This window comes from Amphiprion ocellaris, chromosome 6 (assembly GCF_022539595.1).
Source record: "Amphiprion ocellaris isolate individual 3 ecotype Okinawa chromosome 6, ASM2253959v1, whole genome shotgun sequence".
NCBI classification, from domain to species: domain Eukaryota; kingdom Metazoa; phylum Chordata; class Actinopteri; family Pomacentridae; genus Amphiprion; species Amphiprion ocellaris.
In genome coordinates, this window is record NC_072771.1 from 22,401,921 (window position 1) to 22,510,891 (window position 108,971).

General features: G+C 41.3%; 1 protein-coding gene and 1 long non-coding RNA gene across 21 annotated transcripts; one reads left to right on the forward strand and one right to left on the reverse strand.

Moving 5' to 3' along the window:
* Positions 1-8,964: 8,964 nt before the first annotated feature.
* LOC129349153 (uncharacterized) lies at positions 8,965-37,294 on the reverse strand. Its single transcript, XR_008602046.1, has 4 exons — positions 37,126-37,294; positions 36,079-36,221; positions 29,570-29,643; positions 8,965-9,102 (listed from the first exon to the last, which is right to left on the reverse strand). It is a non-coding gene; the product is annotated as an uncharacterized LOC129349153 (long non-coding RNA).
* Positions 31,518-103,065, forward strand: mef2cb (myocyte enhancer factor 2cb). 20 transcript variants are annotated; one of them, XM_055011536.1, is made up of 13 exons: positions 31,518-31,771; positions 39,095-39,215; positions 63,220-63,443; positions 73,618-73,821; positions 88,077-88,220; positions 88,410-88,547; positions 91,083-91,263; positions 92,075-92,122; positions 96,683-96,855; positions 97,406-97,429; positions 98,346-98,475; positions 98,886-99,021; positions 99,265-103,065. In XM_055011536.1, the coding sequence occupies exons 3-13, from the start codon at positions 63,390-63,392 to the stop codon at positions 99,611-99,613; spliced, it is 1,581 nt and encodes a 526-aa protein (XP_054867511.1). In that variant the 5' UTR covers positions 31,518-31,771; positions 39,095-39,215; positions 63,220-63,389; the 3' UTR covers positions 99,614-103,065. The 20 variants fall into 20 exon arrangements, with proteins under 20 accessions (XP_054867511.1, XP_054867510.1, XP_054867517.1 ...); XM_055011535.1 differs by having other exon boundaries at positions 91,086-91,272; XM_055011532.1 differs by having other exon boundaries at positions 31,519-31,771; positions 91,083-91,272.
* The last annotated feature ends 5,906 nt before the right edge of the window (positions 103,066-108,971 follow it).

Genomic DNA, 108,971 nt, shown 5'->3' on the forward strand with positions numbered 1-108,971 from the left:
CCTGACAAATATTTCTAGTTTTCTTTCACTCGTACTGCTGGGCAGTTATATTATATTTATATTACACCCATTTTCTTCCTTTGGTTGTGCTTGTAAAACAAAATAGAGAAAATGCTTGTCTGGCACCGAGTGAAATAACAGAAACTGCTTTTTGAGAGAGCTGGGTAGAAGGTGGTATGTTCTTCACTGGGGTTTCTGTAATTAAGGAGGCTGAACATTCCTTGGTTAACATTACGCCCCAAGCTGCTTGATCAGCATTCTTTAGGGCGGGAGGGCAGGCTTGCAGATGGAATCAAACAGTCATAAAAACAGATTAAACTACTACAAAGAATACGGACCCTTATAATTGGATTAGGAAAACATAAAACATAAAAAGAAAGCAGGGTTGTGTTTGCCAAACTTAGACAGCATACGATGCCCTAGAGTTGGGCTATTGGATAGTTAGGGGAACAGTTGTAGTGATCCCAGTGTGATTCTTCGATAGCTTGTTGATGTTTTGAAGCACACTTAACATCTACTGGATGGTAATTATATATAACCCAGTTGTCTGTTTACATAGCGTCCCCTGATGCTGATTTTTACTAAATATATAGTGTGTCTTTTATTTCAGTGTGAAAGTAGATTTACTCGGTAAAAAGGAACTGTATGGTCTAACTTTAACAGGACATTATTATGAGTTTTCTATATAAGTGTTTAGATTTTGACAATGTTGTAAGCAAAATAAGCCTGAAAAACACATTTTTGATGGCTTTAAAATCAATATTACAACAAAAATGGTACAAGCTTACATCCCATCATAGTCATTTGCTGTCAACCAACACCATGTTGCCTGGTTTACGTCGCTGTGTTCTCCATACAACCTTTAACTATGATCGGCTTCATGCCACTTAACTCCACCTGTCTAGTCTTAAAGTTCGCAGCTGGCAGGCTAAAGGCGAATGGCCTTCTCACTGAGGCTTTACACAGAGCCGTGTCGTTCAAATGCCAGGGTGCCCAGTGGCGGGATCTGTAGCTCTGTTCTGGATATCAGCTTTCATAGGATCAAAGCACTGGCAGCGATATCCTCCCCCTCATCAGCCAAGCAGCAGTGCATTATACCCAAGGGATATGATCGGCGGATGGGAGTGAAAAGAGGGAGTGAGGGAAAGAGAGAGAGAGAGCGAGAGAGATAGACAGAGAAGGGGGATGGGGGAGATGAAGGAGGAGGCTGCTGAAGAGGGGGAGGGTTTAAGGAATCGAGGAGATGCGAGCTAGGTTAAGGGCCTGCAGGCCTGGGGAGGATGGGAGTGGGTGAGAGAGGGTAGGAGGATGGAGAAGACGGCTGTTATGGATGTTTGAAGAACAACGGGGGGAAGTGCTGATGGGAGAGCGATGCGAGGAGTCGGGGGGTTGGAGGGGGTGGGCGGGGAGGTACGAGGTGATGTGTGTGTAAACGAGACAGATACGGCAGTCTCATCAACATATAGGGCCTGAGTCTCTAGATGGAGCCCTAACAGCTGAGTTTCCCTCAGCACAGCAGCATCTGTGTACCCCCCATCCACCCCCTTACCCCACCCTGTGCCTCACCTACCTTCACCACTCTTTACGCCCATGAGTCTATTTACTCACCCGTTTGTTTGCCGAGAGCGACAGCATACCACCCCTCCTCCACCAACGCCGCCAACCCAGACACCCTCTGCTCCAGCTCCTTTCCTCCCCCTCTCTTCTTCCTATCCCCTCTACCATCTTCCTTAGAGATATGAGGAGCGAGGTGCAACACTTTCCTCTTCCTGCTCTCCTCCCTCTCTCCAGGCGCTTTTTGATTTCTCCTCTCACCTCCTCCTTCTTCTCTCCATCTCTCATATCCCAGAGTGCTTCTTTTCTTCTGTTCGTCTCTTCCGATCTCAAGTTCTCCTCAAGGTATCAGTGTGTGGTATAGAGTTGTGGCGGAGTCTTTTCTTAAAAGTGCTAGCTCATTAAGGAGTGAGAGTGTTTGGATATGCGTAGTTTGTATTTTTAGTGTGTTTGTTTGTGCCGCTGTACCGGGGCTGTGTTCTCAGTTCACCGTGTGTGAGTTTCTCTGTGTGTGTGAGTGTGTGTGTGTGTGTGTGTGTGTGTGTGTGGTATGTGTGCGTGTCGAGTGTAAAGCAGAGGTAGGAACAGTGCTGAGTCTGATTCTTTCTGTTCCACCGTGGCATTTGGGAAGCAGAAACTTTACTCCTGTATAACAATAACATCTGTTTACAGTGTTGAACATACTGAGCACTGGGCGAGGTGAAACAACAACAATGTTTAAAAATCTTACTGCATAATGTACGGATGTGATGGTACAGTAGATGGTGTTGATTCAGGCTTTGTTTTAAACCCACTTTCTTAATATAGGTGCAGGCAAAAGTGATAGCACTGACAAAAATGCACTAATGATATGTTGTTTTTGACATTGAATACTGAGTGGCAGCCTAATTATGATTAAAAATAAAAAACCCAATAATATTATCAATGTTGTTAGAAAAGTTGTGTTTATGGAAATTTGAAAATCTAGAATTTGATGACACCTGGGCACATGTGTTGGGATCAAAATCGGTAAATAAAAAATAAATGAAAACATTAAGTTGTGACCTTTAATAGACCTATGTCTGCCTTTGTTGAGGCTTATCACATGCATAAAATTAATCTGCGAAAAAATACATAGACTTTTATCTTTCTGAATATTATTTTGGAAACTTTGGATTCAGAATGGAACATAACAGCTACGGTCATAAATTATGGATACATTTTCTGTTTGTTATAAGAAAAATAGTTTAGACAGTAAGTATCCTCCACATAAACACATTTTAATTACTACTGATTGGCATATTCAGAAAGAGGCAATAGAATGTGAGAGAGAAAAAAATTGTTGTGTCAATAAAATGTTTTGCAGTTACAGTGCATATATATTTTTGCATATTAGCATTTCTAGTGAACAATAACACTCACTGAAGATACTACATTTTTTTTTATCATTATAATTTTTTTAACACTCCGTAATATTTTTCTGCACTTATTTTCTCACATCCAATAATTTTGTCATGTCCCTCCATCCTGGAAATTACTTTTAAATTGCACAGCATACTGACTGTCTTTCAGAAAATACCACACAGTGACGTTGGGATGTATTTTTGTGACATAGTGTCATTCTTGCAGGCGGGGACACTGGAACAGTGTTAGCCTGCATGCATGCTACTGTACAGAGAGTTCACCTTTTCAAGAGCCATGTTTGTTCTTGGTTAAGACAGAGGCTGTCTCTCAAAAGACTGAAAAAGTGTTGCAGAAAGAAAGTGAATTTGTACATTTAAATGGTATGGAATTTATTATTGGCGGAAGTCTGTAGTGTAGGTAATATTTCACGTTTAAAAAAGAAAAAAGCCAGGCCCTCCACAATGTTATTAATATTCCGATATGTATTGGCTTCCACTTTATTATTTCAAAATAGTAAAACCGCAGTAGTGACTTTAATAGTAACATTTGATGTTTAGTGAAAATATTTATGTTTAAGGCATAGAACTGACCCAGACTCTGACTAGGCACGTGAAAATGGACCTGGACTGGTACAGACATGCAAACAACCCTGGGGTCTGTGGGTTTGGGCCGAGTTTTTAACCATACATTAACAAGCAGACTCCAAATGGGCAGGTCTGTGGACCCAGTTGCTGTTACCTTATGTCCTGACAAGGGATTATATTACACACACACATACACGCATACAAAATAGGAAGCTTAGCTACTGCACAGCTCAACCCAAGCAACAGGCTGGCAGCTCCCAGTTCTGTCCCAGTGTGATTATGTGTGATTGTGAGTGTGTGTGTGTGTGTGTGTGTGTGTGTGTGTGTGTGCGTGTGTGTTAGAATCCACACTATGAATATTTCAGCCTTGACCCAGTTCCCCCATGCTAGGGATGTCCTGTCTTCACCAGAGGAGACGTGGTGTCATATATTCCAGGTGGTTAACTGAGTCACTGTGTGCACTGTGACATTTCAACCCACTTCCACTTAATTCATATGCAATCAGAATTATGCTGCGTGTCAACCAATGCATGTGCAGGCCTGCCCAATGATGGATATTCATTGAGGACAAAAAATATGCTTGCGAATGACTTCCATTACATTCATATAATAGACTGTATAGATTGGCTCTCAGAGGTATGTAGCACATTTATAAAACTAAGATACACCCACTATCTCAGAGTTCACAGACTAAGGGGAATAAGTTGAAGGTAATATATACACACAATGATGTTTATGGATATACACACATTCTTTAACTTGTCTACACACACATACACATACACATGCACACATACACGCATTAAAGCACACATACACATGCACACAAACAAGGTACAATGAGATGCCTGAAGGTCTATCCTGTATGTGGAGAGTCTTCCTGGAAAGAGGAAGGTAGCAGTAGCTGGCAGGCTCACTGCTCCAGATCGATACAGGACTGCTTTTACCGCTGTTTGTGGACGCCTCCTCTCCACTGTGTTATTTTATCCTTCACTGAGCTCTGTTCATTTGTTGTTCATTTGCTCTGCTGTGTTGGTTCAATAAATCTTATATCATCTTTGTTTTCCCCCATTACAAATAGCCAGCTCTTCCTTTGCCAGGTCCTCCACACAGTATGTCTGCTCAATCCTGAGCAGTCATTGTCTTTCCAGCATTATCCGGCAGGCCCATCTGTGAGCTGGGAGAACAGATTTCATGGAGGCATGTGATCTACAAAGAACATCAAATTTACATGCACGTATCACACATGCAAACATACAATAATGCTTTGAAACATTCGAGAGTGCACACAAACAGCTCAGATGCACTCATCACGCCCACCCCCCCACCCTCAAACCTGCACACACATTCACACACTTGCACACAGTTGGGTTTCCATCATCTCAGAGGGCATTATACTGAATTAGAACTATAATTACGAAAGACTTACACTACTAAGGATTTACATTATGGGGTTTGCTCTTTGACCCCAAAATGGAGATGAGGACCAACAGTTTGACTATGAGATTACTATGAGACTACTACAGATTCATGTCCTCACAACATGAATAATACTAGTACACACACACACCATCACACACATACAATAGCTGACCTGCCAAAAGCTCCATTTAGGTCACAGTCTGCTCGGCCACAGGTGGTCTTCCTGTCACAACCAGTGGACCATGACTATGGAGGATTAGTTCGAGAAGGTACAGTACCACAGGACTCAGTTCATATTAGACAGGAGACTGAGAGGCTGAAGTTTCAATGAAAACAGGAGAGAAAGGTGTTGTGATGTGGGGCTACACTGTAGGAGGAGCACAGAGAAGAGAAGAGAAGAGAAGAGAAGAGAAGAGAAGAGAAGAGAAGAGAAGAGAAGAGAAGAGAAGAGAAGAAGTTTCTACGTCCAGTAGACTTTTGCAGCAGAGTGTGCCAGCCATGCCCGAGAAGCTGTCATTGCTTTCACTGCTGACAACCATGGTGCCACCCGCCTCTGTTTGTGTTTTATTCCCCTGCTTCCTCGTCATGGCAACCTGTTATGTTTCCTCTCTTCCTCACCATCCTTCTTCTGCTTGGGCTCCTTTTCTCCACCTCATCACCTCCTTTCACCATGTAAAGTGATTCTCCAGGTGGAGCTTGGCCATTTAGAGGCTTGTGGACTGGCGGTTGACTGGTGCGCGGTTTCTCCCTGAACCCAGGCTCACCCCAGGGGCTCTTGAAGCTCAACGTGGCTGAAGTCCAGCATCTCCTCATCGAGAAGGCCCGCCGCCTGGCCACACTGAGTGCTCCTAGCTCCAGACAAAGACTGCCATGCTCCGTAAATACTGTCAGAAACAGTTAGGAATCACACTGATGGCTGATTAATTTGTGCAGGTTATTTCCCTCAAAATTTGGGTGCAAACCAGAAAATTTACCCATGGAATGAAATTATATGACCTTATTGGCCACCGTTCAGTAATTTGGTACTGTCTGTGTCTGGATGTGGGCACTATGCGTGAGTGCGTGACAATTTGATGTAGGTCCTGTACATCAACCAACAGTGAAATTTCAATCCTCCTGGATGATGTCATAATATTATACACACATACATTGTCTGTGCCTATGTATGTACCTGTGGAGGTGTGTATTGTAGAACAGAAGATCACCTTGACTGTGGCCAGTCAGAGAGAGCCGTGGGCGCTGATATTGAGAAGGCGGGGTTGAACCGGCTCCCAGAAGGCCGTTCTGTTCAGCACAGCCGTCTGCAGCCCCCCTTTAGACTCTCTCACCGTCTCTCCCTCGGTCTCTCCCTTCCTTCTTTTCCCCTCTCTCTGTCTCTCCCTCTCTCACACACTATCACAGCCCTCCAGCTGGGAGGTCCCAGGAGGCAGTGAGGCTCACTGACTGATTAGGTCCCAGGTAAAGCACTGCCCGGGAGCCTGCTATAAAGCCAAAGTCAATGACGATGCTCACAAGCACACGCTCAACTACTGTACGCCTCTCCACATTCGCTTTTACAGCACATGCACACACAGACACACAGACGTGCGCACGCCTACTGTCTCTATCAGACAGCTGCTCATGCAGTCTGCTCACCACTGGGATTTCCCTGTATTGTATATGATATAATGATATTATTCCCTCTATTTGCTGGGTAGTTAGGCACCATGCCAGGCGGCTCACTCATGAAATTGGGGTACCATTAGGATATTATTTCAGGCTACGAAAGGGCTATGGAGCGGGACTGAGAGTCTTATTTAGACACTCGACATTTTGTTTCTGTTCCTCTTTTAATTGTCTCCTTTTCCAGGGCTCTTTTATCTTGTTTACTTTTCGCTCTTTCTTTTCTTGCCTCGCAACGCTTTTTACAATAGTCTTGCCCTTAACAATAGCTTTCATAGCACTGTACCCACATTTATAAACCATGCACCACAGTGGAAATCAGGAAGTTACTGGACAATAGCAGTGGCCCCCTCCAATCCACAGGCAGTAAAACGATAGCAGTCTCTGATTCTATTCTCTGCCCTCTGCCATTTTACAGTCTGTCAGCCTGTTAGTAGCTCTGTAGTTTAAAGCTGAGACCGGAACCCTCCAATGCTATTTCCAGCCCTTTTCTGAAAACCCGCTATTGTGGAGGTATAATTACAGGCCTATACGCTGTGCTTAATTCTCAAACAATAGGGTATACTTTTACACAAGGACATGAAATTACTCTCCATTCAGAAAGTACTTGACTAGACAACTGTGCTCTTCATGTTCAGGGAACATTTATGCTGCTGTAAAGATGCCATGCAAAAGCCAGACTGCGAGTCTCTGTCTTTTGTTCCCTGCCATTACATCTATCTATCTATCTATCTATCTATCTATCTATCTATCTATCTATCTATGTATCTATCTATCTATCTGGTTTTTTATATATTTAATTTCTTCCGTTTTCTCACTTTGGAAAAAGTTGATGAAATTCCCTAAGTAATTAGTGACCACGAGTAACTGTCGCTGAAATTAATTTTCCCTTTTTCTTTTCTCTGTATTTTCTCCTACTGCAGCTCTGTTGTTCCTCCGTGGTCGTAGCCCTGTGTCTGACAGTGATGGTGTTGTTCCGTCGTTCTCCGATGGCCTCCTCCCCCGACAGGCACACAGCTCCTGACTCCTAATTGGTGGAAATGCTAGCAGCGTCTGGTTCTGGTGAGCGTCTTTGTCCACGATGGCGCTTATCCAGCCGTTTGACAGCTGGTTGCCATAACGTCATCACCTTGGCGACAGACTGGACCCTGGCGCTGTTCTGGAGTACCTGCCACTCAGCATTACCAGCCACCCTCACAGAAGAGACAGGGCATTTCATGCGTCCAAGAAATCAAGCAGCTTCAGAGTCATATTTGATAATAAGCTTATTTCTGCCCCCACCAGAACACAGTACGGCCAACAGTCGTCCCAGCTCACCATGACTAACCCCAGCCTGTGGGAAATGGGACTAATATTTTAGTGGAAAATTATATGGCCTGTTAACTTTAAAAGATTCTGTCAACAGTGCATGGTGTCAGTATGCCATTGCTTATCATGCCATTTCAATTCTCAACATTTCACTGTGAGGTTCCAGCTCGACTGATGATAGGGAAAGCAGAGACCTTGTTGGCCTTGAAAAGCGAAAAGAAAAGGATAAAGACTTTTCTCTCTTTTTCCTGTGTTATTCTTTCAAATCTAACACTCTGGTCATCTCATCTCCTCTGTGGCCACATAATCCTGGAATGGTCAGGCTTAATGATTGTTTCTACGAGCCTCTAATGTGAGGTAATGATGAATCTCTGCAGATGATAAACTCGTTGTTAGTCTGTGAACAGTTGCTGTATTTGAAGTATTTGCTTGACGAAATATGAATCAAACTTCTGGATTTAGAGAAATGTGTGTCTTTGAGGAAAATATGTTAACCGTCTTGGCTCGTTACACATTTTGGAGAAAATGCATGACATTTATGTCTTTTTTTGCATTTGTTATTATTTTTGCCCTTTAATTTGTTGTTAGAAACTTTTTAAAAAATGAATCTGAAAACTGAGATAAACAGTGTGAAGGTATAATGTGACATCACTTGGCTCACAGTGAACATCCATACAGTTAAGCTACTTACACTGATGAATATGACTTATAAGTCAAAAATAAAATTCCACTCCATTGTCTTACTACTCCTCAACCCTTAATAATTAATCATATGCTCATAAGAAAGTTCATAAAACAAAGTAAACATGCATCTTGGTTCCAAGGTGGCACTCAGTCCACACATCACATCATATTTGCTGCTATTTCATATCCACACATGAGAAAACACAGCGGTGGCCATACAGGAGAGGAGCAAACAGCATGAGGGCACCGTTTTCAAGCTGTGGTGACCAATGGCTCCTGCCTGTCCGTGGCCTAACAGTCTTGCCTCTGCCCCGGTGGTTCAATGTAGGTATTCACCAACTGGATTCCAGTGGCCATCAAAACATCTAACCACAACTGGACACAGTGACTCTTCTACTGTCCATCATGCCAAAATATAACCCATAAAGTCACTTTTTCTCTCTAAGTGTCTCTGTCTCAGTTTTAGTGTTTTCTGGCTTTGTTTCCCTCTGCAGCCTTCACCAGCCTAAAAATGAAAAAAAGAAAAAAAGAAAAGATTTTTAACAGACTTCACAACTCAAGTAGTCCTGGAATCAAACACTCCCAGTCAGTAATAAATGTAAATGCTGTGTTGGCACTATTTTCTTTCCAGAAAAGGAACTAATGATGATTTGGGGGGAGGTTTATTTTGAATGTACATTTATAAAACGATTAATCTAGCAACATTAAGTTGTAAAAATCAGCAAACATGTTAAGCATGAGAGAACAATTTCTGAACCTTTATTGTTAAATTGCAGAATTATTGTTCTACATTTACTGTTTCATCTGAGCAGCTTTGGAAGCTGAAGGAGACTTGATGATTTGGCATACTCTAGGTAGAAACAAAAGGCAAAGATGGGTCTACAGAAGAGGCAGAGGGCTCAGGGGAGAACAAACCACACCACAGAGAGAAATCAAACCGAAGCACAGATATCTGAACTCAGACAACCCCATCTCCCTGCACACCTTAGCTCAGATTGCTTCTATTTGTTGTTTACTTGCTGTTTGATTGGTTAGCTGGCAACCTATCAGTCCAGTTTTTGTGTCCAATGATCTGACATTATGTTACTGTTTCAAGGAATCCTTGTCAGCATGTAAAAAAAAAAAAATCCAGCTGTGGCATATATATATTTTTTAATGAAGTTTTGCAGGATAAATTAACATCAAGTACACTTTATTTTCATTGCAATCTCACTGGATTTATCAACTGTCAGGTGAATGACACCACTAGTTTGCTTATAAGCATCTAAGGGACAGACTTGACTTCTCTGCCAGTGATAAGTAAAAAAAACATATTACCCTCACTAGTGTCATAAGTTTCTTACACACCAATTTAATTTATTTTATTGCATTTTGCTGAGGTAATTTGCAAGGCCAGTTAGTATACAGTGTACATTTTTTTTCTACTTTGGGTTTGCACATTAGATGAAGATGAGACATTATAGAAATTACAATAACACATTTTTATTACACCAAATGTGGGGGGAAAAATCATGTTTTATATGTGTGTTTATATTGGACATGCTTGTATGTGGGAAAATGTTATGTTATCTAAATAGTCATGCTATTATTGTTCATCCAAACTCCCAGTTAGATATCTTTTGAATATATTGCTATAGAACAGATAACAAGAATGTAAGTTAACTTATGTGGGATGGCAAATGCATATAGCTGTTTAAAAAGTATAGTTTCCGCAAATCACAGTTAATTAACCATGTTCTATATACAGTACGTAGAGCCTTTGACACCTCGAACACCAGCATTGTGTTTTCTGTAGTAAACTTTTCAAGCATGTCATCAGTTCAAAGTCACATAATAAAAATATTTCAGCATCAAGCTGGTAAAACAATGTTAGGTGTATTTTTTAAACTGTTAAAAATGATTTCAACAGGACTTTAAAGGGTCGAATAAATGTAATTAATTCAATTGGTGTTTTATTACCAGGGCAAACAACATCTATCAAGAATACATAAATACATTTCTAGACTTTGTACATAAACCCAAAGACCTGTAGTAGATTATAGGACTGTACTTGATATTAAATCAAATTTTTCTCATTAACCTTTCTGCATGATTTATTGGCTATGACATAAGTAGCGACTGGTGTATTTTTGCAGGAACCTCAGCATCGTCTGGCTAAGGCAAGCAGTGGTCTACAGGCTTTCCACATTTATCAAGCATAATTGCTGCTTAAAGTCTTAAATTATTTATTATTGTGAGATCTGACAGTGCTGCTCAGAAGCAAATTGGGATCATCTTCCATGACCACCAAGGATTTGCAGATTGGAGGCAGAACTAAGTTTATTTCCTCAGCTCTGCTTTTATCCCTGCAAACGAAGCGTTTAAAAGGATCACCCCCGACAGATAACCACGTTACTGTACAGACGAATAACGCCGCTGCTCTTAAGATCCTGATTTTGTCTGTGAATTTTTTTCTCTCTTTCCTTCACCCTCGTCTAATTGTGCTGATGCTCTCCCTGTGGGTTTTAATGTTTGACACGGCGAAACGCTCTTAAATCCTCCACACTGCTCCCTCCCTTATGAGGCCCAGTATCTTAAAAGCAAAAAGGATGTATGTCTAATTCACAAATTTATCACTTTGCAAAATGATGCATTAAATGTGAGGGGACACGCTCTGATTTGAAATGCTGACTTTAGAAAAGAAGTTCTGATTTTCAAAATTAGTTTAGATGGGCTCCCTTTCACCCCTCACCCACCCGCTTGCCTCCCACGTCCTCTTGCTTTCGCAGTTATATCACTCTTCCTCCTTACGATGGGAGGCCATGCAGCTCTCTCTTTGTCTGCCTCTTTATTTCACTCACACTTTCTGTCACACTCACACACACTCACACACACACAAGCAGCAAAATACATCACACACATTTCATTGCTTCGTATGTGTGTTTGTACATGTATTTGTTACTTAGCGCACATTTATGCTTGTGTCTGCGTGATATACAATGCTACGGACAGATTTCTGTCTTTTTAAAAGATTGCACTCACACGGTTTCTTCTATGCAATTATCTTTGCTTTTGAAGACAAGGCAATAGGGATGCTCCCTCTTTTGCAAACCATGACTGATTTTCATTTGTATAGCCTTGAGAAACTGTGAATTTACATCAGGTTCTGCTTAAGGCTAGTTTTAACATATTAGACTTGTTGTGAGAGACTTCTCAGTCTGTCGTTCCCTTGTATTGTTCATCAAGGACTTCTTTAGATGTGCTTTACATTGGTAGTCTTTCATTCATTTTTCATAGAAAGCATATGCTTCAGTTCTATGTAGGAAAAGCATGCACTCGCATAAAAACCAGAATTAAAGCAATGTGATTAACTGATTAACTCATTTGTGAGATCTTATTAATTCTAATAATTCTCTACTGCTCTAACAATTCTATACTGACAAGGAGCCCCAATTTTACTGACAACTTCTTTACCCATGTATCACATTCAATATCCTCAGGGACATTATATGCATTTTCCAAACTTTTTAAAGATTGCATTTATATGATTATATTTTGCGTCCTCATGTTTGGCATCGATAGCAAAGCTGCTCTCTAAAGTATTCTGAGCTCCCCAGAGGTTGAAACCAGAGAAGCCATTTTTGAACACAGTTCTAACAGCTTTTCAATGCAGCTCGACTGGCTGTGAGGCACCTTGGGCTTCCTCTCGACAGGTCAACCTGCCAAGAAACAAGTTTAAAGAGGGGGGAAAAAAATCAGCATAAGAGTAAATGTAAATGTCTGTTCAAGAAGCAGAGATCCCTGGAGATGTGTTAAAACAAGGGTGAGGACTAAACTGATGACAACTCCATCCGCACTGCCTACACCGTGGTGGGAAAAAGCAAGACACGCTTCATTTTAAGAGCTGCTCTCTTGACAGTTATGTTCTCAGTTATGTTATGTTCTCAGAGGGATGTTGTGATTGGGCAAAAAAAAAAAAAAGATGAAAGCAACCATTTGCTGCTGTTAAATAATTATTAATAATCAATATTTTAAATAAATAGTTGCATTGCTGCTGTCATATGTGATCAACCTAAAATCCATAAATACACAGGATTTTGCAAATGAAGAAACATAATTAAAACAAGAAATCTATATTTTTGAATTTCTTTTAAATTTAACTTTAAATATTAAGCAGTAAAAACAGTTTTGTTGTTCTAGATTACAATCAGGCAATTCTGATAATCTAGTATTTCCCTCCAACCTGGCTTCTTTGTATTTGTTGTGCATATAAAAAAATATCTGGCCAGGAAAAGTTTGCCTATTCCAAAGCTTTTCAGACTCTAAGGGAGGTAAAGGTGCAAAGACGCTGTGTGAGGTAAAAGGGATGCATATGTTCTGGCAGTAAAAACAATGGGTTAGCTGCTGCAAGTAACTAACACAGTAAAGTCTGATGCACATATTTTTAGATTCAGATTGTGACTGACATTTTCCAAACCTGCATAAACATGCTTAGATATCATAGAAAAAAAAGACACTCCTTATAACTCCAGAACTTGCCTGACAATCATGTTTTAAATTTTTCTTCACTAACAAAGTATTCCAGAGATAGTTGTCAGTACATCCAATGATACATATCAAATAGTAGCTGTTAGTGGAGAATTATACTTAATCATACTTAACTTCCAAAAAGTAAAGGTTAAAAAACAGGGCTCCTTTAAATCAGCATTAAATGCATTCACTTTGCTTTACTAATCCTTAAGATGTTTCTAATTGGAGTCCACCTGTAGCAAACTAAAGGGACATACTTTAGAAACTGAGATACCTGTATTCCTACAATTCCTAGTGTATGTAAGAGCAAAAACCAATTCATGAAGTCCAAGTGACTCCCTGTGGAACTCTCCAATAAAATTGTGGCAAGGGTATAAAATAATTTCTAAAGCTCTGAATGGTCCCACAAGCAAGCAAGTCGTCTTTATAATAGTAATACGTTTGAAGCCACTAAGACTCATGGCGATGGGCGTTCAGCAAACTGAGTAAACAATCAGGTAGGTCCTTGTTTAGAAAGGTAATCAGAGACCGAATAGTATATATAGATAGAGATGGGAGAACCTGCCATAAGGACAACCACTCTACAGTATTCCAGCAATCGGAATTTAATGGTGAACAGCTTGATGAAATCAACTCAACTTAAAAATACCTGATAACCTTCTTGAAGTATGTCAAACAGCATTTAAAGAACTGTGGGAATATGAGGAAAAAGATTCTTGGGCAGAGCTCCTCACCTCACACTATAGTGAGACACTGCTTACTACCTGGTTAAAAACATCGCTACAGTGAAGCATGGTGGTGGCAGCATCATTCTGACAATTTGAAGATCTGAATATATATATATATATATATATATATATATATATATATATATATATATATATATATATATATATATATATATACATATATACATATATATATATATATATATATATATATATATATATATATACATATATACATATATATATATATATATATATATATATATATATACATAGAGAGAGAGAGAGAGAGATGCACAAAGCTTATGTTCAAGGACCACTCTATTTGGCTGCATTGATACTCATCTCACACATTTACAAATTCAGTCATAAAACCCAGTCATTACTCGAGCTGTTTGCTGCCATCCTTTTGGTAAGGTATACAGTGTGGGTGAGTGGGTCTAATAAATAGTGTTCAGTGTAAAGTTACCAGGCAGTCAGAGTTCTTTGGCTACTCACCAGGCACAAAGCTGTAAATCAGAGGGAGTCAGCAGATTACTGAAGCATGGTGCGTGGTTGAAGTCTGACTGCAGGTGTGTGTTCTCAGTGAAAGAGAGAGAAAAAGAAGGAAAACCAGAGCAGAACTGAGAACGTATTTGGTAGATATGGCCACTTCCCTTAAAGTCTCCAGGTGCAAAATCAAACCGTTCAGTGACAACAAGGTCGTTTGGCCTATTTCACTATTGTTTTCCCCATATAAACACACCCGTGTATATGAGCAATGAATAGGACTGCAGAAATATAGACAAATATATACTGTGTACATATACACTGTTCAAAATGATCAGATCAAGGCCCTCTGCAAAACACGGCTTCTCTTACTTTTGTTCCTTTTCCCAACTGCTAGTGCAAGGATGTTCAGTTTATATGTGTGGAATTGCGTGTGTGTGTGAGTGTGTGTACAGTATGTGTATGAAAAAGTCCCAGAGGATACATCATGCTCTATGTTACGCACTGTTTTATCCCTCATTGTTTGTGACTCAAAGACTACTGTTCCCTCCCTCTTGACTGAAACAAACACAGCCTCATTAGATACAAACACAGTCACACACATGCATACATGCATAGCAACATGCAAGCAGCATACATAATGAATGCACAGTCTTACAGTATGATGACATCCTCTCCATCCTGGGTTCAGAAGATGAGGTTGGACAAAGGTAGTTACAGACCTCACTGTCAGGTTAGTATCATAGACTATCAGTAAATAAATACTGGAAAAAACAGCTTAGACAGTTGAAGAAGAGCTCATTTGTATTGCAATGGAGCGTACTTTCAGCTATGCTGAATTGCTATTTAATGTGCCAACACACACAACGGCAAAGAGACACATTCCTGCATCCATGGGAATTTCACCTGTACAAGACACTAGCACATCTGCTTGTATCTTATAGACTTACAAGTATACAGACAGCTGGTGTTTTCTCAACTTTATCTGAGACAAGGAGTGGAGAGCAGAAAAAAAAATCTACACCAGCAGTCTCCATGAACCCACTGGGTATAAAGAACGGGTGGGGGAGAGTTTGAAGAGACTGTAAAGGTGAACAGGTGAAAGAGAAAAGCAGAGGAGTGTAGCTTTGCCTGGCACCTCTCCGCCCTTCGTTGCTCCCCCCATCCCTGCATCACCTTGCCTCGGGGGGTTGAACAACTGCTCTTGATGGGGGGGCAAGTGTTCTCTCTGTTCTTTCTCAGTGCCTCTGGGTGTACTACCGACTCTCACTACCCTGGCGATCTCCTGCCGCCTCACACTCTCAGACTTTCACAAACACGGAAACACAAACGCACGTACGAACACACAAGCCCTGTGCAACATCTGAACCCTCTTCACTCTCTGCTCCCTCTCATCTTCCTATGTGGGGCTCTTTGTAGCTGCTGTGCCTGAGCTTGGTGAGGAGAACAGGGAGAACAAAGCGAAGGAAAAAAGAAGGATGGAGAAAAGAGAACCGAGGTGATGCTGGAGAAGAGAAGAAGGGAGGGGATGGATAAAAAAGAGAGAGGAAGGAGCTAATGTTCACATCGCACAGAGAGTGTTGCCTGTTGTTGCTCGCATCGGTCGGTGAGCGTTTGTGCGCCACAGCTTGATTTGGGGGTTGTCCCCAGCTGTGCATGGAGACAGCAGTAAGGAGAAGTGGCAGAGACTCTAATTAGACGGGCCTAAGTGTGCTGAACTGAGGAGAACCCTGGAGTGCGAGCAAACGCTGCTCAGCCCCCCCGCAAACAGAGCGGGAGGAGACCCCCAGCAGTAATTACAACGTTTCACAAACCAAGCAAGACATCTCCAGGAAGTTTTCAATCAGAAAAATCCTCTTCCACTCACTGGGGAGCTGGAAAAGGAGTTGTATTTCATTAGCCCTCACCATAGGGTCCTTTAAAAGTGGGGGTGGGGGGTTAAGCTTTGACTGGGGAGGTCATCCTGTTGCATCTGCTGTAATGTGATTGTGATGCAGCATAGCTGGTGCAAATATATGAGGCACAGTAACTCCAAGAAAAAACTGCAACATCTCAGAAATATTAATAATAAAGATGGGTATAAAACAGGCATTTTATTTCACACACTTAAGATGTAAAAGTTATGTCTGAGTGAATATGTTTATCCTGAAATTATTGACTGCCCTGTTCATATGAATGTGTATTTGATGGCATGGAAGATTTTGTGTCACTGTGTGGAATGTATTCTAGGACTAAAATCACCATTAGAGTCAAAATTACTTTCTAAATTAAAATATTAACAAATCTACGCAACGATGGGAATGTTCTTTTGCTGCGTATTGCAAACAGTGAAATGTCCACTACATTACGCTTTTTCAAAATCATGTTTTATTCTATTGTCCACAAATTAACCTTGTAGAATTGCATACATGTCATGCATTCATACTTATTTTATGAGCTGTGACATGCGACACTAAACCATCTATAAAATGGCAGGAGAGTTTCTTAATTAGAGTGATTTCAGTGGGGAATTAAGTAATTACAAATTATCGCAATTTGCAGACTGTATTCAGATTTCATTGCAGTTGAAATGTTTGGATGCTTTAAAGAGCAGCATAGTATAAGTTCCACCACAGATGGAAAATGACACCGTATTTCTCAGTGTAATGGCAGTGAGATGATGTTTTCTTTTTTTTTCTTACCAAAGTGTGTGTGTCTGTGTGTGTTTGTGTGTGAAGAAAACAACCTCAGCAAAGGTGTGAAGGCACTCTCTCCTGTCTCAAGCCGGAAGCGTGCCAAACCTGCGCACACTCCCATACACTCGCACACACACAGATGCTTATACACACAGTGGCATGTGTCACGGAAAACAGATGTGTGAGGAACAACGCTGCATCAATTATCCCACCAACTTCACTCAGTAAATTAGAAGGGGATAATTATGCTTTACTTATTTTTCTACCATCTATCGTTTTCACTTTTTTGGTTTTGGCATGGGTAGAGGCAGTTGTCATGGAGTGCATGTAAAATCATCTGTGCAGGTACAAAATGTCTAATCTATGCTTTTCCTGTTGGGATTAGCTAAGGATGCTGTGGTATGGCTGTCACAAAGTATTAGGGAGGAAAAAAGATGAACACGAGCAATATGGGACACCTACAACTTTCGTGCCAGGCCAAATTGAGTATATATATATAAAAAAGTTAAAAAATACACAGCGTCACCTCAAATAATGGTTAGCAGTCTCAGTGCGCAGCAGTGGAATTATTTAGCAAAGTACATGTAGGAATGTTATTCTGATAATTCCTATTATATAAATGGAGTGCTTCGAAGATAAATGCACATGTAACCCTCTTTTCACATATATTTTTCTGTATATTATTTGCTAACAATCTGAAACATAAATATGTATAAGCTTTATCTTCTCTTCCTCACTAAAATCCACATGCTTTTACTTCACTGCAGAGATGGTAATTACAATCACACTAAATAGGCTTGAACCGTATCAAAAATTAATTAATATCAAATTTATTTGGGTTATCCATTGCTAAAACACATGGTTTTTGCATGCTAATGCCACATATTTTGAAACATTCCTGCAATTCAATTACTTGGGAATATCATTAAAGGCAACAAATTTACTGTTTAATTTGTGTGGACTATTTAAGTCGCTCCAGAGCTACAGAATCCCCTTCCTCTGTAAGTGGATTAATTAATTTGAATCAATAAAGTCTCTTAGTCGGGTTGTACCACTCCCCCAAAAAATAACTAACTCCACACAAAGCCTTATCAGCTGCAGCGGAGGTCCAAACCCTCGCTTTTCAGCTCAAGAAGGAAGTTTCGCTGAGACAATTACTGGCAGATGATTTCCACCCTGTTTTCTGCTCCTTTAGTTTTTGTTATGATTCTTTAAAAATTTTGTGCAGTATGTCAGTTTGTTTGTGTGTTGCTTTTGCAGCATGCTTTGTCTTTTACGCAAAACTCTTGTATCTCGCACACTTCATATGAATATCTATTCAAATATCTTGAAGCAGCATTTTAAACTTAGACAACATACATCTGTCGATGTATTTTGACTAACATGTAAATCGACGTCCAAAACATACCAAAATATCAAGATAATAAATTAATTTCAAATTAATTTAAAATGGAACTTAAATCTTATATGTATGTATATATATATATATATATATATATATATATATATATATATATATATATATATATATATTTCACCACATGAAATTAAAATAATCATGCAATATGTGTATTTCTTTGAAATTGTATTTTGCAACAATTTTGCATTAAGGACTCACTTTTCAGTCAGTACTTTGTACATTCATTGCTGATACGTGACTCAAGCATCCATCTTACAGAGAAATTTGTACATTTGCATCTTCTCTTTCATCGTTTTTCCAATAAAATAGTGGAGGACAAGCTGATCAACAGCAGTGGAAGCAGAATGTTTGCATCACCTCCTTTCTTCCTAGCTTGTATTTTAATGATATTGTATGTTATGATGTAATTATGCAATAATTGCATGGGAAATATCTTGTAAGAAAGGCTATTTCATTTCATTTGAGTTTTCTTTGTGATCAATTTGTTTCTAAAAATAAATAGATAAGTTTAATAGGAAATGGAAATACAAGAAAATGGAAATCCAAATATAACTTAAGGTGTATGTTGCACAAATATTGTATTTGGTTGTACAACCATGATTTTGTGTCAGTTATCTCAAACTGTTTGCTATACTATATTACAGAAGATTACATTTTGATAACACTGTTTTGTTTTTTGTTTTTTTTTAGATTTTGTATTGTTTAAATTCAGCAACAATAAAGCCTGTGAATCTTAGCCACAGAGGGCCTGTAAAAACATCATAGAACTGTTGCATTTGTGGCTGATGATTTTCACTCATATTACTACCCCTTGTAGTAGACCTACAGCTATATATGATCTTAGAATAGGGACAGACACCTTGTTATATATAAAGCACGATTTAGCTCAAAGAAAGGTGAGAACTGTAGCTGGAAAAAGTAGTTAACCCAGCAGGTGTCACATCTGACCCTGAAAATCTGAAAAGCAAAGTTAAAATCCACAATCCAAATACAGTAACATTTAATCAAGGCTGTGCAAAAATGTAAAAGTTCTGTTTTGAATAAAAGGGTTAGGGTTACAGGACATAATTTCGCTACAAGTGTAAATGCCGGTTAGTCTTAAGAATGTATGGATTAACAAAAACTCTCCATCTGACAGGTTTTGTGCTGAACAACAGGAGGGCGAGTTGCTTGATGAGTCACTATGACTACCCTGCAATGTAAAATTCATGTAAAGAACAATATTCAGCCTCCACATGTCAGTGTTAAACATCGGCTTTGCTGTTTTAGTGTCATTTTACATTATTGGAAAAGCATAAAAGTGCCTGGCTGTGTCTTAATACATAAAACAGCTCCAGTGGATTACTTCACATTTCTGCATGCTCCCTCAAACTTGTAAAAGAGATCATTCATGGTACATTTGATTCCTACTTTCAATTAAGGATTTAGTACAGCTGTCTTTAAACATAAAGATTATATTGTGTGATTTGTGTCGACTTTCTCTCCCGGTTTCTAAGAGGAAAGCCCAGTTTAGTTTTGATACTTAAAGGAGAGCGAGTCTGAAATTAGTTCTGACAGATGACTCTTATTCGCAGCCAGTTGAAGGTGTCTCGTTTTGAACAGGTTGAGAACAAAATGTTCAGGTAACTACATTAGTCATATATGTATGTCTATATGTATACAGACAAACATACTTATATATCCTTATATATATACATACATATCTGTGTGTGGTGTGTAAGTGTGTGTCTGTTTTCACCCTCTCGTTCACTTTCTCTCGGACTTCTTCCTTCAGCCGTGGTGAGGAATCTGATGCAGAGGTGTTGCATTTCTGTTTGTGTAAGTGTCTGTCAGAAGTCGAGTTGGGAAAGTCTGAACAGCTACACTTGTCCTCACACAGAAAGCTGTTCAACACCGTGAGCTTATGAGAGGAAGCATATTTTATCAGATAACCCAAACTAGCATGTATGGAGGATTTAAGGACAGGAGTAATGTGAGAAAAATGCAGTGTTGCAGGATTTTGCGCTAAATGACCATAATAGCAATGTTTGTCTTTCTCTGAGTGTCTCTCTTTCATAGACTAAACAGATGGTTACAAAAGAAGGGCTGTTCTCTGTTTTTTTGCCTTATTAAATTGTCACATCTGTGTTGTAAAGCTGCACCCAGCCCTGCTCCTTGGAATTTAATCAAACTCACAAGGAAATGGAGTTCAGTGGGAGAAAAAGTGAAAGATGTAAGAATATCAGTGGATGTCCTCCACTTTCAGAAGGATACACAGACCCCACTGAATAAAAGGGAAAAAAAAAAACATGTTTACAAGAAGCAGATATTCCCTTTAAGTTCTCAGTTTGCTGTAGCCAGTGTGGTTCTGATATTCAGCACTAAGGGCAGCTCAGCCAAATGGTGGGTATCCTGAAAAATGACATCCCCCCTGTGAAATGTTAATACATCGCTGTTGACTACAAATGTATTTATTCATTATTATTATTATTATTATTATTATTTCTGCTTGATTAGACAGATGGATTTTAATCACAGCTGTAAATGTTTAAACATAAGGTGTTCACTCAGGTTTTGCTCGAGCCTTATCATCAAGCTGTATGATTAATTTGTGGACTTTTATATTTGGTATATTTTTTAGCACATGTAATAACAGCATCATATGTCTGTTTGTGTCTTTTTTTTCCCACTTGCCTCTTCATATAATGTAAGTAGTGTCGTGGACTTTATCATTAATCCTGATAGAGGAGCCTGTGATGGAAGTATGACTGCTTTGAGAAAACAGAAACATATTTGTGCTGCATTTTCTTTCTACTCCACTGGAAATATGTACGATATTTGCAATACTGCAGTAAGACTTACAGACACCTGAATGATGGACATCTTATAAAAGCCCTTCCGCACGTAGTGCATCTACAATTTTACAGCAAAGTGTATATATAGTGTATATATTCTTGAGAGCATGATGGTATCTTCGCTCTATCACAATAATCTTGAAAAATCTAAAAAGAAAAACTCATAATCACACATACAATGCCAAAGCTTTCTACATCTCTTATTATTGTAGCATCTATGTATTAGACTACAATGTGGAGGTATGTATATCGGAACTGTATCAAATAAAATGACATTTTACCCCTATTTAAATGAACTTTCAGCATATTTCTTCATTCATGCTTTAAGCAGGTGAATGTGTCTCGTTGTGCAGGCCTCGACTCCAACGCTGAGAGCTGAACGATTGGTTCAGGTATTTGAGTCAAAACCAAGGACGCATGTTTCACTTTAACAGATCTCAGATCTTTTCCTAATGAGTCTAAAAGCTGTTTGATTTGCCAGCAGAGCTGAAGCATCACATTTGTTACCAACAAGCGGTGTTAAGTAATCAGTGTGTGTTTATGTGTCTGTGTGCATGAGCATGTGTCTGATCAATCTTTGAAAATTACCGTGACGATGATTGCCACTGATCTCTTATTTCTGTCCTCGGAGGAGCATTTGAAAATGATATTTACATTGTCGTTGGTAGATAGACACACTGATTACATTTCTATTCTTCCTAATGAAGCTTGTGACTGTGTTATATCTTGTGGGTAAGTAAGTAAAGCCCTTAGAAATATATGTGTTCTTAACTTGCTGTGGGTATGTAACCATTACATTTAGTACACCAAATGTGTAAATGTAGATATTATTATGAGTGAAAGAAAGAAAAATCATGGACATAAAGTATCTAGTCATGCAGTATTATTTTCACTAAAATAATTCTATAATTTCAGTTCTAGAAATAAAAGAAGAAAAAGACAGAAAGCAGCGAGTGCCCTGCACCATTCACTGTCCTTTCAGGTGCTTTTTTTCTGTTAGGAGAGTGGTGGGCAGTTGGGCGTTTTAACCTAAAACACCGTAATGGGTGACGACTCAGGGTTATACTCGCACTCCACATCCATCTACTCAGAACGGCACTACCAGAAACTAAGCTCAACCAAGAGCTGCCCTTTCAAAATGCTTTTACCCCTTAGTAGCTCCACACAAAGGTGGTAAGTTCTAGACTTGTGAAATGACAGAAAATCAATACTGAGCAGAATTAGGGCTACTGAAAGCACAAACAATAAGTTAGACCAGAATAACTAGTCAGTCTGTGTCATGCTGAAACCCAGTAATAAAGAAGTAGCAGTAATCAAGTGTTGTGCAAACTGATAGTCTGCAGTTTTTCATCCTCAGCATTGTTCCTGTAGGAACCTTGTATTTTTGCATTGTTTTAATTATAAAATGAAAGATATGGTTATAAACAGCCACTAGTACTTCTCATAATGGCAGCAAAAATCCAGCCGGATGTGACCATAATCCACCAGCAGTGCCAGGGCATATGGACGATCCAGAGACATTCCTCTCTATCTTGGTGGATCCATCTGTCAGTCTTCGCTGGTGCTTTGCTGCTTTCTCTGGCACATTTGACAGCCCCACGCCTCAGCTAGATTAGAAAATTATACAAATGTAAGTTTGAAAAGGTGTAATTGAAGATGGCAAAAGGGCTGATTGGGAGACATTTAAATGATTATTCTCCAGTATTCAACATGGAGGGCGTGTGGCAGAGGCCACGGAGAGAAACGCTTTGAAATTATTGCTGCTCCTGACAGGTGGATGACAAGTCTAGCGCTCTCTCCCCTTCTCTCAACCTATGCGAAGAATGTGAGCATATGCATGCATATATATGTGCTCGTGTTACTTGTGTATGAGTTTGTGTGCCTTTTAAGTGTGTTGCACGAACGTCTATGCGTGTCTTTGCCTGTGTGCGCTCATCAGGATGTGTGAACTTCCATGCGATATGGCTGGCAGGCATGCGTATAAGCCCTGCGGAGTATCTTACTCAGAGCCACCACAAAGCAGAGAGGATTTACATCAGACGGGTTACAGCATTGCCACAATGACAGCATCTAATGGAAGAAGTAAGACACCTTTTAATGAAGATTCTAATTTAGGAAATATCACACTGCTCTCTGGAATATAAATCAGACAAGAATGCAACAGTGGGTGGAAGACATGGCCGGACCGGAAATGTCCTGCCTTATTTAGTTGTATTCAGTACAACATTATGTCTAATAATGTTCCACAAATATTCTTTTTTCTTTCAAATTATTACTTAAGGAACAAGTCTTGTAGATATATTGCCAGACAATGAATAATCATTATGAATTTAAGTATAGCTCCTGTAGCACAGGGAGGAGATGAAATCTTGAACAATTATTTATTCCATTCTTGATATTATTCATGCAGTGAAAGTATCTATAGGTCTGTGATTGAAAAGGTCTTGTCGGTTCTTTTCCCTGTCATTTTCGGTAATTACCTGTCAAACTCAACAACTGTACATAAGAAAACTTCTGTTGTCGATCAATAAAGATACGTCACCATAACGCTAAGGAGTAATGGGCGTTTTTTTTTCTACTTTAATTACTTTTTCCGGTGGATGCTATACATAAACTAAGTACATAGAATACATCCCATCATCCATTTGTAAATGTGAGTGTTTTGGACTGGAAATTTCAAATCTGGCTTTTGTTTTTGTAAACCAGGCTACAACTTCCACTCCACTGCATACGTGGCAGTCACACAATATATGCATGAAACAACTGACATATCACTTTTTCCCCTGACATAGTCAGATGCTTTCTATCTATGTGGTCTGAGTCAGAGTTGTGCTTTGTCATGTTAAACGCAGTTGACAGAGGAGCCAGGCAACACCCTAAACCTCTGGCCTGAGACTTTGTTTTCCCTGGGCACCAAAGCACTGCACTCCCTCAGGCTTTGGTCTGCGAGCTGCAGACTGTGGCTGTTTAACTGTACTCTCTCATGTCATACATTTGACATAACCTCACAGGGTGTAGCAAAGAATGAATCTACCTCAGCCAGATCACTGCATAGACACAAATACTGGCAATAGCTCCCTGAAAATTCACACAAGAGTACTATAAAGAGTTTTTTGTTTTGTTTTTTTAACAGAAATTTTATTAAATATAATTTTGATTTATTAGTATTCACGTCATTGTCAGCAAATTGACAATTCATATAAATACATTTTCACAACTCATTTTACTTGAGTACTATGACTGAATATTGCAAAAATATTTATGCTTTGAGTGACCCACTAGATTTCATTGAGGCATGCTTACAAATGATATCAAAACTGCAGGACCTAAATAATAATCAATTTTAACTTAAAGGTCATACAATAAAAATGTATACATTCTTCTCAGTTTAAGGTCCAAATGAATTTAGCAGTTTATCCCAAATGTGTATTAGCTCCAAAGAATCTAGGGTCAGCTGAAGCTTTCTTACTCATACATTACAATTCTACAATTCTACAGTTTCATTTAGCAGATGCTTTTATCCAAAGTGACGTACATCTGAGAGTAGATGCAACACAAGCAAGGATCTAGTCAGGAGAAAATGTAATAGGATTTTTTTTTTTTTTTTTGCAGTCTGTCAAGTGCTTGAAACTTAGGTTGACAAAAACTACTGAAAATTCTGAGCTTTGCTAATAAAGGCAGCAGTGTATCTATATCTATATATCTATATCTATATCTATATCTGTATCTGTATCTGTATCTGTATCTCTCTCTCTCTCTCTCTCTCTCTCTCTCTCTCTCTCTCTCTCTCTCTCTCTCTCTCTCTCTCTCTCTCTCTCTCTCTCTCTCTCTCTCTCTCTCTCTCTCTCTCTCTCTCTCTCTCTCTCTCTCTCTCTCTCTCTCTCTCTCTCTATATATATATATATATATATATATATATATATATATAGGGCGATAAATAAGTCTTAAGCTGGTGGTAGTTGGCAGTTAGTGGTTCACTAACTGAACCCATACTTAAGATAAACTGAAAATGAGCTGTCAACGTGATAAAAAAAAAAAACAGGAAATGGCAAGTTTGCAAAGAAGCTTGAAAGTGTGTGAATTTCTTTAAAAAGGTGTGTAAATCACCACAATTAGCTGCACCATTACAACCAGTGACAGCTGTATAACACTGAACATCTTATTACAATGAAATGTTTTGCTGGCATTCATGTGGCTGTTACTTTAACACGTACCATCCTCCTAAACATCCTTCCAAATCACGCACAACTGCCTATGGCAAGGCCACAGCCTGATAGCACTGGCCTCCTGCAGGACAGTGTGTCCCACCACATCACAAAAGCTGCGAGGAACATGACAAAAAGCCCAAAGCAGAAAAATCCAGCCTCCAAACTTTTCATATCCCAAGCTGGTTGAACATCCACAGGATTCATGTGAACAAACTGGATCTACCAAGGCCTCATCCCGCAGCCCAAAGAACCCAAAGAATCAGCTGCCAACATCCTGCTAGCCAGACACCACAGGACACCTCCAGACTGTGTTTGTGACCCGATGAGTTATTTTGGTGGCATGAGGGGGACCTACTTATTATTAGGCAGGGGGTTTTAATATTGTGGCTGTTCAGTGTATAGATAAACTGCTAAATCAGAAAGTGTGGCCTTATCTAGCTTAGATTTCAATAATTTATACTAGATGTTTACATAAAACATTAATGTTTTATTATGCAAAGATGTCTCATGTAGTTAAATATATTATTGCAGCAAACACATCTGATAATAGCAGAGTATGTACTGCTCTTATTCAACAAGCTAAGGCTCTACTCCTTATGCATTGATGCTAAATATAGCTTTACTTTGAAAAACACACTAATACCCAATTTCTTTCTTGGAATGCTTTCAAAGCAGGTCTGGCTCATATACTGAGTTAATACTGTATAACTGAAAGTACTATAGTATGTAGTTAAGATGGGTTCAAATGGCATCATAAGTTCATCACGGCCTCAGTTGTTATTGGTTTTCAAGTCAAAACATCTGCCACAGAGATTTACTCAGGGGTGAGAACGCTCAAAGAGTGACAGGACGAGAAAATGAGAGTTAACGTATTGAGATTTAATTGAATGATGTGGCTGCACAGTAGCAATGTCAGTGATTAAAACTTCGAGCACGAATATTAATCAAGTGCTCATTTCTGATACTTGGAGTTTGGTCCGATCTACTTCGAAAGCTTATGAGATGCGGCTAATCAAAAAGTCATCCTATTTTTGCCCTTTCTTACTCTTTTGCTAATGTCTTTGACGTTTCCCCTAAATTGCAGATATGGGGCTGACGTTTCAATTGGACTGCCCGTCACTTTAAAGATGGTGCCTTAGGCTGATTTGAGTCGCAGCATGAGAAGAAAGAAAGAGAGAAGGGGAGATCTTCTGGCAATTACCATCATCTAATAAGTTCAGAAAGCACCACAATATATATGTTCACTATTAAACAACATCTCTATGCAGTAAATATGCTGTATATTGGATACAGTTACAAGAAAGGAAGAAAAACACACATCACAATTTGCACTCCCCCCCAGAAACTGCGTGAGAGAAACATAGAAGAGATTTATGTGGAAGTTAAGGCAAACACAGAGCAGTAAGTGCAAGGAAAATTGCTTCGCTTTGTTACCATGGTCACCTGAAAATGCTTTCTGTTTTTCTCCAGCACAAGAGAGGATGAACAGACAAGGAAGCCGCTAGGAAAAAAATAAAGTCTTTCTGATAGATGTGAATGTTTTTTCACTCAAGATTACATAGATGATGCATATGTTTTTCTTTCTTTTGAGATTTTGCATGTATTTTGAATTTGAAGATTTTATATATGCTTTTATTTCAGTCATTAAATTAACTATCACGCATAGTATATGTGATATATATATTTTGAATTCCCTGCCGTAGTAACAGGACTCACATTTATTTCCTGTACAACTACCCTTTTGGAAAAATGTCAGACTAGACTTACAGAAGGAACAGTGTGGGCTAAAGACTTAGCCATGGCACTAGTCATAATCCACCCTTCAAAAGGCCCAGATGGAAAGGGTAAGGTTTCAGTCAAAATATTGTTTTTGGATTGAGGTGTGTACTCGCTCTCTCACTCTCGCGCTCTCTCAATCTCTCTGTGTCCTTGTCTCTCTCAATCTTTCTCTCTTGTCCTCTGCAGCTCTCTTTCAAACCCTCCTCCTGCTGTGCTTTATCAGATCCTGTCGCATAGGGGGCCTCTTATAAAACCAACAAAGCTCATCAGGAGAGAGCTGCCAGAGAACCAGTTTGGTCAACTCTTGTTAATCTACCGAGGTCCTGGTTGGGTTAGGGCCTCAGCTGTTATTTATCAAAAAAATATCAGATCTGGAGCGCTGATTTAGAGTCAGCACCTCAATCTTTTTCATTGAGAGTGATTTGCGATGAAAACTACGGTTACAGGCACCTGAGCAGGGGTCCTAAATCAGCGGTCTCACCCTGAGACGCTTGATAAACATACAGCTCGTAGGTTTGTGTCTGGGCCGGTGGGGCTGCGGGGCAGAAAGTATGTGCTTAGAGGTGATTGTGTGCCATGGCCTCCCCTCATTCTCCGAAGCTGAACACACACAGAGCCACCTTGTGTGGAGCTGAGGGGTGGGCAGACACACTGAAGTCAGCTCACGCCATGCAGTGGACTGCTGGCAAAAGAAGATATGATCCTTTGTGTTACACACACACGCACACAGTTGTGTTGCTGTAACTTCAGAGGACATTACATTGACTTATATTCATTTCCTGGAGACTTATCCTATCACTAAATATAGCTGCTATGTAACTTCTCCTCACCCTCAACCTCTCCTTAAAACTAGATATTAATTCAAGCCTGCGGCCTAAAAGTGCATGATTTACATTATGGGGTCTTCATCTTTGTCCCAATAAAGGCATCAGGTCTCAACAATATGATCGTGTAAACAGATTTAAGTGGTCATGATATGGGTAGTACAAGTAGGCACACATAAATCACACACATGCACATACATACACGACAACATTCAGCAAAAAGCATTAGTTTTACCACGGTACTCTGCATTTTTATCATTTAAAAAGGAATTTTAGAAAGTAACACCCACATACATGTACTCTTACGTGATTCTTATAACCATCAGCTCTGAGCGAGACTGTAGGGCTGCCCCAGACTACTGTAGAGTTGTTATAAAAGCGCTCATAAATCCACCCAGAGTTACATAAACCTGTCAGTGGGTTCATTACAATAATTATTTTAATTTTCTGTTGATGATTTAATGATAAAGCAACAGAAAAAAAGAGAGAAAATAAAACGGAGTGAAAGCAGTTTTTTAGATGGGACGCCGTGCCACGTTTCCTGTTGAGTGCTTGTCACCTTTCAGCTGACAGAACGCGTTGTGTTTCACCACTGGCATAGCCTACAGTGTTGTGAGCCATAGCACAGAAACACAACCTCACCCTCAGTGACACACACTCAAAAACACATAAGCACACACATATACATTGATGAATGAATTCCATAATTACAAGGCACATGCATGAACACACACATCAGTAAATACACAGGCGACACAAAATCCATATGCTCAAACCAGCAGAGATAGAAACTAGTGCTGTTACCTTCGAGAAATTTTACAGAAGTAGAAGTAAAATGCGCAAAAATGACCTCAGATAGAAGTAAGTTGGTTAAATAATATTTTAAAAACAAAACTGTATTGTATTACCTAAAGTTCCCCCGTGAAAGCCCTTATGTCCCAACCAATAATCAACTCAGACAACTATATCAAAATGACCGACAATCAATCATAGTTTCTGCCCACAGACAAAAGAGCCGCCCACTTCTTCAAGAATTAACAACAGAAAAAAGCCTCACTAAGACAGACAACATGAACTCCACAGCCACTACACACATATTAAAACAAAAAAGAAAGTCTGTGGAGCTTTTCACACAGCTTAGTGTGCACGTATAACATTACGTTGTTATTGAACACTGTGTCTGTGTATAGTGCCCCCTAAACAGTGACTTACTAACTAGCTGAGTTTGTCGGCGCTTGTTGCAGTCAAAACAGGGATTGTCAAAATCTGAATAAAATTGGCGCACATCTCACTGAAAGTAGAAGTGACACCTAAAAAGTTCACTGTGAGCATTTTAGCATTTATCCAGACTCACCATGCACTTGTTGAACAGGCAACATCGTTGGTAGGTTTGATTTTGATCACTTAGAGTAAATCACTAGTGCCAAGTTGTTACCAATCCTAACCAATGATCCAAAAATAAGCCTCCATTTTACTTAATTTTTGTGATTTTTTTAAACTGCTTACCTGAGGTGCACCCCTACACACCGACGTGGAGTTCTGCCCTCTTGAAGTCGCAGACAGCTTCTTCTTGGCTGGAGCTGCTGACATAACACACAGTTTAGGTGACCTTTACTCTGCAATGGATGTGACTTTAAATGTAGCAAAGTACAAAACTAGAAATGGAAAACTAGCTAAGAAAAAATTAAAAATTACTTTATAGAAATACTCAAGGACATAAAGGGACAAAAACAGGACAAAACATACTCATGCAGTATGTTTTTTTCCTCCACTTTGATCCTGACACACTCATCAATAGACAGTCAAGCTTAATCCCAAACCTGTCCCTTAAAGGAGACACAACGCTAAAATGCCATCCAATCGAGCTTCTGCTGTCAAAAGTGTTTGCAGGAAGTCTTTAGCCAACATGCACTAGTCAGTAAATGGCCAGTCATGTCAACATGCTTGATCAAGATACTGAATCCCTCCCTATGTCATAATTAAATGAACTCCTAATAAAAATTATGCGTCCACTCTCCACCCTTTTACCACACAAACAAATTACTGAATTCCTGTCCATGAGGTCATTGCAAATACCAGCAGAGCAGACACTGATCCATAATGTATAGGGGTACAGGTAGCCATGGTGACAGAAATTCCCCCAAATAAGCAGATTAGTCGATTATCTGTGCCCAGAAACATGTAAATAATACAACCAGATCAATACAAAGTATATTTCGCTCTCAGGAGTGTGAACACCTATCATCCAGGGAACACCGCTGTTTTTGCTCCTCTCACTGTGGATCCTCTCTTTTGGATGTATTCTGGGAAAATACCAATCTATATTGTGCTCATCTTTCCGTTATATCGTCAATCTTCACATTAGCGAATCGGCTGATTTGAGACGGATGCATAAAACACTAATTTGGGTGTATCCTTCTGTGTCATTATCTACATTAGATTTTGGCATCAGGTATAAGAGCGTGACTGGAAAATATTAAAACTGTGCCACCCCCACAAAAACTCTGCTAATGTGCAAACAATCACCGAGGATATTATGATTTAAGCTTGTTGATTCTTACACTCCACTGAATATATCATTTAGAAGTAAAAATGGCTTACAGTCAGGATGCCAGCAAGTTTTCTTTTGGATGGAGAGGTATGATTTTTATCAGGTTGTAATGAAAAAATGACATTTCCTGAGCATTATGGCTCTTTGGGAAAAAAAACAAGACTGTAGGTGGATTTTAGTCATAGCTATACTCAGCTAAATGAGCTTTTAATTTCAAAATTATAGGTGTATACCACTGCACCTGGTTTTTTGGCATTTGACAAGATGGTATCAATGCTGGCTAATTTCTTCCAGTGGCTAATTTATTTATGATTCACAGATTACACTGATTGTGGTTATGAAAGAGGTAAGAGTATTTGTTACAGTAAAACTCAAGTTTTTATATATATGTATATATATATGTTTAGTAGCTCTGATATCCCACATCATGAAATTAGAGAAATAATAACTTTTGAATGAACTCTCTATCAGGGATCATAGAGATCTGTGCTATTTAATCTCGTACAGCATTACTTTTATAAAATATTTGCAGAGGGATTTCAGAAAGATTGTGAAAGTTTGTGCAAAGTATGGATATTCAGTTCCAGATATAATAGCTCTGTTTCCGAAGAGCACAACTAATAAGAATGTTGTCTATACAGTTTCGGGCTGTGAATGTGTAAAGGGGCGAAAAGGGGAGGGAAGTCTTTTTTTGCCCCTGTGAAGATGGCAGCATTCTTAGGGGGGCATATATGCCAGTGCTGACAAAGGTCTGGGGTATGTGTGTGTGTGTGCATCAGCGATGGGGGGGTGATACTGATCCCTCAGAAGGCTAAATTTACCCAAGAGTGATGGGGGCAGGTGGATTGAACTGGGACAGAGGGGTAGGGGTGGTGGGGGTGGCTGGAAAGAACCAGACCTGGTTTCAGTTCAGGCAGAGATCGGGGGCAAACACACAACCCAAATCGGGGGTTTCTATTCAAAGCCAGCTGGTCTGGCTTTATTACATGCAGGACATTTATTTTAGGCAGTTTGTTGGTCTTTTTTTCTTTGTTTTCTTTTTTGTCAACTATCTCTTTTGTTTTCCCTGTCTTTTGAAACCTTTTTAACAGTTTGAGCTGGGCCTCAGCTGGTGCTGCAGGGTGTAACTTCCTGGGGAAGCAGAGAAAAAGGCACGGGTGAGTTTTCACAGTACACCTATTCCCTTCCATTTTTCCCTCTTGTCTGAATCTCGTTCTGTCAGTGGAAAACCTGTCTCCGTCAGGATTTCAAACCGCACTCTGCACAGCGGGTCATGACATGTTTAACAGATTAAGCCATAATTTTGATATTTGAACTGCTCAATTTAAACTGCTCTGAAATGTATTTGGAAGCACTGTTGCCTAATTGTTTCATTACAGCTTTGCAGAATTTAGTGAATGATGTCTTTGTCATGTAGTCCAACACAGAAATGACTATACCAGTGTGAGCAAGGGCCAAAAGATATACTTAACTGGTGTTTACTTTGAGTTTTTCCTGCTCTTGACAAAGTAGAAAGACACCAGAGAATCTCTAAGAGCGCTGAAGGAGGAGTCAGGTCCCAGCTGTTGCCAATCACCTCTCTCAAGCACTTGGGGAATCGCTGATTGAGGCTCCTGGAACTGTGTGTTTAGTTTTAGGACTCTACATTTTTATTTCTCTACGGCCAGACAAATGGTTTAAGTCACTAAAGTGAAACTTTATACCATGTTGTTTTTCTGTTTCTAATTCTTCACAGTCAGTTTAGGTTACCCATACTTTCAAGGGTAATTGCTTAGAACATCACACTGTACAGTGTGGAGTTATCAGTGAGAGAAAGGAGCATGGCCTTAACATGCTGTTTGCTTTAGAGATGACCCATTCCTTTAAGGTAGCTACCTAAGGGGCAAATATACACTTCAGTCACAATATATGTTATGCAGATTGGTGTTTCAGTAAGACATACAGGGTAAACTTTTGAAACAAATGAGAAACTTCTGCCATATTAGATGAACAGAAGGAGGAATATTCTTAATCAAACAGGTTCACATGGGACATGAAAAGGTCTCGGCTGCAGTGCACTTGTCCCAAACCAACCAAATTGTATGTCATACCTAAGAAAAGATTTGGTTTTATTTTAATAAGTGGTGAATGAATCTGTTGGATTTTTTTTTCCTCCTTTAATGTTTGATTTAAGTTATTTCTGCATTTGAGATTTAGTTAACTTTATTTTTGATTTGATTTTAAATTCTGCTTCCACAACAACTCTGACAATGGAATACAAATGTTGTTTATACCTCTGTCTCTGAGAAATCTGTAACAAAGTGAAATAGAGGACATGGACAGACTTTGAAAATGCTCAGATAAACCATAGCTAGAGAAGTATACATGCGTCCATGTCCCTTATTTTATTCCAGGAGAGAGTTGCTGTCCTTATACTATTAACCTAAAAAACAGAACTTCAGAAACTTTGACCCAGTTTACAGGAACAGTTCGGCTCAACTCAGTTCTCACTTATTAAGTTTTCTACCCCTAAATTCCATGGCTTTGATGGTCAGTGGAGTTAAGGAAACGCGCTGTTTTCTTTCTCCGTAGGGTGGCGAGCGCTCTTACGCAGTTGCCGTTCTGCCTTTGAAACCCACCTCATCCTGTGATTCCACCTTCCAACTCTGCTATTAGTTTCATTGTCGCTTTCTGTATTTTCATGTATTATGAATAGCAAGGGAATATTTGTTTATCCTCAGCAGTAATGTCTGGAATGTGAATATCAAATTTTATTCAAAGTTTTGAATAGCCACACATTAAATGTCATTCATAAAACAAAAGCTGAAGTTTGCTCAGATGGAGATTTCTACAGAGATTTGTGGTTACCGCTTGTTTCAGCTTGTTTAGTGGAATGTAATTCAAAGCAGATATGTTTTTTTTGAGTGTTCTACTGGTGTTTTTGTGTAAATTAACTGGAAGGTTAAGATACAGTGTAGAAGTAATTTGCTGATTTGTTGTTATTCTGTTGCGGCTGCTGACAGAAAGCATGGTAGTAGTTAGTTTCCATGGATATTTGGTGGGCCCCACTGCTCCAGATGCTCTTGAGTTACTGAAACTCTGGTACTGTAGAAAGTGCATTTCATTTTTTAAACAAATTATAACTGAACCAAGACCAATTATACATATGGGAACAGTTTCAACTGCGATGGCATGGAAAGCACAAGTATCTCGGTTCTGTAATAGCTTACAGTAACAGCATAGTAATTTTGCTCTTATTTTTCTTTTTCATTCCCTTTTACCCTTTTTATTATTTAATTTTGGAAGATTTCCAGCAGTGGTCTGTCCTCCTGTATAAAAACTCTCTTTCCTTCTACCCCCCTGAGCACTGTCGAGGCCAGAAAACAGTATGACGCTCCACCGCCACGATACAACGCTTATGCACCGGGGCCGCCAAAATCTACAAAACACGAGCGCTGGCGCTAGGCAGCTCTTTTGATCTGCAGCTAATCTTAGTTGCCTGCCTCCCCTCTGATCATGTCTGAATAAGAATGAGTCGGGGGTGATCCTGGAGGCACAAAGAGCTTTAGACGCTGCCGCTTGTCTGCCAAGCTCTACCATGTAACACGGGCCTGCGCTGATGGTCGCTAGGCCTCGCTATCACACATCTGAGCTGGGGAATCCTCATTTAGACACACATTACATTCCACTCCACTTGCTTTTCTTCACAGTGAGACGCTATCAGCTGCTTGTTGAGAGTGTGGGAGAAGTTGCACAGCTATGCTGAGTGATCTTTAATTGTCAAGAGAATTGGCTGAGGTCAACAGCTGCAGGAGCGACTTCTGCTGTGTAATGGTTACTATGCAAATTTAAAACTGTGGGGACTGTAATCTGTGACGCTACAATTGGATATATTACAGTTTATGAGTTGGGTCCCTGTCAAATAAAAACTTCATCAGCAAAAGTGTGGCCAAAAGAGTAACAAAAATAATAAAACTGTGAACTTGTGTTCTGTGAACTCTGATCTGAAATCTCTTCTTAAATCACAATAGTGGCATTGTACCCGGTTAGAGCACCTCCGAACAACCAAATCTATTGCCAGTACCTTCCAACACAATTTATATTAGTGATTTGGTTCATCTGTCAGCAGGACATTTTTTACCGGTTATTTTCTAAATGTGCTCAAGTTTAAGAAATGATCATGGTCATGGTTCAAAGAAACCAATGTTTACAGTGAAATGGGGAAAACAGCTCCCATGTCTGCTATGCGACATAACAGCACAATAATTCCATCTTTGCTCCTTTATCTACAAGAACTCATTTGCACATGTTTGTCATTTTTCCTCATGAAGATTATATATAAATATGTAACTGTGAACCAAACTTAAACTGTAAATTTGGGTAATTTAACCCTGCATTTACTCTCTGACATGTTGATCATGGAACTTGGTCAGATTTGGGATCTATTCCATTGCCGCATATTTAACACTAATCATGTTTTTCAAGCGCTGCATTTTGCACCACTTCAAGAAATACCGGTGGGCACCCCTTGAACTGGCACTGGCATCTCCCCTTTATGGGCACAATTAGAGAAAAGGGCAGCGAGAACAATGAAATAACTGTGCCTGTGTTGGAGCACTTCATAGGGAATTACTTTCCAACCATTCAAAAGGAGGAAAAATCATTAGCAGAATGTGAGTTTCTCTTTTCCCCTCTCTTGAAGCAATCTATGGAAACAAAGAGAACTTTGAGCCCTTGATATACAGCTAGAAAGCGTTGCGATTATACTTGCTACAGCACAGAGAAGACACAGGAGGAGGAGCAGGGGAGGGAGAAAAACAGCGCCAGGGATTAGAATTTTAAAAAAATAATAATAAAAATTAAATAATTTGTATGTAGAATAGTGGTTACAAATATTTCATTTCTATTGAAAAAATGATTTTGCTTAAAAGTTTAGATGATTGCTCTGCATGTAAATGTCATCATGCTATTGACCAAATTAAATTAATGCAGGTTTTTCAAAATTGCTGGTTAAACATTGTATTGGGAATACCTCCAGTTAACCCATGTGCTAAACCACTTTATTCTGTGCTGAGAAGGGTGCAGACCTCCCCTGCAGGCAGCACACTTAATTGCAGTGTCTGTGTACAGAGGGTTTTTCATACAGCAGATGGCACATTGATGGCACCTGCCATGTATGCATTTATGAAACATGTGAAATTACAGAATTCTGATTATAAATATAATCAGTAAGCAGTCAACCAGCAGGTATCAAGCCTTAATAATCAAGTGTGGCAACAACCTGAGCTCTTTCTTCCAAAAACACAACTTTGTGTTACTGAAATCGCTTAATATGATTCATTACATTCAGAAGGTGCCATAATCCAATGTTTGAATGAAAATATATCGAAGATGTTTGTAAATTGTAAGTGTTTGTATCTACAAGTGCGCATACATGTGATAGTGCAGCAAAGTGAAAAAGCAACAGGTCTGATCAACAACTCACCCAGCAGCGCTGTGTGACGGCGCAGTCACAGGACCATGGGGCTTTTCCTATGATGTAACAGGAGCATCAGGCAGAACAAAGGGAGAGCTTGTTGTTCGGCTTGTGCCTCATCCATAATGCAGAAAAGGTGTAGTGACAGAATACTGTTGGTTAAACACAACACATGCAAATCACCTGTGGTGTCCCTTGTTTGGCACTGCTTGGTAAGGGGCTGTTATGTGGCCCAAACAGTTTTAGAGTCCTTGTGACTTTGCTATTAGCGCATTCAAGCCTGTTTCTGTGCTGTAAAAGTGGTGAATGAGGCTGACTAGATAGTGTTAATGGCCCAAACACAAAAGAAAATTGTGTTACTGAAATCAAGGCTCTGTGTGGTTTCACTGAAACAACTGAAATGTGGCACCAAATGTTAAGTAGAATGAACTATTTTCATTTCTTTTCATTTAATTTCTTACTTGCGAAAGAAATAATTAGCTGCCCCAAAATACAGCTTCTAAAACTACGTTGGTGCATTTAGCATAAAAATTAAAAGAATTGACAGCACCGTGGTTAGTGCTGCTCAAGTTAGTCATCAGCAGCAACATATTTATACATACAGTATGTATGATTAGCAAAATATTTTATATTTACATATAATAAATTTTGCAGAAGCAATTATCTCGAGGCACTAGTGTATATGATCCCAAGTTAAACACATTACTGCTTCACTACTATGTTTCAGAGGTACAATTATCAAAATAATTTTGCCTGAAAGCTGAATTTAGAAGGGAGAATTGCACCTTCATATTACAAAAGCTCATCTGAGTGTACAAATAATTACCTCTCTATAATTATGAATTTATTTTCTTCCCTCTTTTTTTATAAAAATGAAGACATATGATTTTAATTAATTAGAATTGATTTTCCCACCTTTGCTCCCCTAATTATATTGTACCAGGCTACAATTCCTCCGACTGTAATTACTGATGATATTGCCCTCTGAGTTTCATTATAGACCTTATTAGTAGGGAGCTCCAAATCACATATAGTATAACACTTTGGATGACTTACACAAAGACCAAACACGGATCGGCAGGGAAATGTCTCTCATCTCTCCGACAAAGCGTCAGGTGACATCTAAAGCAGGTATGTTTTGCCTGAGAACAGAACCCAGATGTTCGGGACTGAACAAGTCCTGTATAGAGAGAATATCATTTGTTGTGAACAAAGAAAGCATATAATAAGGTGAGGTTTAAGTGAAATAAAAATAGATAGATAGATAGACAGATAGACAGATAGATAGATAGATAGATAGATAGATAGATAGATAGATAGATAGATAGATAGATAGATAGATAGATAGATAGATAGATAGATAGATCTTCTCAACAGTAAAATTTTAAGAGGAAAAATGAAACCTTTACTCAGGCTAGGACTGCCCTTCAATCACTCTAACTGTAAGACAAACAAACATGCAAACATCTTCATACACATGTGCAAAAATGAAATCTATAGATTCCCAGCTGAGCCTCTCAGTTAAATTGGCCTGCAGGTCTTTCTGTGCCTCCGTGAAGGCTTTGGTCGTCACATCATGTAGCATCAATCTCATGTCAAAACACCAATTGTCTCTCAAATTCATTAGGGAACAAATGCATGAAGAATGACTGAAAGCGGTAAATACCAAATCAAGCTGGAAGCATCCTCAGACATATCTGACATACAACAAATACTCCATGTGTCTCGTAGCGCTTCTGTAATAGCTGGCTAATTCTCAGGAGCAGTGAGGCAGAGTGCTTGACAACATCATCTACTGTGACAGGCAGATTGTGTTTTCACGTGAGCATGATCGACAACAGATTGCACTGAGCCCGAGCTGTTCCTGTTTGCCCTGGAAATGTGTTTGTGTTTATCTTTTTCTTGAGAGAGGCATTCCTTTCTTTCTCCCTCTGTTACCAAAAACACGCGCGCACACACATTTTCAGACGAGCTGCTCTGCATGTGTGTGTGTGTGCGTGACACATGCTGTGAAGTGACTGCCAGAAGAGGCTTAAGAAACAATCCAAGCAAGATCAATATCAGCAAACCGCACTTATGTGTTTGACTTAACATCCAGTCGCAGTTTCCCCTCTCCGACTGATGCCAACGTCACAAAATTGCATTTACCCAAAAGCCTTAAAGTGTGTCTATACACACTGTGACATATTTGAAATTACATAATTGTTTTGGCAAACAGCAAAACTGATTTTTCTCAGGCTTTGATGAGATTGTCACCCCGCATTTGAACACACTCGTAGACGCACTCCTCCGAGCACAAGTTCAGCGTTGCATGTTCTGAGAGGGGCAGGGAGGGACAGTGACAAATGGGTTGGGCTGGGAAAAGTTGCAGACAGCAAGAAACTAATAATGTGGTTCGTTCTGATTATTGAGAAAACTGTTTGTCTTAACACAACACAAATTCCACGACCTCCAATATTTAACCGGCAACACGCTGAGCTCGTTTGCACGCTTATTGTGTAACGAACTCTAAATTTATCAGGTTGAAATAGCATAATGTGACACACCTTGAACTGCACAATACAGAGAAATAATAATCTGGCTATAATGCTTTGAGCTGCTTCTACCCTATTTAGATTTAGCTGTGGAGCCTCGCTCTGCAGTATCAAGAGCAAAATATACAGTAGGACCTCCCTACTTTGCATTAAATGTATGAGCATTGAATAAGGCTGTTAGTATGCTTTCACCATAGGTTTATCCCGTAGACGAGTCAGACAGTCGTTTATGAATATGCATGAGCCAGTGTTTGCCTCGTTTAATGATTTTTCACAATTCAAATGTATTCAATCCACTTCTCCCAATTTATTTCTCTTTATTTCATACGGCTATTAAACACACACACACACACACACACACACACACACACACACACACACACACACGCTACATTGATTTTAACATAGCTCTTTCTCACTATGCGCAAGTCTGTGCATACATACATGCAAATCATGTCACTAATGTCTTCCTACTTTACTTCTCCTCCAAGGTGCCAACCAAAGACAACCTGAAGCATTGAGAAAGGACCTCTCCAATGACCTGTTAACAGCCAATGAAGACAACTGTGAGAGCGAATACGTGAGACAGAAGACGAAGGAACACTGAACGTGGTAGGTACAGTCACATAGGCACCTATACATATCCATATATCAGGGACAGACTTAATGCAAGTTAGGAGTTCTGAAAATATGAAATTGTGTCTATTAAAGGTGTGAAATACGTGTACTCAGTGTTACATACATGCTCATTTGGAATGATATTGATATCTGTCATGTAGCATTTATGGGCCCACTGTGTCTAACAGACTACATATTATTGATTATTATGGAGGTCTAGGAACCAGAGGAAATGCTATTAAAGATTAAAGGGTCAGGTGATGTGAAGGTGGTATCCAGAGTCATCAGACACCAGCGGCTTCGGTTACAGGCTGTAATGTCCGCCTGCCTAGCAGATTAGCCAGCTTGATTTATTTATTAACCGATGTCCCGCCATTTCCTACTTTGACTGACTGACTGACTGACTAGATACATAGTTTATGCTTCACAGGTAAACTTCAAAGGAGGGGAAAGATTAGGAAGCCGCTTGGTGTCCACTTACACCACACTCAGGCAGTATTGCTACATGTGTAGAGCAGGGCTCAGCTCACCAGGGAGTGCCTCACTGTTTATCTGCATTTAGACCAAAAGGAAATATTAGTCTAGAAGATTATTGGCTAGAAATAAAACTTTTACCATTAACAAATATGAACTTTTAACCACCCACATTGAGCACAACCTACGATTTTCTTTGTGTGTGGGTTGACTGATGAAAACTCACGAGTGAGACCTGATTAGAGTATAACAGGCGTCATTCAGGACAGCTATTAAAAAATCTTCAAACTGATACAGCAGCCATATAATGTGAGCATAATAGAACTCTGGTATTACAAGGCGCTATCTGGGATACATCTCTGCACAGAAAAGCCACTGCACTGCCTGTCTGTGTCTTATCTGAAGTGGCAAACTTGCTGTTCTAATTGTTATCTTCACACTAATAGAGTGGATGTTTTGAAATCATTTGGTTGGATGGATAAAGGCTTGGTAATTCCCCAGTGCTTACTGTCTGTGTCAGGGCTTATCTGCTGGAAGATAGCTGGGTCCTGCAGAATGATTGGCAGTGCAGGAGGTGGAAAGTGTAGCAGTGTCTCAAGAAAGGCGTTTAGAGACATTTAGGGAACTGCTGAGAATTGAAGAATGGTATTATTTGGGAGTCCCAACAAGATGGGCCAACTTTTTTAAAAAAATTTATTTGCCATCACATTGCAGGAAGTGTCATAATGAATCTTTTAAAAGAAGAGTGAGATCATTTGTGCAAATTTACCAGGAGGTTTTTGCACAAACAAGTGGATAAGTTTAAGGAAATAAACAGATTCTGGTGACACTTTTATGTCCAAGACTGACTAAACTTTTTGCCTACTTGCCATTTGATGTGGCAGAAATGTGAAAAGAAAAGTGAATGTGCCACAACAACAAAAAAGAACTTCCAAGTTTTTCGGGCGCAGATTTCTACAGTCTACAGTCGGCTGCACGCCTAAACGTTGGTTCATTAGTTAAAGTACACATCTCCTCCACCTCCTCCTCCCTCCACCACCACCATCCTCCTCCTCTAGTGGTCCTCTCTGAGCAGTTAATTGTGCGTCCACTCTATCGGGGCTGGCGCGATAATAAAGCATTAAGGAGCCATGCCTCGTTCATTAAAGTAGAGTTGGGAAATGTGAGACCGCCCCCTTTCAGGAGTCAAAAAAAAGGAGAGAGGAAAAGAAATCGATTATTTCTCCGCGCACCGGGAGAGCAGTAGTAGTAGAGGGTGTTTGGTTTTTTTTAAAAGGGGGGAAAGACTCGGATTGTGGCAAGACACGGGGAAAAAAAGATATACAAAACATCAGTATCAAGCTTCCAGACGTCCACCACCTCCAACCTCCGACCACAGCAGCTCCACCGAGTCCCTCGCCGCTCACCGGCACCTCGCAGACGCACGGAGCGAGAGACCAGGCGCTGCGTCCTCACCGCCTCCAGAGCAGATACTGTCCGATCAGAGAGAGAGAGAGAGAAGAGGGGGGGAGGGAGAGAAACAGGGGGAGAGAGAGAGAGCAAGAGAGAGAGAGAGTAGTTTTCTCTGACATTATAGAGACTCCTTCCACGTACTGTAGGTTACTTTTTTTTCTTCCTCCCGGCGCCGTCCTCTGCGAAGTTGCGCTCCTGGATTTTAAGTGCGTCTCGGCGAACTCCGTCCACCATCAAGCAAGCAGCCTTTTTCTTCCCCCCTCACCCCCCTCAAGCTCCCCTGTCAAAACGGCCGGGGCCAAAACAACCGGCGGAAGGCTCGTTTTGTTATCTGTCGCTTCAACCCCACGGACAAAGATTTCACGCGAAAATAAAGTAAGTACTTGCCACTTCCACTCGCAAACACCCACAGACGCACACCGCATCTCCGTTTTATTTTCTCAACCTTCCACAGGGAAACTTGAGGGCTCTATTTTGATGCGCGCTGAACGTCTCCCCCTCGCCAACAAAGTACACTTAACTGCGTGTATTGATTTGTTGTGACCCCCTCTCTCTCCCCACTCGTGCCGGTGACAACTGTGTCATATAATTACGGCGCGACACCAAATAGCTGTTTATGGTCTATTAGGAGAGGGGAGATGTGGTTCGTGTTTTTAGGTGCTGGCTCGACCTTGTGCAGCTTTCTCGTGTCCACATGCAGGCGCACAGTCCTAAAGCTACAGGAAAAACTGAACAGGCTGCCCTCCTTAACATAATACATTATGTCCTCTAATGCGCTACGGGATGGCACGTGAAAAGTTACACTACTGTTGTAAAATATATGTGCTGAACCGACTAGATGTGCAGTTGTATGATGCAAACTGATCGGAAACTTTAAAACTCAGTTAAAGACAAGAGGAAAAATAATTAAAAATACGTGGTTTGAAAGTTTTAAAAATTTTGAGGTTTTGTTTTTTTTAAAAAAGCAACATACAAGAGAAACCAGCTACACATTATATATTGTTTCTTTGTGTGTATATAGTTCTTTACATGTAATTTAAACTGAGGTGCACTAATGATCACAATAACCCCATCATGATATACACTGAACCAGCTTAACCTGCTCTCATAATTATGTTGCAAAAGATTATCTGATGTATTAATCATTTCGGAAAAAAAAATACAATAGAGCAGGACACCGTTTAGGAGAATTATCTGACTGTTAATTCATGCTGAACTGGAAATGAGCGTTTCAGAGAAGCTTTGGTGTGTTCAGGCTCAACTACAATTTCTTCTCTGTGACTTTGTGACTGAGATTGACTTATCACACTGCAGTGAGGTTGATATATTTACAAGATGAGTTTAGTTTAGTCTCATGTTGCTCAGCTGAACCTGTTGCAGTAGAGAGGATTAATAATGAAACCATAATTAACTTGTGGCAACTTTCACAGGTTGCAGCTTCAGAATTAAAATTGGATTATTTGTCTTGTGCTCAAGATGTGCGGACAGGAGGCCCACCGATGAAATGGGCAGATAAACGGATGGTGATGAAATTTAAAATTACTACGGCACACTTCTTGTTAATTTAGACTGATTGTGGCTGACTGAGCAGTGGGCATTTAGCTCATGCTCATAAAACTGTATTTCTGTATTCACTGTCTCATGAATTTGTCATGAAGTTAAAGAAGCATTTTAACCAATCAAATAAACTTAATTTTTACATTTTTTAAAACAAAAAACAGGCCGATAATGTAGAGATAGCTGCCGTTTTTCAAAATGAATATAATAAATACAGTATTCACTGAACATTTTGAGATTTACAAGATTTACAATTAAATTTGAAGTGCAGATATGTGAATGAGATATGTTCAAGGCACTTTGGAAAAGTATTATTTTTTAAGTAGTAAAGTGTTGCTGTCTATTCCAGCATATCAGCCCAGTCAGTGTCCCTGTGTGAAGCGCACTGCACACATTCAGTTATTTACTGCTTTACAGCAAGCTTTTTATAATTATTTTAATATAAAGAAAAAAGATACATCTCCATCTAATGTATATATATATATATATATATATATATATATATATATATATATATATATATATATATATATATATATATATATATATATAGTGTGAGATACATTTATCACCCTCAGGAGAATGCACTGTCCTGTATATTATCCCATCGTTTTTTGTAATCTTTTTATATAAATTGTTTATCCATGACAAAGTATGTGTATTAGTCTATGAAAAATTTTTACACATGGCCTTCCCTCTCCTGACCATCGTCAATGAAGTTGTTCTGTGTGGCCTGTCTGGCCTGTTGCTCTCTTGGGATTTAGCGATAGGTTAATCCGCTCAGAGGAAGGTGAGCACTCGCATGTGGACCCACGATTACACACAGAGGACTCTGTCAGCCAAGCTCTGTAATCTTAGAGACCCTTTACAAACAGACACACACACACACGCACACACACACACACACACACACAAACGCACAGACAAAAGCATGTTCTGTCTCCTTTCTCTTTCTGTTACACACACACTTTTACACACATGCACGCATCGACACCCACACTATCTGGCCTGCGCTGCTTTTGTTTCTCTTATTCTCTTAAGACCTCACCCTCTTGACAAATCATTTGGGATTTTGGGCGCTGATTCACAAAACCAACAGTGACAACACACTCTTACCCTTCTCACAGAGAGGGATTAGAAGGTCACGTGTCCCTGTGATTGGCCGGGGCATTGAGCCGATTGTCAGGGCACTTTGCTGTACACCAGGGGCTCAGTAAAGCTTTAGTTAAGTGAAGGGACACATTGTATGCCATGGTCAGGGTTTTGCCATGTGTTTTAAAATGCACTCCCACAAAACCAGCATTTGACAGACTGTTGAGAATATCTTTAATCATAAATGTCTAATGTAATGCTCATAAATGTGTAACATAATGCTCGTGAATTACTTTTACTGGAAGCCAGAGATAGGCATGCCCACAAAGAGACAGTTAACCTGTGAGTGATGTGAAATGCGTGCAATCAAACTTGCTCCTTTAAAAAAAGAAAAAAAAAAAAGGTAAACTATACCACTGTGCTGCCTCAGAGCATAAACATTTAGTGCTGTACAAAAGGCACATTTCAAGATTCCCTCCTTATGGAAAACCACATCTATGAAAACATTATTCTTGATGGAAACTTCCAATGTATTTATGTTTAGGCAAATAGTTTAATAGGCCCTTTTGCTATGCTTTAAAGTTTTTTTTTTTTCTCACTAATGGTTTCAAATATTTTGGAAGGAGTTTGCAGAGTTTGCTCAGTTAAACATCAGTAAAACATTCATTTGCACATTGCAGGTTGGCAAGATCTGGAGGTAGATATTGAAGAGCTGTAATTGGACTTCATGCCCTTTGGCTCAAATGAGAAGGTAATATAAGAGGCAGTTGTAGACAATTATATTTACCTCACATATAAGGCCTCTTCTATTAGTAGAATTTAATATCTTTAACCGTTGAGAGACAACTCGGTATATCCTGTTTAGAATGCAGTATTTTTCGGTGTAGCAGTTTATGCCACAGAATAAACATAAAAGCCTAATTTTTATAAATTTGTCTGACCCGATAATGTGGAAATATTAAGCCATTTGCTTCGAACAACTTTTTTTCTTGCCTGTTTATGAACAGATGAAAATACTTATGTTTTATAATAACTCAAGGGCTTGTTGTATTCTTGTTTACTGCACAAGGCAGGTGTTCTCTCTACTGCCACATGGGAGGATTTTTTTTTTGTTGTTTTTATACATATTGTCGTGCCAATGATAAGTGTAGGGCTCAACCTCACCATGTGTTTATTTACTTCTTTTGAACAGATCTCACTTTCATTGTCCCAACTGTTGTGCGTGTTAGAAATGTTTATCCAAATGTGCCTTTGTGTTTGGAGCACAGTCGCTATATCATTATAAGAGCTGCAATTACTCGTAAAAAACTTTTAAAAAAATAATCTAACATAAATAACACAGTCCTTGAATGGTTTATGGTGGATTGTATGCATATATTTGAATATGTCCTGGTTTTTGCATAATGATGCAAAGTATTCTTCTGTCTCTATCTAGTAATTAGCAATGACGTTCAGCAACTTTCTCTGTACGCTGTAAGTGGATGGGGGTGTATGGGGTTTGTTCACTGGGGTGTTAAAGATCACAGAGGAATATATCAGCCTTTGATGTTTAATTGTATTGTAAAACACACTTTAGAATATTTCTGCATAAAGTAGACTTCTGGCTGTGCTGTGCTTTGTGTTTGCTGTTTCTTTGTGTGTTTGTCTGTCAGTATGTGCTGTGTGTCTGGGAGGTGTGTTTGAGCGCGTGTGTGTGCGCATGTTCAAGTTTGTGTCTTGTCTTTGTGTATTTGTGCGTTGGAATGTTTGTGCTTTTGTGTTTTTTTTTGTCTGAGTTTTGTGAGGTTGTTGCTGGTGTATATTCAAATGAAAATGCGTGTTTTTCTTTTCCTCCTTTATTCTCCCACTGAAGAGGGTAGGATTTGATGTCTGGGATGATGGAGCAGTCTGGAAAACAGTGTCAGTGTGAGGGCTGAAAAGGCAAACTGAGAAGACAGATGCACATGAAAACAGAGAAAGACACACACTGAGATATCGTAGGTAGAAATTCATTCGAGCTGAGGTTAGTTGCGACAAAATACGCGGCCGCTGATCAGGTATTCTTCATTAAAAAGTGATGCTTTCGGGATGTCATGCTTAACACACTGATCTAGATGAACAGGATGTCCTGCCTTCTTCATCCTGTTTCCTGTTTCCTGCCTGGCCTGTTGGCCATTATTACAGCAGCTGCCTGCTGGGTGGTCTGTGCTCAGCACTGCTGACCACACAATCATATCGTCAGCTGCAGCCCACCTAAAGAGACACCCAAAACACCTCACCATACTTGAGGCCCACTCTGTGAAATATTTGGACAGCGAGGGAGAAGGCTAGAGGATTGCAGAGAGCAGAGGACTTTGAATGATAAGACAAAGAGAAACATTTAGAGTACAACAGAGATTGGATTTCTTTGTCTAAACACTGGATGGTTCAGATCAGGCGGAATGCTTCAGCATCGAGACTTAAATGATAAAATGAAAGTCAAATGAGAGTTAACTTGTTTAAAAAAATAGTTCATTAACTTCCCCACCAGACTTAGTTTAACTGCCTTCCTGAGAGATTTTTTTCCCCAGCATCAGTGTAATAGACAATCTAGACAGCCAATCTATCTGTAATACCTGCTCGATATGTTGTGCCGCAAATCCAGAACTTACTGCAAATCCATTTTAAACAGTTTTCTGAGTTTGTTTCAGGGAGAAGCGTTTGCTATGGATGTACTTAAACGTACTCACAGAAGCCAAGTTCACTGTACCTGACCTGTAAATGGTTAGGGGCAACTTCTAACACCCTAATATATTTTTGGAGATACCCCCTCTCCTAGTCGCTTCACCGTCTCCCTTTGGTGTGGGGACGCATTTGGAATACACCCAATGCTAACAAAAAAGAAAAAGAGGTGTTGGGAAGGGGCGAGAGTGAGAAAAATGTAGAAATGTTTTCCAGTGGCTGTAATTTATCTTTGTCACAACTGCAACATAGCCGAGTCATTCTGCAAGAGAGTCTAGTGAGACGCACAGAGGTAGCTCTGTGCCTTGGCCTCACACAAGCTCACATCCATCTGAAAGCCCTGCTCACTCGGCTGCCACAATCTGCGCTGCTGCCGCCACTGCTCCCCATCCACGCTGCTGCTGAGCTTCACACCGCTATCGGGTATTTTTAGAAGATCTTGTGTTCACACTGAATTCAGAGGAATAAGGACTCAAATTTGTACCCAGTCAGGCTTTTGTCTGATGTTGCTTTTGTAATGAAACAATGCAACACTGAATGTCCAATAATAGGCAGCGCTATTGATATGTCTGTCTCTTTTCTTTTGCTCTAAAGAAGAATATTACCGTCTTAAATATGATGATTATTTTTCACCATAGTCTCAGATATCTGGGCAATGTCTGTAACATCAGGAGATTCACTGTACAACCCCGGGGGGACCATGCTGTTGAAAATGCTGTTAAGTTGAGAAAAAAATACTAAGAATCCATGCTCAGTGCTCTCCCTCTTCTGTAGCGCACAACTTAACCAGGCGGTGTCCTGCCAAAGTCCACACCACTGTTCCTTTCCACTGTCATCTGTGCCATTCCCACACCAAAGGCCAGCCTGTAAAATAATGTGGCACACAGGACCGTTCTGAGCGCTTAAATTACTCAGATGACCATAAGGAGAAAGCAGAAGGAAGAGACTGAGACAGAGAAAAGTGAGCTGCAGCTACGAAGAAATTAGAAAAAATAATGAAAAAGTGAATTATATTTCAACTTTTCAGCGAAAGTTGATCTGATATCAAACTTAATAACACTCAGTAACATCAGCATTATGAAGTGACCTGAGGGTGGAGAAGAGGAAAGCAACGCCCACCACCACCACCACCACCACCACCACCACCACCACCACCACACACGCCTTTTCTGTCTCTTGCTGTCGATTTTTTTCTTTTTTTAAATTTCAACATTCTTTTTCAGCCCCAGCTCCTTCTGCCCTGTGATGTATGGCTTTTTCCTACAGTGGCTCTTCCAAAGTGCAGCTCGTGATGTCATTAATTTTATTCATACTTTATGGATGCTCTGTCTGGAAAAAAAACGAGAGAAAACGAAGAGGGACGATGTGAGAAGAGAGGGAGGAAGATAGAAGGAGAGAGGCCTAGAGAGGCAGAGAGAGAGAGAGAGGAGAAGAGATGGTGTTGCGGAAGGAGATTTCAGAGCAGATGCATGTATAATGAATGAGGGGGCACTTTGTTTGAAACTCCAGCCCGGCGCTTCACTTCAAGGTTTGCTGGGCAGAGTGGGGCCTTGTGATCTCACACCAGCCACTCTCTTTATCCTGCCAATAGATGCTTTCACCTGGCACTGTGGTTCGACCCAGTGGAAAAACAAATAACCTTGTGTGTGTATAAGAGAAACCGAGAGAGAAAGAGAGGGGGAGAGAGAGAGAGTAGTGACAATGGAACAAGGGATTGGGTGGAAAGGGTGAGGAGTGGGTGAGAGAAGAGAGGAAAGAGGTGAGTTTGTATAACAGCACCATTGCAATGACGGCCAGACGATACTGAGGAGAATGCTGGCACCTAGCCCACACTTCCTAAATAGTGCTCTCTACAGAAATAGCTCAGCCTTGATATTGACTTTTGTCTGTTGTGTGTGTGTGTGTGTGTGTGTGTGTGTGTGTGTGTGTGTGTGTGTGTGTGTGTGTGTGTGTACGTTTGAGCATGCTCAATAGGAGGACGGTTTCATCGTCTGGTGAAGACTTTTTCGCTTTCTTTGTATCGGTGTGCATGGATGTTTTTCTGTTCCTCATGTGTATTTGTGTGTAAAGTGCATGAGTAAGGGAGCCTTTATTTGCCTTTATTATTATGGATAAAAATGGCCTCTGTCTTATTTTTGGCCCGGTGCTGGACTCGGGGTTTTATAAATAGCTGAGGAAGTGCGGGGGATACCTGTCGTGGCTCCAGCCTCCCTCCAGCAGAGTCCCAGTTCCTCCACGTCACATCCATCTACCGCCGGCCCATTCCGGGCTACGACAGAGCAGCTCCCCCGGGGGCCGAGCAAACAGGATGGGACTCAGATTGAGGGTGTGAGAAAATCAGTCTCTGGAGTAAAACACAAAAGAGCTCGCAGTTTAGCATGAGAAGCCTCGGCCGACACTGTCAAGTTTTGTAAAGTACAGATTAGCAACTAAATACAAATCTGAAAAATCTAATTCTCTTTACAAATGCTGAGCAGAGTATGAGGCTTTTTAAAAGAGTCTTAAGATGGCAGCACAATAGAGTGTCTTCAAAGTGAGAACAGTGTTTTTCAACACTTAGTCTATGAGTGTAAGGTCACAGGGTGGTTTTCGCTCCTCTCTGCCATCTGTATGCCGAGGTGTCTTGTTAATTTCATTTCGGCGTCTCAAGCATATGCCATGTGAACAAGCCTGTGAGCGTTAACTTTCTGTCTTTGCCCCACTTGTGTACACTGTTTCCCTCACATTCTGCTCTCACTTTCTTAAGGGATGATTTGGCTCCGGATTTGCAAGGGTAGTAAAAAGTGTTGCCATTCACAGCATAACTGACTTAATACAGCCTGTTTATACTTCATCATGTAACAGTTACTTAATTCTGAAAGGTTCAGATAGTCTGGGGTCACTATCATTTTTACTGTCTCAGTTATGTGGGTGGATAACAGTCTTATTGGTTAATCCTCTTCTGTCACACCATCTAATTGTTTGCTTGTAAAGCCACATTATCACCCGGAGATGCCCTTTCATCTGTAATTCTGTTAAACGTGAGCGTCATCCGCTGCTGCATCCTAACCGAAGATATTGTTCACACTTTAAATGAGTGACACGCTGCAACTTTGGCCCCTTATAATAGGGGCCCCATAATTATGTTTTGAGTGGGACAGAAAGAAAGAGAGAAATCTTTAAAAAGCTCTGCTGCCCTTGGTGGACTGTCTCTTTACATAGCGAATGAAAAATCATTTCCTTTTTTTTTTCCCAATGTGTTCTCCCCCCTTTTTCTCTGTGAGGGGAATTGTGCTGCCTGTTATTAATGTGCTTTTGACAGCTTAATTTGATAAGCACGCTACTTGTTAAAGAAACCTTGGATTGTTCTCATAGCAAGAACATGCTTTTTTTTCCCTCCCATGTTCTTCAAAATGCTGCCGCACAATCTGTCGATGACCCAGTTCTGAGAGATGGTCGAAAACAAGAGCAATGCAAAATCCATAGGGAGAAGAAAGGAGAGAAGGCAAGGGGGTAGCAAGAGAGAGAGAGAGAGAGATAGAGTGGGGAAGGATACTATAAGTAAGAAAGGCATTTGTGGGAAGTTAACTGAAATGATTTTCTTTCTTCTCTCTCCCCCCTGCCTCCTTCTCACTCTACCTCCTCCTGCAACTGAGCAGCCTACCTTCTTGGGCTCCTCTTCCCCCTGTAGCGTAATCGGAAGAGAAACGCTGGGAACGATAACGGGGATTAGCTTCCACTGCTCGCCAGTTCCCCTTGGTTAAGTACACGTGTAATGAGTTGTTTATTTGGGATAATGCACAGTAGGCGCAGCAGAAGCCCAGAGCTGCCCTCACCTCCCTCCTCCACTGCTTATATAGACACTACACACACACACACACACACAACAGATATATGTACCTGAAGTAAATGTGTAATGCAGCCGTTTATGCAGAAATGTCCATGTAACATACGCGGTGCGAACATGATGTAAGCAGGTATATGCACATATGTACATTCACACGCTCAACCCTCCTACAAACACACTCTCCCATAGAAATTCCCACACACAGCTGTGATGCAGGTCACTAGCTGTTCGAGTTGTGCAGCGAGAGAAAAACGGGCAGTTTGCAGTTGAAGGGTTCAGTTAAATATGTGTGTGTGTGTGTGTGTGTGTGTGTCTGGTGTGTTTGTGTGCATGTTCTCAGGCCTTCGTTGGGTCACAAGGCCGGGGGATTTTTCTCAGGGTGAAGAGAAGGGGAAGAAATTGAATGATATGAGAAAAAATGTAGGGGAAGGAACCAAACGAAGGGATATGTTGTGCCCACTGGTCCGTGCGCGTGTCCGGTGATCTTGTGTGCGAGTTTATGTGTATGTACATGAAATGGAAAAAGCTGTTGCCTTGTGGAGGGGGGACGTGCTCTGCTATCATTAGCAGGGGGGGAGTTAGGTTAGGAGGGGGGCAGGCGAGGTTATGTGAACGGTGCAGCTGTGCTCGCAGCAGAGGGATTTGAGTGGAGGGGAGGAGGAGGAGGGTGGGGTGGGGGGGGGACTCCAGGCAGCCAGGTCCTTCACTGAACCACCAGCTTGCAGAGCAGATGAGAAGTGACGAGAAAAATCCAACCGAGCGGCGAGCCTTGTGAACCGAATACGACTTCGCCGCGCCGCCCCCTCTGTCCACCGTCCCTCCATCCCCCCATCTCCGTCACTCCTCCGCTCCTCCACTTTATGGCAAAAATAAATAAATAACGACTGATGCTCGATGGCAAGGATAAGAGTGCGAGAGAGGAAGAGGAGGAAAAAAGAAACAGTCATGATTTATATACAGCGCAGGGCCTGCTCTTCTGCCAGCCATTTGCGGTTTTGCTTTCCATTTTTGTCTGGCATTTCAGTCAAAACAACTTTAATAATAATAACCACAATGATATTATTATTAAAATAATTTCTAAGTTAATATTATTAATAATAATAATGCAACTTATAACCGTTTATTTTCCAGTGACTGTATCAGGAATACAGAACTCTTCAAATTTCTTGCATTTTTGTTTTTGTTCAGGGGATTTCCCCACGACTTGACTTGCATTTCTAAAATCACTCAAATTTGTTTAAAGCTTCCTTCCCCGCCTTTCTCTTATTTTCCTCGCTGAAAAAGTTGGAGCCCACGTAGCGAAGGATGGCGAGGCAGACGACGAAGACCCGAACTTGCTTGTCAACCCGTGTGATCAGTCGCTGTAGAGAGACAAGGCAGAGGTGGCTGAGAGACGACAGAACACAGAATGGCATCAGCGTGCACTGCTAATGCATTCAGCCTGCCACCGTATCCAACAACAAGGCAAAAATATCACACAACTCACTTCACAAGATGTTCCTACAACAACATCAACAATAACAGACACATAAACGCGCACACTCGCGCAAAGACACACAGTCATACAGTCGCACACATGCATAAATAACCACACGCAGCGTGTTAAAAACCAACCATGAAGAACAAGAATTTGAAAGCAAACAAACAAGTCAGAATGTAAGCAACTTGTCTCAGACTTTGTGACAGAAAAAATAAATGAAAAATGAAAAAAAAAACACATTTTATTTCATGAGAAAGGGAGTTAAAATGCTGTGGTGCACCGGATGATTTCATTTTAGGATTTAAAACAAAAAAAAGCTGAAAAAAAGAAAAACCATAGAGGTTCCTGGCAGGTTTTAGCAAAAGTGTGAGCTACGTCAAGTACAATGGTGAGTGCTGAGCTAAAAATAGAGTGTGGTCAAACAGCAGTAGTGCTTTGGCAGGAGGGGTCATCTCTGTGTGATACAGCAGCCTTCACTGTAGCCACACATTGAGAGCAGAGGCACGCTGCCAAAGCTTGTAGATTCACAGCAGTAATTTAATATTTGTTTGTCTCTATTATTTCATTCTCCCCCCCTTTCTCCTTCTCCCGCTCTCTTTTGCTTATGGGGGTTAAGTAACAGTACGCTTTATCAGATTACTGGGTCTGAGGTCTCTTTCAAACCTCTCCTTGCCATCTTGATGTTGTGCAGCTGTGCAGACTCTTTAATCACACGCTATCTTTTTTCACTCACCCTCTCCTCCTTCTCCTCCCTTCTTCTCGTCCTCCCTCCTCCTTTAACATATGTTAATTGGCTGCTTTCTGTGACAAATTACGAGCGCTCACTTTGATGAGGTCGGGTTGTGATGGTGCTGGGAGTGGAGTACAGTGGAACTGCCAGACCCTCACCAGTTCCCCCCTTAACCACTCCAAAAAAGAGCGCGGCACTCAGCCGATGACTAATGAGAGGCTTGGACTGGGTCTGGCCTGGCTCTAGCCGTGGTGGGGCCACTCCCCTAAACAGAGGCCGATCTGTAGGTACCGTATGCTGCCACACGCCCTGCACACTCCACAACCTTTTGCCTCATGCACCCCACCACCAGCACTCCCCTGGGAACTGTAGCACGCCGTGAGAGTAGAAGAGTTCAGACTACGTGCTGAAAATGATACAGATTTTTAAGGCCGCTATATGTTGTATATGTCAATTCCTACTCGCTGAGAATGAAGAATTTTCAATACCTGCTGCTTTTGGAATTAAATGCTTTCTTTATCTTTGAAATTAGACTTGAAACAAAGCACAAGAGTAACATAAATTATAGATGCGGCGCACAACTTGTGTCTCAAGTTTACATTGAGCATGTGTGTGTGTGCGTTTGTGTGTGTCTGTGGTGAAGAGACACTGCCTGGAAACATTAAACCAGCCTTGCTTAAACAAACACTAACAGTGGAACAATCTCTGTTTAATGATGCTCAGCATCAACAGGGAAACAGCGCTCACCAATAATCAGCACAATCAGCTTGTGGTAACAACAACAGAAAATAGTGAACCTGACATCATCCTAAAGGAAGTTTGTAGAATCGTTTTAAGTGTTGGTGGTGGAGTGTCAAAATGTGACTCTTGTGCTCAGTCTCCTTCTCTGCCTCTGTCTCTCATTCTTTCTGTCTCTGTCACCATCCTTCTCTCTCTCTCCCCACACTATGATCTAGGTTACTTGGTTTCCTAGCAGAGCACAGGGACCGGAGGAAGAAAAAAAAAAGAAAAAACAGAAGGTCGAATCTATGAAGGACATCCTTGTTGAAGTGTGCAACCTTCTACTTCTCTGCAAATTACCCACACACTGTGCATAGACTCAAAGCAGAGCTGTGGCTCTCATTTCGGCTCAGCAAGCCTGCGACCGTGACATGTAATGCTGTTGGAGCTTCACAACGACAGGGAGAGGTACCCTTTGTGCTGTCAACTTCAGTAGATGCTTGTCGTGGTCATAACTTAAAAAAAATATTCACGCCATGTCATCATTTCATTGTGGAATCCAAACATGCTGATGAAAAGACACAAGAGAAAATAGTAAATTCCACAACTTCCCTGTAAATCTGCCAGTTTGCTCATGCTGACTTAGTTGCAATAAATAAGCCCAAAAAAGGAAATTGTTCTATTTACCTCTTCCCATCAGCAAGTATGCAAAACAGATAACAACCCATGAGCAAGCACACATTACCATAGACACCCAGCTGACAGATGCTCACAGATATACCCACACACATACATACTGGATACTGGAAAGGGTGACAAAATGAAGTCGGTGAAAGAAAAGGAAGTGCACCAGGCACCTTGTGGTTGCGTGAGGGTTAGCCATGTTAGCATTAGCCCGCGGGCCTTAATTGAGGCCAGGAGGGAGCATTTAATAATTGCTGTCACAAGATCAAATTTAATTCTCCTCTCTTCACAGCCACCACTGCTGTAGGGTAGAGTGAAACAAATTGTCATCAGAGATTTCTAAATGAACAAAGCTTTTAATTAGGGTGATTAGAATACTGTGGCAAAGGGAAAGAGTAAGGGGTGGGGGGTGTGATGAAATCATCACTGGATCGGCTTATCCATGATGTCTGCTGTTGATACAGTGTGGGGTGGAGAGTCGGGGCACGCGACTGCTGGGAAGTTGTGCCTCTACACAAGTAAGCGACCCCGTCTTCTAGAAATTACATGATGTGTCACTAAATTGTTTTCCCGATTACACTGTGATGGCATTCATTGTCGTTAACAGTTCAGAAGCAGCTTATATTCTTTGAATGAATGAACACTACAAAGGCTTCTGGCAGCACAGTTGCCAGGATGTGGCTGGGACAAATGACAGATTTACATCCAATCTACTGTCTGTCATTAGGTTTAGGCAACAAACTTACTTTGGTTAAGGTCTGGCTAAGTGTAAGCTAACACGTTATGTCCCAAGGCCTTTTTTGTATTCAACCAGACCCAATGTTTTTCTGAGTTTATTCAAGTGGTGCCAGTGCCTAAACGAGACTATGAATTAGTCGTATATCGCTGTGGTGACTACTTCTGGATATTGTGCAGTCAAAACATAGTCATCAGTGAGCATTTTACTGATACCGACACATTTACAACTAGCCAAATTGCCAACTTTTTTTTAGAAAATGTAATCTGGTTTCCTCATTCATATTCAAAACTTTTTCTTTTTGCAAATTTGTTGAATACAAACAGAATTTCTAGAAAACCAGGTTGAAGTCTGGCCCAAGTAGCAGCAAGGCCTCAGCTTCAGTTTTAAACCCATGACACAAACACACACACATACACACACCTTGTGCCCTTCTCCCCCCCACTGGCGAACATTGCTAACATCCTGAGACATTGTCATACTCGGCAGAAACATAATTGGGTGAATATGTCAGTACTTTGTGTTCTTAGTGACATGACTCCCGGCTGTTCCTGTGGGGGTTGAGTGCACTTATTGAAGGGTTTATACTGCAATTCCAGTGCAATGGGTTGTTGTTCATTATGGCGTTGCTTGTTTTATGAACATAGTTCAGCAGACGTATTGGTGCACCTCGAGCAAGTCTTGCGAGCATGTGATTATTCATGCACGTGTGTGTGTGTGTGTGTGTGTGTGTGTGTGTGTGTGTGTGTGTGTTAATTTTCTGTTCCTGTACCTTCGCTGTCAGCAGTTGGTTGCACCTGGGTCCACAGGGCGACAGGTGGATTGAGACGGTGGTTTACACTGACTGTAGAGCGACATGCAGGGAGGGAAGGAGAGGAAGAAGTGAAATAAACAGTGGCAGTGTCGATAAAGTGAAACTTGGCCAAGTTATTTGTGTTTAAACTTCAGATGTGTGAATTACCACACTCAGCACCACTTCCATATTCAAAACCATTTCAATAAACACTGCTTTTAATCCCTTTTGCCCTATTTCCACTGTGTTTCCAACTTGTTCTGTATCACCTCTATTAAGAGTATTCATTTTTTTCTTTATTATCTCTCCTATCGCTACTTCATACTTGAATTCATCCACTGCTCTTGTTATGCTCATGCCATGGAAAGACTGAATGTACCAAATGGTGATTCATTCCAGCCTTTTCCGGGGCCTCTACAAATTGTGGCTCGTCTTTAGTTCTGCTTTTTCTTCTTGTCTCTTCTGCTTTTTTTTTTCCCTGATACCATTTTTTTCCAGCTTGGCACAAGGGTATGTGTGTGGTGAGTTGCGGTCCTCTAAGTTTATTTGTTTACCACTCAAGGCTATAAGCCACTGTCACAACTAAAAAGCTGCTCACAATTGACCGGGAATGCCTCTTTAACCACAACAGCTACTCTTTGTCCCTGCCCCTGTTTGTCTAGCTTTGCCTCGTTTTCACGCGTGGCCTCTTGCTCGTCTGCCTTTGGCCCAGCAGCTGCAGCTTTACAGCTCTTGGCCTCCTTTCAAAGAGGGGGGTTGACGCATTGTGTCGAGTCATTTTGTCCTTGGGGAAGTCAGCATTGGGTTATGGAAAGATGGCTCTCACCTGTCTCCATACTGGCTCTGACGGATGGCTACCTGTCTCCATTGCTGCTCTGATGGCCCAAGGCCTGTGTTTCCTGGTGCTGAGTGAGGACTACAGCTGCCCAAACGAAGGGCAGACCTCCCTACTCTTCCACCTCCATTTCTGCCCACTCGCTATGTTTACCCGATACTACAGTGGTGTAGGCAAACCACTTCATGCATAATTCAGTGTCTAATTCTAAAAACACAAACCTGATTGAGTTATAGAAAACCCGATTGTCCCTCAAAATGAAATGTATTCTTATGAAAACAGGAAATTATGTCGGAGACATTTTTCATGAAAAAACGGGGCAAGGAAATATAATGGTATTTACACTGATTTCAGACATGGTACTCAAATGTTGAACAATTAAATGACCGTAAACTGCCTTAATGTTTAAATTTAAAATATAAAATGATACTTCACACACTTTGAATGGAAGTTTTCTACAATTTTATACTACATTTTACACAAAAAACAGACACAATATTTTCTAGTCCTTGGTCTTCCAGTGCAAATGATTTAATTTAGTATAGAAATGTTTCATCTAGTTTGATTTCCATTGTGACAGACACTTATTGCAGCTGTGGTGCTGAATAAATAGGGCCTTAAATGCTTTAATATAGCATATATTGTGTCACATACATGCCAGAATGTATTCAAAAGTTAATCAGTTTAGGTAAAAATCATTTTTATTGCAACGATTCATTCTCGACTAAAATGTTTAGCCTTGTCAGTGTTTTTGCAATATGCCCGTTGCATTGTGTGGAAAAGTAAAGATCTTGGAAGTTTTTTCTTTTGACTTCCTTTGTAAATTTCAAAACATGGCTTCATAGCCATATAAAATCAAGAGATATGTAAGGAACTACAAGGCCTTAAGTGTTTTATATTAAGAAAGCATATTGCTTCTGTTTATTTGCCCTCATTATCTGTCACTGGAGATAAAAGGGGAGAGTGGCAGTTGGGTTTTGATTCCCAATGTATGCACTGTGAACAGAGTGATTTAGGGAAGGAAACACCTTTAGCACCTTTGATTGTCTGTCTGCTGATGTCATGTCCTTCCCCTGAGCTGTGTGTGTATGTGTGTGTGTGTGTGTGTGTGTGTGGGTGTGTGTGTGTGTGTGTGTGTGTGTTTCCTGTCTTTCTGTCCTCCAAGACCAGGGGGCTGAGCAGTTGGATTGAAGGATAACAGGAGAAACAGTGCTGACAGGATCACATTAGTATAAAAATCAATTAAGCTTAAAGTTGAAGTATGAAGTTTTGGATTGAGAAATTGGTTGAACCGTGGCTGGCAAGGAATTGAGAGCTCATATTGTAGCGCTTGAGCTGCTTCTTATAACAATATACTTTGTTCCGTAATGTCAGTCACACTTGTGAGCGCTTGGCAGAGTGTATAAAACTTGTGCCAACTACAGGGTATTGGCTCCCTCTCCTCCTCATCAATAGACAGGTGTCTCAGTTCTAAGGCACCTAGAGATTGAAAATAGAATACATGTGAAACCGTCTCTGTCTCGCTAATGATCCAACTAAACCATGATCTAATAGAGAGAGACAGGTGAAGACATATTCTCCAACACACACACACACACACACACACACACACACACACACACACACACACACACACACACACACACACACACACACACACACACACACACACACACACACTGCAGCCTATCAAATTCAACTTTAGCTAGAATGCTCACTGGGAAAAAAAAAAGGAATGAACACATTACAAGATGATCCACCACTATCACTCTAATCCCCAGATGTACATGTTGCTAATCTCTTTAGCTGCTAACATGTTAAATTAGCCCTAATATCTGCTGAGATTCAGAGCCATAGGGCCCACCTACGTGTGGGCTACCGCCCAGGTTTAGGTCACTCTTCTTCCCCAGCACTCAAAAAAAGATAGAGACATTGGAATGGGGCGGTGGAGGCGGTGGGGATTGAGGGAAGTAGCAGTGATAGCCATTCGTCACCCTGCCTATCTCGCTCTGACAGATGGGGAGTGCAGCGTGCCACATAGAGGAGTCACTGCCTGTAATGACATTAGAGGCACAATGAGACCTGATACACATTTTTCTTTTCCCATCCTGCCTGGCCATCGACTCAGTCCTTTGCTTGATCCTTCCCCTCCTCTTATTTCTGCTGCTATATCTCCATCCACCCTTACAGGAGATAAAGTGCTATGTACTACTATTTCCAAATCAAAAGCCCATACACACATGAATGCACTCACAAACACATCCACATTTGTGCAAGCAAACATGCACGTCACCACAGGAAAAACACAAAGAAACCTCCAAAAATCTACACAGTGGAAAAAAAGAAATTCTTGAACTAAAAAACAAAAATAAAATTCTTCATCATGACAGAAATGCTCTAGTAAAAACGGAGCACTTTGAGTGTGTTCTGACATTCAGATTGTGTTTTGAAAACGATATTAAAGGGTTTTTTTTCCTTCTCTTCTTCAAGGAAATGGGAGTTTATTTAAAAAGAGAGAGCGTTTATTTAATGTACCATACACCTCCTAAAAGGTTTACTTACTGAGGTGTAATATGTTATTTCAAATCCTCACAACCGCATCTCCTAGGATAGGAATACTGGCATTTCATTTATATATATATATATGTATATATATATATATTAAAAAAATACTTTTTTCTCTCTCTTTTTTTTATGGGCTGGACATATGCTATTACCAAATGTGTTGCAGATGTACCATGTGTGGAGGCTGTGCTGCCGAGGTGGGGTTTCTTGGAAAAACATCACCAATCCTGTCATGATAAATCACCTCCCCCAATTTGCTGTAACGTGTAGGATTAGGATTCGAGAATATCTGTATCAGCAGAATTCTGCACCATGTACACTTCCATGAGTGCTGGTTTCGTTTTAGAAAAAAATTCCCTTTACAATTCTCTGAATGCAGAAACGGCCCCCTACATTGTTGCGTGCAATTTTTTCTTTTTCGTGGAACTAGATTTTTGTTGTCACGTCCCTTCACCTCATCCACAAACAGAACTCTACAGCTGTCTTTCAAAATGATGAATTAGTCCTGAGCATGACTCAAAGCAAAGTTCCTTTTTTTGTTGCCCCCTTGATCCAGAGGAGTCGTCTTGAGTGTATGTCCTCAATAACAAAGCCACATTAACAAGCACCCTACAGACGTCTATTAGAATGTGAAAAAGCGCCATGTGCTGTATATTAGTTTTTAGTGACTAAACACTTGGGAGAGAGGCGACCTAGAATCAAGCCTTGTGGTGCACTGAGTGTATATGTTCTCATTGTCCTTTCAGCTACACTTCTGAGACACAGAGAGAAAATGCTCATTAGATCTATGTGCTGAATCGCTGCTCCCTCTCCATCTCTCCCATCCTCCCCCAACCTTCATATCTCCCCCTCTCTCTCTCTCTCTCTCTGTCTCTCTCTCTCTCCCTCCATCCGTCTGCTTAACAGATGGGAGGGTCGTGGGTACAGCTCTTCCCCTCCCCCTGGAGAGGCCTGGTGCCTGCTCAAAAGCTCCCTCTTTATGCTTCAATCCATTTCCCTCTCTTCACTCCATTTCTCTGTTTTCCTCTCACCACTCTCCTTCCCTTTCATTGTCACCTTTCCAACTCAAAGCTCGAAGATATAAAACAAGCAGAGGCGCAACCGTTGTCCTTCTGTCTGCTCGGTGCCAGTGCGCTCTCTGACCTTGGCAATTGCCCACCCCAGCCTCCTTCCAGTTACCAGGCTAGTGTGAATACAAGCATACCATTAGTCAGAGTCCACAGAGTCGATATAGGATCTCTTTTGTGTATTCTTCATTTTTACAAAGCTTCATTCCCTCTGTCCCTACTTCAGGATTAGTAAATTGGTTTAAAGTGCGCAAGCTTTTTAGTTCTTTCTTCTGTCTCCCACTGTGTGTCTTAATTTTCCCCCTTGTTACTTTCTCACCTCGTTTGCCCTCTCAAGGTCAGGTGTCAGTGGGCTGCATTACATTCCTGCTGAGGACCACCGTGCCATGCCACTTGACCACGTTCTCTAAGTGTCACTTGTTTCCCACACTTCCCTCCGTTTCACTGTCTTGCTGTCATGAGACTAAATTGGATTTAGTGATTCAGTGGTAATCTGTTAAGTTAACCGATGCTCAATCCACCACAGGAGAAGGAGAGGGAAGGGAGCCCGATGAGGAGGTGGGCACTCTTTTTTTTTTTTTTTTATCCAGGAGCTGCTTGGCACTCACATGGGACGGGGGCGGTGTGAGGAAAAGTGGGGGGGAAGGTAGGTGGTGGCAGGAGACGGGGAGAGAGAGAAGTGGGGAAGGAGGGAGGGAGGGAGGGAGGGAGGGAGGGAAGGAGGCAACTTGCGTCGTGTCGGAGGAGGCAGAGGAAGGAGGGGCGGCTGAGGTGGGGAGGCACCAACACGGGGCTAAGCGGCAGCAGAGCTTCACCTCAGGGACCGTTGGCTGGTGCTGCAAGCCAAAAGCAGGGATTAAATGTTCAGGACACAGGCTTAATCTTAGTGTTAATGTTACGTAAGGCCTAAGGTGTTGCCCCAGCGGGTGTTGACATTGAGAGGTTCAGTTCTGCTCAGCATGCTGTGGGAGGAACGAGGAGGAGGTGTAGGCCAGGAGGCAGGGATCATGGAGGTAACGCCTCCTTGTTTGGAGTGATGCCCGGGCTGGGTAGCGTTGAGTACAAAGACTGGGAGGGGAGGATGCTGTCAGCCTGTGATTGAGGTACGCCGGCTTGATTGATATCCTTGTCTGGCTGTCTTGTGCCAAGCGCCTTAGTGTTGGCTTGTAATCCCAGTTTGTCTGACAACATCCTTTTTTGTTTTCTTCCAGAGGGCAGCTCTTTGTTTTTCTGTCTATGGATGGGTGTGTTTGCGCAGAGCAATGCTAAAATGTTTTGGATAGCCTCTTCAGAACTGCCACAGAGTTATTTTAGATCTTGTTATTATTATGATGGTGTAGTCCGGCTGTTGTCCTAACTGCCAAATGATGCATTTGTGTTCCTATCTCAATTCTTCCATAAGTGGGTGTTTTCCAAACCATCATCACAGGAAGTTTGTTTTTGTCATTCATTTCATCATTGTTGAGACTGTATTGTCTCACTTTGTTTTCAGTTTTCATGCGATGGAAGTTTTTGGCAGACAATATTGAAAAAAATACATAATGATCGATGTGACGTTATTTCGAAAAACATATTTATATATAATATATTTACTAAATCCGTGTTTTGTGCATAAAAGTCCACATTATTGTAGTGCCTTAGCCCTATCTAAACCAAACATTACTGTACTGTAGATTTCACAGCCTGCATATACTGTTGCTCTTGGAAGGATCCAGGATCATGTGCTACTGCTACAGGCCTTGGTCTGTCACTAGGAGCCACAGTATCCCTGGATGTCTCTATTACTAGCTTTCATTATCAATGTCCTACTCTCTTGCACAAAAAGGTCAAGTGCATAGCAATGTGCTGCACTCACCTCAGGGGTTTAGATCTTTCTTGTGCTTCCTCATGCATGTTACTCAATAAATACAAGGATTCGGGTTAGAGGGAAGATAATAAAAGGAAAGGAAGTGCACTACAATGTGCAGGTATGTGTGCGGGAGTGTGCAAAAGAGAGAATATGAGAGAGTGAGGAAAAGAGCAAGGGTGTTTGAGAAAAGAGAGAGAGAGAGTGATAGAGAGAGAGACTGACATGTCTTTTGGTGAAGCGGTGTCGTCTTCCACATCAATGTCTGATGCTTGTGCTGCCAGGTGCCGGAAATCTGGTTCAGAAAGGAGAGAAGAGAGAAGAAATGGAAAGTAGAGAAAAAAAGGCAGGGTAGATGGAGGATTTTTTTTATGTGACGGCGCTGACAGCTCCCCTGCATTGCACTGAGCTTAAATAATGGGATGCTCATTTGCATAACGAGGGACGTTATCACCTCTACTGTCAAAAGAAAACACAACAACAGTTCTTCTGCTCCTCCCTGAGATAGATTGGGTTGGCCTACTTTAGCACTCTGGAGAGATGCACTGGAGCTCTGGCTTAGCCAAGCTCACACAAGAGCACACACACATGTATAGACACACACACACACACATGTGTGCATGCGCGCACACACACACACGCACGCGCACGCACAGTCATTCACTCATGCAAACTTTTTGGAGCGCAGCTTTCTTCTTGCAGTCCAGCACATTAGCTGCTGGCCTCCACCTCTAAAACACAGGTACAAACACAAGGAAACGTACAAGTGCATTTATTCCCTGCTGTTCAGATGCTCCCACTAACATGCAGTATCTCCACCTGGACTGAGTTAATCTTGGAATTTTGTTTGATTTCTGTCTCTAAGAAACATCCTTTTATGATGTCTCAACAGATCACTCTAGGCACTTTTCTTCTTACTTTAATTTTGGCTTTGTTTTGCCAGAACATGGCGAGACTGAGCTCAGTTTTTACATCTGTATTCCATCCTGCAGTTCACATCTGCCATTTTGGAGATGAGCTGCAGATAGAGTACAAAAAGTTGTGGCTGGCAGTTCCACTGTCAATACAGTGCAGTTTCATGGGAAGAAACAAAATGTATTTCTCAGTCTGGAGGTAATGTTACAGTGTTGGTGATTAGAGCGTTTAAGTTAGCGGCACTTCCAAAACACTGTCAAACTCTCTGTGAACGAGGCGAGATCCTGACAGCGCTGTCTCCTCTCATAGTCGGTGCCTGGGAAAAAAAATGCAAAAACTGATTTGCATGATATCGACAGTGAAAAACACAGCGGTTCTCACAACATTGTTGACAGATTCTTTGTCTTTCTTCACCCTCCCTTGTGGCTGCCATGATGCCACTTTTATTATTTTTTCTCAGTATTTTGCCATATTTCATTTCATTTAATGCTTATTCTCTCTCCCCTCCCTCCCTTCTGTCTTGCAGGTACAGATGCTGGAATCTTTGAGTTGATTGGAACAAATAGAAAGCGGAAAAAAAGACAGATAAAGGAAGAGCAGAAGAGTGAAGAGAACGAAGAGAGAGAAGAAGAAAGAGGAGAGTGAAGAAAGCTTAAAGTTCTTTAGAAAGAGGAGAGAAAGAAAGAGACGGGGACGATGGGGAGGAAAAAGATTCAGATCACGCGGATTATGGATGAACGCAACAGACAGGTAAGTCCCTGGGGGATGGGAGGATGGATGAGTATGAGGATGGGGGAGAGAAGGAGTGGAGGAGGGAGGAAGGAGAAACACCCTACACCCCACATAGCCCTCAACAATGAAGATCTTCTGGGAGTCTGGGCAATATGTGAACTGGGGGACAGAAAAGTGCACACAGGGAAAGCACAGTTATTGCTTTGGGTGGAAGAGTTCCACTGGCGTATAATGGTGCGTTTCTTTCTCTTCAATCCAGCAAACCAGCGTGAGAGCACCAGCAGCACGTTTCCCTAAAACGGATTTGCATGAAAACATTTGTAATTTTAAAAATCCATTCTGCATATCACTGCACGGTCTGTTGGGCACAGCCTATGCACAGATGAAGCACCCTTCACACACCCAAAGCCCTCACACCATGCTGCCCAGTTTAGCTCTCTGCCAGTGGAATATTACCGGGCAGAGGGTGGTAGTCCCAGAGAGGCAGGGTGGGGGAAAATATAAACAAACAACCAAACAGAGATGGGATGGTCTAAAGTGACACACTGGGAAACAAACACTGAAACTATATTTTTCTTGAGCTAAATCAGTAACTGCAGGACTGCTGTAGCTTTCCTCTGCACCAGATACATTTTCAGATACACAGCAATTTGAAAACATCCCAGTCAAACCGCAAATCTAACAACAATTAAACCCTTGCAAGACACTTTTTTTTTTTTAACAACAGCTGGCATTACTTGAGAGAGACATAATAAATTGTGGACGGTGAGATTCAAGTAGACACTACCGTCCGTGGCAGGAAATAGATAGAGACAGAGCTCTCTCACTGCCCTTGAGGCCCACAATCGATCACTTCCTGTGGCACAGCTGACCACTGACACTTTGTCAGCTTCCTGGCAGCCCAATTGGATCCATACGCTGCTAACGTGGCCCCTGGATCACAGGTCAAACACATGCACTGGTACACACAGTTCTGAGCACAGATCTGTTTCATTGCTTCTGAGACATCTCCATTGTTTGGCAGTCCACATTAATGGTCCAGAGTCATTTCACAGCTCGCTTTATCAAACACAGGCCAGAGTGAAAACTCAATGAATTGATTGAGCTGTACTAGAGGGGTAGATGAAGCAGCTTTTGACCCGTCGTGACCGATCTCAAGTGCGATTGCAAGTAACAAGAAGATACCGAGGAGGAAGTGAGAAAGTTAGGGCACCTGTGTTTTAAGAAGCTACTCTCGTTATCAGAATGTTGCTGCACGCTCACCTCAGAAACAGGGTAGATTCACAGAAGTCCTGCACAAAAAGAATAAAGAGATAATTTGAAAAAACAGCAGGGCTGCAAATAAAACACTACATACTGGTGTCCACATTCAAAACCATGTCTTTGTTATGTAAGAAACAGCCGGGCAGACAGAGAGACAGCAAGAGCAATTAGGAGGTCAAAGAGTTTTAGATGAGTACTAAGACTATCATGTTGCAGCAGCACCCACACTTCCTCCTTACTGTTATCTCAGCCCTCCTCTCTCACCCCACCTTAGACTCGGCCTGCACGTTGTACCAGGCTCTCCGACCTCTGAGGATAAGGAGGGAAAGAGGGAGACAGGAAGGACACCTGAGGGGAATCGATGCCTGAGATATCCGGGCTTTACTTACAGGGAGAGGAGGAGGCAGGGGAGAGAAAGACGGGTTCACAGAAGGGAAAATCAATTTATCACTGGATTTTGTTGTTTTGATCTTTAAAATGATAGATTACTTATTTTGTTGTTGTTTTAGTGAAATAACGATTGCCCCTGACATGACGTCATGGAGTCATGTGGAAATCACCGCATGTCCTGTGGGGTTTATGGCCCTCGGTGTCATTCAACCTACGGCCTAAATAAATGACATCATCTCATTTTGAGGAGGCGGACATCACAAGATTGGGACAGAGACAGACACAGAAACTTAAATTTTCTTCTTTAAAGAAAAAAAACGGAAGCTTTGGCTTTGCATATTTTCACTTCCTTTTTGAGGATATGTCCCAGAGCCCTAGCCAAATAAACACCAGAGGACTGTGTGCAGTGTTGCTTTCAACCTCACATTCTTCACATACTTTTACTGTTTTATGTTTCAAACATTTTTCTATGTTTGATAGATTGGTAGAACTTTTAGGATCAATGCTATTATCTACAATATATAAATCATCATATGTGTACTAGCATATACGGTATATATAAAGATAGTAGTAGTAGATAGTAGATGGTAGTATTGAGCCATATAAAAAACAGAACATGGTACAATTCCTGTAGCATTTCCTTGATTACTACACACTTCATAATGCAGCTGTCTTTGGAGTGGCACCACTCGGTGTAGCTGTCAACGCTACCTTGCCACCAACAGGGCTGTACTGCCTCCCCGCCCCTGCTCTCCGTGTAGTAGGCGCATCGTATTGGGCACAGGTCCTGGCTCTCTCTGGGCGGCCACTTTGGGCTGCCACCCCCAGGCCCCGAAACACTTCCCCAGAGCAGTGGCAGAAGGGCCAGGCCTCCCTGGCGTTGACTGGCTGCCCAGAGCTCCGTACAGTGGGCAGCAGTGTGTGAGCCCTGGCTCCACGCCGCCCGACCACTCAGACCCTCTCCCAGCCTCGGGCACATGAAAGAGCCCCCTGTGCCATAAACTCATGGGCTGCACACAGAGAGCAGGCTCTCTTGATCCAGCTTGCACACGCACACAGATAGACAGACACACACACCTACAGTAAAGGACACACGTGCAGGTGTGTGTGCACACTGGCATAGACTTGAGACATAGCAGATTATACGCTCACACACATACTTAGATGGTACATTTAGCGCCTTTCTTTATGCAGCGTGGACAAATACACACTTGTATTCACATGTGCACACATCTATCTCTCTGGTGTCCGTTTTGGGGATCGACTAATTTACTACAATTGGCTCTAATTAGTGTTACCTCTCCAGCCAGTATGCTCAGTGGGGTTAATTGTCTGACACACTTGTTTGTGTGAATCCTTGTGTGTGTGTGCGTGTCTTTGTGCGGGACATATGGGCTCCAAGGGGGAAGGGACCCAGGGCTAAAGGTTAAACATGGATCAGGTCATCAGTGACAGGAAGTAAAACAACAGGATCTCCTTACTCCCACAAGCAGCAGTCACATTAACACATACTTGGCTGAGGGGAGATTAAAAAAAAAAAAAAAAATAGATGTTTTTACATCTTCCTGCACGTCTTCTCTCCTCCCTCACCATGTTAACCGCAGCGCCGAAGCTGAAATAAGGGGTCTTTTTGTTTCTACGACAAAGCATTCTTCCCTCCAATCAACAGCACTGGGGTGAGAAAATGTGTGAGCGAAATTAACAGCAGGAAAATAATGAGGCCCACAGGGTAGCTCCTCACCCCTGCACCCCTCCTCTAATTCCCTGTTTCCCACCTTCTACCATCTCCTTCTTTTACCACAGCGAGTGGCACTCCTCTGTCATATGTTCAGCACTGCGAGACCTCACCTGCAAAGGGCTCAATAAGCTCTCACCTGTTCTCCGCTGTATTCTTTATTTTTTTTATTTTTTAGCCTCCCTTTGTTCCATCTCTTGTTCACATGTTCTGTACTCGGTTCATTGTGCTCTCTCACTTCAGTCTATTTTTTTTTCTCACCATAAAGCCTTAATCGTTTGCATAGCTTTTCCTTTGTTCACCATATGACTCACTTTGTCAGACTTTTCATCTCTCAAAGCACAAGTCTGTTTAGTTATCAGGCTATATTTTAAATGTGTTTTAAATTGTGTGAAGAGAATTGTTATTTTAAGCATTCTGGTACACCCATATTTTTTTTAAAAATCTGATTTTGGAAAAGGCTTGTTGCTCTTACAGTCTGGAATCTTTACAATTTAAAATTTTACTTTGAGGTGCTGGCTCACAATCTGCAAGTCATTTACACCTCTCAATTTTCCTTCCCAGTTAATGAAATCAGGGGTTAATGGGGTTTTCTTTCAGCAGAAATCACTTTAACAATCAGATCTGTGATAACATCCAATCTGTGTGAATCAACGGCTTCCTTTCAGGAAAAAAAAAAGTTTTAGGGAAAATTAATTTAAAAATCGAAATAATGTCCTTTACGTATCCTGCATTGGTCTCAGTGCCATACTAAATGTGTATCCATCTCAAAATGAATGACGACAAAGTTATTTTTGTCCTTCTGACCACTTGCAATGTAACATCCACTTTTTTTAGTCAGTGGTTATATCCTTTTCCAGTTGCGGTATTTTAGCATAAACAGGAACACACAGAAGAGCATGACCATTTCAGCGCTATACTGAAATGTAATTAGTAGCTCTGGTTAAAAAAAGAAAAATATAAACCAGCTTGCATTTTAACACATCTATAGCTAAAACTATCATAATTAAGATGTCACTTTATTGGTTTCACAGATTAGCTTTTAACCAAAGTGGACACTTTCAATTCAGACACTGAATGGAGAAATGTTTGGAGTCTGCTACCTCCTTTATTACTGTACGATGAAGGCACCCTGGAAAAGGATGATAAGTGGAATTTTGAGGAGAGGGAAGAGCATAGCATATATTAGAGGTGGGACAAAGCCTCTTTTGTCGTAATGCCTCTCTTAACAGCTTCTCTGGCTGTGAGGCAGAGTTCAGGCCAAGGTCTTGGGCTCCTCTTATTCCTTTTGCGTAAGCCCATGTCTTCCTGCTTGGCTCCTGACAATGGGATAAGTGTTTGTCTCAAGACAAATCGTGCTGCTCCATAGGTGACTGACATCTGTGTGTGTGTGTGTGTGTGTGTGTGTGTGTGTGTGTGTGTGTGTGTGTGTGTGTCCACACGGCCATGTTTGGTTTGCTAACCAGCAGTTTTTGGTGCCTGTCTCCATCCCTCCTCTTCCTTCACCTCCTCCTCCCCCAGGGAAGCAGGCAGGAGGTGGGAAGCAGAAGCGAAGCCATTGTGAAGGGGAAGCCACTGGCCTCTTCCTGTTATGAGAGGAAATGCATACAAATGTGCTTCCTGTGCGTCCACCCCCTCTTTTCTCCCTCCTCTTCCCTCCCGTCTTTCTCTCACCCATGTGGCAGAGAATCAGCCTCTATCCCCTCCTTGCTTAGTGTCCCTCTGGTTATCCTGGGTGTTTCTTCTCTTTGTTTGCCAGAGATGTGACAGATCAGATTTTTACATATTATTTATTTTTACTGGTAATTTTGTAGCCATGGAATCTGTACGGTTACTTGTAAATTTGCAAGCTTAATGAAAAAAGTAAAAAGAAAAATTAAAAGAATAAAACTCAAACGTGCTGAATAAAAATTTACAAAAGACACACTGTGAAGATGGAGGTGAAGGCACCATGGTTAGGTGTTTACAGGGGTGTGTGTCTGAATATATTTGTGCATGTATCTATGTTGCACTGCTTGCATCTAAATCTCCCCCGGGAGGGAGTTGTGGAATAAGATAGGGATAAACGAATAAGTCGTGTGTTGCTACAAGCCCATGTGTGAGTGCTCAGAGTAGTACTAGATAGCTGCCTGTATAAACTAGAAAGAGATGTGAGGTTATGGGAGTGTGCAGATGTTTCAGTGTCCTTCACAGGGTTAAAGGATGGATCCTGAACTTTGAAGGAAAATTGTGTTCAAACACTTATTGTTGCCAAGAGCTTTTCCCTAATTGAGTAATCTCTTACAAGGTTAAGCTGTTGTTGTGAAATTTAGTATGAGTAAGAAGTTTCCAAGTACAAGTATTCAAGGAGACTTTGAGATATAATCAGGCCCAAATTATTAAATATTCGTTATTATTGATGAAATGTCAGAATGCATAAAATTTATAATGGTGAGTTTTGAGTGTTCCTGATAAACATGTTTTGCATGTATTTAGGTCATGTATGTATTAGGTTTACATTTTTACCTTTTATCAACTTGAAATGAAAACAGATTACCATATAAGCATAAACTGACAGTTTAAAAGTCCTCGCCGCTGAAGTCTTTCATCAAAGATGACCAAAAATGGTCGACAAGATTTTCCTGTGTGCGTTTGTGTGCGTATATTTGCGAGTGTGAAGATAGGTTTCACACGCTGGTTACCAATACACTGTGAAAAGACACTGTTGGATTCACAGTCACACACACTCACGCAGGTTCCTTTTACCAGCACGCACAGTGCTGTAATGTCGTACTCTGTGTTATTAACATAGTGGTGTGTCTAATAGCACCCACTGACCAAGGAAACAAAGATTACACCCACACTGACATATGGGTGGTTTGCAATAAGTTTTCTGGTTTAACAACAAAGGCAAAGAACTCATTCCGTGAAAAAAAAAGAAGAAATTGTTTGACTTCAAGCTGGAATAAGTCTGGAAAAGGGGGAAAAAAATGTTGGAATCTGAATGTGTACCGCCGTCCTGCTGGAGCTCCTAACTCTTCTTTCTCTGTTTGGGCCTCTCTAATGACACAAGCACACACACAAGATAATCAAGCTAAAAGTCAACAGTAATTTGTGGCTTCACCAAGGATTCAAACCACTCTCCAAGTGAAAGTCCTCCACCTAATCCATTGCACCACCACATCCTAATGTCAGCATGCACTTTGTTGCTTTGTATACAATCTTATCAGCTCTGGTTGAAAAGACCTGTGATTGTTTAAATTCTCCCATAATGGGCTAGTTTTTCTAAAGACTTAACACAGACGCAAGAGGAGGTGCAGAAGCTTCCTCACAGACCACCTGAATTATAATAAACTGAAAGGGTAGTGTGGATTTTTGCCCAGTGATGCCAAAAAATACTACCTACCTCAGCTTTAATACAAAGGCCTAACAGCAGCGTCGCAATCACAGGTGGTTGAACAAATATTCAAATTAGAAAAAAAGGAATAAAAATAAATTACAGTAAATAAGTGTTATGTCAGGACAGTGATATTAGTTCCCTAAATACAATTTTTGTGGACATAATGGTGTATAGTTAAAGTTTTTACAGTCTTCCATTTACTGCTTACCAAAAGACTTAGAAGTCTTTGTAAGCCTTTAGTTTGTGATCATAAACTCCAAGCTTTTTTAATAATGTAAAACGTAGTTTTATCATGATCAAATATCTATAAATGTTTGTAGATCAGATGTGCCATTTATAGTTTTTAGCCACTCAGGGTGCAAAACAGTAGCTCCTCGAAAGCAGGTCTAGAGCGGCAGTTCACAGCAGCTGTGTGGGATGCGAGAGCTGTTTTGAGCCTGCACAGGAAAGGCCAGTGTTGACATCACCAACCAACTGGGCTAAAAGGGTCACATGATAACATCATGTGAGGCCATGAAGTCACGACAGAGTTACCTCAAGCAGTGAAATTTAGTACCGAACACAAAAACTGCACAGCGCGTACCGCGTGATGTCTGCGCGAGTATTTACCGCCAATTAAGGCAGCATTCAAGTACAAGCCAACTGCCTTTAAAAATGTGTACTTGTTCTAGCACAGTATACTGAACATGCCTGTGTATTTATGGATGTATACACATAGTGCATGGTGTAGGTAGCAGGTTGTACGTGTCAGGTTGAGATATGGAGGTGTGGTGTGATATTTATGTAGGTGTTATTGTTTGGTCAGTTAAGGCCTTTGATAATCACACTCATTCTCTTCCTGTGGTGTTGTTAAAGTCAGTCTAATCATATGTGTGAATTATAATATGTGGCAAAGGCATTGTACACAGTTCCTCATTTAAAGTGTGAGCTTCAAGACAACTTTGATTGCATTCTGCTCTTCTTTTTGAGAAGTGAGAAGCAGAGAATGAATGCCTTCCAAGTTACTTGTTACACTGATGTTCTTTATATGCGCGTTTAGCTGTGGTTATATTTGCGAGCGGCGCACTAATATGCGAGGGATCTGAGTCAGCACGGCACCTTTGAGACTAGCAGCTCTGGACCTCTGTGACTCACACCCAGTCCACTGTGACATGCCACGTGCCACCTTTTGAAACATTAATGGCCCCAGCAGAGTGAGCGACTGAGTGAGCGGGTGATAACGGAGCTAGCCAAGTGGCACCTGCCCCTGGTGCCACTTGAATCGAAACACCAGGTGGAAGACAACACTCTACATGTCCTGTTCCTGAATACTCTACTTTGACCTTATGTTCTACAGTCCTGTCATCTTATTTATTTGCTCGTGCACGATTTGCGCTGTAGCCCCTCCTGCTGTAAGGCTGGCAGGTACTCACGTTTCAGTTGTGGACGATGCAGCTCAGGGTGGGTTGAATATGACAATTAATCTTATTGTCACAAGATACCTTTTGATCTTACACCATAAGCATGAGGCTTGTTTTTTTTTCTATGTTTCAGTATGACTGTGTAAATGTCAGCATGGTATTTAGAGCCCAGGGGACTATTTTCTCCTTATGTCGTCAGAGAATCGGATGCGTGCTCGTGCCGAGGTAAAGAACCTGACATCGCACTCACCGGTTTGTAAGGAGCAAGAGCACTGTCTGTGTCTCTGGGTTCAGCATCTGTTGTCTGACAGATAGCTCGGCATGACAGCATGATGCGATGACATCAGTGGAAAACTTTTTGGGGAGGGGATGGGAGGGGGGTCCATGATATGGCAGTTCATGCGAGGTTTTGGCCACTCTCAGTAGAGAGAGGGAGAGAGACGGAAACAAAGACAGGATGGAGGTGAAGAATATTTTGATATTCAGTTTCCCTGGTGCGTCCTGGGAGATATGATTTCAGGAAATCCAAAACTATCTATCAATATCTATTCAACCCTATCTCCTCTTTCAGTTGTAAAGAGAAAAATGTGAAGGGCAATGCAATAGATAAATACCAAAAATCTATTTCATGCATTACACAGAACTACCACATACAGACATCTCTTTCTTTGAAGGCCCTCTTTTTAAAGGGTCTTTACGCTTACAATGATCATCTTTATTATTGTACTCAGAGCATGCATTCATTCTGCAGTCATTTTGTATTTTTTTGGCCCACTTAAGTGTCAGAAGAGAATAGGCAAACACACAGTTAATCAACAAACTGAGATCGTTAGCTACCAGCTGGGCACAGTGCTGGCAGTATTTCCTCTCTGTAAAAAAGCTTTGTCAATACAGATCTCCAAATAATACACATAGTCGCAGAAGACAATAAAAGAAATTTCAATAAAAAAACATGCAGTGTTGCTCACAGAGGGAAGCTGGCAGTGGCACATGTTCTCTGTTTCCCATACAACCAAAGAGCTTGCACACATGGCTTGGAAAAGAAACCAGGTGCAGCTCACTGGAATTAACTCACTTTCACTGCTCTAGTTTTGATCCAAACAATAGAGGAATAGAGGCTGTTCTATTTTGACATTGTAGGCACTTGTACGCTTGTGTTACTCATGGTACTGGTCTCGCACATATATACTTGCACATACTCTATCTACAAAAAGAAAGAGAGAGAGAAAAAACACCCCAATTACGAGAGGGACAATTTTTGTGGTTTAAGTCTAGCCCATCACTATTTCTGCGCTTACAAACAGCTTCAAGCACCATCAAGGAACCCATCTGTTATTTATATCAATAGCTTGTTATTGACTATGAGATGTGGTGAATCGGACAATGCAACTGAACAATGCATGTTCATGTCAGTTAGGGAAACTAGTGTGTCTTAGCTATTTTTTTTAATTATAAAATAGTTTTAGGTATGTGTATGTCTTTTCTACAAAAACGGGAGTGAGACGGTGCACACATTCAGACCGTATGAAAGAGACGATTTAACTTGACACATGTTCCATGATGAGCCTCTGTGTGCTTTGATGTACAAGCAATAACTGATCTTCTTTACCGTTATCTGACTGAGACAGAGTATTTTCAGTTCCTTAAATGTGAGCCTAGCTTCTTTTTTTTTTTTCAAATTTTTTCCTGGTATAGTAGATGGACTGTTACAGGCAGAGGGTGTTGAACCATCAGGGCATTTCACTTTCCTTTAATGCTGTTTCCTTGAGCCCTAAACCCTTTTAAAGAAGAAAAGTTATGAAATCAGATTCCTTTTTATTTCTTCATTACACATCAATGCATCGAGGGTGGGGGAAATTTTGCCACTGCTAAATTATTTCCAAGGTTTGTTTTAATGTATATGTGAACCAAAATCTCTAATCGTCTTATCCTGTGAATAAGAACAATTATTATGCATTGCTTCTGGCTCAGCTATTCTTTATCTGCTAATGTTTTTTTTTTTTATCATCTCCTTCTTTTACCCAGGTGACATTTACAAAGCGAAAGTTTGGCCTGATGAAGAAGGCATATGAGCTGAGTGTGCTGTGTGACTGTGAGATTGCCCTGATCATCTTCAACAGCACCAACAAGCTGTTCCAGTATGCCAGCACAGACATGGACAAGGTCCTGCTTAAATACACTGAGTACAATGAGCCCCATGAGAGCAGGACCAACTCTGATATTGTGGAGGTAAGTTACAAGAAAACACAGACTGCATGCGCACACAGACGCACAATTGCACACACTCTGACACGCACACTCATGCAAACGCGCAAGCGGACAGATGGTTACAGCGTTTGTGACTCATTCGGCAACCCTTACTTCTCTCTTTTAGTCTTCACACCTAACATAATGTAAGAAATAATTGCTCCCATAGTTTGTCAGCCCCTCCCTCCCCAAAGGGTTCAGTACCAATATCAATCACTTTTAGAAAAAGTATTCTAGGACTCACAATATGTCATTAATTTCAAGGAAACGTGTTTATTTAAATTGCCTCCTTGTGTTGTCCACACTTTTAACATGACAGTGGTAGCCTATCATTGATCTGGGCCTTTCAGTCTGTCCCCTGTGGTGTATAATCACCACCCCCTGCCCTTGGTGTCTTGTCACCATTGATGTGCCTCTAACAGGAGGATGTTGATCTGACTTGTTTTGGACACATGTCGCTAGAGTGGCTCAAGGCAATGTTAAACAGCGCTGTCAGGCCAGCCAGTAGGCAGGTAGATAGAGCAGGAAATGACGCTGGCACCCTCCTGGATCCTTAAGCTCTCAACGTGAACCCGTTATGCAACATTCATGCTGGAGCTCTGACCTGGTGGGCCACACACACAGACATGAATGCATTCATGTAGAGTTTATCCCTTTCTCCCCTTTCCTCTCTCTCTTTCTTTCTTTCATTTACACTCACACTGTGTTTTCAGATTCAGGCCTACAAAGTAATGTTGAATGAAGAATGTTTTTCAAATGTATTCGAAATGCACACACCCTATGTTCAGTATTCATTATCTTTACCATTGCATGGAATTATTAAAGCAACGCTTTGCTTATATTATGTTAAATTTGCAAATCCTGATTACACCATAGTGAAAATTGTATACACTACATATTTCATACACATTTGCTCGTCATTCAGCATTTTAATTGTGTTTATGTTTCATGATTCAGACTTTACCCATTGCCCTACTGCCCTTAAGTGTAACACAAGTGAAAAAATTATTTGAAGCATAACCTAGTTTTTAAATTATTTAAAATTAAGCTTGGATTTTTTTTTGTAGAATATACAATATGGCAGTAGATGCACATTCAGATTAGAATTCAAAAGACACTGGCTACAGCAGAATGTTAATTTGCTCGGTCTGCTCAGTCATAATTCATGCATGAAGCTATAAATCTGTTGCTGTGGAATCAACACTTAAAAACATGAAATGAAAGGAAACATGGGGATCAATGAGATGTAATGGATTAATGCCATACACACTCCTATGGGCTGGCTAGTCTAACACCAGATCAAACAGCATGGGACATATTTTTATCTTTTCATATGGGTGCTGCTGGGCTTGTAACCACAGGTGGACAGATCCACTGGCTACTTGCCTGCTTTTTCAGACAGCACCAACGCTCACCTTTTGAATTCACACACTAATATCAAATGCCTTTGGCTTTAAAAGATTTTGCCTCAAATTATTCTCATTCTTTGTACAATTACCTCTTTCATTCTGGTATATTTGCAGGTTAAAAACTATGTAAATAAATGCATTGTAACATATTACAAACTTAGAAGTGGTTTGCTGATGTCATTATTGCTTTTGTTCCACTGCCATTACCATCTGGTGCAGTCAGATATGTAGTGTGTTGATGTAGTTCATGCATTAAGTGGTACAGCACTCAACATATGACTAACCTTAATGATGAAAACAAAGAGAATGGACTCGGTGCATTATTGTAGACTATATCGAGAAGCATAACAATATTCACTTTTGCAGTTTGTGCTCGATTCCTGTCCTATAATTCACATTATTGAGTCTTTCTTTGAATTATTAATACTACCAAGGCTGTTAGCTTAGTTATAATAAGCTGTGCAACTTTACAATATTAAATAATCAGAAAAGCTATATGATGTGCATTTATGCATTTAAGATGTGTCTCCAAAGCTTAGTTTGAGTCCTATTAGAAATACTTGTGAATTGCAACGGTTTCTGCAAAATTAATTATACTCAAGTATATGAGAAAGGATAGAAAACAATCCTATATGCATTATTCCATTTATAATAACCATTTCAGCATATACTGGTGTCCTTTACTCATCAAGCCCTTCAGTCGCTGTATACTCACAACTGCCCCAGCTGAACCCATGAAGAGAGTTGTCACGTTTCAGCAAGTGCCTGTGATGAGAGCTCCCTGCTTTGAAGCTCTTTCTTTAACCATGTCTCCATTAGAGAGCAGAAGATGGCTAACGTGTAAACAGCTGTGTCAGGGGAAGATGCTAAAGAGCCTTGTGGGGGAGAGTGGTGTGTAGCACTACCTACAATGTGATCCCTTGAGGACTGGGGCTCTGCACTCTCTGAGCGACTCACAGCGGGAGAAATCGATCTGAAGAGGCCTTCAGCCTGAGCTGCGGTGTGCTAAAGGGATTGGCCGCAGGGCTGACACTAGCACGTTTAGCTTGGGTGGGAGGAGGGTGTGTGGAAAGGGAGGCAAAACATAGAGGAACAGTGGGGTCAGAGCTTTCCCGATGAGCCTTCGTGCCGCTGTTAAGCAGCGTCACAGGTGCAGGAACGTGGGCGAGTTGTTGAGTTTGGGGTAGGGGGAGGCAGGAGCAAAGCGGACTTCCTGTTGAGATGGCAGAATGATGAGGAGGAGGTCAAAAACAAGATGAAAGGCTGGATTTAGGGATGTAGATGGATTCTAGATCTCCCTCCCACCCCCAACCCCAACAACAAGATCTCATTTATGACATCTAATATGTGTCATATCAAATTTGTAATTTGTAGAAAACTCCCGTCTTTATACTGAAATGCATGCATCTCCCTTCCTCTATGGCTGCTGTGCCTGAAGGTGTAGTGGGAGGAGAAGCAGAGGTAGGGGAGCGGAGCTCAGAGTGTGGGCGGCTGGCATAGAGGCCTGCTACATTAGCAATAAAGCTCTATGTAATTAGCATGTCTTTGGTTGATAATTAGCGTTGTTGAGAGAGTGGCACTGAGAGCGTTGCACAGCCTCTCTAGCAACAGCATGTTTACAAGAGGCTGGAGGGCTTTTCTCTCAACCTCTCTCACTCGTTTTCTGCTTTTCTCTTCTATCCAGTGTTTTATTGAACAGACAGAATATCTTTTTTGTATGATTTTGAATATATGTGTTGGTCAGTGGGTATATAGGTGTCAAAGATAGAGAAAGAGGGGATAGAAGGAGAAACACAGAACGAGAGAGAGTGGAGTGGTAACAAAGTTCTTGATGACTCACTTGAAAACCATCTCATCTGGGAATGGCACTTCTACAAATATATGTGAAAGCAAAAGACTAACAAAACAAATCTAACACTCTTCTGAGCACCAGTGGTAAAACAAAGAAGCATTACTAATACAAATGGCTACAAGTTACGATATTTTTCATTCACAATGCATCAAAATGAGAAAACCATAGCGTGAATACAGTGGCAGTGTGAAACAAACTGGGGACGTGTTTTTTTTTTATGTTTTGAATGCCTCCATTTAATTCCATGCTATGTATCACACTGAAATATGAACTTACTGAGATTCCCCTAGTGACTGTAATAAAAAATACAATACACACTGTTATCAGCTCTCACATAAACAAGTAGGGAAGTCCACTTAATTAATGCTAAGTGTTCAAAGAGACATCTAAGCTCATCACGGCTCTCATAGCTTGATAAAAGCAAACATTAGAGGTAGATCTTTCATCAGTGGACGGCCATGTGGGGTCCAAGTGTGTCGTCCTGGCAGGTCTACAACACAGTCTGAGTCTGGCTCCAGATAAAACAGTCAAACATGCAGATAGATTTCCTATACTCACTGTCTGCCAGGTCAGTTTCCTGGACATGTGAACAGCATTAGAGGAGAAACAGTAAGCTGTGTTGGGAAATGACAAGAGAATAGATCCATCTCTCCTTTTTCCATTGGTTTTATTTCTGCCACTTAAGAACACTCACTTTGAGCTGTTATTGGTGATTTAGTATTCTAGTATGGGGGTTGTTAATTGCAATAGCACATGAAAGAGTCCTTTCTTTCCCCTACTCAATGATTGCACATCTAGCCCAAATCTAAGCAGCGCTGGCTGGCTCTTGCTGTGATTGAATGGCCCCAAATCCAACAACACACTTGGGTTTTGCCAAATCCCTGTTCCACAATGTGCTTGTTTTCCCTACTGTTGAAACAAAGAACACAGGTTTGTGAAACAACTAAAGGGTTAGTGAGTGTGTTGTGATAGGGAGATATATCCCCTCAATGCCTTGATATAAAACCAGAGTGGAAGGAACATTTGTGTGTGCTTTATATGCAAATACAGGATGAGCTATTTGGCTTATATGCACACATGCAGTACTGTGCTTGGCCTTTGGCCTATGTGAGTGTGTTCTCACCATGGCTGCGCTGCATGGGTGCATGTGTGTCTACGTAAACGGCAACAATTGGCTCGAACCCTGCAGAGCCAACGGCATTGTGATGACCTCAGCCCAGTCCACACACTCAACTATCACATGGAATGGCACATGGCTCTTGGTATTGACGTGCCTGCTTGCCTACCTGCCAGAGGAGTGCTGTTGGCCAATCCCATTTCCAGCAGATTAACCTAATCTGAAAGTTCAGCTCACCCTGTAATCTGAAACAGCAGCAGCAGCAGCAGCAGCAGCAGCAGGGACCTGATTCCCCACCTATCCTCAGTTCTTTTCTGCACCTTCTATTTTTCTTTCCTCTCCCCACCTAGAAGGAACTATTGAATGAGAGGGGGACGGGAGGGACAGAGGGATGGATGAGTGTGAGAAGAGAAGGAGGAAAGGAAAGAGGGATGGAGGGAGGAAGGCTGGTAATTATTTCCAAAGGTCATTCTGTTAATGACTACCTGCTTGGCTAATGAGATTCAGCAAAGCTCCCTGACCATGTTTCACTGCGTATGTTTCACCCGTGTGCCGAGATGTGTGAGAAGCACAGGTGTGATTTCAGCCCAGTGACAGTCTACTTGAGGGAGGGAGAGTGTGAGGGAGGGGGGTGGCAGTGGAGGGGTGTAAATGAAGAAACTTAAAGAGAAAGTACATCGAGCAGGTATTTCTGGAAGATAGCATATCCACACCAGCTCAATGCATCCCTTGTGCAATGTTTCATTTGGCAATAAACCGTGATTTTCCATACATTCTAAATACTTCAGGGACTAATTTGGTTGATTTCACTGTCACTTACTGCAAAAAAATCCCTTCTTTATTAATTCAAATGCTTTTTTCTCTACTTCCTCATAATATTCTTGCAAGTCAACAAGACATGTGATCTCCCTCTCTGAAGTGCCAGTGTGCTCATGTTCTGCCTCGCTCTTGTGAAAATATTTTCCAGCATGTGTGCTATTCTATGTGCTTATTTGGTTTCTAAACATCATGGAGAACATTAGCCTTGAGGAGTTTTCGGTGTTGATCAGCTCACTGAATGACTTCTTCTCATGGCTCTCAAAGGCTGTTTAATGAGTTTGATCAGACTACAATATATCCTCTATTACTTTTACATGTGTCAGCAACCAGGAGGGAAAAAAGGGAGTCATGTCTTATGTACTTCGGTTGTCAACCGTAATTTTGTCTGTAGTCGTTTTGTGGTTATCGAGTAGGCTGTGGAAGTAAAGGGGTGGGGTTGTCGCAGCATTTGTAGCGCCTCAGTGTTTACTAGTGACAAAGTGATCGACAACATGGCTTGTTTTTCCTGGTGACCGAGGATTAAGGATTGAGCTGCTTTGACTGACTAAGTAAATTAACCTTTTGACATTGGCAAGCTTATAGTGTAGCAGTTTGTGAAAACAAAAACTCTGATGACAGTCTGTGTGCATGTTATTGCACAGCGTCAAAAAGAAAATGCTAGTTAGTGTGTGGCGTTAGGTGTGGGCTATGTTAATTAAGGTTGAAGAACTGGGAAAAAGAAACTGAACCCCCTCAACAACTTTTTCACACGTCTCCAGCGCATAATTAAAATTTACCATGTTAACAACTATTTATTTATTTAATTTAAAGAATTGTGTATGCACTCACAAGCAATCCTCTATCCACAGTCAGCTAGACATATATACATTCAACATTCAATGACGAGTGTCTATATATAGACAACCCTCTTGAACTTTAAGTTTCCAACACAAAATTGCCTGTTCTCTGCATGTCTGCACTTTCAGCGACTACACTTCAATGTCGATGGCAGCATGTAATGAACTCACCACATAAAGCACGACCCCCAAAACAACCACCGATTTATATGATACAATCCTTTTCTAATAAATGCCTCAAAAAGTGGTACTGTTCTAAAAATAGTGTGTGGTGAAGCTAAATATAGTTTCCTAGCCGGCTGCTCTTGCTTGGAAAGGATAGAAGAATAGGACTGGAATCGCTCTCTCGCTCTTTCATTCCCCCCCTCCCTGTCATCCAAACAGGGCGGGTGGAGGTTGTTTTTGAACAGAGCAGTGAGTAAGCAAAGTGTCAGGGTATTCGTTCAGCCTCTCTCTCTATCTGACGATCAACCAAGAAGAGTTGCTCTCGGCGGCCACATGCATAAGACCATCGGTGTGAGACCCAGGTGCCCATAAACATCTGATCCCTTGAATAAAGAAGTCTATTATTCAATTCTCTTGTTGAGCTCCCCCTACACTTCACGAAACAGCGCTTTTCTGTCTGGTTGTTTAAAAAAACGAATTTTATTACAATTTCTGGAATGTTATATCATTTGTGTCACCAGAATTAAGTACATTTTAATCAGCAGGTCTACCAAAGATACAAGTGACAAACCCAGAGAGCCCATATGTCTGCGGTGCCAGAGCAAGTTTACTGAGTTTCTATTTTATAGACTATATGCCTTTTCCTGCCTTTTAAGAGAGGTTAAAAACAAGATGGTAGATAATATACGATCTACGGGCTCAGCATTTTATTCCACATCAGATGCCCGTTGACTAGAAAAGCAGAACCTCAGACAAGAAACTATACCACTTGGATTGCAGTCAGAGGTGTTTTTTGAGGTCAATACTGAGGCGGAAGTCTGAGGTACTCACACAACAACAAAAGGAGGTTTTAAAAATAGACTGTTTGAAATGTGCCAATATGTGGTCCCTGTGGTGAGGAGCAGTGAAAAAGGCAGGCCACTTCTGAGGCCACGCTGCCAAAAGGCAAGACTTTTCCACTACACAGCCCAAAACAATTCACGCCAGCCATTAAGATGAAATGATGCCTTGTTCTTTGAAACTATTTGTGGAAAATTCAGAATAATGAAGATCTATTTTTATAGATGGCATTCCCTGCCCTGCCTAGAGCTTCCCCCCTGGCCCCACCTCCCCTTTGCCATGATTGCTGCTTTGGGCTGGGTGTGGAAACTCAAGGTCACAGTATAGAGGTCAACCGGCTGGTCATTGTTACTCAAGGCCTCCCTCAGGCTCCCTTTTCCTGCCGTGGCACCACGCGATAAGAGACAGAGAGACAAAAGACGCTAAGTGACGATTAGTAGTGGTGCTGGTGTGTGGTTGTGTGAGGGGGGGCTCGAAGGGGATTTTGCCCAGTTTCACAGTCTTACTCATTTTTACTTAAAGAGAACTGGAGTTCTTTAGCTAAAACTAAAGTGTTACTATCACAAGATGCTCTTAAGAATGTAATTTAAAACATAAGCGGGTCATAAGCACTTGCATTGTGTAAGAGAAATGTATTTAAAGCAATGCTGTGAGTGGAAAACAGACAAATTGATTCTGATGTTGCATCACAAATACATTTAGACATATCCTCAATTCTCTCATTTGAATCGAGAAGTATTACACAGCTGGAGAGTAGCTGGAATGAAAGATGGTTAGGTTAAGGGTGCAGACATAAGTGCCCTCTTCATCCAGTTTCACTGAGCTGGCATTGTGTCTCATAATGTCTCTCTGGCTAATTATACAGTGTAGTGACAAGTCTGAATGACCACTTTGTTCCTGGGGCCGGGATGCTGCTGTAGCAAACAGTGTTGGATTCTGACATGTGCTTAGTGTGTGTCTCTTCCATATGGGAAACACTGCACCATCTGGTATTCTGCTGCGTACTGGCTAGCTAAGATTGTGTGTCTGTGAGTAGGCTCTCGTCTGCAGCGGGCTCATCTTAATAGTGATTTTAGCACATGCAGCATCACGATGGCACAGTTTGGAGAAATGTGGAGGAACCTTGTTGCGCACAGTACCCTTTCTCTCTGTCTCGCTTTCTATCTCTCTCACTTACTCTAACACTTTCTTCTCTATTTCTTTTTTTTTTTGCCGAGCTTCTCACTCTCTTTTTTTAATGTCTAGTCAATCTAGTAGTCCCTAGACAGCTAGTAATCACACGGTTAGCCAGCGTTATTACTGAACACACCACCACTTTGCCCAGGGATGATGGATCCCAGGCGCCAGTTTCTGATTCCTGATTATAGTGCAGCAGGGCACCAGGAGAAAGGGGCTTCAAAGCCACTAAATCACTGAAAAGTCATTGATGCGATAGTCGCCCAACCAGTGCATAGGGATGCGCAGATGATGACTAAAAAAAAAAACAGGCAGGGACACTGTGATTAGGGGTCCCATTCGTCAGATTGGTAACCTACAAAATCAACCATCTCCCCGTCAAATCATTCACATGCGCACACACACACATACACACACCATGTAGCCATCATCCATGGGCATGCCCCTCGACATGGTCCTGGCATGTTCAAACCACGCTTCATGAAACTGTGGCCCTCTTGCCTTTGGTCTGCCATCTGCTTCCAATAAACTAAGCCAGCCTGATCCCTCTGATGTTCCCTCCACTCAGAAACGCAGAGAGAAAGAAAGAGTGAGCGAGAGAGACAGAGAGAGTGAGGGAGAGAAAAAAATGAGAGCAAGTCAGAATGAGGCAGACAGGCCAAAAACGAAATAGAAATAAGGAGAATAAGAGCACATCTCAAACATACTATTACCCCTTCCCTGCTGCCAGCATGGCCACACTGATTGTGCTTATTGTGCAGTGGTGCTGGGAGGTCTTAATCCACAGTGGGTCCACTTCATGACCATCTCAGTCTTATTTGTGAGGGGAGGGGACAATGTTTCCCTCCCATGCCTCACCCCTTCTGACGCTAAGCCACATTGCTCCTTACCAGTCTGCCATGGCAAAATTAAGTTTGTCATTTGGTTAAAACAAGCACGCTCCCTGCGGTTTTCTAAACTTTTATCACCCATTTCCCCCAAAATGATCATGATGTTAATCTTAGGTTTGTAAGTTGGTTAAAGATTCTTCAAAGAAACAGTACTGTGTGTTTTTTAGGTTAACCCTGCAATGTTCCCTTGAGATTTTTGCACACTGTAAGGCATCAATAAGGGCTATATAATTACTGTAGCCCCTAGGTTTAGATGGCATTTTCTTTTTGTGGGCCCACTTGGTGCTTTGTGATTCTCTTTTAGGTCCCAAACCAGCACTGAAAAGTCAGTAGTGAATGTAGCCACACCCAGCCTTCATAAATTGTCACACAATGGGTTGTAAAATCTGTGAAATTCATATACTGTCATGTCTTCAAGAAGAGAGTCTGAGTAGTCTGTTTCCCTACCATTTTCAGCAATGCAACAAAGAGGTTGAGACCCTACTATACAAAAGAGTTAATTCCAGTGTCATTTTATTATAGTTTAATAGCACAGCAATCATGATTAACCATAAGTGGCACAGTTATTGATGCTTTTACATTGTGCTTGTCTGTCAAGAAACTTGTTTTCCACCCACTGCTGAAATATGCTGCAAAACCATAAACTGGTCCATTTATGGAGGGAAAACTCCTGCAACTATATTATCCTCTGTCTTGGTTTTGCCTACAATAGCATGTGTATACTGAAGATCACACAGTGTTGACGGAGATATAAAAGCCCTATTATTAACTGACTGTTTTGTGGAGAGTTTTTGCACTGATGCTGTCAGTCACTGGGTTGAAGACATTGAGAAACATTCACTGGCCTGGCTGTCGCCAATAGCCATAAACACAATATTGAATGTGTCGTACCCTTCGGCCGCTGCCAAGATAACTGCAGAGGGGAATGGTCAGCAATGAAGCTCTTTCCAAACACCACCCATCGACTAGCCAGAGTCTATCAGAAATAAAGATGTACCCATCAAGCCAACTGTTTTGACTCGGCTTCTGCTGAGACGTGGTGGTAACTGCGGAAAATGTGGGGAAAGACAGAGGTAGTGAGACAGAGACAGACTGAGCAGCAGACTGACACATAAAGACGGGGGCAGAAAGATGGATAGAGGCATAGAGAGGGTGAGCAGGGTGGCAGAATGCCGAGCAGACGGATCCTGGTATGGCAGGAGCTCTGGGCAGGCGTCAGCTGTCCCTCGCAGACCCCCCGGGGCCACCCAGAATTCACACCCAAATACCCTCCACTGTTTTTCTCAAGAAGTTGTCCTCCACATCCAAACTATGAGACAAATATTTTTGGAGATTTTTTTCCTTGCAATTAAAACATATGAGAACTCCAAACATATGACAATGTGAATCAGTTTCCTTGTTGTTCAAGAACCGTCACTCATTATCTCAGTCGAGCGCATGTTATTTTACTGAGGTTTTCTCAGTGTAGTCCTGCAGCTTCTCTTAGACCAGCCCAGTCTAGGCCAGCTTAGCTGAGGGTGCAAAGCTGAAGGGTACCAATGAGACGGGCGTCTCAAGTATGTAGGACACCTTGTCTATGCTGTGCCTGCTTCACATAGGCCCTGTGAGTCATGAGGGAGCATCATGAAGAAGGAGTTTAATTAGGAGCAAGCCTCCAAAGGGGCCACAGAGAGAGACACAGAGCCAAGCAAAAAGACACAGCTTTTTTTTTTTGCTGTCTTTCCTCTTCGTCATACTTTTTCTCCTTCTTTCCTCTCACATTTACTGTACCTACTCTCTGTAACATACGGAGTGACTGTTCACATTGTAGCAGTTTGTGCTATCGTAGGTTTGTTTTTGTCTCTCTCTTATCCGTTTTCCTACTTCATAGTATCCATTTGGACATTTTCTTCTATTATCCTACAGTGTAGCATGTAACGTGCGAGTGCTGTAAAGATAATATAATTTAGAGTAAAGAAAAGTGACTTCACCAAACAGCAGCAATAAAAAAAAAATACTATGAACTTAAATAATGCTCTTTATTATGACAGCAATCTTTTTAAAACATTACAACATAAGCATTTCTTGATGAAACCAAAGTGAATAATTTTAATGTAATGTTGAGTATTTGGGTGAATATTTTGTGCATGAAATTCTTGGCACAAGTGAATTGTGCCAAAGTGTTTTTGTTTAATCCTCATCCTATTACCATATTCCCCAAAGACTCTATTTTCATGCCAGGTCTTCATACCCATCCTCCTGGCTTTCTCAATGTTAGAATAGCAGCTCTCTCTCCAATGTTCATTATTCTCTTGGTTATTTTGAAATATAAGGATGTCCCTTATATAATGATGATGTCACTCTATAACAGAAGTCTTGTTTGGCAGCAGTCGGTAGCTCTATAGAGTAGAACTATGAAATACATAACAAATTAAAGGAGCAGACAAAGCAATGGGCTTTGAGAGAAGGGCAAAATACATAGGATGATGAAACTAGGGCAGTAGGGTGGTGAGGTGGAAAGCACAAGAGCGAAAGGCCCTTCTAAGGCTACATGTGCTCTCCGACAGATCTGATTGGTTGTTGGGTTGTGTGTCAGCTTTTGGCAACAGGTGTGATGTCTTTAAACAGGTGGGCATAACTGGGATGAGTGACATAGCATCCTCGTACCACACCCTAAATATGCTGAGCCCTGAGGAAAAGCTAAGCCTGGGCCACATGCTTCATAGTCATATAACACTCGCCCTGGCTGCCTGCGCCCCATCAACGCCCAGTGCAGCTACTGCCCAACCCCCTGCCAGACCACCAGCTCAGTTACCCCATATGGGTGTCACCTTTAGCCCAGCCCTCGTTCTCCTTTCCCAGCAGCGCTCCCCTGCTATTCTTCCTAGAATGGAAGTGAATCTCTCATGCACTCTGTGCTGGTGGCAGTAGGTGGAAATCTGTGCAAGTAGGAAGAAAAAGTTGTTGTTGTTTTTTTTTCTTGCAGGCATTCTCATGTGAATAGAAAAGGGCCAGTGGTTCAGCTCTTGTCAGTTCGATATGATGCATCGCCAAGGCCAGAATGAAACTACGCAAAAGAAACAGCAAAAAGTTTTACATCTCACGCCTTTGCCAAAAAAGACAGCATGCTAAACCTCTGCAACCCCTTTGTTCTTTTGACTCATCCTCCTCAGATAGAGCAAGAGTGCCTGATTCACTGTAGGTCTGTTGGAAGTCAGATCTCCTGCATCGCCTTGGTTGATTTGTTTGGTGTGATTTCCTGAAGACTGTCAAAGATATGAGAGATGCTTTCAAATTCAGAATTCCAGATTTCCACTCTAGGGGCCAAGTGAGGATTCAGAGAGAGAAAAGGAGAGCCAGCAAATGTTGACACACTTACAGTAGCTGCCTCGCCACGAGACGCCTCAGGAATCAAACAGTTATCACACACACAAAAGAAGCCCTCTAAGTTCACTAAAACCACACTCAAAACAGGCCTTTGTTGTGCTGACATGAGAGATGACTGGATTTTTATTTGTTTTCTAAGCAGGCAGATCGCTCCCTGTCACTTCTGCTGCTGGTTGTGATGGAGCAGCTAGCACTCGTATCTCTTCTGTGAGTGAGCACTGACGGAGACAAACAAATGAGAGGAAGAAGTTCACTGAGATTAACTTATCTTAGCATCTATCTTCCTCCTTTCTCCTGCTCAGTGTCTCTTTCTTTTTTCTTGACTCTAACACCCACTCTCACACACCCACACAAGCACACACAAACACAGACTCATTCCCCTCTTTCCCCTCCCACACACTGACACACACACACACACACACACACACACACACACACACACACACACACACACACACACACACACACACACACACACACACACACACACACACACGTACACGCAGACAGACGCACACGCACATGCACTTGATCAGCATCAAATACAGGGTGTGCTAAAGTAAATTTAATTACGTCTGTCTGATATGGAGCTTCAGATGAAAGTAGGAGAGCGCAGTGTGAAGCGACGACTGCACAGACAGGAGCAGGCCCGTGATATTCCTCCTGTAGACTAATCTCCCTTTATTAAAGCCAGGAGGAGAGAGGGAAGGGGGGGTGTGCGGTGGAGGGGGGAGGCGGAGAGGAGGAAGAGGGGGGTGTCTTTGATGAGATCTCTAACTGTCAGCTACTGTACTTTTCTTCTCTCCCGCTCCGTCTTTGTCTCTCTCTTTACGAGGCAAATGAACACAGCACCTATCGTTACATGCCTACTTGCTCAAGCAAACATACCCTCGTGCTATCACACACAGTAATGTGCTCTGAAACTTATCCCTGCTGTTAAGGTTGTCAACAATATCTAAAAAAGGACAGAGGCAGCTCTCGCTCTCTCTCCCCTTCTATCGCTCTCTTTGTCTGTGTCTCTCCTCCAGTTTGGAGGGAGTGGTGAGCGAGTGGAGAGTGGTTTTTTTGCCTGTCTGCTTTTTTCTGGCCACTCTAACGGGGGCAGGTGGCCATCAGGTGGCCAAAACAGAAACTACCACATTTTTTTTAAAAAAAGCACATGTACCACAGCCATGAACTCATGCGCTTCTGCTGTATTTTAATTCTATTTCACGGCCCGCTGATGATTATGGTTATAAAATGTGTTTTACTTTTACGACTGTTCCCTTTGCTGTGCAATTATGAGGTTTCAAGGTCCCATTATTTGTCATTTTGTGGAGATTGTGATCATTTGTTATGTCTTGTTATTGGATGTGATTGAATCATTTGTGCCATTTTGAATGTTTAGCTTCATGTTTACTCGTACACAAAACCACCAGCGTATCCTCGCATTGGCCCATGCTGATAGAGGTTAGAATGGAGCCAGCCAAAATGAGTCACTGGAAAGGTTAAAGTTCTGTTTTAGAACAGTTTCTAAGAATTTTCTTGTAGAAAAAAGGTACTTGGAAAATGGATTTATCCGTAAAAAATTAAGATACAGTTCTTACAGTAAGAAGTCTTAAAATGGTTTTCCAAACAACCTCTAATTGGACTTGTAATTTGTCCAGACTCATTCTAAAAGGTAGCTCTCACGCTTCATTATCATTTGTCCTCCCAAGCTGTTCACCTGGGTTTCTGTTCCCTACCCGAAAGCCCTTCAACTATATTGTGCAACTGCTCTGTTTGCAGACATTGAGAAAGAAGGGCCTAAACGGCTGTGACAGCCCAGACCCCGACGCAGATGACTCGGTTGGCCACAGCCCCGAGTCCGAGGACAAGTACAGGAAAATAAACGAGGACATTGATCTGATGATCAGCAGACAGAGACTCTGTGTAAGTACTTCTCGTTGAACCCAGAGTCTTCCTCTCACCTTTCTTTCCTCTCTTTCCCCTTTTGTCCCCTTTCGCTTTCTGTCGCTTCATCCTTGTCTCCTTGTTACCGTCGTCTGTTCATACCACCCGTCCCTCTGTCCCCTTCATGTCTGTGTCTCCCTGTGTCCTCTGTGGTTTGGGACCTGGCAGGCTTTGAGCAAGAAGGAGAACAAAGGTGGCGAGAGCCCGGAGCTCGAGTCTACTCTCATCCTCACCCCACGCACTGAGGAGAAATACAAACAGATTAACGAGGAGTTTGATCACATGATAAAAACCCATAAGATACCTGTAAGTACTGGGTCCATACTTTGCCGCATCCTCAGCAGGCTAACAAAATGCTGACTGGCAAGTAACTGTTGAGCTAACCCGGCTAACCACCATTGTTTGGCACTAGACTAATTACACAAAGTGAGATTGAGAGTCAGACCAGAGTGACATTATACTGTGTACTTGCAGTGAAGAAATTACAGTACTTGGATTTTGCTTGTTTAGAGTTGAAAGAGGACCCTCTAATTTGACATAAGTGTAACCATAACTAGCAGGCACTTTTGCTATATTAATTGCAGACTTTCTCTTATGACAAATTTCAACCTTTCTCAGTTGCCACCTTGAACCCACACTACCCATAATGCCTTGCCTGGCTCTCGGGGGAGGTGTGGTCTGCATGCGCTTTTCCTTTTCCTGCACCAAAAACACAGTGCTCAGTCACCTGCAACAACGGGGACAGAAGCTGTGGCAACGAAACAGCAGCAGATATTCACAAAGTCTTCAGCATGTCTCCATACCTCACAAAACTCAATTATCTCCTGTCCTCACTGCAATAATTGAAAGCAAAGTTTTCAGTAGCCTTTGTTAGTGGACATCTATGTCAAGACATGTCAGCTGCTTAATTTATATTATGTATTGTTAATTTTACAGAAATATCAAATATAAAGCCAGCTGCCAGAAACCACAAAACAGAGGCTTGTTTCTATGTAAACTGAGCCTGCCCCCACATTCAGAAAGCACCATATTGGAATGGTTAGTCCTCTAGACTTATAGAGAAAGAGGCCATTCCACAGTAGATAATTCAGAGAAGAACTGCAGTGTCTAAGCCATGTGGAGCAGGAGGAGATGTGGTTAGAAACAAAACAGGGGTTGGTGAGCTGTGCTGGCGTGTCGAGGTGGGGTGGATTTGGGATCGGAGTTGGGTGGGGACGGGGGGTGGAGCTGGGTACCGGTGGAGGGGAGCGGGGTTTTGCACAAAACAAGTGGCAGTTCAGTGTGTGGTCAGGGTGGCTGCCAAGCACTGGGCCTCTGGATTGCAGGGGACTGTTGAGGGGACTGTGGGGAGAGGCAGAGGAGGAAGATGAATGAAAACAGGAAGGATGGCACCAGTTAAAGGACAGCTTACAGACGGGGCCCTTACACCCCAGCAATAGGGTGTGTGTACACGCAAATGTGCTCACAGAGACATCTTCCACACTTTTCGAAAACATCGCGAATCATTTTGGGTTGAAAAACTCCAACAAGGAATCAGAGATGGAAGAAATTACAGGGTGGGTTGGGATAAATAAAACCGAACCAGAGACAGCCCCTCACCGATTATAAAAGAAAGCATCCATAGGTTTTGGCTAGCCCGCTCATGTGTAAAGCTGCAGCTAAAGCGAAATAAAGAGAGGCCCGCAATGAAATATGGTTAAAGTACCCCTCTTTGTGCATTGAAATAATATTTGGCCTGCTAGCAGAACATTAGCAAAGGAGAGAAAATCAGAAAAGGTGATGCAGTGTGAAGGCACATAGCCCACTTCCACGTTAGCCAGGCTGATGATCCCCCTGATGCACTCCCGCCATGGCCCTGAGACACATGGCAGTAATTTAAGGCCCTATTTTCTACTTCCTAAAACTAACATGCAGGATCAACCACTTCCAGGGCACTCCCAAGGTTAAGCCCTTCTGCCAAGTGACACAATAAACATGACAAACTAGATGCCTGGGGCTGCCAGGTTACCTCTACTCATGTTCCTGATGAGACTGCTGACTGATCTGAGTCTACCACTTAAAACACTTTGCATTTAGCGCTATGTGACAGAAAAATAAATTATTCCTAATTGCATTCAGTTCTTCGCTCTACTTTTGCAAGAATTACTGCAGGCTTTTTAGTGAGGTGAAGACAGACTGAATTATCTTTAGCCCTTTTAGAGGAGTTGGATGCCACTGACTTTTTTCCCAGTGAACCGTGGCCTTCTAATTTCTTTAATGTAATAAAACAGGAATATATTTCAGGAAAATAAATGAGGAACCCAATATTTCCTTTTGTTAACCTTTTGCCTTCACAGTGGTAGATGTTTGAATGTGTCAGGGCCAACAATTGAATCCTTTACAGAGATATTAGTAGCCACAATGTAACATACCTATGCTAGATCAAGTTGGAATTAAAAAGTATTGCCAGACCATATCATCTTGGGAGCGGTGTTAGTGATTCTGAGCGTCGTTTCCCTTTTGTTTTTGTGCTGTCCTCCCTTACCCTGTCTATACTGTCTTGTCTTTGTAGTCATTGCTCTGTGAAGTCCTCTGTACAATTCATCTACACGTGGGCTGTCTGCTGTTTGTTGCCCATTTGTCCTTTTGAACTTGGCTGTCTCTGTCATTTTTCTTTGGTGTTTGACTGCAGATAGTCACTATAAATTCCTTTGTGTTCCTGGAGTGTTTCTGAATTGTCACGTCTTTTTCCTGTCCCTTTACTCAAAGATCTTGTTTCAGTTTGTTCACTCTGAAATTGTTGTTATCTTTATTCTAATTGCGCTAATGTCTTGTGTCTCTCTTTTTCCATCTCTTTCTCAGCAGGCTGTGCCCCAGTCAAACTATGACATGCCCGTGTCCATTCCTGTTAGCAACCAGAACAATCTCATTTACAGCCATCCTGGTGGGTCCCTAGGCAACCACAATCTGTTGCCCCTGGCGCACCATGGCCTACAGAGAAACAGCATGTCTCCTGGAGTTACACACAGACCCCCCAGTGCAGGTAACACAGGTAGGGCCTCACATGCACTCATGCACCCATGTACATGCTGTTATCCCATCCGTCTTATCTTCTCGACTGTGTGTGTCCCGTTCTGCCATGCTTATAGACAAATACACATTGAACGTGTGATTTATTTTACAAGCACTACCCACAATCTTCCACCTAAAGGCACTGAAAGACTCAAAAGTCTTCCCTCTCCACATATATTCACATATTTGCCTGCTCAGTATTTTGCTAAAAGTAAGCTGATGATTTAATACAATATGAAATCCCAGCCCACAGTCTCACTGATTTAGTGTGAGGTTCCACATATGGGATGTCTGGCCCTATGTATAGGCACTGAGTTGCTGGTGACATAAGCAAATTGGGTCTGTTGGTTTGTTATTGTTGTCCAAAGTCCTTTTTCTGTCCCTCTGGTCTGAAGGCTGCTGCCCACACCCTCACCCTGTCATTACAACTGGATGCTAGAAACGCCAGCACAAACTAAATATGAGTTTTGGCGCTTGCAGCATCCACACCAAACCGCACATGTTCTGGACCCTCCCACTCTTCCACCTCACATGCCTTAAAATAATAATGTGTCATTTTTCTTGGACGGTAGCGTAATGTATCCACTCGCAGTGTCCAGTTGCTCAGCATGTTAAGGTTTGAGTGGGAAGCAGTACGACTTCTGGTATCAGTACACACGATGTACTGACACACGCATTGTGATTAAACTGAGTAAGAGACAGATAGCAAAGTGGATCTTATGTGGGTGTCTATCCTCTAATGGTTTTTGCTCTTTTTCTCCGCTCTCTGTTTCATCTTACAGGTGGCCTCATGGGTGCTGACCTCACCACTGGCGCAGGCACCAGTGCTGGTAAGAATGGCCTCCTCTTCTCACACACAGATGTCTGCTAGCACACACACACAATTCATGGCACCCACTCACCCACTTGGGGCCATAAAATCCATGACTAACACTAACCCAAACCCAAGTGGAGATTTTGTCCATGATGTGTTGAAGTTAGTGGTTGTGAAGTTCATCTGGGAATGTTTGCTCAGTGCCTGGGCTGCGACACATCCTGCTTGTGTTCAGCTATAAAATGGTAGAACAAGTAAGGGGGAAACAGAAGTAAAACTGCATTATATAGTGAAGCAGGAGATTGCCTGACATGAATGCAGAGTTAAATTGTGTCTGCTACTCAGAGTCATCTATTTATTTCTATTCTGTTCTATTAAACTCACTGTTTAGATTTGCTCTCCGTGCCATAATGATCCTGTGGAGAGTGGAGTAACCCATATTTGAGAAACATATCTAAGGACTCTTATGTGTTAGCTTCTGTTTGTCTATGGGTTTGTCCCTGAGGACATGTCGACCCAAGTTTATGGCAAATAGACTCTCTTTAAAAGGGTTAAATTTTACAGCCTCGACATACAGTGCAGAGTGTAAAAATGGAGATTTGGGGGCGTCAGTGGGGCACAGCTGGGCCGCCTTGTCTGGCCCCTAAGGCTCCATCACAAGAGGTCAATGCCTGGTTTCTCTGTCTGGTCACTCATCGCACACACAAACACATACGCATGCACAACAGGACCGTTTGTTGTGGCGTGTGTTCCATTGACGGCGTTTTGCAGTGCATGCTTCAAATGTAGCCTTTGTGTCACCGTGCCGAAGGAACAGAGGCGCTCTGTGAGAGCTGCACGTCGCTCAGCAGCAGCGAAAAACACAACGTGGAGAGAGAGTCATGTGGGAGCTGAAAGATTCCATTCAATGCTCTCTTAAATCTCATCTAGGGGGAGAGAGGAAGAGCGAGTTTGGCGGGGGGGGACCCCAGTGATGAATATCCACTGATGGTGGAAGCATGTGTGCAAAGGAGAAACAGTGGGGGGAACACAGATGGAAGTGTTCTGCGAACTTGGTCAGCCATTTTAATGATGTTCCTCTAACATCACCAGTGTGAGGTGGCCCAGCCACTGTGGCACCACAGAGAATGTTTTAAAGTTCCTCTCCTCTCCACTGTAAGTTTTGATAAGATGATTGTAGTAGCTGTCTAGCTTCTATAAGTGGAGTGTCCTAAGTAAGTAGTAGTCAGGAGAATATCACAGGACCTGCAGCCTTTAGAGATGAAATAAAGCTTTCTATTACCCCTGCTGGATAAGACTATGTATTACAGAAAGTCTAAAAACATGTAAATGTTTAAATCACTGTACAGAGAAAGGTTTAGTGCCAGTCTGAGGAGAGGATATCTATACATTTCACAAAAACAAGCTTTATTGTTCATACCCCTCCTTGTAGAATAGGAGTGGTTTTATGTGTGTGCATGTGTGTTTTCATCATGCCCATAAACACAGCACCTCTTTTGCTTTACTGTTTGTAAAGAGAAATCAAAGAACTTTGGAAGTTCTTTTGCATTGGAGCATTAGCATGAAGATATTGAAAGTTTCAATCATATCTTTAGATAAATTCAATTCATCATTTGATTTGACAATTCAGTTGAAACCTATCATTTTGTTCATGCTGTGTATTTATGTCACACAAAACCCAGATGTCAGGATAAATTCCAAATCACACAAGGTCCCTAGGTAATTCTAGTCCAGTGTAAATAGGACAGGTTACTGAAAGGCTGAGTCATCATGTCTTTTCTAAGGAAATATCGTGGCAAATATGTATGTTTGCTCATTTATATGCATGTGTTCAATCTGTCAATTCCTTAGCTGGCTAGCAGAGAGCACAAGGTGAGAAAAGAGACAAAATATGAGTGAAAAAGAGAAAGAGAGAAGGCTGATTAAATGAGCTCCAGACAAAGGCCCCAGCCTCTGAACACCTCTCCACCTCCATTTGTGCAATTAAGTAACTGTCATCTGCGCTCCGGTCAGCGCTCTTCTCACCAAAGCACTGCAAAGAATTAACAAGAATCTCCTGTCACCTCTCGATCACACACCAATTACACCCTTAGATGAGTTACACGCAAGGTACATGTTTAGGACATTTCTGGCCAAAACCTCACAGAAATGAAAGTTAAAAACCCACACATATAGAAACTGACAAGAAGTCGGGTTCGGCTGATCACACAGTGTCTCAATCTTGGCAGCAGCTCATACCAGCTGTACAAGTTGTAGCCTAAGCGTGAGTGTGACACCTTAGTTCAGTTGGAGAATTCAGGGTTGAATGCACGTTTGGCCAAACCGCAACGGAAGAGTGTGTGTGTATGGGGAATAGAACGGAGTGCGCCTGTTAGACCACAACAGGACATCAGAAATTTGTTCAGTAACAGTAAAATGTACACGAGTTTAACCACACCTCTCCTTTGTGTGTGTGTGTGCGGTGTGTGTGAGAGGGAAAAAGAGACACTGAACACCCGAGGGGGCCTTGTCAAACACATGCATCTCGATGTGCCCTAGCTAACTTTGGAACTTGTAATCCTTCAGCTTTGACCCTAGCTGTCCCCTCACACCTCAGGAATAGCAAAAAAAAAAAAAAAGTTGTTTATCTGATTCTCAGATCAGATGTTGTTCTCTATGGGTGAGTTTTGTACAGCAGCAAAAAAGACTCCTTGCTGGGCTTGTGTTTAATTTTGGTACTTCCTCTAAACACCAGCCTGTGCTGCAGCTCGACTGTGCAAAGTAATATCAGAGGAGAGTGGAAATGAACTCTGAGTATCGTCGTGTCTTCGGCTGTTAGCCAGTGAGTCTCTATTGAATGCAGCCATCCTAAAATCAGGGTGATCACGCTATAGAAAGGAAAGATTTCAGTCACATTTCTCGCTGTATTAGCTTAATTAGCTTGTGATTTTACTTTTGAAGTGCTGAAGGACTGGCCTATGCCACTCATGATTATAGTCATCTAGCATATAACTGACTGGACCACAGCCATCTCCACAGGGTGGCAATACACAGATGTCTGATTAACTGTCACCAAGATGGAGTCTGTGTCATCTTGACCGAAGTGTGTATTAATGTCTCTCTATAGCTCAGTGTCTTTTTTTTATTCATCTGTACAGAAACACTGATGTACTTCCTGCTGGGTTATTTACTAAAGTATGTGTATGTGCGGTGTGTGTGTGTGTTTTATGTGTGTGTGAGGTCTCATTCATCTATCTCCACATGCACCCACTCAATCTCACAAAGGGCCAGCCATGAGAATGAGAGAGCGGGAAAACTGAAGAGGCAGCTGCCTCTTTACTAATGTGAGATTGACATTGGAACTGAGGGTCCAATACAAAACACACATGTGCATCCATATGCATGGCTCGTGCATAAGCAGTCACACAGCATGTGTCACAGAGTCTCAAGTCATACTGTGATTATATACACTAAAATGCTGCGTGTATAAATTCTTGCACATGCAAAACGGTACATAGCAAAACATACAGTGACACACAAATCTATGTAAACATCAGCTTATACACGCTTACACATCACACATGCCAACAGATACACGCACCAGAAGTAACACACTGTTTTTCTCGTTTTCTGTCAAGCAGCCTCATTTTTTCTCACCGCTAGCGGTCGTTTACTCTTCAGATTGTTCAAATTGAGCTTTTGAGACTTTTCATTTCCAAACAACAAAAACCTCGCTCTCAAATTAAACAAAGATCAGCAAGGGAAATTGCCCAGGAAGACATCTGCGACTCATTTTCCCCTGGAGTATATGATTAGGAAATTCATTTATGTCTAACGTATAATTCCTGCCCGTCTTTCAAGTGGGAACGTCCACACAGTGCCCTGTGTTCTACCCTTTGGAAGAAGGAAGAAGTAAGGGGAAAAACAGCCTGCGGGATTGGGTTAGAAACAAAGACTATGTCGCTTGCAAGAATGCTCCACTTTCAGTTTTTTTTTTAATGATGTTGCTCGGATTTTGCCCCACCGGTTTTTGAGGGAGAAATGGGTGCTGCATTTGGCCTTCCATGCTTAGGGGAATGCAAGTCTGCTGACAAGGTCTTTGTCTGGACAAACCGCAGAACCACGTTTAGCTCTGATGGCCAAATGATCTGTCCCATCCCTCTGTGGTCTTGCTACCCGTAATTAGATGTTTTCACAAGATTCATTGGCAGTTGGAGGGAACATGTAACCTTCATTGACAGTGACAGAGGTCTTTACATGTAGATGCCGTCATTGTATAACAAACAGCGGTGATCATAAAGGCAAAAACTGTATGTCTGACTAGCTGCTCCACCGGTATGCACTGCTTTAATGAAGCACCATTGTCACTAATAAAATTCTTATAACAGGAAGTGGAAATTGTACAATGAAATGAAAAGGAGCACAAGGTGAAAATTGATTTCTATAGGAATTAATTAGGCTACACGATCATAAACAGTGGTAATTTCAGGGTTCATCACACTTTCAAAACAAGTTTAATAACACATAATTGTGTCTTTGTTTGAAATACCATTCTGGTATATTTAATGTTTTTCTGCCCATTTCTTTGCTCTCTCAGGAAATGGATATGGGAACCATCGCAACTCGCCCGGTCTGCTGGTCTCGCCAGGTGGCATGAACAAGAACATGCAGGCTAAATCTCCTCCACCCATGAACTTAGGCATGAACAACCGCAAACCTGACCTCCGTGTGCTCATCCCCCCTGGCGCCAAGAACAATATGCCCTCCATTGTGAGTAATCTTCCAATCCCTCCTCTCATGCCACCACTCTTCCTTTTCTCGGTCTCTTTCCCTACTCTATAATCTCCCTGCCTATTGGGGGTTTGTCACGTTTTGTTTGCTATTGTTTATTTTCCCGTCATGTACTCTCTGCTGCTTTCATCTTTTCATATCAGACTTGGGTTTACGAGGTTACGTTTGTGATAAGCTCATCTTTAGGTACTTGGCATTTTTGTTGTTTTGTCATGAGCCCTGGCAGCTTGTTATGCCAACATTTTTCTTTAAAATTTACCTTTGGCCCAAGGCTGATATACTGTCAGACTGATCTCTTCCGCTGTGTCTGTGTTGGCACTCTTACTATAGGTCCTTGTATTTCTTTCTGATCTTTTCATAATAAAGTGTGTTAAGTTAGCATTAGTTATGATAGTTCTTAGCATCCTCTTCTCCGCTGGCTCAATCCTACAGCCGATCCATCCCTAGATCCACGTCTAGCCACCACTTCTATATGCTCACTCACACTCACTAATTTGAATTTATTACCCTCCCCTTTCAATGCCATCAGTCTGAGGATGTCGATCTGCTATTGGTAAGTCAGACTGCCACTGAAATCTAGAAATCAAAACAACCTAAAAAGGCTCTTCAGAATCTGAAAGTTTTGGGTTCTCTCACCATAAACTGGTTAAGATAGTTCTCGAGAGCATAATGTGGCTTATAGAACTGACAACGTTACAGTCACCTGAGTCTAACCTCTTCATTTGCATTGAGTTTTTCCTTTAACTACAGAGATTATTGCAGTTTGATAGAGCGTTTTTGAGAAAAGTGATCCTGACTTCAGAGTAGCGTTCACCTTTATTGTTGCTGACTCTGCTGAAGGCTCCAATGTCGCCTCACATGACATTTTATGAGGGCACATAGTGCCATCCAGTGGTGTGTCAGAGTAAAAGCAACCTGGCCTCTTTTCTGCCACAGCCCCTGTTTATCTACTTCACCATTTCTCTCATATCTCTTTACCTGAATGCAGAATCTTGTGTCGCACACATACAGCTTGCAGCTTTTATCACTGAGAACGTAGAAATGAAGGGCATCAAACGAGTACACTTTCATTGTACATCAAACCTCCATTATTTTCTGACAAACCCTCCCATCAGCCTCAGTAAAGTGCCTTTCCCTTGCCTTTGCTACCCTGCGTTGCCATGGAAACCGATGGTGTTACTATAGCGACAGTAGGCCCTCGGAAAAAGGGTGGTAAATGATAGGGTTGGCAGGGTTCAGCCGTGCCGCATGTCAAGTGATTAATTTCCCCAGAAGTTGGCATCACATTCATTCTCTCAGCATCTGTTGAGTGAAAGAAAGAAATGAAAGAAAATTTAAAAAAAAAAAAAAAAAAAAAAACTTTCTTGGTTTATTGCAGGGTTTTTTTGTTTGTTTGTTTTGTCTGGGAGTGGGTTTCATGTTCTCAAGCCTCTCCCTTTCTCTGTCTTTCTTGCCTTCCTCTGTCACAGAACCAGAGAATAAACAACTCTCAGTCTGCTCAGTCATTGGCCACCCCTGTGGTATCAGTAGCAACTCCCACTCTACCAGGACAAGGCATGGGTGGTTACCCATCTGCCATCTCTACTTCTTACGGTACCGGTATGTACTCCAGTGTGTCCTCTTTATGCATTACATTCATTTTTGTCCATTAACATAGATTCAGTCGCTATATTACCTGCTATATGTTTTAAATAATGTACTATCTCATCAGTTGCTGTGTATTATACGCAATTTACTCCTAAAAATTGTTTTAGATGTTGTACACCAGCAAAAAAAAAAATAAAAAATTATCAGCAGGTACATGTGTTGCTTCTTTAAAAAAAAATAAAAAAATAAAAAATCTTCCATGTGATCAGTGTTATACAGCCATCTAACAGCAGAGGGTGTTGTTGTCACATTCATGTGATAGCAGCATTTACCAAAGCTGCATTCTCTTTGAAACTTTATTTGAACTTCTTTGAACAATCCGTTATCTACATTGCGTCTTCTTTCTTTATGTTTTCACACAGAGTATTCCCTGAATAGCGCAGATCTGTCCTCCCTGTCTGGCTTCAACAGCGGCAGCTCCCTACACCTCGGCTCCATGAGCGGATGGCAACAGCAACACCTTCAAAACATGCAGCATTCAGCCCTCGGCCAGCTAGGGTGAGCGCACTGAAATTCCTTCGAGGTGTTGTTGGCAAATGCATGATGTAACACATAAGTTATCATTTTTTGAGATGCCACACTCAGATATCTAAGACTCCTTTACTGTTTTCAATCTTCACTTGAACACAAATGACACCTCGCTGTTTTCATGTTCATGTGCGTACGAGTACTTGCATGCGAGTCACTTTGTTTCTTGCTCTGTAACTCTGTAACCTCTTGCGTTTCCTCTCCTTCCAACAGAAATTGCTCTAGCTCTCACTTATGTCAGGGTTCAAATCTCTCCCTGCCCTCTGCTCAAAGCCTGCACATCAAGTCCGAACCTGTTTCTCCTCCTAGAGATCGTACCAGCAGCACACCGGGGGGCTACGGTGGTGGGGTACCACCTCCCCAGAACCCCTCGTCCCGCCAGGACTCGGGACGCTCCCCCGTTGATAGCCTGAGCAGCTGTAGCAGCTCCCACGAGGGCAGCGACCGCGATGAGCACAGGAATGAGTTCCATTCACCTCTGGGACTGGCCCGGCCCGCCCTGGACGAGCGCGAGAGCCCCTCCATCAAACGGGTGCGCCTGTCAGAAGGATGGGCGACATGATAGCTCTGTCCTGTACCCCGACAGTGCCCCGAGTTGCCCTGATCCCCCGGCAATGCAGCATTACGATGCCCCCCAAGTCAGCTCCCTCTTCTTCCTCCTCTCACTCGGTATCACGAGTCACTCACCACCCAACCCCATGGCCTCTTTCCTTTAATCACTTTAACGCTGAAGGAAAGAAAAGGAAGAACCCTTTTCGAAAAACCTATTTGTAATTTCTTTTCATTTTTTATTTTCCTTTTCTTTTTGCTGAGTGTGTGTGTGCTATACATATTGACATTATATAAACCAGTGGGGTGTTGTAATGGGGGGTTTGGGAGGGTGGGTGTTGGTTGGGATGGGATCTGGGGGTATTTTTGTTGGGGAACTATGCATAAATTGTATTGTGTGTGGATAAAAAGAATCACGTATGCATATATCTTTACACGTGTGTATGTGTACATATATGCATATCAACAAATAAAAAAAAAGTCAGGTACTCTGTTTCATAAAACGTACTTACAGTTTGCCTCAGCGATATATCAGTGACTAGAGACAACAAAAAAAGAAAAAAAAAAACATTAACATGAGAGTGAGTGTGTCCAGTGGAAAACACCTTAGCACTTGAGTTGGACAAACAATACATGTGTACAGTATCGGTTTCATCGCTATATACCTTCTCTGCAGTTCTCCCTTGCAAAAATGTGTGTTAACATTAGATGATGTCATGTTGCAGGTTCAACGTATTTATGTAAATAGTGGGTCAAGGGGGGAAGGGCAGGGGGTCAAAAGTTGCCAGACATTACAAGATTTATTTACTCACTAAATGAAAAGCTATTATGCAACATTTGAAGGATTGTACAGGTAAACAGGCAAACCCAATGCTAAACATGTGGAACCTTTGATGATTTTAGCGCTCCCCTTAAAGAACGGAGTGAGGACCACCCTTTGATCTAAGAGCTACGTTGGTGTAATCAAGAAAACTCTGGATCTAGTATTAACTATTCAGTATTGATAAACAAAAAAGAAAAAGAAAAAACAATTGTACGATACACTTGCTTATATTTTCATATGAAAGGAATACAATGCAAAGCATTTTTGTGGCTTTTTGTAGTTTATATAAGCCAGAATGTGTTTTTTGATAGCTTTGCTAATAAGAGATGGATAGTTCACCCAGAGGGGAAAAGAAAAGGGCTTCAAAGCCCTAAGCCATGAAAAACAGACTGAGATCCAATGCTTTGCTGAACTGTTTTATCTTTGTAGAGGTTTGTTTTTAAACGTGTATTTCTAATTATATATAATAATGGTAATATTAAGAATCTTTAAAAAAAAAATCTGTGAAATTAACATGCTTGTGTATAGCTTTCTAATATATAAATATATATAATAATGATTTTTGTTGGTTTCTTAGTGGAGTTTCTATGTGCAGTTGCACATGTTGTCTGGTTTGTTTCATTTGAACTCTGAACAGTGCTGTTCAGGGGTGTATTTAGACTAACCTTAAAAACCAGCTGGAGAGCATTGCCAGGGTTTGTGTGACAAAGGAAAGACAGACCTGAATGCTGAAGAAACAACCTGCTAGTGGAAAATGTCACAAGACTGGAACTGGGGAGGACACGGAAATAAATGTTGACACATGAAATACACGGTTGTCCCGCTGATGAGGAAATATGACTGACTCTCAGTCTCCAGATGTATTATTATTCATCAGATATTTCATTATGAATCTAAATCATTGGATTTAATACAGTTAATCTTATGAAACATATTTTTGACATTACAGATTATCCATTCTGCCTCAAACCTTCAAATCAATCTTTACTTGTATTCAAGATGCTACATAAGCTTCGACCCAAAACGTACAATTTTCTTTTAAATCATGTTTGTATAATGCAATTTTGCATGTGCATTGCGATTAATTATCCTTGATCAGTTTGCAACGTAAGTGGATTCTGTGTCGTGCAGTCACTCCTCATGTTCCGGTCTCCAAAACAGGGTTCCGCATTCTTTACCACGTCACTGACAGTTCAGCCTATAAGATACACGAGGACAAATTGATCTTGCTGGCATGGGAGAAGCACAACTGTTTCTTTTAGATGAATAGCTGTTTTGATTTTCTCTTTTTTAAACAATGAAACTAGCCACATATCTCTCTGCCTCCCACTCCCGTATCTGCTGTCACTTAAGTGTTATGATATTTCTATGTGCATATTTCATGCAGGTTCACTATGTTGTTACTGTATACAGTCTGTGTAGTCAAACGGGGCAGAGCCTCTATAAAGGTGTTCTTCTCTTCTTCTTCTTTTTTTTTTTTAAACTTCAATACAAAAAGGTTGAGGAAAAAAATAAACATGATGTTTCAGGCAGCATAAGTGTGGAGAAACCAAAGCCAGTGGCATTTCTGTGTTGTAAACTCAACTTTTATTTTCACATTCATTTATGGTTTTTGCAAGCATTGAAACAAGATAATAAAAGAATTTGCTCAAATGTACAATTGTTTTCACATTTCAATTCCAGTCAGTCAAATGTAGCTTTAGTTTATCGAGCTGCATTGTCCATAACGACTATGATTCACCTGTTTTGTTGCTCATCTGTCTCCCTGTGCATTGCATTGGAAAGGTTACATGAAAAAAATGATTTTGTAGTTGAATTTTGTTAATGCTAGCATCATTCAGGCCTAATCGTGAAATGCATGCTTGTTCTCCTCAAACCACATGACACACTATTAATCATGTTATTTTCTCGCTGAATGAAATAATGCCAACATGTCCTGAAAGTTAATTAAAAGTGCTATAATTTTGACAATAATTTTAACCAAAGACATGGAGAAAACTTGTCTTTATATCTTTGTTTTCTTTTTTCTTTTTGTGTTTGTTAAATTTGAAGCCATTCTTTTTTTTTCACCATCTGTTGATCAGTTGTTCTTTGTCATTACTTATAATAGACTAAATGTTGGTACCTCAAAATTGACCCAAGCAGTACCTCAGCTGATCTTTTGATAAGTCACTTGCAGTGCAAAGGGTAGACCATACACCTGTACAGCCATGTGTAATAACATACAATTGCTTAAGGTCCCAACATTCACACGGGATTCTTTGTTGCTCCACTGTGTTTGTGGTTTATTTAAGTTGTACTCAAAAGTTGAAAAGGAATGGAAAAAAAAGAGTAATATGTTAAAATACTTAAAAAGTCAGTCTGTAGTATCAATGTAGCTTGTATAAACCTGAAAATGGGGGGAAGTTTGGAACTAATGTTTTCTGGAACGCAAGAGCGGCTTTCAGCGGCATAAGCTGGCCTTTGTCGCCACTTGAGACTAAGACGGTGTTGAATTAAATCACATCTCTGTAACTCAAGGGACTTGATTCAGCTGTATGTAGTGAAAACGAATGGGGATGAAATAAAAGTCTCCTCTGCTGGAGGGAAAGGCTATTTGTATTTTGCAGAGATTTCAGTAAAGTTACTGGCTTTCTTAGTTATCCTGATGTGACTTGGTGTGATTTCATTGTGTTTGACTTGTTTCTGCATGCATCCCAAAATGGTGATTACTTCCATACCCTGCAGACTCTAAATAAATAAATAAATAAAAATAAAACAACAACAATCCCAAAACACATGAAAATCTATTATGCATGGAACTAAGTACATAGTGCCATAAAGAAACTTCACTTCAAGACAATATAAATTGCATGACACAGAAATATTGAAAATAGCATAATTTTTACATTTGCTTCTATACATTTACATGAAAGCACATTTTAACATAAATATTCATAGTAAAGACATTTATTTGACATTTAAAGCTAAGGTTTATCTCACATGAAATTACGGTGGCATCATCTTTCTCACTGATATATTAGACTATACATGGATCTTAAATTCACAGTGTGTATACATATATTCATAAACAGGGAAAGCACAGTGACCTGCTGCTATGAGAAACTCCCTCCAACACTCACACACATGCTATAAGCAGGAAGAACTCATTCATTCTGTAATAAAAGGGAAAAGAACGAAAGAAAGAAGGTGAAATGAAAGTAGATGTTTCTTTTTTTGTCTCCTCTCTTTCTTTCTTTGCAACAATTACACAATTATGTCAGAATATGTAGCCCTCTAAGTGCAGTCCAGCTGTTATAACAAGAACTGCATATTAAATATAATGGCACTTAATTACACACTTCTGACATTACAGAATAATCAGTAATGCCCTATATAATATAGGCTGCCAGGAAATAAATATATATTCAATGCACCATTTAAAAAATTCAATGTATGAATATATATAAATATAGATGTGCCTATTGAAAATATAATCGTCTTAAATGTATTTTGAAATTCGATAGGGAACCTTTTCCCCTTTTTTCCTCTTTACTGTCCTCCCAAAAAAAAAAAAAGATCTGTGTATAAATATAGAATTTTTGTCCGTATGAAGCTGATGATCCGTTAATCTTTAAAATCATTTCAGTTTTTACAATGTACATTCATAAACTCGCCAAGCCATATTGAATGTATTCATTCGCGTCAATTAGTGTGCTACAGTAGTTTACTGTAAACGCAGGCCTAACCTGTTGGATGAACACTTGTATTTTCAGGCGTTAGATGGACTTTAACACAATGTAGTAATGTAGGGGAATTCTTTCGAAATACCACAGTTCTAATTCTTACACTGGTTGTACAATTTGGCTTTTTATAATCTGATAAAATAAGGCAACTCACACCCAAACACACAGAACAAACGTATTAATTGTGTTACATGGTGCATCAAAGAAGCAGATTCAACACATTTTGGATATTGTTTTATTTAATCTCAAGTATTTACTGCAAGAGTATCAAAAACGCATCATTGTCTATTGTTTTAAATGAGATGAATACACACAAAATTGAGGAAAACGAAATCATAATTCACGTCCTTAAAATGCAGCAGGCTGAAGCTGGGAGTTTTCTCATAATTGCGCGTTTTTCTTATTCTAAAAACTCCCAGGTTAATTTTCATAATATTACTGTAAGTGTACATTTCATTTGCTTTATTATTGCAAGACTATGTATCTAAATATCAAGTTTTTCGGGTTTGTAACGTTTTTACGTCGACAGTGTTGTTGCAGGGATTTCGTCTCAACTGTTCAGGCCACTGTAATGCGTTTGCGCAAGTCCCCCCACCCCCTGCTTCATTATATTAAGCCTACAGTCAGTGAATCTGAAGGGTTAATTCCAGTAGCCTGTGGGGAAGCAGGTTCGTAAAGTCACTGCAGGCAAAATAGAACTATAATTGTCAGAAATAATCTAATGAGACAACAGTTTTTGCATTTTATCAGAAGCTCAAATTGATGCGAAAAACGCCAAACGTTTACATCAAATAGGGTGCCAAAATCTGATCAGTCTTAACATAAAAGGTACAGATTTGGAGAAAGTGAAACAAAGAGCAAGATAATTTGTGGGTGTGCAGGAGGAGGAGGGGAGGTGTCCTGAAAGATAGAGGAGCTCTTTGTTATTAGGAGCCATCATCTTTTCGATAGAAAATCCATCTAATTAATTAGGTTTGTGGGGAGCCACAAAGACACTAATAGAGGTATAAGAAGAAAAAAAATAGTACGAAAAAGACCCAGATTTAACTGAGCTGTTCAAAAGTTCAAATCTGCAACACAATTAATATACTAAAATGTAATTGTGTGCGTAAAAACCGGTTTACTTTAGTAACAAAAAATATCCTGACAGCTCAGAAGGGGCTCCGGATTCATCCAGAGAAGCTTTATTACAAAATATTCCACCAAATAAATCTGGGATCTATGTGTAACAGTTGACCTGTCGGTTGTGTAGAAGAACGCAGAACATTGTTTACCGTCAGGTCCTGACAGATCCCGTGTTAATGGAGCTACCGCTGCTGTGCCATGTGCATAAATGCGCACAGCACTTTCAATTTAAAAATGCACTTATTGTTTGTGCAGCTGTGAGAGGATTCAGGTATTTATTAAAGTCAAAGGAATGTGACGCACAGCCAGCTGTGGGCAGCAAAATGGACATCAGTAATGTTTCTGCAAAATCCCGAATTACTTTCAGTGGCACTTGTGCGTCATTACTGTGTGAATCAGGCGTTAACACGCTTCAGATCTGCCTGCTTTACGTTAATTCTGACTGACATTTCGATATATTATGTCACAGATGCGAGAGAGAAGTCAAAGAAGCAGAGTAAGCTACATCAAAGTTGATTATTTGAGAGCTGTGCTCGCACCTCTGCTTAGGAAAGACACTTGAATTGAGGCTTTTGTGCTTTCTGCAATTTTCACTCTAAGTCTCTATGTAGAAATACGAAGAAAATCCAAAAATACTGCAAACGGTGTCGCTCACTGTAAAAAAGTAGAAAAACTTTACTGTTTATAATAGCTGCATGGCTTGTATGTGTCCTGTAATGTGCAGTGCTCGACGTTAAGTTCCGTTCAAACACAGGCCACCTGAGGACCAGAAATATGCGGGGGACAAGGAATCAGCGGCGGCCTCCAGGATCCACAGGATGGACCCAAAACTTAGAACATAAACTACGCGCACAACATTTTGTGGAAATGTTGCACTAAATGCGCTTGGAGTCGATTTAACGCAGCATATTGAGAGAATGTATCCGCTTTTTTCAGCGTTTGGGGGATATTTTCATGTTTCATTTATTTGGTGACGTGATCGCTGTACCCAGCAGTGATGACGCGCATGCGTGTGTGAACTGGCTTGATGAAAGAACGGGCACGTTGGAATTTCGATCTAAATAAATGAAAGAAATCCAAACAGGTCACGTCAATTTAGCAGCAAGAGAAGAATGTGAATTCTTTTGCTTAGCTTTCAATACAGTCAAGTCTACAATTTACGCATCAGTGAAGTAAAAGTGGGCAATTTGGGCATCTACGTTGCTTAACTGTATGTTATCATTTAAATGTACGGGCAATTTTACGCACGAATCTGGATTAAAGAAGGCGGATATAGTGACTGAGTAATCAGATGTTCTTGTACTTCACGGACAGTGGAATCTGGGCATTTTTTTCTCCATCATGAATATTCTCCAATTTCACCACTAGATGTCACCGTTTAGTCGTCTTGTCGACACCGTCCTAACCTTCGTCCTCCTCTTCCTCATCCTCGAGAGATCGAGCAGCCCTAAATAATCCGGTGTACTCTACCAAACTGCTTCACTAATATGTGTTTGAGGTAAGTGTCAGTGCAAAATGGACTGCTCCTCATCATCCACAGACAATATTTATTCATCAAAATCCAATTGGATAAACAATAATCCTACTTGCATATTGCACTGTAAAAACAACAATTGTCAGACTTATAATAATAATAATAATAATAATAATAATAATAATAATAATAATAATAATAATAATAATAATAATAATAATAATACACCTATAAGTTTTAGACTTCTGTAGCTCTAGTATTACTAAAATGGGAGAGGAAAGTTTTCGTTAGTGCACGCCGTTGCAGGAGACACCTCGCACCTTTACAACCTCAGGTGGTGCTGTTGAAAAATAGCTTGGCTGGTTCACCAACTTGGAGGTGTTTAATTACACCAATTTCAGAATAGCGCTTCTATGTGCCAGGCTGATCTTATTACAAACTGCATCGCAGGCTGCTCTCTGGCCTACAATTTGGGGGAAAATACGCAATTTAACACGCGATGTTTACCTCAATGACGATTTATGAAAAGACATTGACAGCCCAGGCGCGTTTTGCTCGTTTAAAAAATAAGTGTTTGATTAAATCTGTTGGTAGCCGAATTACTGCCCACCACATATCACGTTTGGAGTAAAGAAATAACAGCATGCGTAAATCTGCTCTTTCTCGTTGTGTTTGTCCTCCTTTTAAAATACACCATCTCACCTTTGTTTTTGGGAGTCTGTAAACGTGTTTTTTTCTTTCATCAACAAGAGGTCTGATTTGCTGTGCTATCCATGCAAGCAAGTCTTTTTTATCAACAGGAACGCAGGAGAATCCCGGAGTCCATGAATGTGTCTTTTCTATGCATAATTCAAATGTAGATGACTGCTCTATTTTCCAGTTCTTATTACAGAATCTGGACATATGCAGACCAGAATTATAGGGATTTAAACGCATAAATATGAGTAACCGGGATTATGCTCTTCAACAAATGACACAAACTGATTCTTTTTCACTAGAAAGCTGTCCCTTGGTTTTGATAAATTATCCCAACGCCTCCTTTATGAATATGTTATTATGAAAAGCTTCTCTCACATCGACCTATCTTTAAAAGCAAGTCCTTCTCTTTGTGGATAAGTTGTTAGATTTTAGTTAAACCAAAGGAGTAAAATACTAAACACACTTCACTCTTTGATAATGATTTTTATGAGCTTGTTACTTTTAGAGGATAATCTGAAGTGTATGGGCCTGTCTTTTATATTTTGGGAGGTGGCAATAAAAACGACAGAAGTGAGGATGCTGAATGCACCCAGCAACGTGATATTCTAATATTTCAGAACAAGTAATAAGCAAATGTTACTTTTTTCTTTTTCTTTTTTTTTTTACACCGAGAAGCCCAGCATAGGTGGGGTAACGGACTCCTGTGGCTTTGAATATCTTTACGTGAGCCAGCCTGACCACTGGTGTTGAGCCACGAGGAGTTGAAGAGCAAGGTTCAATGACGAGGGGAGTAGCCTATGGCTGCATCCTGCTCTGGCTGCTAGAACAAAGTTTGCCCGCCTGGAAAAAACGTCCCACCAACTTGATCGAGAAAGTGGCACGTAAACAACTTATCAGCAGCACCGTTGGATTTTGTTAACTGGGGGTAAGTTGTTCGTGATTTGGCTTTGGTTGTAATTACGCACTGATGGCAGTTTTGCGCAAAAAAATCAACAAATTCGGTAGAGATGCTCCAATTGAAATGTCTCGTCTGCTTGTTTTCATGTGATCTGCACTGAAAGACATTTTCTCCAAAAAGCACTGCACTTGCATTCGCGCGCTCGTCCCTGGCATCTCCGTGCGCGTGCACGGACACCGAGGAAGACAGCCCGAGCAACTGCAGCCTAAATGTCAGCGCTGCGTCACTGTATTTCTTACAAACTGGGCTGGAGACTTTTTGGTTATTAGTTTTTCGCGCAGACCATGTCATTCTGTTGCTACGAGGCAGCCACATCCATCTTAAAGTATCACCTCCTTCGTATTACCTCTGAATCCCCTCTATTGTTTGCCCACCGCAGAGCTCTTTGTTCATGCATGCTGCATATGAGTATTCAAAGGATATCGCATATTTACATCATTCAGATAAAGATACGTGTACATGGGGAGATCACGGTGCCGTATATAACATGTCAGCGTGATCAACATGACATTAGCCTACAATTTGAATATGAAGACAGAAATTTAAGGTAATAAATATCATCGCTAC

What these genes read in the sequence shown, in the direction of transcription:
- mef2cb (XM_055011532.1), top strand. Translation starts at nt 63,390, where the DNA reads ATGGGGAGGAAAAAGATTCAGATCACGCGGATTATGGATGAACGCAAC. An exon ending in TAAAAACCCATAAGATACCT is followed by an intron (nt 88,548 to 91,082) that starts GTAAGTACTGGG and finishes TCTCTTTCTCAG; the next exon opens with CAGGCTGTGCCCCAGTCAAA. An exon ending in AGAACAATATGCCCTCCATT is followed by an intron (nt 96,856 to 97,405) that starts GTGAGTAATCTT and finishes CAATGCCATCAG; the next exon opens with TCTGAGGATGTCGATCTGCT.